Source organism: Dendrobates tinctorius, unplaced genomic scaffold (assembly GCF_039654945.1).
Source record: "Dendrobates tinctorius isolate UK_male_01 unplaced genomic scaffold, ASM3965494v1 ptg000334l, whole genome shotgun sequence".
NCBI classification, from domain to species: domain Eukaryota; kingdom Metazoa; phylum Chordata; class Amphibia; order Anura; family Dendrobatidae; genus Dendrobates; species Dendrobates tinctorius.
The window spans coordinates 2,167,948-2,312,126 of NW_027362000.1; the positions used below are offsets into that span (position 1 = coordinate 2,167,948).

The following is a 144,179-nucleotide window of genomic DNA, read 5'->3' on the forward strand; positions in this document are numbered from 1 at the left end:
CTAAAAGGCAAACTGATTACTTAGCAGAGTAACGTTAGCAATACAATACTGTATGGTTCGCAAATTGTGATGTATGACACTGTATGATTTCCAAGGGTCTGTGACATCATCTGTGCTCATTGCAGTGTGGTCATCCTGTTCATACAGGCCATTCAATGATCGCATATCGACGATTGGTGGTTGTTTAACAGCCGCGGTTGAAAAATCTAAAAGGACCCTTACAAGTCCAATAATAGTTATCAAAGCTAGATAATCTGCTTTGCAGGTACAAATGTGGGGAGATATTTAGGTGAAGAGCAAGAATAATATGGTTCCTGAATAACATCACCTCACCACTAACCACCGGGGACAGGAAGACATGGCGCTTGTTTGCTCACATCTTCTATCTCATTCTCCACACCTATGTTTACTTATTTGCATACTTGTGGGAAGGAGATCACTGCAGGAGTTCTTACCATCAGGGCCAGATTAAGGGCCCCGTTACATTTAGCGATGCACCAGCGATCTGACCCGGTCAGGATCGCTAGTGCATCACTAAATGGTCGCTAGTGAGCTGCCAAACAGGCAGATCTCACCAGCGACGCAGCAGCAACAAGCGATCTGTCGGCGGTCGCTCTTACCTGTCACACCGCAGTGATGATGACGACTTCCGCCTGCATCCATGCGTCGCTAGTTGGTGCCAGCGGGACGCCAACGAGGAAAAAATGACCCAGGACATTCGAGTGCGATCAGCGATATCTAGTGGGGGGTCCAGTCGCAGGTACGTGTCACACAAAGCGAGATCGCTAGCGATATCGCTGTTGCGTCACAAAATTGGTGACGCAACAGCGATATCGCTATGTGTAAAAGGCCCTTAAGAATGGTGGATGGGTGCATGTGTGTAGACATAGGCCTTTACATTAAAGTCTATGGAGGCCCTCAAGCAAACTTCTCAACTTTTGCTGGCTGCTGACTGGGAGAGGGTGAGCTTTGTAGCACGCACAAACATTTTTGCCCATCATTATGCCCTCTTTTATTGGTCATTCTTCTCTACTCCAAATCTCTCCTCACTCTACATTTTGGCCCATACATACAGACCAGGTATGGACTGGGACTGAAATTCAGCCCTGGCATTTGCAATCACACAGGCCCATATTGTCCCTGTCTCCAAGCACCAGATGGGGATATATTACTAATATTACCCTGGATGGAGGAAAATAGGTATTAGACCTACCGGTAATGATGTTTCCAGGAGTCCATCCTGACAGCACCATGGAGGACTTCCTCCTCCTCCTTATAGGGACAGGAAAGCACACGAGAGGTTAAAAGGCCCCGGCCCACCCCTCTTCCCTCAGTGATTTAACAAGTACCACAGCGTGGATAATGCAATAATTCTTTTAATGATACCATCATATTACATCATATGACATAGCATAACATAACATAGCAGGGAGGGAACTACCCTTGCTGTCAGGATGGACTCCTGGAAACATCATTACCGGTAGGTCTAATACCTATTTTCCAGGACGTCCCCCTGACAGCACCATGGAGAGTACCAAAGCACCTCCTCAGGGTGGGATCACTGCCTGGAGAACTTTTCAGTATGTTGGCCTGATAACACGTCAAGCTTGTGGTGTTTGCAAAATGTATTAAGGCTGGCCCAGGTTGCTGCTCTACAGATTTGCTCGACTGAGGCGCCTGCGTGCTCAGCCCAGGAGGCCGAAACTGCCCTGGTAGAGTGGGCCCTTAAGGAATCTGGCGGGCTAGCACCTTCCAACTGGTAGGCGTCCAAAATTACCGAGGTAATCCATCTTGCGATGGACGCCTTAGAGGCTTTTTTCCCCTTATTTCTACCCCCAAAGAGGATGAACAGGTTTGGGTCAATACGCCAGTCATTAGTGGCCTCTAGCTAGGTTATAACTGCCTGTCTTACGTCTAGAGAGTGGAGACGCTGTTCCTTCCCATTGCGGGAATTGCTGCAGAAGGATGGTAACACTATCTCCTGATTTATATTCTGGTAAGAGGCTACCTTGGGGATAAATGCTGGATCTAATCTTAAGATTATCTGATCTTCTCTGATCTGGAGATATGGATCTTTGGTGGACAGGGCCTGGATCTCTCCTATTCTTTTGGCCGCGGTGCTGGCTACAAGGAAGGCCGTCTTCCGAGTGAGAGTTGAAATGGTCATCCTTTCACTAGGGATGTAGGGGTCCCTACATAAGGATCTAAGTACCAGGCCAAGGTCCCATGGCGGGGTGAGCTGCCTAATTGTGGGGCGAAGACGCTGCGTGGCCTTTATGAATCATTCCACCCAAGGATGGGAAGCTAAGGGGTAGTCAAAGATGGAGCTCAAGGCTGAAATCTGGACTTTTAACGTGCTGGGTTTAAGGCCCTTATTATACCCCGACTGTAGAAAGTCTAGAACACTAGGGAGGTTGGGGGTACCTGCCAGGAGGTCGGACCTGCCACCCTTCCAGGCAGTATCTCTTCCATATCTTCTGGCAGATTGCGGATGTTACCGGCTTCCTGCTGACCATTAGAGTGGATATGACCTGATCGGATAAGCCCTTTGCTCTCAAGATGTTCCTTTCAGGATCCACGCCGAGAGGTGTAGTCTTGCAGGATATGGGTGGCGGATCAGGCCCTGGTGGATGATGTCCTCCTGCAGGGGTAGCTCGACTGGGTTTCCTACTGCCATGGCCCCTAGCAGCGGAAACCAACTCCTCCTTGGCCAGTATGGCACTATCATCATCACCATCACGCGGTCCTCGCGGATCTTCCTGAGTACCGCCGGTATTAGCACCAGTGGTGGGAATGCGTACAGGAGAGGTTCCTTCCAGGCGTGGCTCAGGGCATCCACTCCATCCGGGTGGTCCGCCGGGTTCAGGGAGTAGAATCTGGCAACCTTGGAGTTCTTCCGGTTTGCGAACAGGTCTATACTGGGGGTTCCCCAATGCTGACATAGTTGATGAAAGATCTCTCCGTTTAGTTCCCACTCTGTTGGGCAGACCTGCTGTCTGCTTAGGTAGTCTGCCACTACGTTCTGAGAACCCTCCAGGCGGATTGCCGTTACTGAGAGGACAACTTCTTCTGCCCAAGCGAATATTCGTCCTGCTAGTGCCTGGAGCGGACGATGTCTCGGGCCTCCCTGGTGCTTCAGGAACGAGACTGCCGTTGTGTTGTCGGAGAGTATTCGGACGTCTCGATTTCTCACTACCGACCGGTTCTGACGCAGGGCTTCCCAGACCGCATAGAGCTCCCTGAAGTTGGAGGATCTGTTTCTGATGCTGGCTGGCCATCTTCCCTGGAAAATTCTTCCTTCTACATGGGCTCCCCACCCCCACGTACTGGCATCTGTAGTGATTACCACGTATGGCGAGGTTATCCATAGCACGCCCACCTGTAAGTTTCTGGGCTGCATCCACCACCGTAGAGATTTTCTTACCGGATCTGGCAATGATATGGGCTCGTCTAGTGAATCCCGACGTCTGTCCCATCTTGCGAGGATCTCTTTTTGCAAGGGCCTCGAATGGAACTGGGCCCACCTGACGCACGGAATGCAGGCAGTCATCAGGCCCAGGACCTCCATTGCCCCTCTTATGGAGGAGCGATGTTTTAGGAGGCTCTTGGCTCTGTCCTGAATGATCCGCTGCTTCTTTTCTGGAAGCAGGGATACTCTGCTTCTTGAGTCTAGAAGGACTCCCTGGAAGATTTTCCTGCTTTCTGGCTTTAGGTCTGACTTCTGTTCATTGATAAGCCAGTCGAGATATTCCAATGTTCTGATCGTTCGGCTCCTGTCCTGAATGAGCCTCTCTTCTGATCTTGCAACTAGGAGAAAGTCGTCTAGGTATGGTATTATAGTGACCCCCTGATTTCTCAGGTAGGCCACTACCTCTGTTACCAGCTTTGTAAATATTCGGGGGGCTGAAGCCAGCCCGAATGGAAGGCATTGGAACTGGAAGTAGCCGGTCCAGGCTGGTAATCTGATTGCGAATCTTAGCAGGCTCTGAGATGAGGGATGGATGGGGACCTGATAATACGCACTCTTCAGTTTGAGGGTACACATAACGGCATTCCTGTCTATAAGATGAATTGCCGAACGTATTGATTCCATCCGAAACCTTTTGTATACAGGCATTTAGAGGTTTCAAGTTTATGATAGTTCTGGCCTCGCCAGATGGTTTTGTAATGGAGAACAGGAAGGAGTAGTGACCCTTTCCGACTGCGGAACTGGCACAATGACCTTTGACCTGAGCATGTTCTGTAGGTCTGCCCACATGGCAGAGCCTTCCGGAACTACAGTGGGGGCAATGTATCCGTCGGGGGGAGAGGAACAACATTCTATGCTGTAACCTTCTGTGATGGTTTTGAAGACCCACTGGTTGTGAGTTACCTGGCCCCACCTCTCTGCAAAGTGTCGCAGTCTTCCCCCGACGCCTATGGCGTCATTGCCTTCTGGACCTGGAGGTGGATGCAAAAAAAAAAAGGGGCTTTGCTTCTCCCCCCTTGGCTCTGCACGTTTCTATAGGAGCTTCTATTGGATCTACCCTGGCTCCTAAATTCGGTCTGTCTCCGGAAAAAGGGCCCCCTCCTAAAGGACTAGGGACGCTTGGGTTTTTCCTCTGGAAACCCTTTGATTTTGTCAGACACCTGCTCTAAGATGCTATCTAGAGCTGGTCCGGACACCCTTGAGCCTGAAAAGGGGATGAAGCAAAGCTTCGCCTTTGAAGCATTATCCCCCGACCAGGACATTAGCCAAACCACTCACCTAGTTGCATTGGAAATGGAGCTGTTTCTGGCTGCAAATCTTACTGATTCGGAAGATGTATCTGAAAGAAATACCGTGGCTGATTTCATCAGGGGGAGGGAAGCTAGGATCTTGGATCTAGGGGTTTTGTTGGTTAAGTGCTCTTCCAACTGTCCCACCCATAGGAACATGGACCTGGCCACCGAGGTAGCTGCTACGTTAACCCTAGTGAGGGCCGCCGCCATTTCCCATGTTCTCTTTAACAGGCCATCCGCCTTCCTGTCCATCGGGTCTCGGAGGTCTTTTTGGTAACCTTAGCTACAGGAACATCAATCTTAGGAATTTCCTCCCACAATCGAGTTTCCTCTGGGTCAAAAGGCAGTCGGCTCTTAAAGTCCCGGGACAGCACGAGTCGACGTTCTGCTTCCTTCCACTCTTCTAGGACCATTGTCTTAATGTGCTCACTCACAGGGAACAGTGTCTCCGAGCAACCAGTCCCCCAAACATCAGGTCCTCTCGGGACTGCGGCTTAGGAACCTCCTCAATTTGCATGGTGTTCCTTTCCGCCTGCCCCAAGTCCTCAGTGTCCTCTAGTCTAAACAGGTATTTCCTGCCTTGGTCCCGCCTGTCAGTCGGGATCTCTCCCTCTTCATCGGGATCCGAGTCCCGGAGGTCTGACCCCTCAGGCGAGCTTGTTTCCGAGGCTAGCTCCATCTCCCACCTCGGCTGCTTCCGGCCTGGCCCCGGACTGGGGGACTGTGGCCGTGAGAGGCTGGATCTGGAGGCCTGTACTTCCTCCCGGATCAGGGATCGCATCTCGGCCAGGAGGGACGGTTGCTCATCTCTTACGACCCTTGAGGTGCAGGGTCCACAGAGAGTTTTGACGTGGGTGTCTGGCAGCTTTACCCTGCACACCGGGCATCTGAGAGATTTAGATGTGGCCTTGGCCGGATCTTTAGCGTCTGCCGGGGGGCTGGGGTACCCTTCTCCTGTATGGTACAGAACAGGGATAGTCCGGTCAATCATCCTGGGCTGCGGGGAAGGCGGTGTGGGGGGTGGATTGCGCCAAGCACACTTACCCCTGTGTCGGCTGGTGCCTCTGAGTCCATCACCACCAAAGATGCTGCTGGCGTGCGCTGAGCCTGCTGGCGTGCTCTGAGCCTGCTGGCGTTCCTGCTGGTGAGCGGTGAGCCTGCTGGCCTGCACTAAGCTTGTTGGCGTGCCCAGGCTGCTGGCGCGCTGATTTAAAGACAGCGCGTGACGTCACCGCCGCGCCACGGGTCCTCCCTGCTGCCGCTTCCGCTTCCTGCGCGGATCTGACGTGCCCCGGGCGTTCTGTAATGGTGGCGCCCGCGCCTGTCTGTGGGGATCCGGCTTCCTGCGCCTGTGAGGCCGGCGCCTGCACCGCCCGCTGCCTGCGGGGACTCTGCTCCACTGCGGCTGGCCCACCGGGAGGAACGGCTCCCTCCAGGAGCGCGTCCTGCTCCTGTCTTTGGGGCAGAGGGACTTCCCACCGGGAAGTGTCGGCCCTGGGCATTCCGGCAGGGGGAAGGTTTGGACTGGCCGCCCGATCCCCCTGCGCCCTCCGGTAAGCTGATCTTCCTCTCGTATGTCCCTCCATGCAGGGACAGGAAAGACACTGAGGAAAAAGGGGTGGGCCAGGGCCTTTTAACCTCTCGTGTGCTTTCCTGTCCCTGTAAGGAGGAGGAGGACGTCCTCCATGGTGCTGTCAGGGGGACGTCCTGGAAAGCAAGATTTACTACAAGACCAATATTTCTAATGATACCCGTGTCTTGCTGGGGTAAGTCTTGGAGTCAGTGACGTTGTGCTCCATCACAACTCTTAACTGTATGAGTGTCTTGAGAACACCGATTCAGTTAAAAACGTAGCAGACAAGGCAGTCCACGACCAGACAGGCCCTTCTGGCATTTGCCAGAATTGCCGGATAGCCAGTCCGGCCCTGCCCAAGACTACAGGATACATGAAACCTACCAAAACTGCTGATTTCCAGGAGGTTTCAGGCCCTTTTTTGGCAAGGTCTGGGAAATTTTTACGACTGTTCAAGATTTCTGGGAGATGTCCTCACTTCTTTTTTCACTTGACTTTAAAGGAGAGTTGTCAAATATGCAGTCGAAGCTTAACCCTACCTTTGATCCTAGTGGAAAGAACCATATGATATTGCCAAGAGTTACGAAAATTAAGATGAAGCTACACCTCTTGATTATTTGTCATTTTTTAAAATTCCCTTATTTTTATTTCTTAACAAAATTAGTAAGAAAATAATAGTGCACAGAGGACGAGCGCTCTGCAGCACACAGTGAAGACATACTTGCACTGAACACTTAGACACTTGTGCTGTACCTTTAAGACACACAGTCACATGACTCTAGGGGCACAGGGCAGATCCGGTGATGCACACAGAACGTGGCAGGATCGCTCCTTACCCATGGAACTTATTTGGGTGTTTTCAATGAAAATTTGAATACAAGAACAAACTAAATTAGGTCTTTCTGTGAAGTGACCCCAGAAGGCTGCTGATCAGGTACAATATGAACTTTCCCAACCCCAGGACTGACCATTTTGTGTTACTGTCACCCTGACCTCAGAAGATTAACCCTTCCTCTCCGATATTTCTGCAGCACCAGCAGTCTGCAGCACAGGCTGATGATTGCTTTATCAGATGCTATAAAGGTTTTATGTGCGTGGGTTAAGATTAAATACTGGGAAGACAAAGCCTGTAACTGGTTAGTAGTGTTTTATGGAGAAGATAAAAAGTTCCACCAGCCGCCTGCAGTCTGTTATATGAGAGTGCATGCAAGTCTGATCACTTACATGTGACATCAGGAGTCATAACAGATGACTGCAGCGACTGAGAAATAGCAAATATATCATTGTTAACGGAGGGCAGTATTATAGTAGTTATATTCTTGTACATAGGGGGCAGTATTATAGTAGTTATATTCTTGTACATAGGGGGCAGTATTATAGTAGTTATATTCTTGTACATAGGGGGCAGTATTATAGTAGTTATATTCTTGTACATAGGGGGCAGTATTATAGTAGTTATATTCTTGTACATAGGGGGCAGTATTATAGTAGTTATATTCTTGTACATGGGGGGACAGTATTATAGTAGTTATATTCTTGTACATAGGGACAGTATTATAGTAGTTATATTCTTGTACATAGGGACAGTATTATAGTAGTTATATTCTTGTACATAGGGGCAGTATTATAGTAGTTATAGCCTTGTACATAGGGACAGTATTATAGTAGTTATATTCTTGTACACATAGGGGCAGTATTATAGTAGTTATATTCTTGTACATAGGGACAGTATTATAGTAGTTATATTCTTGTACACATAGGGGCAGTATTATAGTAGTTATATTCTTGTATATAGGGGGGCAGTATTATAGTAGTTATATTCTTGTACACATAGTGGCAGTGTTATAGTAGTTATATTCTTGTACATAGTGGCAGTATTATAGTAGTTATATTCTTGCACATAAGGAGCAGTATTATAGTAGTACTATTTTAGTACCAGTAACATTGTACACAGGAGCTCTGTATATAGTGTATAGTGTACAGGTAATACAGTAATCACCGGTGACATTATATACAAGAGCGATGTACATAGTATACAGTGTATAGTGTCAGTGTACAGGTAACATTTTGACTCACCAATGACATTATACATAGGAGCGCTGTGTTATGAATGAGTCACCGTAGGAGGCAAAAGCAGAAATACAAGCTAAGTCCAGAAAACCAGAGAAGTTGGCAACTATCAGATTGCAGACCCCTGAACCTATCAACACAACTAGCAGTAGCTGTGGCGGGTTCCTACGATGCCCTAGACCCCTCGATCACAGCCGGAGAAATACATAGGCCTAAAGAAAGAAAGGGGAAATCTAAACTGCCCCAGAGCAGACCCCAAAGCAATAGGCAGCCCCCAACATATAATGACGGTGAAGCAAGATGAAAATACTAACACAGACAGAAAGATAGACTGAGCAAAGACGGGTCCCCAAAACTACCTAGATAGGAAAGGACAGGAAGGCTGCTGTCTGCAATCTGCCAAAACCCTATCAAAGACATAAGCCAACCAGCTGATATGAAAAAGACCCTGAAGCAGCTAGGCTTCAAAAACTGAATCAGTACTCAGGTATTTTCAGAAGACAGAGCTAAATGAATTCAGCACACCCCAGCAGGGAATGGCAGAAATCCAGAAAAACAAACCAAAAACAAAGTCAAAGCACAAAAGCAAAAGGCCGAGCAGCAAACTTAGCTTTGGAGGAGCAGGAATTCAGACTGGTCTCAAAGGATCCCACAGAGAAATCACCCGCAGGGCAGAAGGGCGTCAGCAGCATTATATCCAGTCCGTAACTCCACTCAGCCAGTCACAATCATCAGCCTCAGGTGTTTGACAATCAGGCTCACTACCTTTCTTTACCAGAAGAGGGAGTTCCTCGGGCCTCCGTAATGAAGGGGAAAATGAACTCACAACATTACCTCCCCCTTGAGGAGGGGTCACCGAACCCTCAACTATGCCACCAGGGCGATCAGGGTGAGCCCGATTAAAGGCACGCACCAATCGTTTGGCATGAATATCAGGCGGAGACCCAGGAATTATCCTCCTGACCATAACGCTTCCACTTAACCAAATACTGGAGTCTCCGTCTAGCCAGACGGGAATCCAGTACTTTCTCTACCTCATACTCCATGTTACCTTCAACCAATACAGGGTCTGGAGGTGCCACCCCCGGAACAACAGGTTCAACAAACCTCTTCAACAAAGATTTATGGAACATATTATGGATTTTAAATGTGACAGGAAGAGCCAAACGAAAAGAGACCGGATTAATAATCTCCACAATCTTGTAAGGTCCAATAAATCTAGGCTTAAACTTAGGAGAAGCCACCTTCATAGCAATATTTTTTGATGATAACCACACCATATCACCAACCTTAAACTGGGGACCAATGGTCCTATGTCGGTTGGAAAACCGCTGGGCCTTCTCCTGGGAGAGAGATAACTTATCCACCACTTGGTCCCAGATCTGGTGCATTCTCTCCACCACAGTGTCAACACCTGGGCAGGCAGAGGGCGGCGGCTTTTATAGTGCATCATGACATCATTTCAGCAGCCAATCACAGTCATGCCATTAGTTAGCATGCCTACATGCCTAACAGGATGTGCCCACACTTCTGAGGATTGTCATTGGCTGAATCAAATCAAACTGGCTCATAGCATTATGGGAACTTCCGATTCCGGTATTCGATATCCTAAAAGTATCGGAACTCAGTATCGGAATTCCGATACCCGATACTTGCGGTATTGGAATGCTCAACACTACAGAGGAGTCATTTTACCAACTAATAACCACTTATTAGAGGACAACCATAGTTATATAACATTACATACATGCCCACATATCAAAGTCTGAAAAATAATGTTACACTTTTAATATCTTTATTGTTTTTTTTTTTTTTTTTCCAAAAACCTCCTGAGGAAAGAAGTAACTTTAAAGTTATTTAAAGTTTATGCACTAAGCTCAATACATTAACCAGTATACAGTGAATCCTGAATCATCCTCTAGTGGTGGCTTCACATAACCAGCAAGTTAACATTTAAAGGGGACCTGTCACCATGTCAAGTGGCCATTTTTTTTTTTTAAGTCATATTACATTACCAATGCTCCCCTGAGTAGTCTCTTTTTTAAAAAATCTGCCATATGGGTCCAGAGATATGGGCCCTTTTATTTAGTGCTAAGTTTTTATTGTCTGAAATGTAAAGTGCTGCGGAATATGTCGGCGCTATAGAAATAAAATTTATTATTATTATTGTCAGGATGCTCTACATAGTTAGCCTGTGAGGCCCATCCCTTGGGTAAAAACAATAAATGTTAGCATGCAATAAAAAGGCCCTAACCTGCTATAAACTACAACTCGTGGTGTGGTAGGGGGCCGGGACTTGGGGGGTGGACCGCTGCTTACCAGACGAGGCAAAGGCGAGGCGGAGACAGATTCCACTTGTAACAGTTCCGGATTTTATTTGTCGTCCTCCTGACGACCACAACCACGCACCGCAGCTTCTTTACAGCACTCTATCTCCAGGCCCGGGTACCTGCACCTTTGTTCTAGTCGAAGTAACGTCCCTCGCGGATCTTTCGCTGGGGCTGTCCTAGACCAATCTACCGCCAGCGCTTCACCTGCCCGAGGTAGTCGTCCAATCGGTACCCCCGAGGCCTCGTCTGTCCTGCTGTCCGTCGGGTCACGGCCACCCCCCTGACTGTCTCTTCTCTGTGACTCCCCTGGTCGAGCTCTTCCACTGTTTCCGGTCTTCTGTCCTGAGCCTTCTTTCCTGAGCTCCTCCCGGGACTAGACTAGTCTGGAACCCCAACCAGTCCTATTTATCCCCTCTCTCACTGGGGAATACCCCTCCTGGGTTCCTATCTCCCCGCCCCCCATGACTAAGCAGTTTCTGGAGCCATAAGCTGATGTTCAGTCCTCAACTACTCTCTCCTGCCATCTTGTTGTCTTTTCTCGGTACTACACCCTCCTATCTACCTTTCCCAGCTGTCACCCTTCTATCTTGTCAATCTCCGTCTCTTGGTGCACAAACCGTCTCCTCCTACTACCAGTCACATCTGTCCGTCAAGTCATCTTCCCCACACTGGCATGCTGGGAGTTGTAGTCTCTCAACAGCTTGAAAGTGACAGGTTAGAGACCTCTGCTCTACACTGTGCTTATTTCACTCTAGATCCTCTAGATCCATGTTGGAATATTATTGAGTCTTAGTTGAGGCAGAACTAGAGGTCTCCGCTCTCAGCCCCTTCACTTCTGTAACCTAACCCTGCTCTTATCAATCACTGTCTTTGGTGACAGAAAATGTAGAGTGAGATTATAAGAGCGGTGCAAGGTGAGAACGTAAAGAACCACATCTATCATCTGACACCAGCTCTGTTCTTTGAGCCGAGGAGGTCAATTCTTAGATGAAGCTAGACATCTAAGTTACAAGGTAGAAGTTTAAGTGTTTCTCCCCTTCCCCCAGACAATTCCCAATCAGTTACTTACTGATGTTGTTCTTATTTCCAAGTAAACGGCTTAGAAGAAGGATTTTCTGGATCTCCATATACTTAGTTTCATTGTCACTGATTTCATGGGATGTGTAAACTTCTGGAGGATAGCACTACTTGTCCAAACATCAATGGTATAAGAATTTGATGAAACAGTGTTGACTAGATATCAGTACTGGTCCTTTTTACATTTGTAATTATATGGGTTTATTTATTGTCCATATTCCATTTCTAGTTTCTTTAAGTACCCAATTGTCAAAAAGCTAAGGAGACCTCTCAAATTTGGCAATGATCATTGCAGACAAAGGAAAATTAAGATAGTTGTGTTCTAAGCACCAAAACTAAATGACTTACACCCAAGAGAACTTAGGGAGCCGAGGGCACAATGTTTTGTATCAAGGATTGCTGTGGTCCCAGCAAGGGGAAGATTTGTGGTCGATTGTCAAGGGATTGTTAAAAAGCAGAGAAGCAGCTTAGTAGATTCTATTACGGCTGACATAATGAATGAGGATTGGTGCAAAGCAGAGGTGGGGTGTCACTGATCAAATCTAAATACATAAACTGAGGTCAGTTAGATTAATTTTTTTTTTCAGTGAAATATATTTCAATAGCCCATGCAAAGAGTTATGGTTAATGTATACAATGAATGGTGACAATATTCTTAAGAATATTTAAGAACTACATAGTCCAAAGGATTAAAACAGTTGTCATGCTCTTGTTCAAAGCTTCATAAAGGGAAGCCATGCAAATAAAAGTAGTGAAAAAGCCATACTTACCCCTGGGATCCAACCGTATCCAAGTGAAGGAAAAGAACGCAGATTCTGGGTATAAGTATAGCTTTTCTGTTTCTTATATAAGCGTGGTTTCCCAGTGTAAAGTTTTAACCAAGAGTAGAGAACCCCTTTAGTAACATCAGCCCACTATTTACAAAATGTGTCCCATGGCTTTGGTCTTTGCTGGTGACACCAAGCTACAGTATTTAATATAATACACACAATGGAAGATATTTCTAATGTTATAGGACAACTTGGGCACAGTGTTATGATTGGGTCACCAAGGAGGAAAGCAAGACCAAGCTAAGCCACAGACAACCAGAGAGGTTGGTAACTACGCGGATTGCAGACCCCTGATCCTAACCACACAACTAGCAGTAGCCGTGGAGCGTACCTACGATGATTCTAGACGCCTCGACACAGCCGGAGAACTAAATAAGCCTAAAGCAAGAAAGGGGAAATCTAAACTGCCCCAGAGCAGACCCCAAAGGAATAGATAGCCCCCAAACATATATTGTCGGTGAGACAAGATGAAAACACAAATGTAGGTAGGAAAATAGGCTGAGCAAACGATGGGGCCCACACTAACTAGACAGGACAGGAAAGGAAAGACTCTGTCTGCAATCACACAAAAAACCCTGCAAAAAATGCCCAACACATCTGATAGAAAAATACTGAAGTCACTAGACTTCGCCCTCTATATCAGCACTCTGGTATATTCTGAAAGCAGAGCAAAAAGAGGCCAATCTAATAAGGGACAAAAACAAACTGTCACAAGCAGTAACATAAGGATGGAAATTCAGCACAGCCCCAGCCGGAGCTGGCTGAACACACAAAACTGAAATAGACAAAACCAAATCAAATGTGAACAATAGGAAAAGAACACTTAGCTGAGCATGCAGGGACTGAGCTGGAAACTAAGACCTCAGGAGGCAGGAAAAAAAATCACCAGCATGGATAGAGGGAGTCGTCTGTCTTAAATCCAGTCAGAATCTCCAGATCTCCAGTCATCCTCCTCATTATCAGATGGCAGGCCTCTGTTAATTAGATCAGCTCCATTACCTCCAGTAACCACCAGAGGGAGCCCGGAAAGAGAATTCGCGACCCCTCTGTCAATATAACCAACTCCACTACCTTCACTAGTAACCAGAGGTAGGCCAGAAAGCGAATTCACAACAGCACAGTGTTTGACGGTCCATTTAAAAAGTGAAGTTCAAAGTGGACAAGTTTAAATTTTGACCTATGGCTAATAAAAATCTGCATGCAATAGAGATAGGGCAGGGGTGGGGGAACGATCCTTCTCTTAGGAGTCAGATTTGTCAGGGCCTGTCTGAATGATTAAAAGATGCATTAGTGCTTTACAAATTTCCTGAGATGTTGGTGGCCGCCATGGCTCTGGCCATACGTATAGAGGCCTCAAGGATAGACCTGTTGTGACTCAGCTTCCTATGGTATTCCCTAAAACCGAAGTTCTCCCTGGGTGCCCTGAAGAACCGATGCAGTTAGGGGGCCTCCCCTCGATAGGGGTCTTTTGTGGTTGTGTTTTTTTCTGTGATCAAAAGGGTCATTTCATTGGGGTCTGTCCTCCTTTACCAAAGCACAAAAAGCCATTGGAAAACTTCTAACCCCAGGTTCTGTGGAGGATTACAACCCCGGTGTAGATATCTCCCCTGCTTGCGTTTCTCAGTTTATCTTACCTGCATCAGTGGTTATAGGTATGAAAACTGAGATAATATCTATTCCCTTGGATAGTGGGTGGGAGCCAATATCGTGGATGCTTGATTTGCACAGGTTTTTGTGTTTGATGAAAAGTTTGAACAGGAATAGTGGATTTTGAGCATATGTCGGATCTAATCAGTTTATCCCTGAGTTTCGGAGGGCATTTAATGGAAGGATGGAATGGTATGGACAAATGCTACTCTTTTTGCTTTAGAACTTAATGTGACTGTTCGTGTATTTTGTGCTTCTGATAGTTCTTTTTGGATAGTCCCTTTCTAGGAATTTATTTTGCATTTCAACCAATCTCATTTCTTTTGTTTGATGTTAGGATGCTATTTTTTTTTTACTCTCTGAATTTGGGAGGATGGAATGGATTTCTTTGTCGCCAATGGGTGAGAGCTGGAGAAATGTAACAAACTGTTAAGATCAGTCTCTTTTGTGAATACAGTGAGGGAAATAAGTATTTGATCCCTTGCTGATTTTGTAAGTTTGCCCACTGACAGAGACATGAACAGTCCATAATTTTAAGGGTAGGTTAATTTTAATTTTGAGAGATAGAATATCAAAAATAAAATCCAGAAAATCACGTTGTAAAAATTATATAAATTTATTTGCATTTACCAGTGAGAAATAAGTATTTGATCCTTCTGGCAAACAAGACTTAAGACTTTGTGGTAAAACCCTTGTTGGCAAGCACGGCAGTCAGACGTTTTTTGTAGTTGATGATGAGGTTTGCGCACATGTCTGGAGGAATTTTGGTCCACTCCTCTTTGCAGATCATCTCTAAATCATTAAGATTTTGAGGCTGTCGCTTGGCAACTCGGAGCTTCAACTCCCTCCATAAGTTTTCTATGGGATTAAGGTCTGGAGACTGGCTAGGCCACTCCATGACCTTAATGTGCTTGTTTGGGAGCAACTCCTTTGCTTCCTTGGCTTTATGTTTTGAGTCATTGTCTTGCTGAAATTAACAATTCTGGGCGCACCAAACTGTGCACAATATCCTGTTATATATAAAGGCCAGGTGCCGCAGCAGTGGAAAATAAGCAGTGAAAATTAAGAGAAAAAGTACCACTGCAACAAAGCGCACACTGCACCAATTATAGTGAAACTAGAAAATGTTTTATCGATACAAAGAGTTACACATTAAAATCATGATAAAAACATGAAAGGCATCAAAAACATGCATGATACTTGAATATAACACATAATAGACATATGTAATATAAACATCTATATATAGTCTGACCAAATTATACCAATAAGCAGTCGACCTCCCTAGGAAGGGAGGGAGAAAGGAAAACCTCTATACTAATTGGCAATGCCAGACCATACAGGAACCAGACAACATCCACCCCACAACGGGAGATCAGAGACTGCAATAAGAACCAGACAATAGGGTGCCCTGCCCAGGACCATACCCCACACATACCGCCGCAACCAGTACAGCTTCGTCAGACGAAGGTTTCCCTTGGGCTTATCATGGCCAGTGTATTTAAACCAGGCAGTATTGACGTTTATATGGGGTGGTTTTAAGTCCACCTAATGGCCATGTAGTGTTAGGGCCACATGGTCCTCATGAGCCAAGTGATAGGGAGGTCGACTGCTTATTGGTATAATTTGGTCAGACTATAATGCTGTAGATAAGCCACTGATCCGACCAGAATGATAAAAAAAATACGTTTTATTATACTCACCCAGGGGGCGGTCTGGTCCAATGGGTGTCGCAGGTCTGGGTCCAGCCCCTCCCATCTTCTTGCGATGCCACCCTCCTACTTGCTTCACAGGTTCCCCAGCATCGCGCTCCTGCGCAGGCGTACTTATCTGCCCTGTTGACCTTTCCCTGCGCACTGCAGTACCTTGGTCTGCCCTCAACAGGGCAGATAAGTACACCTGCACAGGAGCACAATGCTGGGGAGCCATGAAGCCAGTAGGAGGGTGACGATCATAAGACGGGAGGCGCTGGAGCCGGACATCCGACACCCATCGGACCGGACCGCCCCCGGGTAAGTATAAAACTTATTTTTCTTATCTTCCAGGTTGGATTGGGGACATACCAAGTTAACATTGTGTCAGTAGGGGGGTATTGAATTGCAATCAAACAGTTTTTTGCTTCATTCTTAATGCAGTAGAAAGTAGTAGCAAGACAGCACATAAGTTTCTATAGGAAAAAGTCAAACATCAGTGTCAGTAAGGCGACTGGGTTTTTGCATTTATTGAACAATCCTTTTTGTGAATCCTTATTGTTTTTTTAGACATACAAACTAAATTTCCCCCCAAAACCTAGAAATTTTGCTGTGACTTCCAACCTCACAATTTAAATATAGATTGTGCAAAAAAAAAAATAAAAAAAAACATTTCACCTAAAAACCTAGTTTAATCAGTAGGTTAATAGGTCATTTTATGTTGAGATCTTCCCTTTAAAGAGCTTGCAAGGGTTTGGCTACAATCCTAAAAGATCTCAGAATGTTAACCATATCTGTTGTTAAGGGCCCCGTTACACAGAACGATGTCCCAGCGATCGCACCAACGATCTGACATGGATGGGATCGCTGGGACATAGTTAGACAGACTCACCAGCGATCAGGACCAGTGCGGCTCTTAGATACCCGCTGTTTACATTGGAAACCAGCGAGCAGCGTCGCTGCTCGCTGGTCTCTCGCTGTCACAAGCAACGATGCGCGCTGGCCAGCGGGAGACCAACGATCAAAAAACGGCCCAGGACGTTCGAGCACAATCAGCGATACCCAGCAGGGGGGCCGGTCACTGATACATGTCACACACAGCGATGTCGCTGGCGAGATCGCTGTGGCGTCACAAAATCGGCGATCTCGCTGTGTGTGATGGGACCTTTAGAACAGTTGGAAGCTTTAGAGTATTGTGATTTGTGGCGAATTAGTTGATTTGCAAATCAATTTTTTGGGAAAATGTTTTCGAACCTGGAGAGAGTTTGAATTTCAAAAAGTTCAATCATCTCTACAAGTATAAAGAAGGTGTATAAAGCAATTTGTGATGTTCTCTAACATCGTTGTCAGGTTCCCAAATCTGTCTTTTGACAAAACGTGGGCACACCTGGGAAACGTCTGCTACTCTGCCAGTTCGTATGTTACCACTGAACAGTTTTATTCTTAGGGATACTGAGCATCCTGAGAAAGAAAATCTAGGACGATATTGACGAATTTACAACTGTCTACTCCCACATCACTGGCCGCAAATTCTGCTTGCCATAAAAGATGGAATTCTTAACTGCTGGGGGGGGGGGGGGGGGGGGGGGGAAGGACATTCTAAATATTACTGCTTTAAATAGAAAGAAACCTGAATGTGATAATGGTACAATAAGGCTAGTATAGTATTTGTGGATGACACCATGATTAATCCTTTAATTCCTTGGGTAAGCATACTTTGTGTTGGGTTTCCTAGACTTCAGGCTCAGAACATGTAAACTGTGTCATTATAAGATGAGGAAGACTCTTCCATTTATCCTAAGCCCTTGTGAAGCTTCAGTAGGATCACATTCTGATCTTCTGAGTATTCAGTTGGGCTTACAAGTAAAATCAAAGCCAAATATGAGATGTGGAAGCCACCTGTCATCAGCTATGGGAAGGACAAGATCCGTGAAGGGCTTTGCATTAGGATTATAGTCTCTGTTCTCCATTTCTTATTTCACGTGAAGGGTCAGGTAGGAAAGCCAATCTTGGTGAACTTTATTTGCAGATATCAGTGGAGTATTGGTGAAGCATTTAGCGGAAAGAATGATGAGCCTTGTAGACGCTAACACACCATGATGACAGAGACTCGGTAAACTGATCGGAGGAAAAGTCCAACTACTAAAGTGGTTTAGTAAAACAATGATATGTTTATAGGGAACCAACATCTGATCAGACACTTTTGAATTGTGTGAAGACTTTCACAAATATTTTAATCCTCCAATTCTTTTAAATGAAAAAAAAAAAAAACAAAAAAAAAAAAAAAAAAAAACACAAGCTGTACAAATTTTTTTTTTTTACAAATTTCTACTGATTTGAGCTCATATCTCCTATGCAGAAATAGCCCCAACTCTTATTTTGATGGGTTTTCTCCCATGGGAACTGCTCGCTTCAGGTACTTCTACAACACTACTTTAGGATGAAGGTCAGGACTTTGATCTGACCATTCCAAAACTTTAATATTCCCTTGTGTGCTTTGGCTCGATGCCTTGCTGCATAACCCATTTTCTCTAGAGGTTCAATTCATCGTGACATTTTCCATTAGAACTGAATGTTAAAATTCAGAATTCATTGTCCTATCAAGGATGGCACATTGTCCTTGCCCAGAGGCAGGAAGACAGGTCAGAACAGTTTGATCTCATCCGCAACAAAACATTGTTTTTGTAGACCAGAGCTGTAGAAAAGACAAACCTCACGTCCAAAACTTATACATTATTGCAATTAAGCAAAAATTTATAAGAGTGACCATGAGGCTCTTACTTTAGCATTCTGGTCAGACTGTATGAAGCCCACTGCCACGTCACGGCGAACCTCTTGGAGTGTGGAGCATTCTGGTTTGTCCATGTGATATTTAGCAAACTGCAGCTGTGCAGTGATGTTCTTTTCCAAGAGCAATAGTTTTCTTCTTGCAATGCACACCATTGTTGTACAAATTTATCCTGAAGAATTACATATGAACATGTGTGAGAGGCCTTTAGTTGCTTACAGGTTACCATGAGCTCTTTTGTGGTATCGCGGATTTATATTTGTCTTGTTCTTGGAGTGATCTTTTTTGGTTGACCGCTTCTGGGGGAAGTAAAAATGGTCCCGAGTTAAAAAACGACACATGCGGACGCATCCGCATACATCCACATGGCCTGCATACCCAATGTTAAATATAGGTACGCAGGATGCATGCAGACTTAGGCAGAGCTGAATGGAAGAGGTGTGGTAGTGGGCGGGGCTTAATGGAGGAAGTACGCAGCACTGCCCAACGCAAGTGTGAAACCAGCCTAACATGTCGGTTGAAGTCGGTTGGGTTGGACTGATCAGCGCGTTCTGTAGCTGCATACAGTGTCCTCTGCCCTATCTCCAGTTCCCCCTGTGCAAGCAGTGAGGCTATGGCTGTAGGAGGAACAGTGGTGGACGGGCACAGAAAGTGATGCAGGGGATGTGGGCGGAGCCTTGATCTGGAAGTATGCAGACGCGAGGATGAAGATGCGGCTGCGGTGCGGCGTCCTGCGATGGGTGCCCAGTCGCCGACCTGGAGCCACTCTGGAGGGTGGGGGCATCTTGTTGAACGTCTGCCTCCCCGCATTGGAGGACCAGCAGCTGGAGCGCCAGCCGAAGAGGGGTTGTTGGCTGGCGGCGTGGATGTGGAGCATGGCCCCCCAGTGCCGGTGACAGTCTGAGAAGAGCCAGCGCATGGGGACACCATAGGTGAGGAGGCGCTGGGGGCCCTGGGATAGGAAGTCGATGCTCGGCAGGGAGGTCGCCCCGGGAGAGGCAAGGCAGAGGGATAGGTCTGGAGGGGCTGGGGAGAACCGTGGCCCAGAGGAGGAAGGGGACACCGGAGGCATGGCAGCATGCATGGATAGGGGGCCAGGAGAGGGCACAGGGAGGTGAGCGCCAAGTCTAGAAATAAGTGCTTGAAGTCAGTGCTCACCTTTCCTTTGCTGCTCTCTGCCGCAGGGCCTCCACCAGGGAATCAGACATGGTTGTAGGGGGTTCCGTGGTCCTCAAGAGACAAAAACTTCAAAGGTCAGCCGGGGAGAAAGAGGAAGTCACTGACCCTGGGACCTGAATTTAACCCCTGTAGGTGTGGCTGTCCGCCCCTTCCGTTTTAATCCCATTGGTCAGCAGGCGTCCCAATTTTGTGCATCACCTGGGGAGTGGTGAAAGGGGGGAATTGGGCACTGAACAATACTCCTCTCTAGCTTTAGCCATATGGGCTCCGCAGTCTAAGGCTAGTTTCACACTAGCGTTTTTGAGCGCAGCGACGGCCTGCGCACGGCCGCTGCTAGGCCCCGCCCCCTGTCGCGCCTCCGCCGGTAGCTCCGCCTACCGGCGCATGCGCCCTGTGTCCCCTATCTTTATCACTGGGGGCGCAGGCCGTGCGCAGTATGCATTTGGTGGCGCATGCGCCTTTTTGACGTTGCGCCGGCGCAACCAAACTGCAGCAGGTTGCGTTTGGCGCAGGTCGGCGCACCGTCAAAAGGACGCATGCGCCGCCAAACGCATACTGCGCACGGCCTGCGCCCCCAGTGATAAAGATAGGGGACGCAGGGCGCATGCAGCGTCATGCGCTGGTAGGCGGAGCTACCGGTGGAGGCGCGGCAGGGGGCGGGGCTTAGCGGCGGCCGTGCGCAGGCCGTCGCTGCGCTCAAAACCACTAGTGTGAAACTAGCCTAAGGCACGTTCCTTATTTAGTACCATGCCAGCCATGAATCAGGTGCATTTCACTCCAGTGGAGCCGATCGATCCTTAAGACTATATCAATCTTAATGAATCAGGCCCATAGTGATGTGAAAGCCCCAAAGTGCTAAATTAACATACAGATTGGGAGGCATTTATCTGATCTGGAGGGAAGACACACTGGGTGTTTCTGTCTTCAAATGGTTAATAATTAAAGTATTAAATAGGGCAACAGGTCAGAGGACTTAATGTGAATTCTCTTTAACAGATCTGTAATTCTATCCACTTAAAGTGAAGAATTCATAGGCCTGAGGGACTGGGTAAGACCTGAATCTTATGCTGGTCCTTTGTCCAGGGCTACCACCTATTCAGAGGAACTTTGCGACCTTTTGTTCCTTGCAGCCGGCCCAGGGATGCTGGCTCCAGCTACTAGTCTGCTTCTATCCAATTTGTTTCAGCTTGTAGCCCAGGTCTGAGAAAAAGACGTCCTCATTATCGAAGACCCATGGACATCTCCGAGGTGGTCTTTTACCATGAGTTTCTAAAGTTTGCAAAAGTACATTCATATGATTGTATGTTTTTTTCCCTCACTCCTATCGCAAAAAATGTTAATGTGTTTGGGGGGGCTTAAATCAGACACAACTAGACTAATGTCGGCTGAACCCTCTGATATCGATGGGATTGGCTGATGGTCTAATGTATATGGGGGCACCTGCTGACTGATGGTCAGGAGAGCGGTTGATTGGGCAGGTCTGATTTTGGAACTCTGATAATATTGTCCTCTCAGAGATAAGCTGCTAGTTCAAGTGTTCAGCCAGTGGCTTTCTTACAAAAAACACATCAGTTTACTCGGAGCAAAAAAGAAGCACGGTAGCCTTGAGATCTCTGTGAATCCCATCCACTTTGGTGGAACAGAAGTGCGATGCATATTTATTGCAAAAATATGCAGCGTCAAAAACGCACCCAAAAAACTAATTGTGGCCACACAGCATGACATGGATTTTCTCCATGCTCTGCAGTTTGTCAGTACACACTCCACCATTTACATAATTTGTTTTGTCATTAGACCCCCCCCCCGGACACTTTTGCCTTTGTTTCTCGTCTAGAAGGTGGAGAGAGACAGAAAGAAAATGTCTTCAATTGTGAGTCAACACGTGACAATGAATCTCTTTACAGAACTTGTCAGTCCCTGGCTTCTTCATTTTGAGTAGGGATTAAAACCATTAGAGCTCAGGTGGAATTAGGAAACTACAGTTTCATTGAAAAAGTGGTCTCAAATAATGGTAGATCTAAGAAACTGGTGCAGGGTGTCTTCTGGAGAGCCTTCTTCTCAAGGAAATGGTTTTTGCAGACGTTGCCTAATTAGGATTGCATGCTATGAAAAAATGGTCTCCAAACAAATATGGGGGGATCCTTCTTTTATTGTACTATGGCATCTAACTGAAAACCTGTACAACCACTAGACCCTCCTGATGCCACTCAGTTTGGTGTCATTGATCAGTTGAAGATATCATTTTTAACAGCCTTTGGCTCGATCTCGAGCCATGAAGACTTTATGACTCAGGCATCGGCTGATGAATACTTCCATCAGTGTGCACCGTCTTTCGCTGTTATTAGTGGCAATAGGTGGTGACTAGCGGTAAACTTTTTACAGCCGGTCACAGCTGCTGGCTCACCCTGTCATCAGGTGGCAAACTTACTTTGCCATATTGCTAAAAAAAAGTTATTCAGACAGGGCATACAAGCAACGGACATTAGCGATGAAGTCTTCACATCTTCCTGTGATCCGCCGTTGGCCTAGATGGAGTTAATTTGTTTTTTTCATTACTTGTGGTTAAGTCACCTTTTCCAGCTTCAGTGATCTTGTCTGATTTGCTCGTTCACTTCCTGCAGTAAATTGCCATTGTCCAACATTTTTTCACAGTTGGAATCAAGGGACCAGTAGTTTCATTTAGGAATAGATAGGAACAGGCAAATACGTAGGCGTAAATATACCTAAAGGTCTAATAACCAAAAGCACAAAATATAGCTGAACAAGGGAAAAATGTTCAAGTATTACTTTTTTAGTGTTGAAAAACCAAAAGGGAAAAAAAAGTGTAAAAAAAAAAAATAAATCAAAAGATGAAAATACATAAAAATATTATGTTAGCCAGTAGATAGAAGAGAAATAAACAAAAATTAGAAGAATTTTACCACCGAATACCCTCAGTTTTTATCCTTTTTCTATCTACTAGATAGCTCGGTACAAACAATTACCACTGCTGAATTTAGAAAATAAGAAAATATGACACCCAAAAAAGGTAAAAACACCATTTTTAGGAGCAGGAAGAGACCATATCAATAAGTTATCCCTCTTCTTGAAGTATATACAGTATATCCATATCCAGTTATACAAAATAATTTCAAAAGAATGAAATAATAGTCTAGGAATTGTCAAAAATGAATCAATTAGCTCATTAACTAAACATATTTCTTTGATAAGTTCTCACCTGGATCTCTTCTCTCTTGAAACTTTTTTGAATCAATCATTCAGGGTTAAGTTATTAGTGCTAGAGTTCTGACACAACTTTATTCTTCTTATAGAAGGGGAAATTGTCCGTCACATATGACAAATGTTGCTCAGCGTTAGTTTCCTTTATGGAGCTCTCTGTATACCTATGGCAATAAATGCAGAATAGGATTATGGAGGCCTCACCATCTTCATTACTTCTTCCGGGGACGCGACTGACAACTAGCTAAGATCTGTTCCACCAAAATGTGATGAGTTTGGCAGGAACTGGTGCTGGGATCCATATGTTGGGCGGGTATGTATGGAAATTGGTTATTGCTGTTAAGGTAGCTCAAAGGACTGTTGACACCAGTTCCTCCGAGGCACAAGTAAAGGTTTGCTGGTGGCGCACAATCCTCTAGTCCATAATTGGATGGTATCTGATGAATTCATGTTCTGCTGCTGGTACATCCTGAAGCTGTCACAGTATACTGCCATTTCTGGACCTCCCTGAGCACACTTTGGTCTTGGTTGGTATAGGCTTGAAGCTGGATGTCTCTGATTAACTGGTAGCTGGATGAGGGTTCATATTTTTTTTACAGCATATTTAAGTGTCAAGGTTCTCTTCATTATGTGTCTAACCTCAAGAAGACTGGGCCTTAAGAGCTTCCGGCCTTGGGCAGATGTGTCTTTCTCTGGTCAGCCAGTTGTAATTCTCGTGCTATAGCAAATGAGGGATATAAAAATTAACTTTTAAAATATTCCTATAAAATATACTTGAGACCAACACGAAATGAAACTCTTTTGGGCTTAAACTGCTAAAAACAGTTCAGAAACAAAACTATACCGCCAGTTACACAGACTTATAGGGTAATTCACATTGCTTCCCTTTCCGGGTATCCTTACTGGCAACCACTTTGTAAACTATACACGCTGTTAGAGGGGTGTTGATAATATGGGGGGCAGCTATTACTGCTCCCTATATATATGCAATCTACTGTATGCCTTGCTAAATCACCAACACTGACAATTAATTCTTCCCCTATCCAATGGTGAGAGTTATAATCACATCTCATAAAAATCAGAACGCTCTCACCATGTTTGTGGTATCTAGGGGTTCTATAATCCCATCCAACAGGTGCCCTTGGCGTGGGTCTAATGCTCAGCCTGTCCGGTCTAGGATAGGGCGCCGGTGCGCCATCTGCTCTCGATGCATTTCCTCCAGGAGAGTCTTATGTAGTGAGAGGGCTCACCATCCCCTCTGTGGCACCATGTTGCCGCTGTGTCATTTAGTTGTAATTCTCAGCAGAGGACCTATAGGTTGGTATATAGAGATCTCGCCTTTAAGTGAATATGCAGGCTTTCCAAGGGTTAATACACCAGGTGAAGTGAATTCATACCTGCATGAAGAGAAGGAAAGAGAGATGAATGTTAGTTAGATTCATGCCACGTTTAGCTACCTGGAACTTTGACAAATATGATTATTGGACCAAATCTGCACAGGTTTCGCCCTGCACAAATTATTTTTCAGTATAAGAGCTATGGTTGGGTAAAGAGAGGAACCAGTAACAATGGATCCTTTCTATTGATGGTTCTTCTCAGTGTACCACTGTAGGACATTTCCTATGATGTTGGGTCGCCCTCCCAGGGCTGTGGGGTACTCTGTACCGGGCCTGTGTTAGCGGGATGTGTCACAGCAGCGGTGACCCGGTCCGTGGCCCTGGGCACCCAAATCAATGGGGGAATGTAGTTAATGGAATAGTTTGTGACGCCACCTGTGGTGCTCGGCAAGGGAGGTGTTAAGCCAACGCTGCATGCAGATCCGCTGGGACTGATGGTAGGGTGCAGCAAGGATGTAAAAGCTCCCCACAGGTGAAGCTATAGTCCCAGGGCAGTGTAGAGGTGGTTGGCACGGGGATGTAGCAGTGCCGCAAGGGTAGGAAGCAGACAAGACACAGCAGGGTGCAATTTCTGTACCTTTAGTTGATACCATCTGTAATCAGGACCCTGGACTGCAGTTAACAGAGTAGGCTAGCCTGGAAACAACTCAGGGATTCTCTCTCAGCAGATAGGCTGTGCAGTCTCCTTCCTAGCGCTTGTTTGAATGAAGTACTCCTAGTACCGAGTTACACTGAAGTTCCTCCTGTCAGATGTTCTCAAGAACCTTACTTGCACGGCAGACAGCTGTAGCCTGAGTCCCGGCTCTCTATCCAAGCTGCTGTTGTGCCCTCAAGTCTTAGATGGGAGTAGGGCATTTACAGCCTCCTACTCCTCTGGTATCTGTTGTAGGACCGTTAGTATCCGTACAACCGTGGAGACCAGGCTCCAGTTCATGCACTCACTGTGAGGGAGCTGTCCTTTCCCAGCTCACCCTCCAGCTTCTCTCTACACGTCTGCACACTTCACCCTCCGCAGACTAACTGACCACTCCATCCTCTTGGCCCTCAGAGCACTTCTCCCCTTAATCCCAGTTCAGAGTTCCCCCTGCTGGCCTGGAGTGGAACTGTGTTGCATGCATGGATTGACTGCGAGAAAGACCCATCATTGCCCCCAAGCCTGGCATTACTCTCCCCTGGAGGAAGGCAAAGCCACTGTGGTGACAATACTCCTGGGGGCACCACAATTATTCCTTGAAACAAGTAATTTTCTATAGTGCCAACATATTCGGCAGCAATTTACAACTAAGCGTGGAAGTGTACAGACAATAAAGACATTACAAAGTAACACAGTTCACCAGTTACAGGAGGAGTGAGGGCCTTGTTCACAAGCTTACACTCTAAGGATATGGGGGGGGGGTGAGACACTATAGGTAACACGTGCTTGTCATGTAGGGTCCAGCCAACGTTACAATAAATAGGGGTTATGACAAAGCTACATAAGCCCATCACCAGCCAGGATCTGTCTAGGTATAGTCAGTTACCAAGTGATATTGGGCGCATGGAAGATGAGGAGACAGATTAATAAGAGGGACCAGATTCTGCAAAAAAAATTTAGAAGTGGGGGGAACAAGGAAGATTTAGATTAGAGAAGTGAGAAGCCTGTCTAAAGGGATGCATTTTTGAAGTATGCTTAAAAATGTGGGGGCTAGGTATAAATCGGATCTTCCAGGGTGGTGCATTCCAGAAACCTCATGCAGCATGAGAGAAGTCCTGGATCCAGAAGAGGAAGGTTTGGACTATGGAGCAGGTTAGTCTTAGTCACGGATAGGGTGGATAGAGAGATGAGGGAGGAGTTTTATGGTGGTGCAGAAATGTGGAGAACTTTGTTGGTGAGACTGATGAGTTTATATTGTGCTCTGTAGTGGAAGGGTAACCAGTGCAATGACTGGCACAAGGTGGAGCCATTGGTGTAACGTCTGGACAAAGATACCCTAGCTGCTGAATTCAGGAAGAATTGGAGAATGTTTGGTAAAATAACTATTCTGCAATAACCATTCTGCCGCCTCACCACCACCAGAGCTGCTGCACTCCCGACCTTCTGTCTCTTCCCCACTATTGATGGGGCCGCCTTATCAGCAGCGGCTCCTGCCCGGCCTCCTCCTGCCTGAAGCTAAGAGCAAGTTGTTAGGACCTGATGCCTTTATTGTCACTCATCACATGGGACATTGTGGTAATCCACATCAGTGAGATAGCTTGTCAGATGGCAATGATGAATTCTCCACTAAATAACTGGTTCATGGCTTAGAGGGGCTGGAAAAAGACTTTAAGAACAGACTGGCACATGGCGACAATTAGGGAAAATAGTAATAAAGTAAGACAAAATGATTAAGACCCAATGAGACAACAGTTCTGCTCATCTGTCATGGTCATATTCAACATATTTTAATATAGGCTTTATAGATGAGAGAATAAACTTGCCAGACCCCGATCTAGTGTCCAGGTTAGTATTCTGTAGCCACTGGATGGGAGACCTGTGAACTGGCTCTTACCTGACAGCAGCCATGGCTCCACTGTTGATTAGTCGGATTGGGTGGGGGGGGTTGATGCATGAACGACATAATGCAAGGCTGACTAATGAAACGAGGAGCCAAGGATGCACTCAAGGGAAAAATGCTTTGCAGGGCTCAAGTCCAGCAGCCATAGAAAGTTGACTTGGCCGTTGGACCTGCAAACTAAAAGGAATCTGTCACCCCATTTTAGCCCTATGAGCTGCTGCCATCCCCATCGTGGGCTTATCTACAGCATTCTGTAATGCTGTAGATAAGCCCCTGATGAAATCTGAAAGATAAGAAAAACACGTTCGATTATACTCACCGGGGGGCCGGGTGCAGTGGGTGTCACGGTCCGGCGCCTCCCATCTTCTAGCGATGACGTCCTCTTCCTTGCTTCTCCCTCGGTTCCATGCAGGCGTACTTTATCTGCCCTGTTGAGGGCAGTTCAACAGGGCAGAGCAGCACGCCTGCGCAAGAGCCGAGGGAGAAATAAGGAGATCGTATGAAGATGGGAAGTGCCGGACGGGACGGCCGACACCCATCGAACCGGACCGAACGCCGGGGTGAGTATAACAACTCTTTCTTATCTTTCAGGTTACATCGGGGGCTTATCTACAGCATTACAAAATGCTGTAGATAAGCCCCTAATGGCGGTGCTGGCAGCTGAAAAAAATGGGGTGACAGATTCCCTTTAATTGTCTCATCTCGAATGGGCTTAAAAGTTTAAATACATCTCATCCAAACCTGGCAATCTTGGGGGAGCCATAAGACTGTTTAACCCCTTAACGTCCAATGACGGACACAGCCCATCATTTGACAACTCCCCCTGTTTGGTGTGGGCTCCGGCGATGAGCCTGCACCTTTTGAGACATGACAGCTGATCAGATCAGCTGTCATGTGTCGGGACAGCCGCGAGTGAAATTGCGATTCACCCACAGCTGTTAACATGTTAAATGCCACTGTCAAAATTCTGACAGCGGCATTTAACATGCACGCGCAGGAACCGCGTCCTATCCTCCTCCCATCGGCGCATGTGTCACATGACCGCGGGTCGCCGATGGGTTGCTGGAATATATATATATATATGTTCAAATCACCAGCTTTTGCCCATCTCTCTATATAAAAATGAATGTATGTGTGTATCACCAACCAATTACAAAGGATCTTTCATTTCACCAGAGCTGTTCAAAAGAAGCTGAGCTGTGATTGGTTGCTATGACCAACAGTTTTCCTTGCAACCAATCACTAAGCATCTCTCATTTCACCAGAGCTGGTTAAAAGAAGCTGAGCTGTGATTGGTTGCAATGAGCAAGTTTTCCCACTTGACAACACCTCAGCAGACACTGATATGGTGGGAGAAATCTAGCATCCCTGGGAACATAAGCTCCCAGCCATTGTCTGCCCCCCCAGAAAGGAGCACAGAGCACATGACAAATGAATCCCCCCCCCCCTCGTGTGGTATCATTAAGTGACACACATGAATGTAGGAAAGTGCACACATTCAATGTCATGTGGATTGAATATTTTCTCACAGACATTTTTATGCATTATTGATGTGTTACTGTGCTCTGATGCTGTGAGTTTTTTTAAAGTGCTACTTTCCCCATAATTCACCTGAATATACACATATAAGGCTACTTTCACACTTGCATTTTTTTGTGCTGCGCTGCGTGTGAAGTGCAAATGCACATAAAAAAATGCATCATACGTTTGTATGCTTTTTTTGTTTTTGCCCATGCTTTTTTTGGGCTGACATAGACTATAGTGTTTTTGGGTGAATTTTCTGCGCATTGCGTGCGCATGCGTTTTTTTTTTTTAGACAGGTTGAACGCACAAAAAATGCAACAGGATGCATTTTGCGCGCCCGGGCGCACACTACAAAAAGCTCATTCGCGTACAAACGCATGTCTATGTGCACCCATGTTAAGTATAGGAAAAAAAAGCATGCCTTTTTTGCGCAAAAATACAGCGCAAGAAAATGCAAGTGTGAAACCAGCCTAAGATGTAATGCTTTTCCCATAACAACCCATTAAATATGATACTATACTACATCCATGAGCAACTCAGTTGACGGTGCATGAAAATGTGTGTGGAGGTTTCTCCACTGTACTAATGTATAAGGTTTGTGCCTGTCCATTAGTGAAAAGCATGACTGATATTTATGGTGGCAGATAAGTGAGAATATCAGCCTGATCAGTAGAAAACCTGGGATCTTAGTGAACCGTTTTTCTGTGCAATTTCACTATTCTACTTTTACTGGCTCAGACGGGATGATGTGGGATATTAGGGATAGTAGTCCGGTAGCTCTGGCCGACATTAATATATATTATTATTATGCATTTATATAGCGCCATTTATTCCATGGCGCTTTACATGTGAAAAGGGGAAATATAGACAGGTACAATAAACATGTGTAAGACAAGGGACAAACAAGTACATAAGGAGAGGGGACCCTGTCCGCGAGGGCTCACAGTCCACAGGGATGGGTGAGGATACAGTAGGAGAGGGTAGAGCAGGTCGTGCGGTGGTTCAGTAGACCGAGGATCATTGCAGGCTGTAGGCTTGTCGGAACAGGTGGGTCTTCAGTTTCTTCTTGAAGGTTTCCGTTGATGGTGAGAGTCTGATGTGTTGCGGCAGGGAGTTCCAGAGTACGGGGGAAGCACGGGAGAAGTCTTGTATGTGGTTGTGGGAAGAAGAGATAAGAGGGGAGTAGAGAAGGAGATCTTGAGGTGATCGAAGGTTGCTTGCGGGTAGGTACCTAGAGATCATGTCACAGATGTATGGAGGAGACAGGTTGTGGATGGCTTTGTATGTCATGGTTAGGGTTTGGAATTGGAGCCTCTGGACTATAGGAAGCCAGTGAAGGGCCTGGCATAGGGGGGAGGCTGGGGAATAGCGGGGAGACAGGTGGATTAGTCGGGCAGCAGAGTGTAGTATGGACTGGAGCGGAGCCAGAGTGCTAGAGGTGAGGCCAGAGAGTAGGAGGTTGCAGTAGTCGAGGCGGGAGATAAGAGCATACACTAGTGTTTTTGTGGTTTCGTGGTTGAGGAATGAGCGGATCCGGGAAATATTTGAGTTTGAGGCGGCAGGAGGAGGCGAGGGCTTGGGTATGTGGCTTGAAAGAGAGCGCAGAGTCAATATATATTATTTGTTATAACTAACCGTAGTTAGTTACTATGCCCGGGCAGCGCCAGGCTCTTCAGCTATTTCAAAATAATAATTATATATACACACACACACACACACTTGGTATCACCGCATTCAAAAGTCGCCCGATCAATATAGATATATATATATCCAGAATTATGTTTTTATGGTCACTGTGACATTGCAATAAAATGCAGTGGCGGGCAATCAAAACAAAGTATTATCTATACCAAAATGGTATTAATAAAAAGGTCAGCTCGGCACGCAAAAAATAAGCCCTCACCTAGCCCCAGATCCAGAAAAATGGAGATGTTACAGGTCTCGGAAAATAGCTTTTTTTTTTTTTTTTTTTTTTAAACAAACATTGGAATATTTTTTCTTTTTTTTCTTAGATAAAAACCAGCCAAACAAAAAACAAGTGTGGGATTGCACTTTTTTTTGCAATTTCACTGCACTTGGAATTTTTTTTCTCCCTTTTTGTGTTACACAACATTTTAAAACTAATGGGGTCGTTCAAAAGTACAACTTGTCCCACAAAAACATAAACCCTCACATGGCTATTTTTACCAAAAAATAAAAAAAAGTTATGGCTCTGGGAAGAAGGGGAGCAAAAAATGAAAATGCAAACCAATAATACCCCTGGTCGTTAAGGGGTTAATATGAGGTTCTCCTGACTCTCCTCTCAAAGCTTCTGTTGTTTCTCCAGCAGCAATAATTTATGTAACACACCTTCAGACTATCAGGAATACAACTGTCGGATTAAGGGCTCATACTCACTTGTGCGAGTCTCTCGCATGAAGACCTGGCACTGCCGCCGGCACTTGGACCGGAGTGTGCAGTGGCATAGAAAAACAGTTGTGGCCAAAAGTATTGACACCCCTGCAATTCTGTCAGATAATACTCAGTTTCTTCCTGAAAATGATTGCAAACAAATTCTTTGGTATTATTATCTTCATTTAATTTGTCTTAAATGAAAAAAGACAAAAGAGAATGAAGCAAAACATTGATCATTTCACACAAAACTCCAAAAATGGGCCAGACAAAGGTATTGGCACCCTCAGCCTAATACTTGGTTGCACAACCTTTAGCCAAAATAACTGCAACCAACCGCTTCCGGTAACCATCAATGAGTTTCTTACAATGCTCTGCTGGAATTTTAGACCATTCTTCTTTGGCAAACTGCTCCAGGTCCCTGATATTTGAAGGTTGCCTTCTCCAAACTGCCATTTTTAGATCTCTCCACAAGTGTTCTATGGGATTCAGGTCTGGACTCATTGCTGGCCACCTTAGAAGTCTCCAGTGATTTCTCTCAAACCATTTTCTAGTGCTTTGTGAAGTGTGTTTTGGGTCATTGTCCTGCTGGAAGACCCATGACCTCTGAGGGAGACCCAGCTTTCTCACACTGGGCCCTACATTATGCTGCAAAATTTGTTGGTAGTCTTCAGACTTCATAATGCCATGCACACATTCAAGCAGTCCAGTGCCAGAGGCAGCAAAGCAACCCCAAAACATCAGGGAACCTCCGCCGCCATGTTTGACTGTAGGGACCGTGTTCTTTTCTTCTCCTGTAAACTCAATGTTGATGCCTTTGCCCAAAAAGCTCTACTTTTGCCTCATCTGACCAGAGAACATTCTTCCAAATCGTTTTAGGCTTTTTCAGGTAAGTTTTGGCAAACTCCAGCCTGGCTTTTTTATGTCTCAGGGTAAGAAGTGGGGTCTTCCTGGGTCTCCTACCATACAGTCCCTTTTCATTCAGACGCCGACAGATAGTACGGGTTGACACTGTTGTAGCCTCGGACTGCAGGGCAGCTTGAACTTGTTTGGATGTTAGTCGAGGTTCTTTATCCAACATCCGCACAATCTCGCGTTGAAATCTCTTGTCAATTTTTCTTTTCCGTCCACATCTAGGGAGGTTAGCCACAGTGCCATGGGCTTTAAACTTCTTGATGACACTGTGCACGGTAGACACAGGAACATTCAGGTCTTTGGAGATGGACTTGTAGCCTTGAGATTGCTCATGCTTCCTCACAATTTGGTTTCTCAAGTCCTCAGACAGTTCTTCAGTCTTCTTTCTTTTCTCCACGCTCAATGTGGTACACACAAGGACACAGGACAGAGGTTGAGTCAACTTTAATCCATGTCAACTGGCTGCCAGTGTGATTTAGTTATTGCCAACACCTGTTAGGTGCCACAGGTAAGTTACAGGTGCTGTTAATTACACAAATTAGAGAAGCATCACATGATTTTTCGAACAGTGCCAATACTTTTGTCCACCCTCTTTTTTATGTTTGTTGTGGAATTATATCCAGTTTGGCTTTAGGACAATTCTTTGTGTTTTTTTCATTTAAGACAAATTAAATGAAGATAATAATACCAAATAATTTGTGTTTGCAATCATTTTCAGGAAGAAACTGAGTATTATCTGACAGAATTGCAGGGGTGTCAATACTTTTGGCCACAACTGTACATGTAGCCGCACACTTCAGTTCCAGTTCCGGTAGCAGTGCCAGGTCTTCACGCGAGAGACTTGTACGAGAATCGTGCGAGTCTCTAGCAGGTGAGTGAGTATGAGTCCGTAATGGTAGATCCAGAAAAGTTCTAATAATGGTGAGTGATATCAGAGTCTAGGTCAGCAGATCTGTTGAGATTCACATGGACAGATTTTGTACTCCTGGCATTCTTCATGAATTCCTTCCTCACAATCTGGAATTTCACTGTATTTTTTGAGGGTTTGCATCAATTCATGTAAAGAACATGCCTACAACTGTGAACATTTGGTTCTTTTTATTGTGAAGCAAACATATAGGACAAAATAACTGAAGACTTCAGTGTGCATAACTATTCACCCCCCTAAAGGCAGTACTTTGTAAAACCTCCTTTTAAAGGCATTCGCCACTGCAAGTCGCTATTGTTAAGTCCCTATGAGCTTTCCACATCTTGCCACACTGTGCCACTGGGATTTTTAACCATTCCTCAAGGCAAAACTTCCAGCTCCTTCACGTTAGATGGTTTCCTCTAGTGACCACCAATTCTCAATGGGATTAAGGTCTGGGCTTTGACTAGGCCACTCCAAAACATTTACAGGTTTCCCCTTAGACCATTCGAGTGTTGTTTTAGCAGTATGTTTTGGGTCATGGTCTTGTTGGAAGGTGAACCTCGTCCCAGTCTCAAATCACTGTTAAAACCTACAAGAGACAAAATGAGCAAAAACCTGCTGTAACTAAAGAAGTAGAAAGCAAGAGTGCATCGAAATAACACTGGGTTCTTAGTAATACTGTTTTTGATCAAAAATACCAAAGAAGCCATCCCACCATCGTCAAGGTGACCCTAATCGCGACGGTCCTACGCTATCTAATATTAAAACCCTTACCATGTGTCAGAGTTGACCTCGGTGTGTGAATAAGGGCAGCCAAAAGGACCGGGTCCTGACCTGTGGACACCAGTCTGGGGAAGCCTTAGGCCGGGATCACACACAGCGAGATATGGCCGAGTCTCGCAGGTTAAAACCAAGCTCTGGCGCCCGGCACTCCGGAACGCAGCGTGCAGCCGCACAGCAATACATGGAGCTGCACGCTCCGCTCCGGAGTGCCGGTGCCAGAGCTTGGTTTTAACCTGCGAGACTCGGCCGTATCTCGCTGTAGTGTGACTCCGGCCTTTAAATGTAATTACTAGCTCAGGAGAGGGAGACCACACCCCAGCTTGCACAGAATGCAAAAATACAAAGAAAAAAACAGGGTCACCTTGTCGATGGTGGGACGGCTTTTATGCAATTTTTGATGAAAAACAGTATTACTAAAGAACTCTATGTTAAATGCACTTTTGCTTTTTACTTATTTAGTTACAGCAGGGTTTTGCTCATTTTGTCTCTTGCAGGTTTTGTATGCTTTATGGCCGATGTGAACACATGCGTTTATGGGCTGCATGTATACCAACTCAAACCAAGCTCACTTTTTGTGTATTTTCTTTGTATTTTTGCATTCTGTGCAAGCCGGGGTGTGGCCTCCCTCTCCTGAGCTGGAAATTGTATTTAAAGGCTTCCAAAGACTGGAGTCCACAGGTCAGGACCCAGTCCTCTTGTCTGCCCTTATTCACACACTGAGGTCAACTCTGACACATGGCAAGGTGTTTAATATTAGACAGAGTAGTACCATTCTGATCAGGGTCACCTTGTCGATGGTGAATTGACCTTTATGCTATTTTTGGATCAAGCACAGTATTAGTAAGAACCCCGAGTTATTTAAATGCACTTTTGCTCTTTACTTATTTAGTTACAGCAAGGTTTTTGCTCATTTTGCCTCTTGTAGGTTTTACTTGCTTTATTGCCAATGTGAACATGCGTTTATGTGCTGCATGTATACCAACTTAAACCAAGCTCAATTATTGTGTTTTTTTTAAAAATCACTGTCAGACTGAAACAGGTTTTACTCAAGAATATACTTGTATTTTGCACCATCCACCTTCAGCTCAATTCAAGTCATTTTCCCTGTCTGCCTTGTTGAAAAACATCCCACTATGTTTCTCTGTGGGGATGGTGTTCTTGGGAAGATGAGTGGTGCTGGTTTGGCACCAGTCATTATGTTTACCTTGGTGGTCAAATAGTTAAATTTTGGTCTCATCTGACCACAGCACCTTCCTCCATACATTTGGGGAGACTCCCACATGTCTTTTGGCAAACTATAAACGCGCCTTACTATTTTTTTTTGTGTGCAAGTAAAGTCTTTATACTGCCTACTCTTTCACAAAGGCCACCTCTATGGAGTGTACGGTTTATTGTGGTAGTATGGACAGATACACCAGTCTCTGCTTGGGAACTCTGCAGCTCATTCCAGGTTACCTTTGTTCTTTGTGCTGCCTCTCTGCTTAATGCCCAGGCTGAGAGTTTTGGCGAGTGGCCCTCTCTTGGCAGGTTTGTTGATATACAATGTTTTTTCCATTAGATGATAATGGATTGATGGTGCTCCAGGGGATCATCAGAAATTGGGATTTTTTTTCCCCCCAATCGATTTGTAATTCGCAGCAACTTTGTCCCTGACTTGTTTGGAGATCTCCTTGGTCTTCATGGTGTTGGTTAGTGGTGCCTCTTGTTAGGCTATGTGCCCACGTTAACGCTTTAAAACGCTCAAAAAAAGGACTCCTTCCCAGAAGACGCGCATTTTATTTCCGAGCGTTTTTGCACAAAAACGCGCGTTTTTGATGCGTTTTTTTCACGCGTTTCCTGGAAACAGCTATAAACGCGGACCTATGCAGAAAATGATGAGCATGCTGCGTGTTTAGCCGCTAGGCGTTTTCTGAGCGGAAAAAAACGCACGCATTGGCACAAAAAGGCCAAAATGCATTAAATTGAGTGGGAAGCTTATTTTAAGCGTTTCTGAAGTGTCTGATCTGGCACAAACGCTTCAAAAATGCTTAAAAAAAGTGCAACATGGGCATACAGCCTTAATGGTGTTGCAGTCTCTGTGGCCTTTCAGAAAAGGTAAAGTGTATATACTGACCGACGTGACACTTGGATTGGTCCTTTTACCCAAGCTTATGTGATTTATGAAGGCAATTGCTTTCGCCATAAATTTTTAGGCGTTTCATAGCAAAAAGCGTGATTACATATGCACATGCCAATTTTTAGTTATTTATTCCCATACAATTTAAATTTATGCCTATATTTTTCTCGCTTCCCCAACTTAGACTATTTAGTGCAGATGCATCACACACAAATCAGATTACAAAAATATTCAAAACACGTTGTAATGAAACAAAACAGGTAAAAAGTCAAAGGGGTTGAATACTTTTGCAAGCCATTGTATATTGATCAATGATTTTGAGACGGTTCACATGAAAGATCTTAGCTCCGAGTGCTCACACTATCATTACTTTTGGCACTTACTCTATTTAGATCTGTGGATTTGCCTCTAGTTGCTCGTTTGCAGGCTGATCACGGAGCCTATTTACATGGGGTAATGAGTGGAAATAAACATTTATTTGAAGTTTCATTGAACAGATCATCGGAGCTACGGGCGCATGATGCTGCATGCGTCCCCTATCTTTAGCACTGGGGATGCAGGCCGTGTGCAGATATGCGTTTGGCGGCGCATGCGTCCTTTTGACGCTGCGCCGACCAGCGCCAAAAGCAACCTGTTGCAATTTGGTGCCGTTGGCGCAGCGTCAAAAGGACGCATGCGCCGCCAAATGCATACCTGCGCATGGCCTGTGTCCCCAGTGCTAAAGATAGGGGACACAGGATGCATGCAGCGTCATGCGCCCGTAGGCGGTGCTACTGGCGGAGGCACGGCAGAGGGCGGGGCTTAGCGGCAGCCGTGCGCAGGCCACCGCTGCGGCCTTAAACGCACATGTGAAACTAGCCTTAAAAAAGGTGCCCAAACAGATTCAGTAGACATCCGGCAAACAATAATTTCACCAAAATCGAAGCAAATTACTTAAATGTTTATGGGGGTCTTTGGACTCTCCCTCAATGGAAAGTGTAGGGAGAAAAAAAAAAAAAAAAAAAAAAAAAGAAATTGGCAAGTTAGATGTTAAATAGTCTGGCAGTGGCTTATTCCTTCTACGGCTTGTTGGGGAAGTAGGGACACAGTGGCTTAACTTGAGGCCCTTAGGTCCCAATACAAAAATCCCCAAAAGAGTCACTAAATATCATAAGACTGTAATAGTGTTGGTCTTTTCATATTGGGCAAAGTGACCTTTGGGCCCCACAGGCAGCTACTATAGTTATGCCCCTGTTTGGACATATAGCTGCCTGCCCATCTAGACCATCATTCGTATAGTCAACAAAACTCAAGAACCAAGTTACCAGACGATATTTCCTTGTATGACTGCCCTGACTCATGAATGTCTAAGGCTGTGTGCACACGCTGCGGAATCCGCTGCGGATTAATCCGCAGGGATTTTGCAAAAACCGCAGATAATCCGCAGGTCAAAAGACCTGCGGATTATCTGCGGTTTTGCCTGCGGATTCACTATCTCCACAATGGTGGAGATAGGAACCCGCAGCGGTTTCCGCAGAAAGAATTGACATGCAATTCTTTCTGCGGATTCAAAACCGCAGCAAATCCGCGCGGATTTTTCCGCAGCGTCGGCACAGCGTTTTTTTTTTTTTACCATTCATTTGAATGGTACTGTACACCGCAGCTAAAACTGTTGCGGGTCCGCAGCGGAATCTGCAGCGTGTGCACACAGCCTAAATGGTGGCAAAGACCAAACAAATTACCTGCTCCTTCCAAAAGGCAAGGATCTATATCTACACAAAGAAGTGTGCATCCAGGTAACTCTCTGGTGGACAACAGATCTGGCCCTTCTGATGTTCATTGATGTCTTAGGTTCTGTCCCTTGGGGTATATGTGATTGTCTCATTGGTGCACACAAGGGTGGAGACAGAGTGGCAGCACTTATTCATAGTTCCTTCATTGAAGTGTAGAGCAGCATAAAGTCTGAACTAAGAAGTCTTATTTCTATATAAACAAAACATTAAAAGGAGACCTACCAGTATGCCCCACCCGTGGACTTTCACCTCCCTAGTAATGCTTCATGAAGAAAGTGGAATACTCCAAAATGTAGCTGAAAAATATCTACATATTTGGGTTTTAACTTAGGCTTGCTTTTTAAGTCATTTACCAAACTGGTGTCCAACCGGTGGGTATTTTTACTTGATCTGACAACCACGTGAATGTTTAGTTCATTGTGAATACTGGTAGTCATCAAAATTGTTAAGCATTGCGCAAGAAAGATTTAAAGGGGTTTCCCCCCGCATTTAGAAAATCTTTGTCACAGACGCAGTTTGATCTTAAACCACCAATCCAAACTCTACTCTCTGTCCGCAGGTCCACCAGTAAGTCTCCGCCGCTGTTCTCTGTGTGTGTTATAATCTGTGGCGCTGAAATCACATCGGCAGAGCAGAAGCTAATTAGTAAGTTCAGTGGCTCTGCCAATGTAGACGAAGGTCCCGGTCAAGAGTCGCTGAACTAAATAATTGGCTTCCGCATTTGCTGTGATGACTAGAAATCAGCGAATATTTCAATAATCGGTTCGGATTACGATCGTCGTATCTGCAAAATTCGCCAAACATAGCCGAACGCCATTGAAGTCAATGAGAGTACAGATGAGTGAATAAGTTCAGAAACATTCAAACAAAAATTCGGCATTAATATGGTACGAATATGGCAAATTTGGATTCAGCGATCGTTATTTGACCATATTCACTCATCTCTAGTGATGACAGCACTGCAGGCAATGGTAAACAGAGCTCCAATGGAGACTCTCGGTGGAGGAGTAAAGATTGGTTTGCTTTCTTAGGCCGGGGTCACACTAACCGACGCAAAATACGGTCAGTATTTTACATACGTAATACGGATGAATGACCCCTAAATAGTGCTCCGTATGTCATCCGTAACCAAGGTGTGGTCGCGTATTTTGCGCATGTCTGCATCCGTATGCCGAGATATTCTCGCCGCCTTGCAAAATGGACATATAATGGAGCCCTATGACAGGGTTTCTAACAGAAACAAAAGAATAGATATATATATATACACACACACACAAACACACACATTATATATATGTACACACACACGTGATTGTGACACACATATATGTATATATATTTATATTTCACAGAGTTCACATAGCAGAATAGCCGCTAATTCAATTGCCGACTTCTGTTATATCATTCCCCAACCCGACATGAAATGACACATGGTTACATATAAAAAAAACATGAAATGATTTACTGTATGTCCCTGACTAATAATTAGATGAGGGTTTGTGTGCAAAATTTTGGAGGTGTAGTTGTTATTTTAATGAGTTAATTCGTTGTAAAAAAAAAAAAAAAAAAGAAAATGCGTGGGCTTCCGCTGTAATTTGTCAACCAGAGAGGTTAAGCAGGCGAGTGAGGGCAAATTTTAATAGCCATGAAAGGGACCATTGTTTTTGCCCCCCCCCCACTACAAAAATCTGCCCCCAGACACCCCAGAAATGTCGTATGGACTAGCGTTTTCATGCGCATGCGTTTTTTTGTTGTGTGCGCCTAGGCGCGCCAGACACAAGCTGTTGCATTTTTGGGTGCGTCCAACTGTGTAAAAAAACGCATGCGCACGGAATGCGTCAAAATAACACATTACAGTCTATGGGAACGCAGACATGCGCACGCCAGTGTTTAAAATCGCATGCGTTATAAAGAATTAACATGGCTAGAAACTGGATAAAACACATGTGCCTAAAAAATGCATTTGCATGCAAAACGCATGATGCATTTTTTGCATGCGTTTCTATTGCGCACGAAGAGCAGCGCTAAAAAACGCTAATGTGAAAGTAGCCTTAGCGATACCATTTTGGTGCAGATACGTTGTTTTGATCGCCCGTTACTGCATTTTAATGCAATGTCATGGTGACAAAAAAAAACAAAAACGTAGTTCTAGTGTTTTGAATTTTATTCTTGCTATGCCAATCAGCAATTAGGTTAATTCTTTTTTTTTTTATTGATAGATCGGGCGATTTTGAAAGTGGTGATACCTAATGTGTATGTGTGATTTTTTTTTTGCTTTATTTTGAATGGGGCTGATTTAAACTTTTATATTTTTATTTTTTTTATATTTTAAACACTTTTTTACTTTTGGCATGCTTCAATAGTCTCCATAGGAGGCTAGGAGCTGGCATATCTCGATCGGCTCTGCTACATAGAGGTGATGAGCAGATCGCCTCTATGTAGCAGTATTAATAACTTGTTATGAGCAGCAACCACCGGGTGGCTCTCATAGCAATTCGGCACCGACAACCATAAAGCTCTCCAGAGACCTCGGGTGGTCATGCTGACGCACCGGTGACCCGCGATCACGTGATGTGGGTCCGGCCCGATGGCCGAAAGTGCCATTTAAATGCCGCTGTCAGCGTTTGACAGTGGCTTTTAACTAGATAATAGTCGCGGGTGGATCACGATTCCACCCGCGACTATTGCAAGCACATGTCAGCTGTTCAAAACAGCTGACATGTTCCAGAAAAGATGTGGGCTCACAGTTGGAGCCCACATCAAAACAGGGGATACCGACATTGGCGTAGTAGTATGTCCGAGGTTGGTAAGGGGTAACCAGTAAAGGCTAATTAAACAGCAGTGAGCTGATATTAATATCCTGGAAGCTCCATAGGCATTATTCCCTTCCCAGGCTATAAACATCTGCCCCCAGCTGTCTGCTTTCCCTCTGCTGGTTTGGAAAATTATGCGGGAGCCCATGCCGTTTTTTTTTTTTTTCAGAAAAAAAACAATCATTTATTAATTAAATACATTTACAGTAAGGGAGAACAAACAGTATATGGGTCAGGAGGGCCGCTAGGCCTCTGTGCATTGCAGTTCAATTTATATGGCAATCTGACTGGTCCCTAAGGAGAGGTTCACACCTGCCTTTTTTTTGCTGCAGCTAAAACTCTTGGCAGTAAAAAAGCTGCAGACTAAAAGCAGATTTTGCTGCATTTTTAAGGTGTGCGCACACGCTGGGGATCCGCAGCAGAATTAGCTGCGGTGTACAGTACCATTATTCCCTATGGGAATTAAAAACCGCTGTGCAGACGCTGCGGAATTTTCCGAGGTTTCAAATCCGCAGAAAGAATTGCATGTCAATTCTTTCTGCGGCAGTTTGCCATCTCCTCCATTGTGGAGATGATAAACCGCAGGGCAAAACCGCAGGCTAATCCGCAGATAAACCGCAGGTTTTTGCGGATTTTGCAGATTCCGCAGCGTGTGCACGTACCCTTAAGGAACCCAAAGTTCAGCTTGTTTTGATTCCACCGAAGACGCATAGACAATGTAAGGTATTAGGGCACCGATGCAAAACTTATGTGACACCATAAAACGTTTTGTGAAAAATAAGTCATTTTGATCAAATTATTTAGTGGAAAAAGATTTTTGTGTTTGAAAAATTGGTGCCTATTCTGAACAAAAAAAAAATTGTGAGTTCATGAAAAAAAAAAAATACACAATTGCAAATGTAAAAACAGCAGGGGGAGTTGAATTGGTTGGCATAGTCTACCTAAGGCAATGGTAGTACATGGAGTGGGTAAGGGTGATTTTGTGACACATCAGCAATCTGGCCAGCGAGATCGCTGTGTGTGACGGGGATCACCGACCGGCCCCCTGCCGGTTATCGCTGATTGTGCTCGAGCGGCCTGGGCCATTTTACCATCACTGGTCTCCCGCTGGCCAGCATACATCGCTGCGTGACAGTGAGAGACCAGCGATCAGCGACGCTGGTTTCTAATGTAAACATCGGGTATCCAGGATCAGCGCGGCTCCTGGATACCCGACGTTTACATTACAAACCAGCGTCCAGCATCGCTGGTCCTGATTGCTGGGGCTGTCTAACGATGTCCCAGCGATCCCATCATGTCGGATCGGTGGGACATCGTTTAGTGTAACGGGGGCTTTAGGCATGGTTTACTTTTACACATTCGTTAGGGTCGTTCAATTTCACAATATTTAATTAAATTGTACTAATGCTAAAGCCATGCTCAGGTAAGGAACCTAGACACTTAGGTTTAAACTGTGAAAAAAAAAAAAAAAAAAAAAAGAAGATGGTTTTTAGATCCTGATGTTCCTGCTTTTTTTTTTTTTTTTGCCGCTTCACCAAACGCTTCCAAAACTGCTGGTAATGTTTTTTGCACTTACTCATTGCTTAATATAGGTCACAAAACATTGCAAAAATCCTGAAAGAAGGGACCTGCTGCACTTTTCAAAAAAGCAGCAGTTTTCCAATTCAGTCACGAAAAAAACAAAAACAAAACAAGCATGTGCATGAGACTTCTGAATTCTCATAGCTTTTGCAGCTACTTTAAAAATCAGCTTTTAATTTGCATTAAAAACGCATCATAAGAACTCAATTGGAACATGAGCATGCTTGGAGAACATCTTATCCGAGTACGCGCGCTCATCGCTACTCAGAACCTATTTTTAATCAATAAAGTTTTTTTTTTTTTTTTTATTACCTGGATGTGCCAGAATCTACTTAATTTCTTTTTTTTCCTGCAGCTGTCCACACCACACAACGCAATAACAAGTTTCACTAATTTTTTTTATATGCATTTTTCCCCTTACATGATGCAGATTTGAAGCAGCATTTTTAATACTTTTTAGTGCAGACTCCGGCTTGGGATCTGCTGCAGCTTCTAATACAGAAACTGGCAGCCTGTAGCACCAGTCTTATCTGCTGCGGTTCATCTGGGACAATGTCTGATGTTTGACCCTGAATCCACATCAGAGGATCTTGACTCAAAGTCAAAGTCCTACCTGTAAGATGGAAACCGTTCCTGGTCTCTGTATCTCTCTGCCAGGGGCCCCGTCCTCTGCAGGACACAGTTTCTCATATCTTCCAGGTCTACACCTTGTGAGGATCATCTGCTCTCATACATGGTCTTACTTGCAGTCTCTCTCTACCTGCAGGATTGGCTTTTCGTGCTGTAACTCACCAATGTTTTTGAGAAGTCCTGGGATCTCCTCCAACAGCCGCAGCATGCACTGACTTAGGTCTTTACTTTGGTCAATGGCTCAGGCTCTTTAAATATAGAGTGACTCTTCGTTGTTAACCATCACTGGTATCAGGGCCTCACAGCACTTTACTGCTGCCACCTGACCTTGTGCATCCATGCAGATCAACACTTGCTGCAGGATTTCCCAGAGTGTTTGCCTCTCCAGAGATGTCCTCCCTGGTTGCTGCACACCTGCGGCCTATGATGGGCTCTGCCTCACCTTATGTGCACCATGCTGGTTTCCACTTTCCAGATTCTCAACAGAAGATTCCTTTTGGGCTTTCTGTTGTGGCTCAGGACACTGGGTGGCCTTGTCTGGCCGACTGCTTTACCTCATCTCGTTCACATACAACCATTGCTTTTTCTTCTTTTTTTGGTTAACTTACTTTTATTACTGCATTTCTTTTCTTGGTTTTGGTTCTAATCTTTTTTAAGATGTCATCAGTGTGCCACGTACCAGTGCTTGGGAATCAGCGGTACTGTTTGTGCTGTTCCCCGGCGTCAGGTGCTGAAGACAGCTCTCATCATTCTCATCTGCTCACTCTGTGATCATTGCTAGCAGGGGATAATGTTGAGAATTACAGTATATTCAGCTGATAACAGCTAGAGCAAATGGTGACTGATGGGATTATTCATCAGTCGCCGCCTGCGCTAGAAGTAAATATTTTTTTTTTAAAATGATGTGGGGTTCTCCTGTATTTTTGATAACCAGCCAGGCAAAACTTACTGCTGTGTGCTGCAACCCTCAGCTGTCAGCTTAAGCTACGTTAGTTATCAAGAATAGAGGGGGTCCCCATGTCATATTTTTCATTTAAGTAAATTAAAAAAAAAGGTGTGGGGTCCCCTCCATTTGCGACAACCAGCCAAGCTAAAGCAGACTGCTGTGGGCTGGTATTCTCAGGCTGGTAAGGGACCATGGATATTCACTCCCAGAGCCTAAAAAGCTGTTAGGTTTGCCTCACTGGTTACCAAAAATACAGAGGAAGCCCATGTAATTTTTTTACATTTATTTATTCATAGCATAGGTGAATACTCCCATCAGCTGTTGCCTGCTCTCGCTGCTATCAGCTGAATACAGTTCTCAACGTTATCCCCTGCTAGCGCTGATTGCAGCGCGAGCAGGGGACAGTGATGAGAGTTGTCTTCAGGACACGGCATCAGGGAACTGCGCAAATAGTACCGCTGATTCCTAGGCGCCTGTACGTGTCATACTGATGCGGCACAAGTATGACACACGTGCAGACATACACACAGACACTGATATCTCCGGTACTGTTTTTTTCTGGTACCATAAATATCAGGACGTGTAAAAGAGCCTTTAGGATTTACATCCACAGCAGACAGAGATTGGGAGTTTCCTCCCAGTGTAGGCCTGGAAGCTTGAGCCCTGCTTGGGGAGCTTCTCCACACAGGGTGGCCCCTCCCTGGGCTTCCTCCAGAACACAGAACCACAGACCCACAATCTCACAGCTAGAAGACAGTATTATAGTAGTTGTATTCTTGTACATAGGGAGCAGTATTATAGTAGTTATATTCTTGTAAATAGGGGGGCAGTATTTTAGTAGTAATCTTGTATATAGGGGCAGTATTATAGTAGTTATATTCTTGTATATAGGGGGCAGTATTTTAGTAGGAATATTCTTGTACATAGGGACAGTATTATAGTAGCTACATTCTTGTACATAGGGGCAGTATTATAGTAGTTATATTCTTGTATATAGGGGGCAGTATTATAGTAGTTATATTCTTGTATATAGGGGCAGTATTATAGTAGTCATATTCTTGTATATAGGGGCAGTATTATAGTAGTTATATTCTTGTACATAGGAGCAGTATTATAGTAGTTATTTTCTTGTACATAGGGGCAGTATTATAGTAGTTATATTCTTGTACATAGGGGCAGTATTATAGTAGTAATATTCTTGTACATAGGGGCAGTATTATAGTAGTTATATTCTTGTACATAGGGGCAGTATTATAGTAGTTATATTCTTGTACATAGAGGCAGTATTATAGTAGTTATATTCTTGTACATAGAGGCAGTATTATAGTAGTTATATTCTTGTACATAGGGGCAGTATTATAGTAGTTATATTCTTGTACATAGGTGCAGTATTATAGTAGTTATATTCTTGTACATAGGGGCAGTATAATAGTAGTTATATTCTTGTACATAGGAGCAGAATTATAGTAGTTATATTCTTGTACATAGGGGTAGTATTATAGTAGTAATATTCTTGTACATAGTGGCAGTATTATAGTAGTTATATTCTTGTACATAGAGGCAGTATTATAGTAGTTATATTCTTGTACATAGGGGGCAGTATTATAGTAGTTATATTCTTGTACATAGGGGCAGTATTATAGTAGTTATATTCTTGCACATAGGAGTAGTATTATAGTAGTAATATTCTTGTATATAGGGGCAGTATTATAGTAGTTATATTCTTGTACATAGGAGCAGTATTATAGTAATTATATTCTTGTATATAGGGGCAGTATTATTGTAGTTATATTCTTGTACATAGGAGCAGTATTATAGTAGTTATATTCTTGTACATAGAGGCAGTATTATAGTAGTTATATTCTTGTACATAGGGGCAGTATTATAGTAGTAGTAGTATATTCTTGTACGTAATGAATATTCCTATCTACCCCACAGGTGAAGGTATGAAGTACACTAGCACACGTGGAGGAGTGTCAGAAGTGGATTTTGAAGGAGTGCTGTTTTCGGGTTTCGCTCCAGATGGAGGCCTATTTATGCCGCAGCACATTCCGAAGTTGAACGCCGAAACATTAACAACATGGAGCTCTTTCTCCTACAAAGATTTAGTGAAGGAAGTCTGCTCTCTCTTTATACCCCCTGATGCTATAACCAGAAATGAGCTTAACGGTATGTTAAAGGTAGACCTCAATTTTTCACTGTGTAGAGGTAAATGTGTTTTGGAGCGTGTTAGTATATTACCATCGTGGCTTAAATACATATTTTACACTTAAGAGCATTTTAAAGGAAATGTCCCCGAATGTTAAGAATCTGCAGTGATTGGGTTAATCTGAAGGATAATATCGCTGCCTGAGCGCTTTACGTAAAGTGCGACTACAGGTAGAAAATGAACTTTATTCTACCTGGGAGTCACTGGTTTACAGTCATGGTGGCGTACCGCGAGCGACTACCATCAGCGCTTGTAAGCACAGCCCAGCACTTTGATTGACAGCCAGTTTTGCAGCACATCTGTGCAGAACGAGCTGTCAATCCAAGAGCTTGAGCATACTTACAGCCGCCACTCACAATGCAATAGTTGTGGCCACTCCATGTTCGCCTTTATGCCACAAAGTCAGCGGCTCCTAGGAAGAATAAAGTTCACTTTTTCCAGGAAATCTAAGGCCTCTTTCACACATCAGGTTTTCGCCGTCAGGCGCGATCCGGCGCTTTTGACAGAAACCGGATCCGGCGAAATGCAATGCCGGATCCGGTTTCCCCCCCATTGACTTGCATTTGCGCCGGATCGCGCCGGATGGCCATGCGTTTCATCCGGTTTTCGCCGGATCCGGCAATGTGTCGCGATCCGGCGTCTGGAAAAAACGGTGACTGTAACGTTTTTTGTCTCTGGCGAAAAAGCCGGACACGCCGGATCCGGCGCGTCCGGCTTTTTCACACAATGAAAGCCTATGAGCGCCGTAATGCGCCGGATCCGGTTTTTTGGTCTGAGCATGCTCAGTAGCTCTGCCCACAAGACATATATAAAAGCAAGACAGTGGGACCCACAGCCACACCCAACATGCCACCCAAGAAAGCAACCAAGCGAAGCAGGAGAAGGCAGGAGACCACTGCAGCACCATCCGCACCACCACCACCCCAAATGGAGCAGCAAATAGAACATGCTGAGGAGGGGAGGCCAGCAGCAGATGAGAGACGGTAATTATCAAATAACCCATTCCTCCAAACTAGGGCTATTGAATATCAAGATATTCATTGGCCCTTTGTTTCTCTTTATTCAACAGCCGCCCAATAGATGCAGCAGCAGCAGCAGCAATGGCAGCAGCTGGAACACCACCCACAGGCATGGAGTGTGGCCACCAGGAAGACAGCACATCATCTTCTGGGAGCCCTCCCTCGCATCGTCAGCGTTTGACGGTAAGTTTTTATTTCCAAAATCCATCATCTCTGTAATATATGTCTATTCATTGCCTTTTATTTCAAAACAGGAATCACAAGATGAAGAGGAGCTCCCAGAAGAAGGAAGGGGTGGACAGACACCTGGAGTGGGCTCACAATTGGTAAGTTTTTTGCATCAAACGCAGAAACACAACATCACACTACACACAACACATAGAAAACAATGTTCTGCAGACCACACACAGCAAACAAATGCCTACATCCAAAGACATAACATTTTTTGTTTTCTTCTCTAGTCTTCCCAATCTGGTGCTTGGCCAAGAGGTCCTCGCAGTGCCTCCCAGGGTCGTCGGCGACAGCAACGCGGCGGTCACCAGCGTGTAAGTATAAATATTTTTGCTTTGTTTTTTTGCACTTTTTATTTCATTTCTTTTGTGGAGGCTAATTATGTTATTTTTGTCTTTTTCTTTAACAGCCTTCACAGCGTGCTCCCGACTCTGACGTTGAGGATGGAGGGATTGATGTGGACCGCCTCATCGATCTCGTCAGAGAAAGGGAGCCGCTCTGGAATATGGCTGACCGCCGCCACGCTGACCTGATCGTTACCCGACGACTCTGGGAGGAAATCTGTTCGCTCCTTGTGGGCCGCTGGGAGGACCTCGAAGCTCGGGCCCAGATTAAAGAGCGTAAGTATATACAGTACCGGTTGCTTGATGTAAACCAGGGTTTCCCGAACTCCAGTCCTCGTGGTCCCCACGGATCATGTGTTCAGGATTTCTATTTACTATGGAAATCCTGAAAACATGACCCCTGGGGACCATGAGGACTGGAGTTTGGGAAACACTGATGTTGTATACTAACCACTCCTTTCTCATTTCAGGGAACAGAATTGTGAATCGGTGGCGGTCTGTGAGAGATCGTTTCAAGAAGGAGTTCAATAAAGAGATGCGGGCCCCGAGTGGATCTGGAGGACGCAGGAGCAAGTACAAGTACGCAGAAGCCCTGTCGTTCCTCTGGGAAACAATGGTCACCAGAAGGTAAATATTACACACCACATGTGAAAAAAAATGTTAGATGTAAATTTTTTTTTCAGCCAGGGCCATACATGTCAGTATTTTAATTGTTTTTTTTTCTCTTTATTCCACAGCACGGTGAGCAGCACTCGGGAGCCGGCACGATTGGACCCTTCTGAGGCGATCCCTGAGGAGACCGACACCGAGGGACACTTCGACCGCCCCGGTACATCTGCACCTTCCCAGCCTTCCCACACATTCGACCCATCTGTCCCATCCACCAGCACAGGAGCATCGTGGCCGCCTACATTACATGAAGCTGCTGGTGAGGAGATCGCTTTCCCTTTACCCCACCCTTCTGCCCCTGCCACCTCTAGTACACCTGCGGGTACTGGGCGGCAGCGGCAGAGGGGTCAGGAAAAGACTTATGCGCCAGAGTTCTTGCATCTGAATGCATCTTTCCATAACTGTCTAAAAGTCTTGTCAGAGCAAATCTCCGCAGGCTATCAGCAGATCAACTCCAGCATTCTGGAGGTGAAGACACTTCTGCAAACCATGCATTCAGAAGCAAGATCTTTGCCAAACCACACCTTTTTCAGGTCTGTTGTGGAGCGCATGGAAACGCTCTCTCCTGCCCAGCAGATGCATGTAATGCATTCATGCCACGCTGCTCTCCAGCAAGTTACCTCCCAACCTCCTCCTCCTCCCACCACAGTTCCTCCACCTGCACCCCCTCCAGCCACTTTCCATCCTCCCCCTCCTATTACATCTACACCCCCTCCAGCCACTTTCCATCCTCCCCCTCCTATTACATACCATCCACCTCCAGCCACTTTCCATCCTCCCCCTCCTATTACATACCATCCACCTCCCCAGCACCATCCACCTCCCCAGCACCATCCACCTCCCCAGCACCATCCACCTCCCCAGCACCAGCAACCTCCCCAGCACCAGCAACCTCCCCAGCACCAGCAACCTCCACAGTACCTGCAAACTCCCCAGTACCAGCAACCTCCCCAGTACCAGACATCTCCCCACTTCCAGCAACCTGCCCCGTACCAGACATCTCCCCACTTCCAGCAACCTGCCCCGTACCAGACATCTCCCCACTTCCAGCAACCTGCCCCGTACCAGACATCTCCCCACTTCCAGCAACCTGCCCCGTACCAAACTCCTTCCCCATACAACTTGCCATCAACATCATCTGCTCCTACAGTCCCTGCCCAACCCTCCACTCCACCACCCACCACCTCTTCTGCTTCCCACATGTCCACCCATTCTGTAGTTTTTTCCACACCTTCACCTCTAACTGTTCCTTCCCCACCACGATCCCAGTCCTCTCTCCACACTCCCAGTGTCGAAGTGTCCCGCAGCCCCTCCAGCAGTATTTCCACCACACACTACACAGATTTATAATGTGTGTATTTAAATAAAAATGACCAGTTTTATGGTTTCAGTTTTATAGTTTCAAAGTTTTATTAAACAAGTTTATTAAAATTTTAAAAAAGTTTACTAAAAAAAAATTTTTCAATAAAAGTTAAATTATTTTACACTGGTTGTCTGTCATTTCTTTCTGCGGCGAAAAAGGTTAAATACAGGGTATTTAAAAGGTGAAATGGTATTCAAAACCAGGTATATAACTGTGGGTAAATTTTAGCTTTTTGCCACAGTTGTGTTCCTGGTTGTGTTTGAAGCAAAGTATTTCACCTAAAAAGTTGTGTTTATTGTTGGTGATTTCCTAACAATGTACACAACTTTTGTTAAAAGGTGAAATACTTTGCATAAAACACAACCAGGTACACACCTGTGGCCTAAAGCTAAAAATAGTAAGACCATGACAAGATAGCCAACTTTGGTTGGCAAAGGTATATACTGTTGGTACAGAACACAAGTTTGGTTAGGGCACAAATCTTTCACACTCTGTCATCCTGCCAGTGTACTCTGCCTTGAGGTGACATAAAGTATAGTGCAAAATTGTCCCTCATTACTGAAACCGTCACAGAACTTCTAGTGGTAATGTCATGGTAATCTTGCAAGGTGGTTTCTTCAGAGGTGTCCTCAATGGAAATGGGTTCCTTGCAGATAACAAAATTGTGGAGTACCACGCACGCTTTGATCACCTCGTCCACAGTTTCTGTCTTGAGGTTGATCGCAGTCAATAGGACCCGCCATTTGGCTGTCAGAATACCAAAGGTACATTCAACCATTCTTCTTGCTCTTGTGAGGCGGTAATTAAAAATGCGTTTTGGTCTTGTCAATCCTCTGCTAGAGTACGGTTTCAAAAGGTGTTCTGACAGCTGGAAGGCTTCATCCCCTACACAGACAAATGGCATAGGTGGACCAGATGTTTGCGGCAGTGGTCTAGGTGGTGGGAACTGGAAGGTGTTTCCATACAGTTTACGCCCCATGGCAGACAGTTTGAAAACTTGAGAGTCATTGGAGTGGCCATAGGCCCCAATATCAACCGCAATAAATTTGTATTCCGCGTCAGCGATGGCCATGAGGACAATTGAAAAATATTTCTTGTAATTGAAATATTCCGATCCCGATCCAGCTGGCTTTACAATGTGGATATGTTTCCCGTCCACAGCGCCCAAGCAGTTTGGAAACTGACATATCTGTTGAAACTTGTCAGCAATTTCAATCCACCTCTCTGTTGTGGGCTCTGGTAAAAACTCTTCAGCTAAGGAGTCCCACAGTGCACGGCATGTGTACTTCACAATTCCAGATATGGTGGAAATCCCGAGTCTGTACTGGAAATGCAGTGACGAAAGGGATTCTCCAGTTGCAAGAAATCTGTGGGGAATTAAAAAACAATAAATTAGTTTTAAATCACAGCATTACATACCAAAACTGACCTATAACATTTGGAGATACAAATTACCACCAACAAGATTGCAGTGAAAGTGTGCTCTGATGCGATCATATCCAATAAATGTGGCTTACCTTAAAGTCACCATCAGACGCTCTGCGGGTGAAACGGAGAAGCGGCAATAGGTGTCCGCTTTTCTTATGAGGTGTGCAATGCGCTCCACCAAGTAATCAAAATTCTCCATTTTCATCCTAACATATCCAAAAAATGTATCCGGGTTTCGTCGAAGGTCCATGCATAGTGTAGAATAGACCCCACGCGTCATTCTCTTGGCTGTGATGGGGTGGATCCACAAACGTCGTCTACGATGCCTGATGCGCTGCTGTCTCGCTCTCTCCTTCTCCAGAACAATCACCCTCAAACGATTCGCCTCCGCTGTAAAATCCGCCAAATTCTTCAAAATATTTCCAATGACAACATCCATCTTCGCCAGTAACTTGCTCTTCTCTCCAACCTGCACTTTCTCCTCTACAACCTGTCAAAGAAGGGCTGTAGGAACATGCTATATATAGTTTTCCAGTAGCCAATCCCGTTCGGAAGGCCACAAGGGTCAATTTTAAAAACCGGATCCGGCGTAATCCGTCGAAAAACGGATAGAAAAACGGATGAACCGGATGAGACGGATCCGGTTTTGTCTGTCCAGAAAAAGACGGATCCGCCAGAAAACCGGATCCGTCACATCCAGTTTTACGAAACATTTGCCGGATCCGGCGTTCCGGCACGACGCCGGATCGCGCCTGACGCCGAAAACCTGATGTGTGAAAGTAGCCTAAGAAGATGTAAGGAGTTCAATTCAATACGACAGTGTCTAAAAGAAAAAAATCTCCATGTGTCACAAAGCATGCCCACAACAATTTCCCATAGATTGGGGCAGCGCCCCTCCTTGCCTATAAAAGCCCTGCACATGTCACAGAGCATGCCCACAAGAGTTTCCCATAGATTGGGGCAGCTCCCCTCCCTGCCTACTAAAGCCCTGCACTTGTCACAGAGCATGCCCACAATAGTCTCCCATAGATTGGGGCAGCTCCCCTCCCTGCCTATAAAAGCCCTGCACATGTCACAGAGCATGCCCACAACAATCTCCCATAGATTGGGGCAGCTACCCTCCCTGCCTACTAAAGCCCTGCACTTGTCACAGAGCATGCCCACAATAGTCTCCCATAGATTGGGGCAGCTCCCCTCCCTGCCTATAAAAGCCCTGCACATGTCACAGAGCATGCCCACAACTGTCTCCCATAGATTTGGGCAGCTCCCCTACCTGCCTAATAAAGCCCTGCACATGTCACAGAGCATGCCCACAAGAGTTTCCCATAGATTGGGGCAGCTCCCCTCCCTGCCTACTAAAGCCATGCACATGTCACAGAGCATGTCCACAAAAGTCTCCCATAGATTGGGGCAGCTCCCCTCCCTGCCTACTAAAGCCATGCACAAGTCATAGAGCATGCCCACAAAAGTCTCCCATAGATTGGGGCAGCTCTCCTCCCTGCCTTTTAAAGCTCTGCACTTGTCACAGAGCATGCCCATAAGTGTCTCCCATAGATTGGGGCAGCTCCCCTCCCTGTCTACTAAAGCCCTGCACTTGTCACAGAGCATGCCCATAAGAGTCTCCCATAGATTGGGGCAGCTCCCCTCCCTGTCAACTAAAGCCCTGCACTTGTCACAGAGCATGCCCATAAGTATCTCCCATAGATTGGGGAAGCTCCCCTCCCTGCCCACTAAAGCCCTGCACATGTCACAGAGCATGCCCATGGGTCGCCCTCCCTGGGCTATGGGGTACTCGGTACCGGGCCGGTCTCTCAGGTGGGAATGTTACAGCAGCGGTGACCCGGTCCATGGCCCTGAGCGCATAAGTAAAAGGGAGATTGAATGGTGAAATGTAGTTGAAATGAATAGTTTGTGACGCCACCTGTGGTGTTCGGCAAGGGAGGTGTTAAGCCGACGCTGCATGCAGATCCTCTGGGACTGATGGTATGGCGCAGCAAAGATGTTATAGTTCCCCACAGGTGGAGCTGTAGTCCCAGGGTAGTGGAAATGTAGAGGCCAAGGGAAGGCGTAGGTGAGGCAATGTCGAGCACCAAGCTGTAGCAGTGTCGAGTGTGCTGGCGCAGGAATAAGTGGAGGACACCAGAGCATGTAGCTCCAAAGCTTTACTCACACTCTGTTGTGCAAACAGGTGCCTGCCTCCATGCCGTGTCCTCCGGGTCAGGGACTCAGTCAACCTCCAGGCCAGATGAAGTACTCCTTTCCAACACTCCGCCAACATGTGCCTTTCTGAGCGTCTCCTCTTATAGCGCCTTTAGATGAAGTACTCCTAGCTAGAGTTGAGCATTCTGATACCGCAAGTATCGGGTATCGGCCGATACTTGCTGTATCGGAATTCCGATACCGACATCCGATATTTTTTCAATATCGGGCATCGGAATCGGAAATTCAAAGTTGATTGACAGCCGAAATTACGTCATCATGATGCGCGGTGTGTGCGCATCATGATGCGCCGTCATTTCGGGCCTTCCGGGGGGTCTGTAGCGGCCTGCCGGGGGGCTGTGCCGGCCTGCCGGGGGGCTCTGTGGACTGCCCGGGGTCTGTACCGGCCTGCCGGGGGGCTGTGCCGGCCTGCCGGTGGTCTGTGCACCCTGTGGGGGTCTGTACCGGCCTGCCGGGGGGCTGTGCACCCTGTGGGGGTCTGTACCGGCCTGCCGGGGGGCTGTGCCGGCCTGCCGGGGGGCTGTGCTGATGTCCGGGGCTCTGTGCAGGCATCGTCCGATGGGACTACAAGTCCCATCGGGCGATGCCTGCTACCATGACAGTGATGGGATGAAAACTGAATGGGAAGAGACACAGATTAGATATTAGAAAAAACTTTTTGACAGTTAGAGTGATCAATGAGTGGAACAGGCTGCCACGAGAAGTGGTGAGTTCTCCTTCAATGGAAGTCTTCAAACAGAGGCTGGACAGACATCTGACTGGGATGATTTAGCGAATCCTGCTTTGAGCAGGGGGTTGGACCAGATGGCCCAGGAGGTCCCTTCCAACTCTACGATTCTATGATTCTATGATTCTATGATTCTATGATTGACACATTTGCCAATGATGGGACAGTAGTAGTCCCATCATCCGGCTAATGTGTTAAATGTTAAAAAAAAAAAAAAATACTACATACATACTACATGCATGCTACATACATACCACATATATACTACATGCATGCTACATACCTACTACATGCTACATGCATGCTACATACATACTACATGCATGCTACATGCTACATAATACTACATATATACTACATGCATGCTACATACATACTACATGCTACATACATACTACATACATACTACATGCATGCTACATGCTACATAATACTACATATATACTACATGCATGCTACATACATACTACATGCTACATACATACTACATACATACTACATGCATGCTACATGCTACATAATACTACATATATACTACATGCATGCTACATACATACTACATGCTACATACATACTACATATATACTACATGCATGCTACATACATACTACATGCTACATGCATGCTACATACATACTACATGCTACATACATACTACATACATACTACATACATACTACATGCATGCCACATACATACTACATGCTACATACATACCACATATATACTACATGCATGCTACATACATACTACATGCTACATAGAATCATAGAATCATAGAATCGTAGAGTTGGAAGGGACCTCCTGGGCCATCTGGTCCAACCCCCTGCTCAAAGCAGGATTCACTAAATCATCCCAGTCAGATGTCTGTCCAGCCTCTGTTTGAAGACTTCCATTGAAGGAGAACTCACCACTTCTCGTGGCAGCCTGTTCCACTCATTGATCACTCTAACTGTCAAAAAGTTTTTTCTAATATCTAATCTGTGCCTCCTCCCATTCAGTTTCATCCCATTGCTTCTAGTCTTTCCTCGTGCAAATGAGAATAAAGTTGATCCTTCTAAAATGTGACAGCCCTTTAGATATTTGTAGACAGCTATTAAGTCTCCTCTCAGTCTTCTCTTTTGCAAACTAAACATTCCCAAATCCTGCAACCTTTCCTCATAAGACAGGGTTTGCAGACCGGTCACCATTCTGGTCGCTCTTTTCTGAACTTGCTCCAGTTTGTTGATGTCTTTTTTAAAATGTGGTGCCCAAAACTGGACACAATATTCCAGATGAGGTCTGACCAAAGAGGAGTAGAGGGAAATAATGACTTCACGTGATCTAGACTGTATGCTTCTGTTAATACATCCTAGAATTGCATTTGCCTTTTTTGCTGCTGCATCACACTGTTGACTCATATTCAGTCTGTGATCTATTAGTATACCCAAGTCTTTTTCACATGTGCTGTCACTTAGCCCTATTCCTCCCATTCTATATCTGCTTTTTTCATTTTTATTGCCCAGATGTAGTACTTTGCATTTCTCCCTGTTAAAAACCATTCTGTTAGTTGCTGCCCACTGCTCCAGTTTATTTAAATCTTTTTGAATCCTCTCTCTCTCTTCTCTAGTATTAGCTATCCCTCCTAGCTTTGTGTCATCAGCAAATTTAATCAGTTTACCCTCAATTCCTTCATCTAAATCGTTGATAAAGATGTTGAACAATACAGGGCCCAGGACAGAGCCCTGTGGTACCCCACTTGAGACATTCTTCCAACTGGATGTGCAGCCATTTACGACCACTCTTTGGGTCCGATCACTAAGCCAGTTATGAATCCACCTAACAGTTGCCTTGTCCATTCCATACTTAGTCATTTTTTCAATAAGGATTGTATGAGAGACTTTGTCAAATGCTTTGCTGAAGTCAAGATATACTATATCTACAGCATTTCCTTGATCCACCCAATCAGTGATACCATCATAGAAGGAAATTAAGTTAGTCTGACATGACTTATTAGTTACAAACCCATGCTGACTCTGTTTAATCACTTCATTCTTATCCAGGTATTGACATACATGTTGTTTAATAATTTGTTCAAAGATCTTTCCTGGTATAGAAGTCAGACTCACCGGCCTATAGTTGCCTGGGTCCACCTTCTTCCCCTTTTTGAAGATAGGAACAACATTTGCTCTTCTCCAGTCTTCTGGCACTTCTCCTGTTCTCCAAGAATTTTCAAAGATTATGGAGAGGGGTTCAAAAATTTCTTCTGCTATCTCCTTCAGTACTCTTGGGTGTAATTCATCTGGACCTGGAGACTTGAATTCATTTAGGTTAGCTGTGTTTCCTCACTATCTTTCTGTTTATAGATATCCTGGATTCTTCTATTCCCTTAATAGGACAGTGAATAACAGTTGATGTTACATTTCCTTTCTGAGAGAAAACAGATGCAAAATAGGAATTTAAAAGTTCAGCCTTCTCAACATCCTGTCTTACCATTTCATCATTTTCATCCTGTAAAAATCCTATAGCATCTTTGACTTTTCTTTTACTTTTGACATATCCCCAAAATCCTTTAATATTGCTTTTGACATCTCTTGCAAGCCTCAATTCATTTTCAGCTTTAGCTAATCTGATTTGTGCCCTGCAGGTTCTGCAGACAGCATTATATTCTTCTTTAGATATGCCTCCCTCTTTCCATTTTATAAACATTTTTTTCTTCCTTTTTAGCATGTGCTTAAGTTCTGTGTTCATCCATCCTGGTTTCCTTAAATGCTTCCTATTCTTCCCTCTTTTCGGAATTGTTAACAACTGTGCTTTGAGAATTTCATTTTTCAAGATTTCCCATCCTTCCTGGACATTTTTGTCTTTAAGGATATCCAGCCATTGGATCCCTCCAATTCTCTTTCTGAATCCCTTAAAATCTGCCTTTCTGAAATCTAACCGTGACGTCTGAGTCTTCACAGGTCTTCCGCCTCTAGTTATCCAAAATTCTAAAATAGCATGGTCGCTACCTCCTAGGGTCCCAGCCACTTTTACCTCCTCAACCATTTCCTCCCTGTTTATAAGGATTAGATCCAAGGTAGCAGTTCCCCTTGTTTTCTCCCTTACCTTTTGGAAGATAAAGTTGTCAGCAAGAGAGGATAAGAATTTCCTTGACCTGTTAGTTTTGCCTGAGAGAGATTCCCAACAAATGTCTGGATAGTTGAAATCTCCCATGACAACTATGTCATATTTTTTGGAGAACTCGGCCATTTGATGCATAAAGAGTTCATCCATATCTTCAGCTTGCACAGGCGGCCTGTAGTAAATGCCTACAATGGTGTCCTTTCCATTGTTCTGTCCTTGTATTCTTACCCAAACAGTTTCCACAGAACTCCCAGTCTCTGAAGCTTCAATCTCTGTGCAGATATACGCGTTTCTAACATACAATGCGACACCCCCTCCTCGTTTATCAAGTCTGTTTCTTGCAAATAAGTTGTATCCTTCTAGTCTTGTATTCCAATCATGTGTATTGTCCCACCAAGTTTCAGTGATTCCAATGACATCATATTTCTTTTCCTGTGTTAGTAGTTCCAATTCTCCTTGTTTGTTGCCCATGCTTTGTGCATTAGTATAGAAACATTTTAGTTTGTGATTGGTTTCTCTTTCTCCAATATTTTTATTAATTAGATTCTTTCGTCTTTGTTCTTCCTTTCCACTTCTAATAGCAGAGTTCTCAATAGCATTTGTCAGGTGTATGGCTTTTTCTGGTCTTTTGCTTCCCTTCCCATGTTTTTCTAGTTTAAAGCTCTCCTTACAAGTGTAGCAAGGCGACTTCCAAATACATGCTTTCCAGTCTTCGTAAGGTGCACCCCATCTCTAGCAAGTAGTCCATCGTATAAGTAGTTCACTCCGTGATCCAGAAATCCAAATCGTTGCTGACGGCACCATCGACGTAGCCAGTTGTTCACCTGCAGAATCTTATTCCACCTCCTTGTTCCTTGGCCATCCACTGGGAGGATGGAAGAGAAGACCACCTGCGCTCCCAGTTCTTTCACTTTCTTGCCTAAGTCTTCAAAGTCTCTGCAGATGGTTTCCAGGTCGTTTCTTGCGGTGTCATTTGTCCCCACATGTAGTATGTATGTAGTACATACATACTACATACATACTACATGCATGCTACATACATACTACATACATACTACATGCATGCTACATACATACTACATACATACTACATGCATGCTACATACATACTACATATATACTACATGCATGCTACATACATGCTACATACATACTACATGCTACATACATACTACATATATACTACATGCATGCTACATACATACTACATGATACATACATACTACATACATACTACATATATACTACATGCATGCTACATACATACTACATGCTACATACATACTACATATATACTACATGCATGCTACATACATACTACATACATACTACATGCATGCTACATACATACTACATGCTACATACATACTACATACATACTACATATATACTACATGCATGCTACATACATACTACATGCTACATACATACTACATACATACTGCATATATACTACATGCATGCTACATACATACTACATGCTACATACATACTACATATATACTACATGCATGCTACATACATACTACATGCTACATACATACTACATACATACTACATATATACTACATGCATGCTACATACTTACTACATGCTACATACATACTACATACATGCTACATACATTACATTCATACAATACATACATAGACATACAGTACATATAACATAGAGTAACATACTTACCAATACTTGTCACATTGTTCCCCGAAGCCATTGTCGTGTACGGAATAAATATTGACATAACAAACCACAAAAATACTCACCCATGATCCGAAGCAGTCCACGAGTGTGTCCCACGACGATCTTGGGTAGAGAACTGCAGCATCAGCTGATGCTGCCGCTCTCTACGGGCTGCAGGAATCCAATGACGGAAGGTAGGTATCCTTCCGCACTGTATTCCTCCGCCACTTAAAAAAAAAAAAAGTCCCTAGTCTCACTTTATGGTAAAAGCTGTGTGGGAATGTGACCGCCCTGTTTCTGAGTTTGAAAATCCATCCTGTCTGGCCTATACTATTACTGGTGGTTCAGTCCCTCTGTCCTTGTTCACATTTACGTCACTTGACAAGTGGAAAAGTTTTAAATACAAGAGTTAGGACTGTCCCACAAGGGTTGCCGTGACGTGGCGGGATGGCTTCTACATTATTTTGATCAAAATTATGTTAACTAAATACCCTTATTATTACTATTATTACTACCTTCATGCAATTTTTGCAATATATTTTTTTACTTTTTTATTCCAGGATATTTGTTTTGTGTTTTGCTTTTGGTTTTCTCCATGTAGTATGTATGTAGCATGCATGTAGTATATATGTAGTATGTATGTAGCATGTAGTATGTATGTAGTATGTATGTAGCATGCATGTAGTTTATATGTAGTATGTATGTAGCATGTAGTATGTATGTAGTATGTATGTAGCATGCATGTAGTATATATGTAGTATGTATGTAGTATATATGTGGTATGTATGTAGCATGTAGTATGTATGTAGTATGTATGTAGTATATATGTAGCATGTAGTATGTATGTAGCATGCATGTAGCATGTATGTAGCATGTATGTAGCATGCATGTAGTATATATGTAGTATGTATGTAGTATGTATGTAGCATGCATGTAGTATATATGTACTATGTATGTAGCATGCAGTATGTATGTAGCATGCATGTAGTATGTATATAGTATGTATGTAGTATTTTTTTTTTTTTTTTTTTTTACATTTAACACATTAGCCGGATGATGGGACTACTATTGTCCCATCATTGGCTAATGTGTCAATCACTGTCATGGTAGCAGGCATCGCCCGATGGGACTTGTAGTCCCATCGGACGATGCCTGCACGGACCCCCGGACATCAGCGCAGCCCCCCGGCAGGCCGGAACAGCCCCCCGGCAGGCCGGTACAGACCCCCACAGGGTGCACAGCCCCCCGGCAGGCCGGTACAGACCCCGGGCAGTCCGCACAGCCTACCGGCAGGCCGGCACGGCCCCCCGGCAGGCCGGCAGAGACCCCCGGAAGGCCCGTACAGACCCCCGAGAGGCTGTACAAGGGCAGGAAAGGGTTTTTCCAATTCCGATACCGGAAGTCTCATAGACTTGAATGGGACTTCCGGTATCGGCATCGGCGATACCGATACTTTTTTTAAAGATCGGCCGATCCATTCCGATCCGATATTTTGAAGTATCGGACAGAATCGCTCAACTCTACTCCTAGCACTATTTACACTGGAGTTCCTCCTGTCCAATGTTCCTATGAACTCTACTTGTACGGCAGACAGCAGTAGCCTGCTTCGGGAACTCCTTGCTACTAATTCCCGGCTCACTATCCAGTTGCTGTTGTGCCCCCAAGTCTTGTGTGGGAATAAAGTGGTCACTACTTCTATTCCTCCGGTGTCTGATGCAGGACCATTAGTATCCAAACAACCTCGGGGACCGGGCCCGGCCTGGCGCTTAGAAATTCTAGGAAGGGTTCTCTTCTAACCCACGTCCTCTGTTCTCTTTTACTCCTCAAGTTCCGTACTAATCCTTTTTTTCTATGGAGAATCAGGCTTTCAGTCCATGTTGATCTCTCTCTTCCTTTCCCGTGCCAGCAGACCCAGGTCACAGGGATCTGCCGCAGCACTTCCATCCATCTATCCCTCTCTCCGGGGATCTTCTTCTCTCCAGCTCTCCAACCAACTGACCTATAATCCTAAACTCTTCCCGCTCCTTGTAATGTAATCTAACTTCACCCACCTCTCAGCACGTTTTGCGTTCCAAGCAGGGAGCCACCAATGGGTGCTTTACTATACTCCAAGCAGGGAGCCACCAATGGGTGCTTTACTATACTCCAAGCAGGGAGCCGCTGAAGGTGCTTTGCTACACTACTTTGTGGTGTGGGGTGCAGGAGTGTGGTTGGGAGTCTCCACCTTACCTGGATGGTGGGATACTACACCTCAGGAAGAGGTGCAGTACCTCTGTGGCGACCGAGCCTCAGGGGCGCCACACCCACAACAGTCTCCCATAGATTGGGGCAGCTCCCCTACCTGCCTACTAAAGCCCTGCACATGTCACAGATCATACCCAAAAGGTTCTCCCATGGATTGGGGCAGCTCCCCTCCCTGCCTATTAAAGCTCTGCACGTGTCACAGAGCATGCCCACAAGAGTCTCCCATAGATTGGGGCAGCTACCCTCCCTGCCTATTAAAACCTTGCACATGAAACAGAGCATACCCACAAGGTTCTCCCATAGATTGGAGAAGCTCTCCTCCCTGCCTACTAAAGCTCCAGAGCATGCCCACAACCTTCTCCCATAGAATGCACAAAGTTTTAGGTCTTTTTTTACTCTGCTGTTTGCACTATGTCCATGTTTGAATACATTTCTTCCTTCTCCAGGCCTAATAGACAAAGCATTAAATCGCTTTAGACACAAGGATGTCGTCCTGATGTCTAGGTTGGAAAGTGGGCTGAATGTCTTGGAGATGTGGCACGGAGCCACTCATGCTTTTAAGGATCTTGCGATGTCCTGTGTGGGGCAGTTTTTGGATTACTTTTTGAAGAAGAACGATAGACATGTAAATATCTTGGTTGGTAAGTCCTGATCAGATTTCTTCTTGCTCTTATAATGTTATATGAGGACATCTCAGAAGATACGGAGAGTTGTGGGTCTGTAACTTTAGAGCTAAATTTTACCAGATGTATCTAAACATCTGCCGAAGAAAAATCTAGAGTTTGAAAATTTTGTGCCAAGACATGCGATGTGACAAGCTATGCTGGTTAGCAGAAATAGAACAGACCTTACGTCATTTTTTAAAAAAAAAAGTATTTATTTATACTACCTGTAGAGAAACAAAGACCTGCCCCAACTTCCGGTAGCATTTTCAAGACCCGCACGCACTTCCTGTAAAGAGACAAAGACCCGCACCCACTTCCTGTAAAGAGACAAAGACCCACTTCCTGTAAAAAGACAATGACCCGCACGCACTTCCTGTAAAGAGGCAAAGACCCACATCCACTTCCTATAAAGAGACAAAGACCCACATCCACTTCCTGTAAAGAGACAAAGACCCGCATCCACTTCCTGTAAAGAGACAAAGACCCGCATCCACTTCCTGTAAAGAGACAAAGACCCACATCCACTTCCTATAAAGAGACAAAGACCCACATCCACTTCCTGTAAAGAGACAAAGACCCACATCCACTTCCTGTAAAGAGACAAAGACCCGCATCCACTTCCTGTAAAGAGACAAAGACCCGCATCCACTTCCTGTAAAGAGACAAAGACCCGCATCCACTTCCTGTAAAGAGACAAAGACCCGCATCCACTTCCTGTAAAGAGACAAAGACCCGCATCCACTTCCTGTAAAGAGACAAAGACACGCACCCACTTCCTGTAAAGAGACAAATACCCGCACCCACTTCCTGTAAAGAGACAAAGACCCACATTCACTTCCTGTAAAGAGACAAAGACCAGCACCCACTTCCTGTACAGAGACAAAGACCCACACCCACTTCCTGTAAAGACACAAAAACCCACACCAACTTCAGACTCTCCCTCTCTTCAGTAGCATTATCAACCCGTACCCACTTCCTATAGACAATGACCCATCCCACTTCATGTTGAGTTACAAAGACCCACCCCACTTCCTGTAGAGACAAAAACCTGCCCTCACTTCTTGTAGAGAGACAAAGACCTGTCCTCACTTCCTGTAAAGAGACAAAGACCCATACCCACCTCCTGTTGAGTTGCAAAGACCCATCCCACTTCCTGTAGAGAGACAAAGACCCACCCTCACTTCCTTTAGAGAAACAAAGACCTGTCCTCACTTCCTGTAAAGAGACAAAGACCCATACCCACCTCCTGTTGAGTTACAAAGACCCGTACCCACTTCCTGTAAAGAGACAAAGATCTGCTCTCACTTCTTGTGTCATTAATAAGACCTGCCCTCACTTCCTCTTGAGTTACAAAGACCCGTCCTCAATTCTTATGGAGAGACAAAGACTCACCCCACTTCCTGTAGAGACAAAGCCCTGCCCTCACCTCCTGTAAAGAGACGAAGAGCTACACCCACTTCCTGTAAAGAGACAAAGACCCGTCCTCACTTCCTGTAGCATTATCAAGACCCGCCTTCACTTCCTGTTGCGTTACAAAGACCCGCCTTCACTTCCTGTTGCGTTACAAAGACCAACCCTCACTTCCTGTTGAGTTACAAAGATCACTTCTGGTAGAGAGACAAACATCCGTCCCAACGTTTGTTGAGAGACAAAGACCCCACTATAGAGAGTTTGATTGTTTCTAAGATATGGTATATCTGATGCATGTAAAATACACTCTCATTCTTTACTGAACCTTTTCTCCCTTTTTCTTCTTGGGTGCTGTTCCCAGCTGGGATATTCACCAGTGAACCAAGTTTCAGGATGGTTTTTTTTTTATTAATACTTCCTTCATATTAGTTTCTTTCAACAGATTATCTTATTTAGAAAATCCATTTTTATGTGTCCCATTAAGGAGTTAGAAAGCATAAGATAACATTTGGGAGCTTAGATCTCTAATAATCAAGAAATGTAGATAACATGGTAAATAAGTCCCCAGTTTTCGTCAGTAATCAAAGTGCAACAATTTATTAATAATTACACAGACAGGACATATAAGTATGAATGTTACCACATATTACAAAATAGTTATAAAACAGGCGGGCAATGATACAACCGTGGAGCAACACTGTGAGCAAATCACTAGACGTGGCAAGCGACACATATGTTATACAGGGTAATAGATTGAATGCCTGGTTAGACAAATGAGGGAAACAGCAGATAAGAATAACATATATAGTGTATATCAGACGGCCTTCAGTATGAAAGTAATTGACATGTCATTTTTTAATTACCGCACAGAATGCTAAAATATGGCCAAAGCACGCTAAAAATGCATCAAAAAGTCATCAGGGCAATGTGGTCGCAATAGTTCCCTATCACTAGCTTATCCCAAGCATCCGCAAGGTCCTCTTACCCATGGTTAAAGTGCCCATGTGTCGCGTTAAAGCCCCGACGCACGTTTCGCACTTGCTTCTTCTGGGGGCAGTGTGTGCTGTGCTTTCTAGAAAGTTTAAATGTTCCTTGGCATGAGGATCTAGCCAATCTGTACTCATGGTATGACGAACGCATGTGGGTGGGACCTCCGGTGCCACTCCGTCACTTCTGGCGTCGTGGCCACGATGCGTATCAGGAACAAGTGTTCCGGTGACGTCAGTGGCACGGATTGCTCCGTAAGGACACCATACGGGACGATGGCTATCAGGAAGAGCCAGCCTCATGCATTACACACCGTAGGACGGCCCCTATCATATTAGAAACATTAGCGGCCATCTTTAGTATGGGCACATAAAAGGGCAAATAAGTGTAAACATATTATTAACCCAAAAACTTTAATGCAAATGCGCAGAGTATATATTACAAACAATTTGAAGTGAAGAATCAGCTCAAAAGAGCTCCATTAAGGAGTTAATAGAAGGGGTTCTCTATTCAGGATCCTCAACTCTTGTCCATTGTAGGGAGAGTAGGACCTGTCCTGTCCTGCAGTACACAGACAAAACAGTGATATGAATATATACAATGGCATGTAAAAGTTTGGGCACCCATGGTCAATAGTAGGGTATGTGCCATGATCAGTAAATGCTGCGGGTTGGACGCTGCGTACTTGTGCAGAATCCAACCAGCAGCGTCCAGATGTTACAGATGTCCACAGATGCCCGCGGCTCACCCACGGAGTCGGACATGCGGCTCGTCTCTCCAGACCGCAGCATTTCTACTTATCTTGCGGAGACTCGAAATTTCACCCATAGAATGTATTGGACACGGTGAATCCGCACGGTTCAATGAACACTTGCAGATTCACCTGCATTCAATAGACGGCAGCGCTTTGGGTGCAGCGGACATGTGCTGCTTCCAGAGCGCTGCCAGTTCCAGATCATGGGCACATACCCTTACTGTTATTGTGAACAGTTAGGCAAGTTGAAGATGAAATGATTCTAAAAGGCCTAAAGTTAAAATGACACATTTCCTTTGTGTTTTAGACAAAAAAAAAATAAAAAAATATATATATATAATTTAAAAATTACAAAAAGACTTAGACGTAGAGTAAGAACCTGTCCGGTTCGAAACGCATATGGTGAATATACTGTATGTCCTTTTTTCCTCCCATGTTTCCCCCCTTTTTTCTAAATATCATTTGGCAAATGTTTTTTTTTTTTTTTTTTTGGAATATTTCCATTTTCAATGAATAAGAATAAATCTTGGAATTTATCTGTAACGTATCAGGAGCTGGATCAAAACATTTTTTTTTTTCTCCTGCATCTAATTGAGCGCTCGCAGCAGCGCTGATCGCGGACTCCTGAACCTGCTGCAGCTGGTGGCGGGTGAGATGGTTCATTGCCTTGCATTCAAAGTTATCTGCGCCCACAAATCTCCAAACTTTAGCATCTGCCCATTTCTCTTTTTGTAACTCTAGCACCACAACAAGTCACTCTACCCAATAATGGGTACTATGGCCATTCCTCTTGGTAAACCCTGAATCATATCCTATGGTGACCAAAGTCCAGTCCGTTGAGGCATGACGCTGGCAGTGAAAGGGTTAACCGCAGTACTTTTTGAGGCGCTGCCCTTTAATACCGTCATCTCATGCTTCCACGTAGTAAGCAGTGATACTTAGGACATATCCACCTTTTACTTTCTGCTTCTTACATTACCTCCCAGGGACATCGGGGGACACAGGGAGCGCTGCCATTGAGAGCGTGCGTGGAATTCCCAATATCGATATCATTGTTCTCCTGCCACATGGGCGGTGTACAGAAATCCAAGAGCGACAGATGACCACCGTCATTGAGGACAATGTCCACGTCTTTGCCGGTCTGTATATGTAGTATGGTTAAGCAATCCATGAAGAATGACAGCAGCTCTCCTGACGTCTGTTTTAGCAAATGCTTAAGTGATTTAGTAGAATCCAGCTTTGTGCTATCCCTCTGTTATTCCTCCTGGAAATGGGATGAGTCTCCAAAAACTCTGCGATTGTCCAATCAGTGTCAGATTACGTAGTGACATGCCCTATTGGCAAAGAGAATGGCAACACCCAGTTGTCAGTTTATTCATAAATTTCCAGGAGGAATAACAGAGGGATGGCACATCACAGAGTTCTAGCAATGTTGTGACATGAGGAATAATAGTATTTACAATAACAGTCATGTCAGGAGAGATGACAGCCCCCATTCAATAACAATCCCACCTACCTTTACCAATTTCAGGATCTGAAATCAGAATCTGATCAGGATATAATGCTATATACTTGTTAGGTGTCGGGTTCCGGGCGCTACACAGCGGGAATCCCAAGCCTTGCCATCTGCGGTCTCCCATTCCCCTCCGGCCGCAGTGGAGCCTGCTTGGCAGACTCCACGATCCCGGCGTTCTGTCCACACCAGCATCGTGGGTTCGGTTGCTGCTGCCACCTCTGGTCCAGTTATGGCAATGCAGCCTGGCCAGCAGCAAAAGACTCCAGAGTCTAAGTTCTCCCTTTGCTCCACTGAGCATGCTCAGGAGACGATCTCCCATTGGGGTTCGGGAGTCACATGCTCAGATCCTTCTCCAGTTCCGATTGGTCCTTCTGGAGGATCAGGAAGGTCCCAGAAGGGCACGGCTATAAAAGGCGCGCATGGTCACCCCGCCATGCGCTATGATAGACTCTGAGGCTAATGCATTTGGTGTATGTGTGATGATGGATGAATGAGCCTGGTGACTGACGCATTATAATTCCCCCCTCCTTGGATATTACGCATGTGTTAGGGTGAGGGATTAGAGTCAGTACGTTAGCTCTACACTGCATAGCGCCGCAGTGTTGCTCCTCATCCACCGCTAGCGCCTAGGGCGTCGGCCAGTATAGGCCTCCTTTGCCACTGCTACTGCAGCGTCCGCTACAGTAGCGCCGTGCGCCATGTGTGCACTTTCCAGCACCATTTGTTAGGCTGGTTAGTGGCGTCCGTTAGGGCGGATACTGCGCACGTTGCAGCAGTGGCTCACACCCCGTGACCTGTGACGTTAACAGGTTGCGGTTGTTCACCGGCAGGCACGTGTTACGTGAAGTAACGGCGCACGTGTCTGTCAGCACCGGTGCAGTGGTTACGCACCGGTGTCCGGCTTTACTCCTACACGCCTTTCCCTCATTGTTTAGCTGCAGTTGGTCACCTCTGCACGGTGGGCCCTGGACAGCGAACGCACCTTATATATTATTTCATCTTTATTATTTGGTGCGTTCCGCCAGTCCCGTAACAGTACTAATATGCCATGCATACAGTCTACTGCTTTTAAAAGCTTTTACACCACAGGAAGCTTACAATAAAAACCCCATACTCCACTACTGAACGCGCGCCGCTGCGTCACGGGATGTGACATGATCAGCTGCAGCCTTGACATATTGTCCAAGCCATAAAAGACTGTGTTTGTTCATTTCAGATGAAATTTCAACCCTGCAGCCAATCAGCGGCTGTGAGACTCCCCTGCTGAATGTTTAACGGCAGGAGGGCCTGACGGAGATGTTAAAGGGGTGCTCCAAAATTAATATTGATTTTAATCCTAAATGTCGGTATATTGTAATAATCTAATCTCTTTTCTAATATACTTTAATGAAATATTCCCTATCGATCCCGCTCTAATCTATATATGGTAACTGTCTTTTTTGTTTGTTATATTATTTACTTCCGGTTTGATGACGCTTCGTTTGAGAATTCACAGTGCATGCTGGGATACTCATATGAGACGTCATCAAGAGGAAGGTGCTGTGGTCATTGGTGCAACCTCTTTCTCCACCCTGAAACAAAGCATCAGTTATGTCCATGTCTGGAGAGTTTGCATCACTTGTCAATTCTGACGTATGCTCAGTAGGATGTTGTCACTGTGTGATATTCTTTTTAGTGCATAGTGACAGTGTGCTCCCTCGCCAGCTCTAAAGAAAAGCGATGAGTCAGCAAGAGAATACACTGTCAGTGTGCATTGTAAAAAGAGAACATGGCGAGCAGGGAAAATCCCTACTCCCAAAACAGATGTCACTTTTTGGGCAGAGCTAGTCTTATCTCATCACAATCTCTCCTTACAATGCACACTGACAATGCATTCTCTTGCAGGCTTATCATAGAATCATAGAATCGTAGAGTTGGAAGGGACCTCCTGGGCCATCTGGTCCAACCCCCTGCTCAAAGCAGGATTCGCTAAATCATCCCAGTCAGATGTCTGTCCAGCCTCTGTTTGAAGACTTCCATTGAAGGAGAACTCACCACTTCTCGTGGCAGCCTGTTCCACTCATTGATCTCTCTAACTGTCAAAAAGTTTTTTCTAATATCTAATCTGTGTCTCCTCCCATTCAGTTTCATCCCATTGCTTCTAGTCTTTCCTTGTACAAAGGAGAATAAAGTTGATCCTTCTACAATGTGACAGCCCTTTAGATAGTTGTAGACAGCTATTAAGTCTCCTCTCAGTCTTCTCTTTTGCAAACTAAACATTCCCAAATCCTGCAACCTTTCCTCATAAGACAGGGTTTGCAGACCGGTCACCATTCTGGTTGCTCTTTTCTGAACTTGCTCCAGTTTGTTGATGTCTTTTTTTTAAAATGTGGTGCCCAAAACTGGACACAATATTCTAGATGAGGTCTGACCAAAGAGGAGTAGAGGGAAATAATGACTTCACGTGATCTAGACTGTATGCTTCTGTTAATACATCCTAGAATTGCATTTGCCTTTTTTGCTGCTGCATCACACTGTTGACTCATATTCAGTCTGTGATCTATTAGTATACCCAAGTCTTTTTCACATGTGCTGTTGCTTAGGCCTATTCCTCCCATTCTGTATATGCTTTTTTCATTTTTATTGCCCAGATGTAGTACTTTGCATTTTTCCCTGTTAAAAACCATTCTGTTAGTTGCTGCCCACTTCTCCAGTTTATTTATATCTTTTTGAATCCTCTCTCTCTCTTCTCTAGTATTAGCTATCCCTCCTAGCTTTGTGTCATCAGCAAATTTAATCATTTTACCCTCAATTCCTTCATCTAAATCGTTGATAAAGATGTTGAACAATACAGGGCCCAGGACAGAGCCCTGTGGTACTCCACTTGAGACATTCTTCCAACTGGATGTGCAGCCATTTACGACCACTCTTTGGGTCCGATCACTAAGCCAGTTATGAATCCACCTAACAGTTGCCTTGTCCATTCCATACTTAGTCATTTTTTCAATAAGGATTGTATGAGAGACTTTGTCAAATGCTTTGCTGAAGTCAAGATATACTATATCTACAGCATTTCCTTGATCCACCCAATCAGTGATTCTGTCATAGAAGGAAATTAAGTTAGTCTGACAGGACTTATTAGTTACAAACCCATGCTGACTCTGACTTCTCATCAAAGCTGGTGAGGGAGCGCACTGTCACTGTGCACTGAAAAGAATATCGCACAGTGAATAGGGAGCTTGTGCTAAGCATATGTCAGAATTGACAACTGATGAATGTTGAGTCCAGCAGGGACTTACCCGGCCCCTGAAACATATGTCTTTGATGCTTTGTTTCAATGTGGAAACAGAGGCTGCGGCTCTGATGATGTCCCTTTTGAGTATTTCAAAATGAACTGAGGATTCTGAAAAGAAGCATAAAACACTAAAGCAATTAGAAGAGTGAGTGAACGGGAGGGGATTTGTAATTAAAGTATACTAAAAAAGAGATTAGATTATAACAATAAATAGCCATTTAGGATGAAAATAAATGTTATTTTAGGACCACAACCTTAAAGTGTTTCCACACGTTCATGAAGTAGTATTGCCGTGTTCATGTCAAATTTTTACATCTATCCTGTTTTCAACGATCTTTGTTTAGTTGATGGAACATCAGATGAGCTGGATGATCCCATCAAGAAGCTCTTCATGGACACTGAATTTGTGAAGAAGCATAACCTGATGAGTACAAACTCTGTGAACTGGGCCCGAGTGATGGTGCAGATTGCCCACTTCTTCCATGGGTATTTCCAATGTGCAGCTACACAGACTAATGAGGCACTCCCTCCAGTGGAAATAGTGGTACCAACAGGTGGAGCTGGGAACATTACAGGTAAAATGTCATATGTTAGATTACTGTTGTCAGAGTTGGCTTTAAAACCAGTCTACATTACAAAGTTATTTAAGGACATACAGTGGGGAAAAAAAAGTACTTAGTCAGCCACCAATTGTGCAAGTTCTCCCACTTAAAAAGATGAGAGAGACCTGTAATTGACATCATAGGTAGACCACAACCATGAGAGTCAAAATGTCAAAACAAATCCAGAAAATCACCTTGTCTGATTTGGCAAGATTTATTTAGCAAATTATGGTGGAATATAAGTATTTGGTCAACTAAAAACATGCAAGATTTCTGGCTCTCACAGACCTGTAATTTCTTCTTTAAGAGGCTCCTTTGTCCTCCACACATTACTTGTAGTTATGGCACCTGTTTGAACTTGTTATCAGTATAAAAGACACCTGTCCACAACCTCAAACTCCACTATGGTGAAGACCAAAGAGCTGTCGAAGGACACCAGAAATAAAATTGTAGCCCTGCACCAGGCTGGGAAGACTGAATCTGCAATAGGCAAGCAGCTTGGTGTGATGAAATCAACTGTGGGAGCAATAATAAGAAAATGGAAGGCATACAAGACGACTGATAATCTCCCTCCATCTGGGTCTCCACGTAAGATCTCACCCCATGGGGTCAAAATGATCACAAGAACGGTGAGCAAAAATCCCCGAACCACATGGAGGGACTTAGTGAATGATCTGCATAGAGCTGGGACCACCGTAGCAAAGGTTACCATCAGTAATGCACTACACCGCCAGGGACTCAGATCCTGCAGTGCCAGACATGTCCCCCTGCTTAAGCCAGTACATGTCTGGGCCTGTCTGAAGTTTTCTAGAGAGCATTTGGATTATCCAGAAAGTATTGGGAGAATGTCATATGATCTGAAGAAACCAAAGTAGAACTGTTTGGTAGAAACAAAACTCATTGTGTTTGGAGGAGACAGAATGCTGAGTTGCATCCAAAGAACACCATACCTACTGTGAAGCATGGGGGTGGCAACATCAAGCTTTGGGGCTGTTTCTCTGCAAAGGGACCAGGACGACTGATCCGTGTGCATGAAAGAATGAATGGGGCCATGTATCGTAAGATTTTGAGTGCAAACCTCCTTCCATCAGCAAGGGCACTGAAGATGAAACGTGGATGGGTTTTTCAGCATGATAATGATCCCAAGCACACCGCCAGGGCAATGAAGGAGTGGCTTCCTAAGAAGCATATGAAGGCTCTGGAGTGGCCTTATCAGTCTCCAGATCTCAACCCCATAGAAAACCTTTGGAGGGTTTGGTGTAGTGACCACTGTGTCCACTAGGGGGTGCTGTGTGGATGTCCCAAGAGAAAGGGTGAGTGTCAGAATCCTGAAGGATGGTTATGTATCTCAAGGTGGGTGGCCTTGAGATGTAGACTTATGTACAGTATGTGTATTGATCAGCAATGATATTGCTGAGGTGTTGTCTCAAGGTGTAAGGGAGAAGTCTCCAGGTAACTAGAGAGTTGGGGGGGACTGGTTACTTGCAAACCCACCCAGGGGGTGTGTTTAAAGCACTGTTGTAAAGAGAGTGAAAATGCCTGAAGGACCTGTGATGAGGTCAGAGTCATGTGACCCAGTGGGCGTGGCTATGAACGATATAATGTGGCCAGGGTAGGTCACAGGGGGTGGATGCTGGGACCCGGTTGGTCCAGTGTGGAAGGTCCCGCTAGGAGAAGCATCTCCTGGCTAACAGCCTGTGGAGTGGCTGTGTGTCATGGCTGCCAGCGTCTGAGTGTCCCAGAGAAGAGAGTGGATGTCTGCAGCATGGGGAAACAGCCGTGAGGAAACCCTGACGTGGGTTAGATAATGAGGAGGCTGAAGAGCCTGTGCATGCCAACCTGTATGCTGGACACAGGGTTTACAGAGAGAAGCTCTGCCAAGGACGCTATGCTGTGATGAACTTTATGTTGATTGCTTTGGATTATGCTACGGAAATGAACTGTATGGTGCTGCTGTGGCTCTATGATGGTGAATAAACCGCAAGGACTATGTTTTGGAGTTTATGGAAAACCTGTGCCGGATCTGATTTTGTGGCTGCTGAGCGAGTATCCCTTACTTGAATGACAGCGCTACCTCACATTGAATTTGAAAATCCGTGTTGCCCAGCGACAGGCCCAAAACATCACTGCTCTAGAGGAGATCTGAATGGGGGAATGGGCCAACATACCACCAACAGTGTGCGCCAACCTTGGAAAGACTTACAGAAGACGTTTGATCTCTATCATTACCAACAAAGGATATATAACAAAATATTGAGATGAACTTTTGTGAATGACTTATCATCTACCTATGATGTCAATTACAGGCCTCTCTCATCTTTTTAAGTGGGAGAACTTGCACAATTGGTGACTGACTAAATACTTTTTTTCTCACTGTATGTTAACACATTGCATTACCTATCTTGTACAGATCCTGAGTTACACCCTGTATTATATACCAGAGCTGTATTCATTATTCCGCTACATATACACTCACTGGCCACTTTATTAGGTACACCTGTCCAACTGTGTGTTAAGACTTAATTTCTAATCAGCCAATCACATGGCGGCAACTCAGTGCATTTAGGCATGTAGACATGGTCAAGACAATCTCCTGCAGTTCAAACCGAGCATCAGTATGGGGAAGAAAGGTGATTTGAGTGCCTTTGAACGTGGCATGATTGTTGGTGCCAGAAGGGCTGGTCTGAGTATTTCAGAAACTGCTGATCTACTGGGATTTTCACGCACAACCATCTCTAGGGTTTACAGAGAATGGTCCGAAAAAGAAAAAAAATCCAGTGAGCGGCAGTTCTGTGGCCGGAAATGCCATGTTGATGCCAGAGGTCAGAGGAGAATGGGCAGACTGGTTCGAGCTGATAGAAAGGCAACAGTGACTCAAATTGCCCCCCGTTACAACCAAGGTAGGCAGAAGAGCATCTCTGAACGCACAGTGCGTCGAACTTTGAGGCAGATGGGCTACAGCAGCAGAAGACCACACTGGGTACCACTCCTCTCAGCTAAGAACAGGAAACTGAGGCTACAATTTGCACAAGCTCATCGAAATTGGACAGTAGAAGATTGGAAAAACGTTGCCTGGTCTGATGAGTCTCGATTTCTGCTGCGACATTCGGATGGTAGGGTCAGAATTTGGCGTAAACAACATGAAAGCATGGATCCATCCTGCCTTGTATCAACGGTTCAGGCTGGTGGTGGTGGTGTCATGGTGTGGGGAATTTTTTCTGGGCACTCTTTGGGCCCCTTGGTACCAATTGAGCATCGTTGCAACGCCACAGCCTACCTGAGTATTGTTGCTGACCATGTCCATCCCTTTATGACCACAATGTACCCAACATCTGATGGCTACTTTCAGCAGGATAATGCGCCATGTCATAAAGCTCGAATCATCTCAGATTGGTTTCTTGAACATGACAATGAGTTTACTGTACTCAAATGGCCTCCTCAGTCACCAGATCTCAATCCAATAGAGCATCTTTGGGATGTGGTGGAACGGGAGATTCGCATCAGGGATGTGCAGCCGACAAATCTGCGCCAACTGTGTGATGCCATCATGTCAATATGGTCCAAAATCTCTGAGGAATGCTTCCAGCACCTTGTTGAATCTCTGCCACGAAGAATTGAGGCAGTTCTGAAGGCAAAAGGGGGTCCAACCCCTTACTAGCATGGTGTACCTAATAAAGTGGCCAGTGAGTGTATATTACATTACTTACCCTGTACTAATGCTTATTTACATCCTGTGTTATACTCCAGAGCTGCACTCACTATTCTGCTGGTGCAGTCACTGTGTACATACATTACATTACTGATCCTGAGTTACATCCTGTATTATACCCCAGAGCTGCACTCACTATTCTGCTGGTGCAGTCACTGTGTACATACATTACTGATCCTGAGTTACATCCTGTATTATACCCCAGAGCTGCACTCACTATTCTGCTGGTGCAGTCACTGTGTACATACATTACATTACTGATCTCAGGCTGAATTACATCCTGTATTATACCCCAGAGCTGCACTCACTATTCTGCTGGTGCAGTCACTGTGTACATACATAACATTACTGATCCTGAGTTACATCCTGTATTATACCCCAGAGCTGCACTCACTATTCTGCTGGTGCAGTCACTGTGTACATACATTACATTACTGATCCTGAGTTACATCCTGTATTATACCCCAGAGCTGCACTCACTATTCTGCTGGTGCAGTCACTGTGTACATACATTACATTACTGATCCTGAGTTACATCCTGTATTATACCCCAGAGCTGCACTCACTATTCTGCTGGTGCAGTCACTGTGTACATACATTACATTACTGATCCTGAGTTACATCCTGTATTATACCCCAGAGCTGCACTCACTATTCTGCTGGTGCAGTCACTGTGCACATACATTACATTACTGATCCTGAGTTACATGCTGTATTATACCCCAGAGCTGCACTCACTATTCTGCTGGTAGATTCACTGTGTGACATTTGTAAATCCCTCAGCGGGGTGTATTGCCCAGAAGATGGGTCTGCCAATCCAGCTTGTGGCTGTAGTGAATAGTAATGACATTATTCACAGAGCTGTACAGCACGGTGACTTTTCTCTCGGCGACACGGCGATGACATTGGCATCTGCAATGGATATTCAGGTAGTGATGACGGCACATTTTACACGTCACTTAGACCTTTTCTGCATATGGACTATGACAATATGAGCTTATCTCTGCATTTTTTAACGTCCTCTGCCGCACAGGAGCCCTATAATATGGAGCGGATACTGTGGCTGGCTGCACATTCAGACAGTGCAAAAATCAAAGAGATGATGGATGAATTTAATGAGAGGAAAAGGCTGAAATTACCACAAGACCTGCATGGAAAGGTAGAGTATAAATCCAGTGAAAAAGCCCATTCACCAGAATTAAAAACAAAAGCAAAGCACAATGAGTTTCTCACAGGGCCAGTTAACTACATAATTGAACACAACAACAATTATTTTTGCTAGTAATCAGTCACAGCAACTGTTCAAAAATTGGCTATTCACAAATTTCTAAATATCATCACTAGATATGTATAATCATATCTACATATATAATTGCCTTAGATTGTCTGTCATCCACTTCCGTCTGGATGTCCCCAAATCCCGCAATCTACTGCGCCACACCGGTTGTACGCCGACCGCCATTTTGGAACACCCAAGTGATGCTGCTTGGATCCAGGCTGCCGCTGCAATCCCGAACGCCACTGCGATCCCAACTGCTGCTGGAATCCTGGCCGCTGCTTGGATCCCAGCCACCGCTCAGATCCCAGCTGCCGTTCGGATCCAGGCTGCAATCATGAGGCTGTGAAAGGGGTGTAACGAGGGGATATTATGAGAGGGGTGTAATGAAGGGGGTATAATGAGAGGGTGTAATGAGGGGGGAGTAATGAGAGGGATGCCGCCGCCACCGGACCCCCGCCAGGACCCACCGCCTGACTACACGCGCCGAATCCCGCCGCTGCCTGCCCACCCACCTCCGTCCAGTCACAGCCAGCAGGAAAGACCATGGCTAGAGTTGAGCGATACCAGCCGATACTTGAAAATATCGGATCGGAATGGATCGGCCGATCTTAAAAAAAAGTATCGGTATCGCCGATTCCGATACCGGGAACCAATGCAAGTCAATGGGGCCAAAATATCGGAATTAAAAAAAAACCTTTCTTTCCTTGTAGGTTAATTCTACATGAAGAAAAACAACTAAGAATAATGTAGAATGTATTGTGGGAGGTGGAGGAGACATTAAAGCCATAGAGGTTTAGCCCAATCAAATGGAATAGCAGGAATTAAACTTTTTTTTTAAAGATGTTAGGAGTTACAAAGATATTGACTATGTTAGCCTCATTTATATTTTGCCAGACATGTATGTCTTCTTCTTCTTTCTTCTTTCTTCTTCTTCTTCTTCTACTTCCTTTTTTTACATTCTTCTTCTTCTTCTTCTACTTCCTTTTTTTACATTCTTCTTCTTCTTCTTCTTCTACTTCCTTTTTTTACATTCTTCTTCTTCTTCTTCTACTTCCTTTTTTTACATTCTTCTTCTTCTTCTTCTACTTCCTTTTTTTACATTCTTCTTCTTCTTCTTCTACTTCCTTTTTTTACATTCTTCTTCTTCTTCTACTTCCTTTTTTTTACATTCTTCTTCTTCTTCTTCTTCTTCTTCTTCTTCTTCTTCTTCTTCTTCTTCTTCTTCCTTTTCTTACATTCTTCATATTCTTCTTATTCAACAATTATTATTCTACATATTCAGCTTCTTCATCTTCTTCCTATTCTTCTTCATCATATTCTTGTTTGTGTCAGGCATTCCTGTAGTTGTTATCTAGAAAAGTTAGAAGTTTACACCTTCCGTTCTGCCTGTCACAAAAGATTTACAACAGGATTTGTCCGTGTTCAGTTTGGCCTGCAGCAGCAGGCCTTTTCCAGGGGCACCACGAGGAGGAACGGACTCACCCCCATACACTGCTTAGTCTTCTTCTGCTTATAAATAAGATAATATCATTTGCTCAGAGTATTAGTCTTATGCTTAATGTTCTTCTGCTTTGTTTTTTTATGCTTCTTTGTCTTCTCTCTCTTGTTGTTCTGCATCTTGGTGGTTGTCTTCCTGTTCTTTGTCCTCTTGAACCAGCTGACGGTACTGGCACCCGGAGGGGCAGCAGAAGGAACAAGAGCCAATGGCACTACCGAGGACCAGCTGACGGTGCTGGAACCCGGTTACTAAGCAGGAGGTACCTGTGCTACAAAGCACTACCAAGGACCAGCAGACGTTGCCGGAACTCGGATACCGAGATGGAGGCACCTAGGCCAAAGGCTCTGACGAGAACCAGCTGACGGTGCTGGAACCCGGAGGGGTAGCATAAGCTGCAAGAGCAAATGGAAATAGCGAGCACCAGCTGACAGTGCTGGCACCCGGAGGGGCAGCAGAAGGAATAAGAGCCAATGGCACAACCGAGGACCAGCTGACGGTGCTGGAACCCGGTTACTAAGCAGGAGGTACCTGTGCTACAAAGCACTACCAAGGACCAGCAGACGTTGCCGGAACTCGGATACCGAGATGGAGGCACCTAGGCCAAAGGCTCTGACGAGAACCAGCTGACGGTGCTGGAACCCGGAGGGGTAGCATAAGCTGCAAGAGCAAATGGAAATAGCGAGGACCAGCTGACAGTGCTGGCACCCGGAGGGGCAGCAGAAGGAATAAGAGCCAATGGCACAACCGAGGACCAGCTGACGGTGCTGGAACCCGGTTACTAAGCAGGAGGTACCTGTGCTACAAAGCACTACCAAGGACCAGCAGACGTTGCCGGAACTCGGATACCGAGATGGAGGCACCTAGGCCAAAGGCTCTGATGAGAACCAGCTGACGGTGCTGGAACCCGGAGGGGTATCAGAAGTTACCCCTGAAAAGCAAAGTTGGCATGCCGCAAGCTGGCCGCAGTTACCGAATCACACAGTCCTACAGGGGGTGCTTGTCCTACTGGCACTATGGAACAAACCTTTCTTACCAGAACCCGCAGTCCACATAGGAAGCACCTAAACTGCTGGCACCCTAGCCTCGGCTAACCCAACCGCAACACGACATGGCAACTTGGGGTGGCAAACTGACATTGACACTTCCCGGAAACAGCAGGCAGGGCTGGAACCAAGGTGGGCAGGAGGGAGTACCCGTGCCAAAGTCAGTTATGAGCAGCAACTGGCGATGTTGGAGCCCAGGACAAGCACTTAGCAGGCTGAGGCCTGATGTGCTGTCAATTGGGAGGCAGCAGGACAGATTGCCATCAAAACAGCAGGGGAACAGCTGACGTTACTGAACCCCACAAACACAGGAGCTAGTGTTTTACTCTGTGAAGACGGCACTTCCGAGCAACAACTGGCTGTGTTGAAGCCCAGGGACAAGCACGGAGCAGGCTGAGGCTGCATTGAAGAAATTTTAAGATCGGTTGTAGACTACTAATTTGAACCAAGCTCCACTTAGGCCTGTGGCTTCACTGATTTTCGTATTTCCCCTGTCCTCCAACCCCGCCAGTTACAGCTCCGAAGTGGCGTCTGCACAATCCACACTTGTTCCTGTGTTACAGGTGTTCAGTCCGGTCAGTTATCAGGGGATTAACTGACCGGACTGAACACCTGTAACACAGGAACAAGTGTGGATTGTGCAGACGCCACTTCGGAGCTGTAACTGGCAGGGTTGGAGGACAGGGGAAATACGAGAGACAGTGGAGCCACAGGCCTAATTGGAGCACGGTTAAAAATCAGTAGTGGTATGACTGTGTAGGCAGCAGGAGACTTTGCCATCCACACAGCAGGGGATCAGCTGACATTACTGAACCCCACTGAGACACGGGAGCAAGTATCTCTTTCCTTGTGGACGGCACTTCCGAACTACAACTGGCTGTGTTGAAGCCCAGGAAATAGGAGGGTGTAGGCAGAGGCCTACTGTATTTTGAATGAGGTGACAGCAGGAGAGACTGCCATCCACACAGCAGGGGATCAGCTGACATTACTGAACCCCACTGAGACACGGGAGCAAGTATCTCTTTCCGTGTGGACGGCACTTCCGAACTACAACTGGCTGTGTTGAAGCCCAGGAAATAGGAGGGTGTAGGCAGAGGCCTACTGTATTTTGAATGAGGTGACAGCAGGAGAGACTGCCATCCACACAGCAGGGGATCAGCTGACATTACTGAACCCCACTGAGACACGGGAGCAAGTATCTCTTTCCGTGTGGACGGCACTTCCGAACTACAACTGGCTGTGTTGAAGCCCAGGAAATAGGAGGGTGTAGGCAGAGGCCTACTGTATTTTGAATGAGGTGACAGCAGGAGAGACTGCCATCCACACAGCAGGGGATCAGCTGACATTACTGAACCCCACTGAGACACGGGAGCAAGTATCTCTTTCCGTGTGGACGGCACTTCCGAACTACAACTGGCTGTGTTGAAGCCCAGGAAATAGGAGGCTGTAGGCAGAGGCCTACTGTATTTTGAATGAGGTGACAGCAGGAGAGACTGCCATCCACACAGCAGGGGATCAGCTGACGTTACTGAACCCCACTGAGACACGGGAGCAAGTATCTCTTTCCGTGTGGACGGCACTTCCGAACTACAACTGGCTGTGTTGAAGCCCAGGAAATAGGAGGGTGTAGGCAGAGGCCTACTGTATTTTGAATGAGGTGACAGCAGGAGAGACTGCCATCCACACAGCAGGGGATCAGCTGACGTTACTGAACCCCACTGAGACACGGGAGCAAGTATCTCTTTCCGTGTGGACGGCACTTCCGAACTACAACTGGCTGTGTTGAAGCCCATGAAATAGGAGGGTGTAGGCAGAGGCCTACTGTATTTTGAATGAGTTTACAGCAGGAGAGACTGCCATCCACACAGCAGGGGATCAGCTGACGTTACTGAACCCCACTGAGACACGGGAGCAAGTATCTCTTTCCGTGTGGACGGCACTTCCGAACTACAACTGGCTGTGTTGAAGCCCAGGAAATAGGAGGGTGTAGGCAGAGGCCTACTGTATTTTGAATGAGTTTACAGCAGGAGAGACTGCCATCCACACAGCAGGGGATCAGCTGACGTTACTGAACCCCACTGAGACACGGGAGCAAGTATCTCTTTCCGTGTGGACGGCACTTCCGAACTACAACTGGCTGTGTTGAAGCCCAGGAAATAGGAGGGTGTAGGCAGAGGCCTACTGTCTTTGTAATGCGGAGACAGCAGGAGAGACTGCCATCTCCACAGCAGAGGATCAGCTGGCAATGATGAACCCCACTAACACTTGAACGAATGTGTTTGGCTCTGTGGAGACGACACTTCTGAACACCAACTGACGCTGTTGGAGCCCAGGATTAGGCGAGGAGCAGGCTGTGGCCTACTGGATTTTGGCAGGTGAAGGCAGCAGGAGACTTGCCATCTCCACAGCAGGGGAACAGCTGGCAGTGCTGAACCCCACTAACACTCTAACGAAGGTGTTTGGCTCTGTGGAGACGACACTTCTGAACACCAACTGACGCTGTTGGAGCCCAGGAATAGGCGAGGAGCAGGCTGTGGCCTACTGGATTTTGGCAGGTGAAGGCAGCAGGAGACTTGCCATCTCCACAGCAGGGGAACAGCTGGCAGTGCTGAACCCCACTAACACTCTAACGAAGGTGTTTGGCTCTGTGGAGACGACACTTCTGAACACCAACTGACGCTGTTGGAGCCCAGGAATAGGCGAGGAGCAGGCTGTGGCCTACTGGATTTTGGCAGGTGAAGGCAGCAGGAGACTTGCCATCTCCACAGCAGGGGAACAGCTGACAGTGCTGAACCCCACTAACACTCTAACGAAGGTGTTTGGCTCTGTGGAGACGACACTTCTGAACACCAACTGACGCTGTTGGAGCCCAGGATTAGGCGAGGAGCAGGCTGGGGCCTACTGGATTTTGGCAGGTGAAGGCAGCAGGAGACTTGCCATCTCCACAGCAGGGGAACAGCTGGCAGTGCTGAACCCCACTAACACTCTAACGAAGGTGTTTGGCTCTGTGGAGACGACACTTCTGAACACCAACTGACGCTGTTGGAGCCCAGGATTAGGCGAGGAGCAGGCTGTGGCCTACTGGATTTTGGCAGGTGAAGGCAGCAGGAGACTTGCCATCTCCACAGCAGGGGAACAGCTGGCAGTGCTGAACCCCACTAACAGTCTAACGAAGGTGTTTGGCTCTGTGGAGACGACACTTCTGAACACCAACTGACGCTGTTGGAGCCCAGGATTAGGCGAGGAGCAGGCTGGGGCCTACTGGATTTTGGCAGGTGAAGGCAGCAGGAGACTTGCCATCTCCACAGCAGGGGAACAGCTGGCAGTGCTGAACCCCACTAACACTCTAACGAATGTGTTTGGCTCTGTGGAGACGACACTTCTGAACACCAACTGACGCTGTTGGAGCCCAGGATTAGGCGAGGAGCAGGCTGGGGCCTACTGGATTTTGGCAGGTGAAGGCAGCAGGAGACTTGCCATCTCCACAGCAGGGGAACAGCTGGCAGTGCTGAACCCCACTAACACTCTAACGAAGGTGTTTGGCTCTGTGGAGACGACACTTCTGAACACCAAATGACGCTGTTGGAGCCCAGGATTAGGCGAGGAGCAGGCTGGGGCCTACTGGATTTTGGCAGGTGAAGGCAGCAGGAGACTTGCCATCTCCACAGCAGGGGAACAGCTGGCAGTGCTGAACCCCACTAACACTCTAACGAAGGTGTTTGGCTCTGTGGAGACGACACTTCTGAACACCAACTGAAGCTGTTGGAGCCCAGGATTACGCATGCCGCATGCAGAGGCCAATGGGCAGCGGTTTTTATGGAGGTTGTGGACTACTACTGATTCTAACCATGCTCCACTTAGGCCTCTGGCTCCACTGTCTCTACTATTTACCCTGGCCTCCAACCCCGCCAGCTACATCTCTGAAGTGGCGTCAGCACAATCTACACTTGTTCCTGTGTTACTGGTGCTCAGTCCCGTCAGTTGATCCCCTGATGTTTGTCCGGCAAGTTCGCCAGCTCTGTCCTCATTCCCACTACTGGTTATGGGAATGTGGACAGAGCAGGAGACCTTGCCGGACACACATCAGGGGATAAACTGATGGGACTGAGCCACAGGAACACAGGAACAAGTGTAGATTGTGCTGACGCCACTTCAGAGATGTAGATGGCGGGGTTGGAGGTCAGGGGAAATAGTAGAGACAGTGGAGCCAGAGACCTAAGTTGGGCACGGTTAAAAATCAGTAGTGGTTTGAATGTTGATGGAGCTGGTGACTTTGCCGTCCACACAGCAGGGGATCAGCTGGCATTACTGAACCCCACTAACACAGGAGCTAGTGTGTTTCTCTGTGCAGACGACACATCTGAGCGACAACTGGCTGTGTTGAAGCAAAGGGATTATAGTTCAGGTGGTAGAAAAATGAACACACCAGCAGACCTGGATACAGTTGCCAACCACTAATTTAGTCTGTAAGAGGAATGGCAAAGTCTTTGGAGATCCAGGCCTTGTTCATTTTCAGAAAAGTCAGCCGGTCAACATTATCGGAAGATAGTCGCGTGCGACGGTCTGTTAGTACACCACCTGCGGCACTAAAGACACGTTCCGATAATACACTGGCAGCAGGGCAAGCCAGCACCTCCAATGCATACTGGCTAAGCTCTGGCCATGTATCCAGCTTAGAGACCCAAAACTTGAAGGGGGAAGAGCCATCTGGGAGTACAGCGACAGGGCAAGACATGTAGTCTGACACCATCTGACGGAAGCGTTGCCTCCTGCTGACTCGAGGCGTCGCTGATGGTGTAGACAATTGTGGTGGACACACAAAACTTTGCCACATTTGGGCCATAGTGGTCTTGCCTTGTGCTGCGGCGCTGCCTCTGCTCCCTCTTTGTGCAGAGTTTCCTCCACTGCCTCGACGCACAGAGCTGCTTTGTAAAGCACTAGCAACAATGCTGTCGGGTGGAATGGAAAACATTATGGACTGCACCAGTGACTCTTCGTACTCCCGCATTTTACGCTCCCGGTTCAACGTTGGTATGAGCCTTTGTACGCTGTCCCGGTAGCGAGGATCTAGGAGGGTGTACACCCAATAATCAGCCGAGACGAGAATGTGGGCGATGCGGCGGTCGTTTCTCAGGCACTGCAGCATGAAATCAACCATGTGCTGCAGACTCCCAACTGCCAAAGAACCGCTGTCCCCTGTTTGAGGCGTGACCTCGGCCTGCTCTGCATCACCCCACCCTCGCTGTACATACTGAGTAGAGGTTTGTGTACCTCCCTCCTCTGGAGAGATGTCTTCCTCCTCCATCGACTCCTCCTCATCCTCCTCACAAAGTGTCCCCTGCCTAGGCCTTTGTGAGGAAACACGTAGCGCAGACTGTCCAGAAGCAGATGGCATTTGGGACTCCTCATCCTCCACCTCTTCTGAAACCTCATCCCTTAGTGCTTGCAGTGTTTGTTGAAGCAGGCAGATAAGGGGGACAGTCATGCTGACTAGTGCATCATCTGCACTCGCCATCCGCGTGGATTCATCGAAGGCACGCAAAACGAGGCAGATGTCCTTCATAGAGGCCCACTCAATGGTGCTGAAGTGTGAACGGCGCACAGTGCGACTTGTTTGCGCCTGATGCAGCTGGTACTCCATGACTGCTGCCTGCTGCTCACACAACCGCTCCAACATATGTAACGTTGAATTCCACCGGGTGGGTAGGTCACATATGATGCGATGTTCCGGAAGGCCAAATCGTCGCTGCAGAGCAGCGAGGCGCGATCTTGCCGTGCTGGAACGTCGCAAGTGAGCGCACTCTATGCGGACCTTGTGCAACAGTGCAGCAAGATCCGGATAGTCCCTCAGAAAGCTCTGCACGACCAAGTTAAGAACATGTGCCAGACATGGGATGTGTGTGAGGTTGCCTAGGCCAAGAGCTGCCACCAGATTTCGGCCATTGTCACACACTACCAAGCCCGGCTGGAGATTCGCTGGCCCAAACCACACATCGCTCTCCAGCTTGATAGCATTCCAGAGCTCCTGCGCTGTGTGGCTTCGATTCCCCAAAGAAATTAATTTGAGTACAGCCTGTTGACGTTTGGCCACGGCTGTGCTCATATCGGTCGTAACAGGCTCCTGCTCTGCTGTTTCTGAGGAACTTGAGTAGGAGGAGGAGTCTATGTGTACAGACTGGAGTCCTGCAATCCGTGGCGTTGGAAGAACACGTACAGCGCCACTCTCCAGATCCGTACCCGGCTCCACAACATTGACCCAGTGGGCAGTGAGGGAAAGGTATCGTCCCTGTCCATGGTTACTGGTCCACGCATCGGTGGTCAGGTGGACCTTGCTACTAACGGCGTTTAGTAGCGCATGTTTTATTTTGCCCTCAACATGTTTCTGCAGGGCAGGGACGGCTCGCCTGCTGAAATAAAAGCGGCTGGGCACGTTGTATTGGGGGACTGCCAATGCCATTAAGTCCCGGAAGGTGTCAGTGTCCACCAGCCTGAATGACAGCATTCCAACTGCCAGAAGTTTGGCAATGCCAGCATTCAGAGACTGTGCTCGGGGATGGTTTGCCGAGTAAGGGCGCCTTTTATCCCATGCCTGTGCTACCGATGGCTGTGATGGATGGGAACGTGCTGCTATGGGTGTAATCTGACAGGGTCTCCGGACAACAGTGGCAGAGGTTCTTCCTTGGCGATCCTGTGAGGAAGCCGAACCAGCAGTGTGTGAGCTGGAGGAAGAGGGCCCAACACGAACTGAAGAGGTGGTAGGTGGTGCTGTACGTTGGCCTACGTCTTCAGGGTGTCTCTGCAACTCCAACTCGTGCTTGGTGCGCACATGTTTCCACATATTTGTGGTATTGAGGTTGCTGACATTTCTCCCTCTTTTGACTCTCTGATGACACAGCTTGCATTTGACAAAGCAAATGTCATCTGCAACTGTGTCAAAAAAGGACCACGCACTGCAACTCTTGTGAGCGCCCGGTTTGCCTTTGGAAGGAGGAATGCTCCTAACGGGTGCCGAAGTGGAGGGTACAGGCAACCAAGTCTTCCCCCTCCCTCTGCCTCCTGTTTTGGCCGGTAGGGGAATCTCTTCCTCCGAGCTGCTCCCACCACCTTCCTGTTGCTCACGCTATGATGGGTCAAGGACCTCATCATCTTCCCTCCCCTCTTCAAACAGCTGCTTCTCCGGGGTTGTCTCGCCAGCACCGTACGCACCAGAAAGTGGCAACTGAGTCTCGTCATCATCTGATGCGTACTGAGGTGTGCTGACCATAGGCACTGGCCCACTCGCCTCTTCAGATTCAGAGGGACAAAGAAGTTGCGCATCACTGCATACTCCCTCTTCTTCACATTCAGGAATGCTGCTTGGCTGGCCCCCTCTTTCCAAGCCAACAGATTCCGAGAACAGAAGTAGAGACTGTGATGGCTCCTGTCCATGTCTCTCTGACTGCCTGGGCACTTTGGCAGGTGGTGAAGAGACAGATGGTTGCTCTTCGGTGCTCTGACCCTGAGAGGATGCGGAAGTAATTGAAGTCGATGCGTTAGCTGCCATCCATCCGACAACGGCTTCAATTTGTTCCTCCCGCAGCAGTGGGGTACGTTGAGGTCCTACAAAGCTGCGCATAAAGGACTGTTGCCTGCTAAAACTGGGGGATGCTGATCCACTGGTGCCCGCAGCAGGCCCAGAATCCCCACGTCCTCTACCTGTAGAATCCCCACGTCCTCTCCCTGCAGAATCCCCACGTCCTCTCCCTGCTGAAACTCCACGCCCACGCCCACGCCCACGCGCCTTACTCCCTGCCTTCTTCATCTTGCAAGACTGCTTAAGATAGGCAAAAAAGTACAAAGGGGGGCCTTAGTGTGCTTATTCCTGAACAGCTGGTTACAGGTACAAGAAACACTAATTTTATGAAGTGTGTGTGTGTGTGGACTAGACTTTAATAGGAGCTGATGTGGCCTACACAAGTTCAAAATGTAGTGTTTGGTGAACTTTTTTTGTGGTTTCTTTGTTGGAAACAAACTCAAAGTATGTGAACAAAGAATTGAAACTGATAGTATCACCAACTTTTTGGAGCTATTACAATGCAGGCAGGTAACCTACAATGCAAAAGATGAGGCTCCAAAAAAATTGGGTAATACTAATCTGGCTGCGCCGGCAGGGCACAAGCCAGAAAAAAAGGCTCCTCTATCTACTCCTATATAGTGTTTGCAACCAACCAATGTTGATGGATACGGATGGATGCACACTAATAGGAGAAGAAAAAATGAGCTGCACTCAAAGACAAATATGTGTGAGGCAGTGACGCACGTTGAGCGTCCTACAACCAGACGTAGCTGCAGGACACTCTACTCAGCGTGAGCTGCACTCACACACAGTCAGAGGCCTCTCAGACAGCCGTCAACAGTGCAGCTAAGTGGGCACTGGCACTGACAGGCTGCAGAAAGGCTCCGCTGTGTACTCCTTTATAGTGTTTGCAACCACCGTAGATGGAGACGGATGGATGCACACTAATAGAAGAAAAAATGAGCTGCACTCAAATAAAAATATGTGTGAGGCACTGACGCACGCTGAGCGTCCTACAGCCAGACGTAGCTGCAGGACACACTACTCAGCGTGAGCTGCACTCACACACAGTCAGAGACCTCTCAGACAGCCGTGAACAGTGCAGCAAAGTGGACACTAGCACTGAAAGGCTGCAGAAAGGCTCCGCTGTCTACTACTAGTGTTTGCAACCAACGTATATGGATACGGATGGAAGCACACTAGATTGAAATTATGTAAAAAATGCAGCTCAAAAAATAAAAGATGTATGAGGCAGCAGTGATCACACTGGGTGGCCTACAGCCTGACGTGGCTGCAGGACCCACTCCACAGCGTGAGCTGCACTCACACAGCCCTTGCAGACAGCTGTGAACACTGCTGCTAGGGCAAAGAAGGCTACAGTGGTGGTTTATGTAGCCTGGGTAAAGCACTAGATGTTTGGTGGAATCGCTATTTCTAACTGTCCCTCACAGTCTTCTACAGCAGCCTGTCCCTAACTGAATTCACAGCAGAGTGACCAGAAATGGCGGCTGCGGTGGCTTTTATAGTGCATCATGACATCATTTCGGCAGCCAATCACAGCCATGCCAATAGTTAACATGCCTACATGCCTAACAGGATGTGCCCACACTTCGGAGGATTCCCATTGGCTTAATCAAAGCAAGCAGGCTCATAGCATGATGGGAACTTCCTATTCCGATTCCAATTCCGGAATCCGATATGAAAAAAGTATCGGAACTAAGTATCGGAATTCCGATACCGCTAATATCGGCCGATACCCGATACTTGCGGTATCGGAATGCTCAACACTAACCATGGCTTGAGGCCTGTGCTGGAGATTGGGTGCGGCCACCCTCTGGTGGCGCCGCACACCATCTCCAGCACAGACCGCAAAGCACCGTCTTTCCTGCCGGCTGTGAGAGGGGTGTTACGAGAGGGTGTAATGAGGGGGGAGTAGTGAGAGGGATGCCGCCGCCACCGGACCCCCGCCAGGACCCACCGCCTGACTACACGCGCCGAATCCCGCTGCTGCCTGCCCACCCACCTCCGTCCAGTCACAGCCAGCAAGAAAGACCATGGCTTGAGGCCTGTGGTGGAGATTGGGTGCGGCCACCCTCTGGTGGCGCCGCATACCATCTCCAGCACAGACCGCAAAACACCGTCTTTACTGCCAGTTGTGACTGCACAGAAGTGGGTAGGCCACCATCCCCAGCGCCACAAAGCTGCTCCCATCGTGATGTTACTGCCCTCCCGAAGCGATAGCATCGGGCACACATCTAGTCGTATATAACTATGTTATCAGTCCACCGGCGTAGCTGACATAGATATCACCAGAAAATATTAATTAGGAGACTGCATATATAGCGAACCTGCAATGTAATGGTCGCCAACCTTGACTTCAATATTTAGACTAAGTAATCAAATGGAAGCAGCAATTCATGTTAAAATAGAAGTACAACCACTCATCTTGGTGGTTATACTTATACCTAAAAATGACTAGAAGTGACCCCTAGTTGTAGCTGGCACCATTGGTGTTACCGACTGAATCTAAACTATTAGCATCCTAAAAAGTCAAACGCATAACTTCTCATCTTGGTGGTTATGCTCAAATTCTATCAGTAGTTGTAGTGGGCACTATTAGTGCTAGAGATTGGTATATAGATATTAGCCAGCTCTCGCCCACCCACCCAACATAATGCACGTAGAAGATTGGATTTCTGGTCTTCAGGACAGGTAAGGATAACCGGTTGTGACTCTATGTGACCCTCACCCCATCCCACCACCTCTCTCGCACTGCCTTCCTCACTTTTTTCCCCTCACCCACTCCCTGAGTTTTAGAGTAATTAGGAGGGTGGGCACGGCTGGGACTGAGTGTCGGTAGTTATGAGACGTGCTTAGGTCTTGATTCCCGGCTGCAGGGTTCTGCTGCGCTGCCGGGGCGGTGGTGACATTTCACTGCTGTGGCGGCGGCCAGTTTCGGTCCGCACTGCTGGTTTCCGGGGATCGCTTTGCCCCCACTATTTTTTTGGGTCGCGCGAAAACCTTGGTCAAGTATGGTGGAGTGCGTGTGGCTGTTGCTCAGCAGCTTTGTCTTTGCCCCGGTTTGGCAGTCTTGTGTGCGGCATCGCTGCTGTTATGGCAGCTCTGTAGCTGGACCTCCGGCACACCGCTAGCTATAAGGTTTCGCTGTGGCCTATCCGCGTGGCAGCTGAGTCAAACTATAAGCTTGACCAGCTGTCAGACCTGTTGTTCTATCAGCAGCGCTTTCTGGCGCCCAACCCTTTAGCTCCACCCCTTCCTTTTCTTACATGGCAGTAGTTTTAAGATGGTACCTGCAAGGGACCCTCATTCGCATCGTCCTGCTTTATTTAAGCACTCACCAAAGCATAACAACACCAGCTACACAGGTGCACTTCTAGGACCGTGGACAACATAGGCTGTTGACATCTGGGGGTGATTATTGGTTCTTCTCAGCAACTTATCTTAAAGCACTGCTCGCAGTCGTTCATTTTTTCCCATGCTCTCTGGCTCTTATAATATCAGAATCCAGAGAAGACTGTGCATGCCCATCAACACAGTCCCTACTAGGGAGAGAGATGGAGATGGTGGAAATTCTGGTGTCAGCTGTTGATTCTAGGGGTGATGTCAAATGATCCCCGCCTTCCACTGAAACAGGTTTCACTAGGAAAGGCAAGCGCATGGCTAGGTTTCTTTCTAAACACAAGGAGTTTGGAGAAGTCCTACATAAGGCATGGGAACACCCTGACAGGCGGTTTAAAAAACGCAGTCATTTGGAGGTGTTATACCCGTTTCCAGTGGAGTTGGTGATGATGACATCCTGGTCTGTTCCACCTGTTGTAGATATGCCCATATCTCACCTATTCAGGACAACTGCCATACCTCTTGCTGAGATAGTGACACTTAGAGACCCCACAGACAATTGTATAGAGTTTGTGACTAAGTCTGCTTTTGAGCCAGTGGGCTTTGTCCTCTGCCCTGCTTTCACTGCTACTTGGGCATCCAAGGCAGTTACTGCTTGGGCGAAATATTTAAGGCGTAGTATTCTGACTGGTTCCCAGGTGGCGGAGCTAGCAGATATTACACATCAGGTCATGTAGACTGATATTTATATTCGTCATCATTAGATGTGGCTGAATGCTCTGCCCGTGCGGCAAGTAATTGTGTGGCTATTCGTTGTATTTTATGGCTCAAGGTATGGAGTGCAGAGTTGGCTTCAAATAACTAGCTTACATTTTTACCAATCCAGGAGTCTCACCTGTTTGGTACTAAATTGGACAAGATCATTGCTGATGCTACGAGTGGCAGAGGCACTGTTCTTCCCCATTTCCAAGACTGGGGGCGTTGCAATTTTGCCTCTTTCGTCAGTTTCCTGCACCAGAGGATTCCAACTGTCAGGCTCGACCCAGAGTCTCCCAGAGGTCAAGGAGATCATCCTTTAAACACATTCCTACTGGGCGTTCTCTCTGTCCGGATGCTAAGCCCTCTGGTTCCAGAGGCAGTTAAGTAGTTAAAGTAGTCCATTCGGGGATTCCTTCCAGGCGGGTAGTTGCCTCCTCCTCTCCAGAGACACATGGCCGGGGGTCAGTCAGTTATTTATGAGTCAGAGAGGTAATTTATTCTGACTACAGAATAGTTTGTCGCTCTCCCGTAAAATCGCTTTTTCAAGTCTCGTACCCCCAGTTTCCTCAGTATAAGACCCTATTTCGATCAAGCGATAGCTTCCCTGCTCCAAGTAGGAGTAATCAGAATATTTCAAAGGGTTCTTTTCAAGCCTATTTGTCATCCCCAAAAAAGGATGGTTCGGTATGACCTAGTCTGGATCTATGGAGGCTGAACAAATGGGTACAGCTGCGTCACTTCAGGATGGAGTCGCTCCGGTCAGTCGCAACATCCATTGAGACGGGGGAGTTTCTGTCCTCGATAGATATTCAGGACATCTATCTTCATTTACCTATCTTTTTGGCTCCTCTTTTTCAACTGCACCCAGGGTGTCTTCAAAGGTCCTGGCTTCATTCATGGCTTTGTTCCAGACCAGAGGGGTGGTGGTATTTCACTAACTTGATGATATTGTGGTCAAAGTGCCTTCCTTTTCCCTGAATATGCAGAGTTTGCAGATTGTTTTAGATTCCCTGGAACAATTTGGATGGACTAATTCCAACACAGCGGCTTCGGTTCCTATGGATGATATTCAATACAATTCAAGAGTCAATTTTTCTTCCAGAGGAGAAAAGGCTATCACTCAAATTCTCTGTCCAAAGTCTGAAGCGGCCAGAGAGACATTCTCTCTGTTTTTGCATGAGAGTCTTGGGGAAGATGGTAGCAATGTTCGAGGCAGTCGTTTGCACAATTTCATTCGAGGCCCCGAATGAAACACTTTTGGACTGTTGTGACTGGTCAATACAGTCTCTAGACTGTTCAGTTCTCATTTCACTTCACTGTCACCAGTGTCTCAGGTGGTGGTTGACATTGCCATTATTAATCCAGGGTCGCTTGTTCCATCCCATCCAGTGGCAGGTTCTGACCACAGATACCAGCCTTATTGGGTGAGGGGCCATCTTCCGCCACTTATCCGTTCAGGGATCCTTCAACAGTCAAGAGAGACTCCTTATGATCAATGTGTTGGAGCTCAGAGCTGTCTGTCCGGCTCTTCTATATTGGCAGCATCTAGAGCTAGGATTGCATTATGATCGGTTCAGTCAATTCCACAGCAGTGACCTACTGTACCTCAACCATCAAAGAGGGACTCTGAGTCTATCTGCCATGTCAGAGGTGGAAGAGATACTTAGATGGGCAGAGGACAAAGCTCCTCTGCTCTTGGCGATTCATATACCCAGTGTTATGTCCCATGAATGAGACATTGTACAGACTGTCCTGTGCATTTTACATGCTGTATTGCAGTCTCTCATATTATTTTACTGTTGCTATGTGTTTCTGTGTTTTGCATAGCAAAAATCCTCCCTTTCCATCAAGTTTGTCCCTTCTGTCTCTCTGTCTCCCTCTTCTGGGTGTGATGTCACTTCCTTCTTCTTCCTCCTGTGTCTCATTCTCCATCATGGCTTCATTAGAAGCACATATGCTTTCAGCCTGTCTGAAGAAAGTCTTTTATACCTGCTGCTGTTTGTATGCATTCAACAAGAATTCTTAAAGAAATCAAAGTCTCTTCTGGATTCTTCATAACGTGTATGCCGGCAGGTGAGTTGAGCTATCTGTGACCGTCGTGAATTGTAAGCAAGGTGAAGAGATCCAGCATCTCACAGAGCCATATTTGCAGCCACAGGCCCCAGGGACAGAATACCCAGGGTGGACAACTGGTTAGCAGACATCTTGAACCACCAGCAGGTAGAGGCAGAACAATGGACTATTCGCCCAGATTTGAGCAGATTTGTCATTAGTGGGGCACATCAGATGTCGATCTGCTGGAAATCCAGACTATACAACAGGGTCCAAAGATTCATCGCAAGATCTAGGGATTCTTAGGCAGTCGTGGCCAATGCATTGGAAATTCCTTGGTCCTCGCTCTCTCTGCATTACCAATGCTTGCCTTTACTTCTTCTGCCCAAACTCCTCAGGAAGGTCAAGGCAGAGGGGATTCCAGCAATCCACATCGCAACAGATTAGCCGTGGAGGGTCTAGTACGTGAACTAAATCAACCTTTTGGCAGATGCCCCTTGGACTCTTCTTCACCATCCAGATCTTCTGTCTCTGGGTCCATTCTTCTACCAGAATTTACAGTCACTCAGTTTAACGGCATGGTTATTGAAGCCGCAAATCTGAGCACAATGGGATTCTCTGAATCAGTCATCCAAACCATGATGGGGCACAGAAGCCCACCTCACTCCACTTTGAAAGCCTACTTTTGCTGGTGTGAGTCTTCTGGAATTTTTCCAACATCCATTTCTCTGCTTGTACTGCTCTCCTTCTTGCAGTCAGGAATAGAGTCAGGGTTGGAGCTTAGTTCTCTCAAGGGACAGATGTCCGTTTTGGCTGTCTTGTTTCAGAGAGATGTGGCCTCTAGACCTCAGGTCAGGACTTCAGGGAGTAGTGCACGCTAGACCACTCTTTCGGCCTCACCTTGGTCCGTGGGACCTAGAAGGGGCTGTCTGGTCCAAATTTATAACTCCTACAGTCACTCTGTGTGATTGCAGACGTGCAATGAATCCCCCCCAGCGCATGCACTGTGCACTGTGAAGATTCACTGGTTTCTGAGCCGGGACCGGAGGGTATGTATGCGTTATACATGCTCTCGGTCAGAGATCTTTAAGTGGGTGTGGCCTTGTGCCATACACTTGTATGGAGCGAGGCAGTGCCCTCTAGTCGGCCACACCCATAACACGGCCACGTCTCTAGTTGGGGCGTGACCTCACTCAATACAGTGTATGAAGCGAGGATGCACCCACTAGTCGGGCTCTGGCTGCGATTATGTATAACGCATACATACCATCCGGTCCCGGATCAGAAGCCGGCAAATCCATGCAGCGCATAGTGCATGCACTGGGGAAATTCACAAGTCTGCTGTCACACAGAGTGGCTGAAGACTTATCGATTTGGACTGGACAACCCCTTTCTTGGAGGCTCTTCATTCTCCGCCATTTGAGCCTATCAGAGAGATTTCTGCTCTTCATCTTGCCTATAAAGTAGCTTTCCTTATAGCCATCACCTCTATTAGGAGACAATCAGAATTTGCTGCTCTCTCGTTGAGCTGCTTTCCTCATCCTGCATAAGTATAAGGTAGTGTTGAGACCTGTTCTCCCTTTCCTCCCCAAGGTGGTTTCGTCTTTCCACCTTAACGAGAACATTGTCTTGCCTTCCTTCGGCCGTGCACCTTTTCATCCGATTGAGAAGGTTCTACACAAATCAGATGTTGTCAGGGCCGTACGGTGCAATTTATCAGCCACCGACCCAGTTAGACAGTCTGATTCCTTGATTGTCACACCAGTTGTCCCTCGTAGGATTAGAACAGCTATCATTCAGGCCTATAGAACGAAGGCCGGGATGCCTTCTTTTAGGGTAAAGGCGCTCTCTACGCGGGCGGTGGGGGCTTCCTGTGTGGTTTTCCAGCAGGCATAGGTCCTCCAACTTTATAAAGCAGCTACTTAGTCATCAGTACATACTGTATCTTCTCCAAGTATTACAGGGTCCACACCTTTGCTTTTTTCGGATGCAAGCCTTGGCAGGAAGATTTTGCAGGAGGCAGTTGCTCAGGCTTCGGCCTCAGCAACAGTGGAGATTTTGGTGGTAACAGTATAATTTATTTTCCCATCCCAGGGACTGCTTTAGGACATCTCTTGGCTCTCTGTGTCCCCCAATGAAGCTAATGAGAAATTAAGATTTTTGGTAGTCGCGGTAAAATCTGTTTCTAGTTTTCATTGGGGTGAAACGGCATCCACCCTTAGTTGCTTGGCTGGGTCGATTTTATGTTGTTTTCTTCTCTCAGGGTGTAATTGAATTAGTTTTGTACAAAAGCTTTAAAGATTTTTGCTTCTCCTACTGCTTTCTCACTAAACTGAGGGAGCCTGAGGCTAGCAGGCGAGGTATAGTCTGCTGGGGATTAGCCAATTTTCGTTAAAGGGCCTGTCACACTAAGAGATATCACTAGCAATATCGCTATAACTAGTGACGTTATAGCGATATTGCTAGCGACATCGCTGTGTCTGATACTTACCTACAACCCGCTACCCCGCTGCTTATCGCAGATCGCGCGAGAACGTCCTGGACCGTTTCTCGTCGTCAGCTTCCTGCGGCGCTTCCTGTGGAGAGACGACTGACGAGTGTGGACGCGGGCGGGAGGACGCAGGATCGCCTGGTGTGACAGGTAAGTAGCGACCCCTGTCCCCAGCGATGTTGCCAGCGTCGGACTGGCCCACCGGAGAACCGATGGATTCTCCGGTGGGCCCTGGCATCTGGTGGGCTCTGGCACCTGCTGGCATACAGGGCCAGCAGTTGCCTAGGGCCCCCGCTGCTCCAGGGGCCCCCAGCCAGTGGTGTGTCGCACACCATGCAGCTGCTATGGGGGCCCCTGCCAGTGGAGCAGCAGCGGGTGACAGGAGGCAGAAGTCCCTGTCCCCGCTGCTAAAGAGAAATGAATATTCACTGCAAAGCAGTGAATATCATTTCACAGTCTCCACCCCCAGAGGCCCCGCCCCCAGCCCAGTAAGCCGCTCTGCATCTGTAAATCAGGGCCGGCGCCGCCCTCAGTCCCCTCTGCTCCTGACTCACAGCCAGTGCACGATGACGTCACTACATCGCGCACCCGCTGTGTGTCTGGCAGAGGGGGTAGCTCCTGACACTGAAGCCGGGATCAGCGTGGGAGCGAGGAGGAGAGGTGAGTATCGTGGTTTGTTTTTTTATATCTCTATCTCTCTCTCTATCTGTCTCTCTCTCTCTATCTATCTAGATATCTATCTCTATATCTATCTATCTCTATATATCTCTCTATATACAGTGGGGAAAAAAAGTATTTAGTCAGTCAGCAATAGTGCAAGTTCCACCACTTAAAAAGATGAGAGGCGTCTGTAATTTACATCATAGGTAGACCTCAACTATGGGAGACAAACTGAGAAAAAAAAATCCAGAAAATCACATTGTCTGTTTTTTTTTCATTTTATTTGCATATTATGGTGGAAAATAAGTATTTGGTCAGAAACAAGCAATCAAGATTTCTGGCTCTCACAGACCTGTAACTTCTTCTTTAAGAGTCTCCTCTTTCCTCCACTCATTACCTGTAGTAATGGCACCTGTTTAAACTTGTTATCAGTATAAAAAGACACCTGTGCACACCCTCAAACAGTCTGACTCCAAACTCCACTATGGTGAAGACCAAAGAGCTGTCAAAGGACACCAGAAACAAAATTGTAGCCCTGCACCAGGCTGGGAAGACTGAATCTGCAATAGCCAACCAGCTTGGAGTAAAGAAATCAACTGTGGGAGCAATAATTAGAAAATGGAAGACATACAAGACTACTGATAATCTCCCTCGATCTGGTGCTCCACGCAAAATCCCACCCCGTGGGGTCAGAATGATCACAAGAACGGTGAGCAAAAATCCCAGAACCACGCGGGGGGACCTAGTGAATGAACTGCAGAGAGCTGGGACCAATGTAACAAGGCCTACCATAAGTAACACACTACGCCACCATGGACTCAGATCCTGCAGTGCCAGACGTGTCCCACTGCTTAAGCCTGTACATGTCCGGGCCCGTCTGAAGTTTGCTAGAGAGCATTTGGATGATCCAGAGGAGTTTTGGGAGAATGTCCTATGGTCTGATGAAACCAAACTGGAACTGTTTGGTAGAAACACAACTTGTCGTGTTTGGAGGAAAAAGAATACTGAGTTGCATCCATCAAACACCATACCTACTGTAAAGCATGGTGGTGGAAACATCATGCTTTGGGGCTGTTTCTCTGCAAAGGGGCCAGGACGACTGATCCGGGTACATGAAAGAATGAATGGGGCCATGTATCGTGAGATTTTGAGTGCAAACCTCCTTCCATCAGCAAGGGCATTGAAGATGAAACGTGGCTGGGTCTTTCAACATGACAATGATCCAAAGCACACCGCCAGGGCAACGAAGGAGTGGCTTCGTAAGAAGCATTTCAAGGTCCTGGAGTGGCCTAGCCAGTCTCCAGATCTCAACCCTATAGAAAACCTTTGGAGGGAGTTGAAAGTCCGTGTTGCCAAGCGAAAAGCCAAAAACATCACTGCTCTAGAGGAGATCTGCATGGAGGAATGGGCCAACATACCAACAACAGTGTGTGGCAACCTTGTGAAGACTTACAGAAAACGTTTGACCTCTGTCATTGCCAACAAAGGATATATCACAAAGTATTGAGATGAAATTTTGTTTCTGACCAAATACTTATTTTCCACCATAATATGCAAATAAAATGAAAAAAAAACAGACAATGTGATTTTCTGGATTTTTTTTTCTCAGTTTGTCTCCCATAGTTGAGGTCTACCTATGATGTAAATTACAGACGCCTCTCATCTTTTTAAGTGGTGGAACTTGCACTATTGCTGACTGACTAAATACTTTTTTTCCCCACTGTATATCTCTTTCTCTATCTATCTATCTCTATTATTTATCTAACTATCTGTCTCTATATCTATCTATCTATCCATTATTTATCTCTATATTTATCTCTCTATCTATCTCTATCTATCTCTATATCTATCTATCTCTATATCTATCTCTCTCTATATCTATCTATCTATCTATTTCTAATGCTGTGTATCTATCGCTCTATCTCTATAGCTATCTATTATCACTATATCTATCTATCTCTATATCTATCTCTATATCTATCTTTATATCTATCTATTATCTCTATATCTCTATCTATCACTCTATCTATATCTAACTCTATTTCTATCTAACTCTATATCTATCTCTATATCTATATCTATCTCTATATCTATCTATCTATCTATCTATCTATCTATCTATCTATCGTTTATCTATCTATCCATTATCTATTTTCTATCTATCTCTATATCTATCAATCTATCTCTATATCTATATTTCCATCTATATCTATCTTTATATCTATCTCTATCGATCTCTATCTATTATCTATCTATATCTATCCATTATCTACTATCTATCTCTATATCTATCTATTTCTACATCTATCTTTCTATCTATATCTATCTAACTCTACATCTATATAGCATTATACCCTATGAGAGGGCTATAGTCTATGAGATGGCTGCATTATATTCTATGAGATGGCTGCATTATATTCTATGAGGGGGCTGCATTATACTATATGAGGGGGCTGCTTTATATTCTATGAGGGAGGCTACCCCAACTCCTGCTACATAATTAAGATTTGTACTACTTTATATTATACCCTGATATTAGTGTGTTTTACCACACAATTGGTGGTCTTGTATTTATTTCTATGTAGCTACATAGTGGGCCCCAAGAATAATTTTCTCTGGTGGGCCCAAGGTGCTCCAGTCCGACGCTGGATGTCGCTGGTGAGATCTGCCTGTGTGGCAGCTCACTAGCGACCACTTAGCGATGTACCAGCGATCCTGACCGCGTCATATCGCTGGTCGGGATCGCTGGTACATCGCTAAGTGTGACAGTACCTTTAGAATGTAATAATAGTCTCAGCCTCCAGGTGGCAGCAGACTATGCCATGGTTCTCTGTGGCCCCCAATGAAGACTATCGAGATACAGGTTTTATGGTGAGTACCAAAATATTAATTTTCTATGTCCTCATGTCTTTGCAGGGAATTTGGAGCTCTAAATCAGAGAATTAGGGCTCTGATTGCCATGAAGAAATATGGAATAAATTATCAGCCCACATTTAGATTAGATTACAAAACAAAAAAACTATAATAAGTAACTATTCACTTTAACTAATTGTTAAAGGGAATCAGTCATCAGCTTTATGATATTTAATCTGAGAACATCATAATATATTGCAGCGGAGCCTGATTACAGGGATGTGTTACTCATTAGGCTGTGTGTTGTTGTTTCAATACAATCAGTGTTTTATCAGCTGGAGATTATCATTGCAGGACTAGTTAACAAGTGTAGGCAAGTCAGGCTAATTCGTGTAGCCCTGCCCACAGCACTGATTGGTAGCTTGCTGACAGTGTACACAGGAAGCTACCAATCAGGGGTGTGGGTGGGGTTATACATGGCTCAGCATTTTTACTACTGCTACTTCTACAGCAGAGAAAACAGGGTTTCTATCAAAACTGCACCAAACAGTCCAGTAAGTGACAAATCGCTGGAATCAGGGTGTCTTCCCCTACATCATGCTGCTCTCAGATTACATAGCAAAAAACAGCTGACCGATTCCCTTTAAATATGTGTAGGGACAGGGATGGTCAAAATGTTAATGACCAGATAGACCCCTCCAGATATCAATTTGACTCTTGTTCATTTGCAGATTTGAAAGTTTCTTACCTACTTGTGTCCTGAGATGTGTCTCGTCCTGGTGTGATATAACAAGTATAAAACATTACTAGAGATGAGCGACTTTGCCTTTTTTCGGGTCGAGTCGGGTTTCATGAAGCACGACTTTCTCAAAAGTCGGGTCGAATGAAATCGGCCGATTATCGTGAAAAGTCGAAGGCCGACTGAAACACGAAACCCAATGCAAGTCAATGGGGAACCAAGGTCGGCAGGGAGTGGAGGACAGGAAACACACCGACAGTGCCCATTTTAATGCCAAAAACATCAATTCTTATTCCTTAAGCTTGTCAACCTTAATTTACTTTATAATAATAGTTAGGCATTGAAAACTGGGGGTTATTTGGCTAAAGTTGTGGGGGGGTAGTGCTGGCTCCAGGTTTTCGTGGGCCCAGGGCCAAAGAGTATCACTGGGCCCCTTTAACACATACCACAATTCATGATCCTCTGATACGGCAGAGAAATAGCGGTATAGTACAATGACAAATACTTCACTTCTTACATCACATGACTGATATCCATTTTAAATTCTCCAATAGCTCCAAAAACAGACAGTATATTCCTCCATACAGTATTATGGCCTCCGCATAGTGCGCTATACAGAGTAATGAGGCCCATCTATTTCTCCATACAGAATCATTGGTCCCATATAATGTTCCATACAGTATATGATGAGCTCCACATAATGCTACAGTATATGTTGGTCCCCATGGATGAAGCTGCACTGTCTTATGGGCCCAAATAATGCTCCATATATAATGGGCCCCATTTCTAATGCTCCAGTGTATAATGGGCCCTGTAAATGCTACGCCAGTGTCTGATGTCCACCTTTGGAATGCTCCAGTGAATTGTGGGCCCCATCTATCATTCTCCAGAGTATAGTGCTCCCCAAAAATAGCTGTCCCAACATTGAAAACAATTAAATAAGTCTCAGAAAAAAAGGACAAAGCGACCAGCCTATGAATAGGGCACACCACATGTATGAGTAAAAAATGTATGAAGTTTATTGAATACATCCAACACAGACATGGAATAACACAGACTCCATAAAAACATGTGGAAAAGTGGAAAGTCAAATCATGAAATAATGATATGATAAACCTCCCACATCAACAGACCCCACAGACAATGTATGAATGAGCACTATAAAGTGTCTAATGAGGAACAGTCTCTAAAACAAACAAATGAAAAAAGGCATTAAACATGAAAAATCAAAATGCCTGACTGGTTTGGAAAGAGAACTATTCACAGCACCATGAATATATTAAGCACATATGAAACCCCTGAACTGGCATCTATGTACTCACTGATGTAGTTAATGAGCACACACTCCTGTGGACTGCATATAACAAAAAAAAAAAAAAGAAGTTGAGCAGATGAATACAAGAATGGAAAAATATCTAAAGCCCATATGGGACAGCAGTACTAATGCCCTTGCACCTCTAATAAGGTCGTTGCAGACATACAGACCACAAATGGCAGAGACAATGAAGGCAGAAAAGGTCAAATAAACCAAAGCTCCATAATATGCCAGTGCATATGAAAAATAAAGTGCCTGGTGCTTCTGTGGGATGAGTGTGCGGGGGGGGAGCAAACCCCAGGCGTATCGCCACCAGAAAGTGGCTTTCTCAAGGGAGAAATAAAGCCTTTATTTATTTGACCTTTTCTGCCTTCATTGTCTCTGCCATTTGTGGTCTGTATGTCTGCAACGACCTTATTAGAGGTGCAAGGGCATTAGTACTGCTGTCCCATATGGGCTTTTGATATTTTTCCATTCTTGTATTCATCTCAACTTTTTTTTTTTTTTTGTTATATGCAGTCCACAGGAGTGTGCTCATTAACTACATCAGTGAGTACATAGATGCCAGTTCAGGGGTTTCATATGTGCTTAATATATTCATGGTGCTGTGAATAGTTCTCTTTCCAAACCAGTCAGGCATTTTGATTTTTCATGTTTAATGCCTTTTTTCATTTGTTTGTTTTAGAGACTGTTCCTCATTAGACACTTTATAGTGCTCATTCATACATTGTCTGTGGGGTCTGTTGATGTGGGAGGTTTATCATATCATTATTTCATGATTTGACTTACCACTTTTCCACATGTTTTTATGGAGTCTGTGTTATTCCATGTCTGTGTTGGATGTATTCAATAAACTTCATACATTTTTTACTCATACATGTGGTGTTCCCTATTCATAGGCTGGTCGCTTTGTCCTTTTTTTCTGTCACATATTTTTGACTAGTCTCTGGTGAACCCCTCTTTCCAGTGGTGCCCTCCATTTTTGTTCAAATTAAATAAGTCTCCTCGCTAGGGAATCCCTGTACTCGTCTGGACTCCTCGTCGTCCCCTTCTTCCATCTCACTGCACTTGGACTGTTTAGGCAGAGGGCGTACAGATGTGATGTCATCGCGCTCTCTGACCAGAATGTCACTGTCAGGAAACGCGGAAGACGTCACGGCGGTGGAGCAGGGAGAGGTAAGTATTTCAACTTTGCAAGTGCTGTGATCCTGAGCAAGCAGGGGGGGCCCACTTGTTGGCGACGGCACTGGCACAGGACCCCTCATAGTACGGCGGTGTGTCTGACGGCGGGTGGCCCTCCCACCGGCAGAGACACTTTTGCGTACTATGAGGGGCCCTGTGCCAGTGCGTTGCCATGAGTATGCCCCCCCACCTGCTCAAGGAACCTGCACTTTCATTTGCACCTTCCTCTTTGTCACCGTGTAAGGTGGTATAGTATGCGGGAAGGGGAACCTGAGTTTCATCAGGGTCAGATTCTGGCTGTGTAGAGTGCGAGTGGAATGTAGTGGTCTGGGTCAATGTACCAGCAAAATAATCTAGCAGTGGCTGGGCATCAGTGCACTTGTGGCGCCCCCAGGAGTACGGTCGCCACAGTGGCATTACCTTCCTCCTAGGGAGTGTGATGTCATGCTTGGGAGCAACGAAGGATCTCTCTAGCAGTTAAACCAACACACAACACAGTTCCCACTCCAGGCCAGCAGGGAGACCTCTGAACCTGACTGCTGAGGAGCTGCTCTCTGTGGTCGGGAGGAGGTAAGTTAGGGCAGTCTGTAAAGGGAAGGGGAAGTGTGTGGACGTGAGAAGGGGAGCTGGAGGATGAGCAGAATTAAGGCTCACTCCTAGCTGGAGCGCATGGTCCGGATTCCGGTCTCCGAGTTTGTAGGGACACTGACGTTCCTGCAGCAGAAACCGGAGGAAGTAGTAGTTGTAAATGCTCTGTACCCAACTATATCTTGGAGGCCCAGCAGCGACGTGTGTGAGTCAGAAGGAAAAGGCTATAGCTGCCTGCCATATGAGAAAGTTCAGAAAGAGAGTCAACAGGGGGAACTTCAGTGAACTCAGTACTGCGAGTACCTCAGATAAGTGCTAGAACGGAGGCCACACTACCTATCTGCAGGAGAGAATTCCAAATTTGCTTCCAGGCTGACCAACTCCTTCTCCATCTGTACTCTGGGTCCTGGACGGCACTTACCAAGTACAGGTAAAGGAACTGCACGACTGTGTCTGTCATCTTTCTCCTGCGCCTGGCGCATGGCTCTGCTACATCCTGCACTGCACACCATCTACCAACTCTTCCATCTGCCCTGCAACTACGGCCCTACCTGTGCAGCGCTTCTACATCTTAGCTGCACCACAACATCTGTCCCACAGAAGCGCCACTGCAGCGCGGGTCAATCTGATCAGAAACCACAGGTGGCGTCACGTATCATTCACCTATAAACATTATTCACCCCTTTGCTGGACGCCCAGGTCCACGGAACGGGTCATCACCACCAACGTGACACATCCCTCTGAGTCACTGGCCCGGTACCAATTAACCCCACTGCCCTGGCTGGCCACCCACACTCCATGTCAGATTCATCTTGGACTGGGGAATTCACGATTTGACTTGATAACCCAGGCATGGTATGATAGAAAGAGCTGCATGGACTAATGTGAAGTGTGGCCTGCTGCATCATTCACTTTTGGTGGGGGTGAAGGACACAAGGAAAGGGGTTCTTCCTGACCAGGAACCAGCACTTGACGACTCAGTGCTTGCATTTTTTGAAACTTCAGAAGAGGGCATATTAGCTGGAGTCTGTTTCGGCAGTGTAAGCCAAAACCAGTTCCTGATGCTCTGGGTTTAAAAGCGGTTAACCTACACCCAGAAAAGGTAGCCTTCCAGGCGTTCCGGAGCCAGACCATGATACAGGCTCAACACCTCCTGCCTTAGCTGCTATTGTGCTTTTGCCACTACCAGAAGATGCACCACCACCATCAGCACCAGCTGCCCCCCCCCACGCCCACGTCAGCGGCCTCTTCCATCAAACTTCAAAATGTTGCAGAAAATGAACCCAAAATAACATCAGATATATGGTACTGTATCAGAAGCGTACAGCTCTATACAGTCAAAGGATGATTGTCAATCTACCTATATATACCATCAGTCACAAAGAGACGCTCACAGGCTCAGTATGGATTAGACAAGAATATAAAAAGTAGAAAAAGTGTACAGTATCATCAGATAGCAGGTATATATAGTATAGTTTAAACATTCTAAATCTCCGTAGATATTTCAGGAGGCAGACTCAGACGCTCTCAGGCTCAGTATGGATTACAACACAATATAAAAAGCCGTAAAACGGTAATGGATCTGAAGAGTACAGCTGTACACAGTGTAGGGGTCATTGTTGTCAATCTCAGTATTTATTTTCACAGTCAGAAAATAACTCTCACTTGGTCAGTTTGGATTAGACCAGAATATAAAAAGCAGTAAATGGGTAATGTATCACAAGCGTAGAGCTGTATACAGTGTTGGGGTAATTTTTAAATGTACATCTAAATTGCAGGAGTAACCCACACACTCTCACACGCTCAGGATGGATCACACCACAATATAACAAGAAGATCCGCAAGAAATAATCACACATGTGGGACAATATTACAGGTGTTAATGATACACTTAGAGTGGTGGGTGGAGGAGGACTTCCTGGCAGAAAGGGTACAGTATCACCAGATACCAGGTATATATAGCATAGTTTAAATATTAAAAATGTACGTCTCTATATTCAGGAGTAGTGTTGAGCCACCCCACTAGTGTTCCAGTTCGTTTTGGTTCGTCGAACACGAGGCAAGTTCGTCGAATGTTTGTCGAACGTTCGACGAACAACGTCGAACAAAATTGAAAACAATGGCAGGCAAACCCAAACACATACAAACACATAGAAAACAATTACAAAACACCTTAAAAGGTGTCCCAAAGGCGACAAAATGCTCAGAAGACAAAAATAACATATGGAAAAGGGCAACTACATATAGAAAAGAGGTGGAGGAGTAAAAGGAGGAGGAGGAGACACAGATATAGGCATGTCATGCCCTTATGAAGTCAAGAAAGGCTGGAATAAAAATGTAAAATGCAAAAGTTGAATTCTGAAATCGAAGACGATCATATACCGTCGGACTTCCCACCATAAATTAGGCCAACTGCTGATCGGGCGGCGTTATTCCCACGAACCTCCGAACAGCGTCCATGAAGGCAAAGTGTTTGGTTTCCGGGGGCAGTATGTTTGCAAAGCTGAACCTTAAGGCTATGTGCACACGGTGCGGATTCTGCTGCGTTTCCGCAACGGTTTTGGCCCTGCGGAAACGCAGCAGTTCCGCAGTCCAAGTACAGTACAATGAAACCCTATGGGTTTTCAAAAACGCTGTGCTGACGGTACGTTTTTTTCCGTGCGGTTTTGCTGCGGTGTACAAACCGCAGCATGTCAATTGCTTGGGCAATTCCGCAGCGGTTTCACACCTTTAACATAGTAGAGGTGTGAAACCGCAGGGCAAAACCGCAGACCAAACCGCAGGAAAACCGCTGGTCACTTTACCTGCGGTTTTACCTGCGGTTCCGCACGGAAAAAAACGCAGGTGAATCTGCAACGTGTGTACATAGCCTAAAGGAATGTCCAGAAGGGCACCACCAGGAGTGGAGCCTGCGGCTTAATTAGACTCCACCCGGGAAACCTCAACCATGCCAGCTACAGAAAAGATTGACAGATTGCAAGCTTTGTCGTTTCTGTGTGTGGTGTGGTATGTCCGTTTTTAGTTGTGCTAGCGATTTCTCAGCTTAATTCCGTTAACGAACGAGATTCCGGCATGCCCCCGCGGTACGCGTCAAGCTTACTAGAGGGACACGCGAGGCTCTGGCACGCGAGATCGATCAATAACAGGTCTGTCATGCCCTTACATGTCCGGGGCTGCATGCGCGCTACACTGAAAGGTCCAGCGTGTGTCGCTTACAGGTGCAGATAACCCGCTGAACCCCATTAGTGATGGGGATCTGGGATTACAATTCTTCCCCGCGAACGAGGATTTCCCAGTAAGTGCAGGTCAACCGGAATTAGGCCTAACCGGCATTCCAGAAAAAATGAAAAAATTAAGTGTCCAAACCACAGGTGCTGTAGCTTGCTTAACAGCTGGGCTCCTATGCTGAGTAGCACGCAGTTCTTACATAAACAGGCGGCAGAGCTTGGTTCACTGGTGGGCTCCTCTGCTGAGTAGCAGACAGTGCTACAAGGCCCAAAACGATTTTCTGGACAAGATGTGGTAAAAAATAATTAGAAACACACACGGTGTAGCTCCTTGACAGGTGTACTACACCGCTGGCTACCAGACACCGCTACTATGCCATGAAACAGTCTATTAACATTGAAAACCATTATTAATGTGAAAATGAAGTTACGCTTTTGGTGAACGAACCGTTCTCGAACGGAACTTCAAACAGCCGAATTTTAAGCAAAGTGTTCGAGTTCGACGAACGGCTTGAACACCGCCCAAAACAGCTGGAATTTTAACTTGGCGAACAGGTCGACTCGAACACCGCTCATCTCTAATCAGGAGGCAGACTCAGACGTTCTCAGGCCCAGTATGGATTCGACAAGATTGTAGAAAGTTGAGAAAGGGTACAGTATCACCGGATAACAGGTATATATGTAGCATAGTTTACACATTAAAAATCTATGTCTATATATCAGGAGGCAGACTCAGACGGTCTCAGGCCCAGTATGAATTTGACGTGATTGTACAAAGTTGAGAAAGGGTACAGTATCACTGGATAGCAGGTATATATAGCATAGTTTAAACATTAAAAATCTGCGTGTATATTTCCGGAGTCCAACAAAGACACTCACAGCCTCAGTATGGATTAGACAAGAATCTAAAAAGTAGAAAAAGGGTAATGTATTTGAAGTGTACACCAGTATACATTGTTGGGGTATTTTTCAATCTTCATATATATTTCTGTCTCAGTAAGACAGTAAGGACTCTCGGTAAGAGGAAACGAGATGGATACAAGTACAGACGGAAAGTCGACTGATTGCAGAAATTTTGGAATTACTATTCACGGTAAAAACTCCCGGGAGAATTCTCAGAGGCGATGCTGACCCTCAGTTACTTTGTCTGTGGAGACAGAGAAAACAGTTCTTGTGAAGAAAGGGTTGCTGTATCGCAGTACCGTGGAACCCATCACCGTTACTCATCTCCATCAAATTGTGATCACAGAGACAGATGTAGACATTGTCCTCACTGCCTATCATGATCTATCAGGTAACTTTGGAGTGCAAAACACACAAGCCACAGGCCGTAGGCGATTCTATTGGATTGGCATGAGAGGACACACTTAAAAATGTGGGCAGGAATGTCACACGTCTGTGAGTCGGAAAACCGTGAAAGCTGATGATAAACCACCACTGCATCTCATTGTGAGTCGACGTCCATAAAAAATGGAAGCCATTGATCATCTGAAGATAGAGCCCAGCAGGACAGGGCATAGCTACGTCTTAACCATCATCTATCATTTCACCAAATTTGTATTGGCAGTCCCAGTGAAGTATTTAACAGGCCAGACTACACAGTGGTGGAGCATGGAGAGGTAAGTATTGCAAGTGCTGGTGCCCTGAGCAAGCAGGGGGGGCCCACTCGAGGGCGGCGGTACTGGCACAAGGCCCCTCATAGTGCGCCGGTGTGTCTGACGGCGGGAGTGCACACCCACCGTCAGAGACACTTGATTCTACTATGAGGGACCTTGTGCCAGTGCCGTTGCCAAAGAGTGTGCCCACCCACCTGTCCAGGGCAACGGCACTCGCACGGGTGCGTGCGCCAGGTGGTGACCCCGGCCCTGTGGGGAGAGGCAGCCCAATTAGGGAGGTGAAAAAATTGGCATATGTTGATGTTGGACATTCAGCAACTGCAAATGGAGTAATTGGAGAAGTCCGCGGAAGAGGAGGACAAAAGCGAGCCATTTTTCTGGCAACCTACGTGTCAGCAGGGGAGGGTGGGACAAAATCCTTTGAAACCCATGCATGGTTCATTTTAATGAAGGTTAGATCATCAACATTTTGTGTCGACAGACGGGTCCTTTTTTCTGTCAGGATTGATCCAGCAGCACTGAAGACTCGTTCAGATAACACACTAGCAGCAGGGCAAGCGAGCTCCAGTAAGGCATATTGTGCCAATTCAGGCCAGGTGTCAAGTTTACTGGCCCAATAGTCAAAGGGGAACGACCGGTGAGGGAGAACATCGATATGGGACGAGAAGTAGTTTGCTACCATAGTTGACAACTGCTGTCTCCTGTCACTTTCGATCGATGCAGTATTACCAGTCGTGTGAGCGGTACTTGACAAACCAGTCCACAACATGGTCATGAAACCCCTGTGTCCAACGCCACTTCGGCTGTGTGCACCACGAACACCTCTTCCGTGTTGCCCCCTATGGCTCATTGGAAAAACATCACCACCGCTGTGTGCTGGGAATGCCTCAAACAAAAGGTTTACCAGAGTTGCTTGTCTGTTAGCCAATATTAGCTCTAGGTTCTCCTGTGGCATGATGTTTTGGAATTTGCCTTTATAGCGTGGATCCAGGATGCTGGCCAATCAGTAATCGTCATCGTTCATCATTTTGGCAATGCGGGGGGACCCTTTTTAGGATCTGCAAGGCATAATCAGACATGTGGGCCAATGTTCCAGGTGTCAATGATGCACTGTGAGTGCTGGGTGGAGGAGCACTTTCTGGCAAATCCACATCCCTCCAGTCACGCACAAACCCTGTACCTGACCTTGCCATGCCAACATTTTTTCTTGCCCCCTCAGAAGCATCCTCCTCCCCAAAATAATCCCCATCATCCTCCTCCTCCTCTTCTTCCTCCACCTCATCCACAAGACTTCCCTGAGCAGACAATGGCTCACTGTCATCAAGGCTTCCCTCCTCCTCTTCCTCCTCGGCTGCAGACACCTGCTCCATAATGTGCGTCAAAGTTTGCATGAGCAGACGCATAAGTGGGATGTTCATGCTTATAATGGCGTCGTCTGCGCATACCAGCCGTGTGCATTCCTCAAAACACTGAAGGACTTTACAGAGGTCTTTCAGCTTCGACCACTGCACACCAGACAACTCCATGTCTGCCTGCAAACTGCCTGCCCTTGTATCCTCCCACAAATGAATTACAGCCTGCCTCTGTTCACACAGCCTCTGAACCATGTGCAGGGCGGAGTTCCACCTTGTTGCAACGTCGATAATTAGGCGGTGCTTGGGAAGGTGAAGCAATCGCTGCAGCTTCTGCATGCGACTGGAGTGTACGGGTGACCGACGGATGTGCGAGCACAGTCTTCGCACCTTATGGAGCAGGGGTGTTAACTCCAGATAATTATTGAGGAAGCACTGCACCTCCAGGTTCAAGGTGTGAGCCAGGCAAGGTATGTGTCTGAGTTTTGAAAGGGCTATGGCTGCCACAAAATTCCGGCCGTTATCACTAACTACCTTGCCTGCCTCAAGATGTAGACTGCCCAGCCATGACTCAGTTTGTCGCTGCAAGTAGTCGGCCAGTACCTCCGCGATGTGTCTGTTGTCGCCCAAACACATCATCTTCAACACAGCCTGCTGACGCTTACCACTAGCTGTTCGATAGTGGGACGCCTCGTGTGCAACACTGGCAGCTGCGGATAGAGTGCTCATGCGACTGTGCTCTGTGGATGAGCTTTCGCTTCTGGAGGAGGAGGAGGAGGGTCGAACGCCTACAGCCAACTGTTTACCGTGGGATAGGCAGCACTGTCCCACCGCCGCTGTCCCCTGTGGAGCCTGCATCCACCACATTAACCCAGTGCGCAGTGATGGACACGTAACGGCCCTGGCCATGCCTACTGGACCATGCATCTATTGTGAGGTGCACCTTTCCACTCACTGATTGCTTGAGTGCATGGACAATGCGGTCTTTCACTTGCACGTGGAGGGCTGGGATGACTTTTCGCGAAAAGAAGTGCCTACTGGGTAGATCATAGCGTGGTACTGCGTAGGCCATGAGCTCACGGAAAGCTTTGCTTTCAACCAACTGGTAGGGCATCATCTCTAACGAGATTAGTTTGGCAATGTGGGCGTTCAAAGCCAGTGTACGCGGATGAGAGGATGAGTACTTTCTTGTCCTACTCAGAGTGTCTGGTAGGGTCAGCTGGACTTGAGAGCTGCATATGGTGGAACTAGCGGTGGACATGGCGGACTGAGAGAGGGTTGGTGATGGTGTTGGTGGTGTTGCTGATGGCCTAGATTCAATCTTTCGTAGCAATAACATTGTGATTCCATGACTGCTTTGCCCTTGCGACGACACCTCGACATTTGCTGCTGGTGGTGTGCTAACCGGTGGGCTTACAGTGGGGGAAGCGATATAGCGTTCTGACTACCTTCATTCGGAGCAGGTGCACATGTGGTACATCAGGTTTGGTAGTCCGTCCACGCTTGCAAGTGCATGGTGGTTAAATGTCTAAGCATGCAACTGGTATTCAAATTTCTCAGATTTTTCCCTTGGCTAAAGGTCTTTGCGCACTTCTTACAGACTAGATGGTGGCCCGATTCTAACGCATCGGGTATTCTAGCATATATATGCAGTTTATTTTTGAAGATTTAATAATAATGCAATAATGCACCCCCCAATCCTGATATGTATGGTTCTCTCACCCCCAATCCTGATATGTATGGTTCTCTCACACCCAATCCTGATATGCATGGTTCTCTCACCCTCAATCCTGATATGCATGCTACCCCTCAACTCCCTATCCTGGTATGCATGGTCCCCTGACCCCCAATCCTGGAATGCATGGTCCTCTCACCCCCCAATCCTGGTATGCATGGTCCTCTCACCCCCCTATCCTGGTATGCATGGTCCCCTCACCCCCCTTTCTTGGTATGCATGGTCCCCTCACCCCCCTTTGCTGGTATGCATGGTCCTCTCACACCCCAATCCTGGTATGTATGCTCACCATCACCCACCTTTCCTGGTATGTATGGTCCCCTCACCCCCCAATCCTGGTATGCATGGTATCCTCACCCCCCTTTCCTGGTATGCATGGTCCCCTCACCCCTCTATCCTGGTATGCATGGTCCCCTCACCCCCCTTTCTATATATGCATGGTCCCCTCACCCCCCAATCCTGGTATGCATGGTCCTCTTACCCTCCTTTTGGGGTATGCATGGTCCCCTCACCCCCAGTCCTGGTATGCATGGTCCTCTTGCCCCCCAGTCCTGGTATGCATGGTCCCCTCACCCCCCTATCCTGGTATGCATGGTCCCCTCACCCCCCTTTCTTGGTATGCATAGTCCTCTCACACCCCAATCCTGGTATGTATGCTCACCGTCACCCCCCTTTCCTGGTATGTATGGTCCCCTCACCCCCCAATCCTGGTATGCATGGTATCCTCACCCCCCTTTCCTTGTATGCATGGTCCCCTCACCTCTCTATCCTGGTATGCATGGTCCCCTCACCCCCCTTTCTATATATGCATGGTCCCCTCACCCCCCAATCCTGGTATGCATGGTCCTCTTACCCTCCTTTTGGGGTATGCATGGTCCCCTCACCCCCAGTCCTGGTATGCATGGTCCTCTCACCCCCCAGTCCTGGTATGCATGGTCCCCTCACCCCCCTATCCTGGTATGCATGGTCCCCTCACCCCCCTTTCTTGGTATGCATAGTCCTCTCACACCCCAATCCTGGTATGTATGCTCACCGTCACCCCCCTTTCCTGGTATGTATGGTCCCCTCACCCCCCCAATCCTGGTATGCATGGTATCCTCACCCAACTTCCTGGTATGCATGGTCTCCTCACCCCCCTTTCCTGATATGCATGGTCCCCTCACCCCCCAATCCTGGTATGCATGGTCCTCTTACCCCCCTTTTAGGGTATGCATGGCCCCTCACCGCTCAGTCCTGGTATGCATGGTCCTCTCACCCCCCCAATCCTGGTATGCATGGTCCCCTCACCCCCAATCCTGATATGCATGGTCCCCTCACCCCCCTTTCCTGGTATGCATGGTCCCCTCACCCCCCAATCCTGGTATGCATGGTCCCCTCACCCCCCAATCCTGGTATGCATGGTCCCTTCACCCCCCAATCCTGGTATGCATGGTCCCCTCACCCCCTAATCCTGGTATGCATGGTCCCCTTAGCCCCCTTTCCTGGTATGCATGGTCCCCTCACCCCCCTTTCTGTGTAGCCGCGATCAATCAGCGTCGCGACCCTCTGTCCGCGACCAATCAGCAACACGGCCCTGTAGCCGCGACCAATCACTGCCACGGCCCTGTACAAAAATAATATTAAAAAATAAAAAAAAGCTATTCTCACCTTCCGACGGCCTCCTGTCTTCTTTCCACGCACCCGGCCTCGAGTTCCCAGTAATGCTTTGCGGCTTAGACCGCTGATGACGTCGGTCTTCTTTCTAGCTCTCGCGAGAGTGACGTCGGTCTTCTTTCTCACTCTCGCGAGAGTGACGTCATCAGCAGTCTAAGCCGCAAAGCATTACTGGGAACGCGAGGCCGGGTGCGTGGAAAGAAGACGGGAGGCCGTCGGAAGGTGAGAATAACTTTTTTTTATTTTAATTCTCTTTTTTACAGATTAAGGCCTGCGCCTGCCGCTGATTGGCGGCCGCGACCAATCAGCGGCAGGCGCAGCTTACCGTTACAAACAGCTGTGCCTGTCGCTGATTGGTTGTGGCTTGGCGGGGGCCTAGCGGCCGCGACCGATCAGCGCCCCGCGATTTCGGTTACAGACTGACACGATAAGGCGTTTATATATATATATATAGATAACTTTTGCCTGATCATTAGGATTTTGTTCAAAAAAAGTGCCACACTGCACTCTTCCTACTATGGAAGACATTTTGAGACCTTGCACGTTGTGCTAATTTGACCGTCTGGCCAAGCTGTCCTGCAACTCTTTTGATTTTTGTAACCCGTTTTTGGATTGCTATGGTCAAGCCAGATAACAGCTGTTGCGATGTCGTTGCCTGCTGCGGATCCTCCTCCTCTTCTGAGCTATTGGCAGCGGCACCCTTTTCCCCCTATGGATGCCAATCTGGGTCAACAACTGGGTCATCCATCAACTCCTCTTCAATATCATGTGCACCTTCCTCTGTGTCACTGTGTAAGGTGGTATAGTATGCAGGAAGGGGCACCTGAGTTTCATCAGGGTCTGATTCTGCCTCAGTACACTGCGAGGACAATGTTGTGCTCTGAGTGAATGTACCAGCAGAAAAATCTAGCAGTGGCTGTGCATCAGTGCACTCCATGTCCGATTCATCTAGGATTGGAGAATTCATGATTTGACTTGATAACCCAGGCATGGTATGTGAAAAGAGCTCCATGGAGTAATCTATAGTGTGGCCTACCGCATCCTTCACTTTTGGTTGGGGTGAAGGACACAAGGAAAGGTGTTGTTCCTGACCAGGAGCCTCCAATGACGACTCAGTGCTTTTATTTTTTGAAACTTCAGAAGAGGAGGCAAGAGAGCAGGAGGCTGTGTCAGCAATGTAAGCCAAAACTTGTTCCTGAAGCTCCGGCTTTAAAAGTGGTTTACCTACTCCCAGAAAAGAGAGCCTTCGAGGCCTTGTGGAGCCAGACGATCATGCAGGCTCAACACCTCCTGCCTTAGGTGCTACTGTGCTTTTGCCACTACCAACAGATGCAACACCAACACCAACACCATCATTACCAGCTGCCAACCCCCGCCCACTTCCATGACGTCTTCCACCATACTGGCTCTTTTTTGTGAAAATGTACCCAAAATACCACCAGCTATATGGTACTGTAAAACAAGGTAGAAGGTGTATCTACAATTGGTGAGTATTTGAATCTCACTATAGATTTGAGGACACAGAACTGTTGTCTCAGGGCCAGGAGAGATTACACCTCAATGTAACAGACTGAAATTGGATGGTGTATAACAAGGTGCAGGGTGTCTATAGGATTGGTGAGAATTTGAATCTCACTATAGATTTTAGGAGGCTGACAATGATGCTCTCAGTCCAAGTATGGACGCAGGCAGCCTAATAAGCAGGACTGCTGCACACAAAAGGGTGGAAAAATGAACGCTTGGTAACTGTGCAGAAAAGAGGAAGAAAAGAATTTTTGCTTTTAAAAAAGCAGTTTGCACAGCAGTGTGAAAACAGCAATACAGCTATCAGGGAGCCTTATAAGGCAGCCTAATAACCAACAGAGCTGATGCACAAAAATATATCCTCCCCTGTCACTGCACACAAAGTGTTGTGTGGTAAGTGGAAATTGCTAACAGCAGAATTAGTTTTTGGTTCTTCTTCTCTGCCTAACGCTCTCCCTACAGAATCAGCAGCAGCAGCAGCTCTCCCTAATGCTAATATCGGTAGAAGTAAGATGGCGGTTGGCGTCCCCGCCCTTTTATAGCCCCTGTGACGCCACACAAAGCAAGCCAATCACTTGCATGCCCTTCTGAAAGATGGTGGTGACCAATGCCTATGTCATCGCGTTGCCCACAGTGTGCGTCCTCCATCATTGACTGAATAAGGGCACTGGAAGCATCTTTTGAAACGTGACTTTGGCGCTCTGGTCGCCGACCTCATGGCCGACCTCACGCTATGGTCGGGTTTCGTTTCATGAAACCCGACTTCAGCAAAAATCGCCGACTTTTGAATATGACCGACCCGTTTCGCTCAACTCTATACACTACTATTAATAGTAATATTACTTGTAATAACTATAATAGTGATTGCAGCAGTAAGAGATTTCCACTGTTTCCTCATCTACAGCTTCTTGGAATGATGAAATCCTGCTCAGTCACAGATGACAACATCCTGCAGACCATAAGACACTGCTGGCAGGAGAACCAGTATCTACTCTGTCCACACTCCGCTGTTGCCGTTTATTACCATTATCAGCAATTCAACATCAATCAAAACTTGTAAGAACTGATTTATTGCTAGAAGTTACAACTGCTTGTATTATTTTTCTTTTTGCATTATTTATTATCTTTTATATTATTTGTTTTGGGCCTATACATGTTGTCAGCATTATTCTAAATTAAATTCCACTCATTTAGAATAAGTTTTGACCATCAGAACATGTGGCACAGAGCACCATAGTCTCACTACTCTACTCATACAATATAGAATCCATAGTCGCCTCATTGCTCATACAGTAAAGAATCCATAATCTCACTGTTCATACAGTAAAGAATCCATAGTCTCACTGCTCATACAGTAAAGAATCCATAGTCTCACTGCTCATACAGAAGAGAATCCATAGTCTCACTGCTCATACAGTAAAGAATCCATAGTCTCACTGCTCATACAGTAAAGAATCCATAGTCTCACTGCTCATACAGTAAAGAATCCATAGTCTCGCTGCTCATACAGAAAAGAATCCATAGTCTCACTGCTCATACAGTAAAGAATCCATAGTCTCGCTGCTCATACAGAAAAGAATCCATAGTCTCACTGCTCATACAGTAAAGAATCCATAGTCTCACTGCTCATACAGTAAAGAATCCATAGTCTCACTGCTCATACAGTAAAAAATCCATAGTCTCAATGCTGATACAGTAAGGAATCCATAATCTCACTGCTCATACAGTAAAGAATATAGTCTCACTGCTCATACAGAAAAGAATCCATAGTCTCACTGCTCATACAGAAAAGAATCCATCGTCTCACTGCTCATACAGTAAGGAATCCATAGTCTCACTGCTCATACAGAAAAGAATCCATAGTCTCACTGCTCATACAGAAAAGAATCCATAGTCTCACTGCTCATACAGAAAAGAATCCATAGTCTCACTGCTCATACAGAAAAGAATCCATAGTCTCACTGCTCATACAGTAAAGTATCCATAGCCTCACTGCTCATACAGTGGAGAATCCATACTCTAAGTCCGGAGTTGCATTAGCATACAGTATGACATCCAACACAAGACCATTGGATGCGATATGCTAATGACACTCGGCTCCAGGTCTCCTGAGAGCGTGAATCGAGTGTCAGTGCAATGTGCTCCAATCCTCTCATGTGAAAATCGGAGCACAGGTGCGGAGACAGAGAAATTAATTTCTCCATCTCCTCCATTGCCGGTGGGTCGCCCTCCCAGGGCTGTGGGGTACTCGGTACCGGGCCGGTCTCTCAGAGGGGATTGTCACAGCAGCGGTGTCCCAGTCCGTGGCCCTGGGCGCCCATGTAAAAGGGGTTGAGTTGGTAATAAAGTTTATAAGTGATTTGTGAGGCCACCTGTGGTGTTCGGCAAGGGAGGTGCTAAGCCGATGCTGCAGACAGATCCTCTGGGACAGATGGTGTGGTGCAGCAGTGATGTTGTAGCCCTCCACAGGTAGGGCTGTTGGTCCCAGGGCAGTGTAGCGGAATGTTTAGGAAGAGGGTGCAGTGTTTGGCACCGGGATGTAGCAGTGCTGAGGATGTTGCAGGAAGGAGGCAAGGACACAACAGGGTGCAGTTTCTTTACATTTATTTGGCAAACGCAGTCCAGGGTCCTGGTTACAGATTGCACAGGAGCAGGCTAGCCTGGAAGCAACTCAGGGTTCTCTGTTGTGAGTTCATTCTCTGGTTCACCAGTTGTGAGTTCTCCTTCCAGACTCCCTCTGGTGGTAACAGGAGGTAGAGAGGCTGATTTGATCGGTGGAGATCTGCCACCTGAGAATGAGGATGACCATTGGATCTCAGGAGTCTCAGATTGGATTTAAGACAGCTGACGCCCTATTCAGTTGCTGGTGATTCCTTCTGGCTTGTCAGCTCTTGGTTTTCAGCTCTGTTCCAGTCTTCTAAAGCTAAGTTTTTCTGCTAATGTTCACACTTGATTTTGTTGGTCTATTCAGTTTTTTGGTGTGGTCAGCCAGCCCCTGCTGGGGGCTGTGCTGAATTTCCACTCTTATTTATCAGTATTTTGCCAATTGGCTTTTTGTCCCTTACTAGTTCGGTCTCTTTTTGCTCTGTCTCAGAATATTTCAGAGTGCTGATATAGTGGGAGAAGTCTAGTGACTTCAGGGTTAATTTTGCTATCAGAAGTGTTGGACATGATTTTTGTAGGGTTTTGGGCAGATTGCAGACAGTGTCTCTCCTTTCCTTTCCTGTATAGTTAGTTTGGGCCCCATCATTTGCTCAGCCTATTTTCCTGCCTGTGTTTGTGCCTTCATCTTGTTTCACCGTCAATACATGTGTGGGGGGCTATCTATTCCTTTGGGGTCTGCTCTGAGGCAGTTAGTTTTCCCTTTTCTTGCTTTAGGCTTATTTAGTCCTCTGGCCATGACGAGGCGTCTAGGAACATCGTAGGCACGCTCCACGGCTACTGCTAGTTGTGTGGTAAGATCAGGGATCTGCAATCTGCATAGTTACCAACCTCTCTGGTTTTTTGTGACTTAGCTTGTTTTGTTTTTTTCTCCTTGGTGACCCTTTCATAACAGTTCTCTCTATCAGATGGGTTGTGTAGTCTCCTTCCTAGCGCTGGCTAGAGGTACATGCAGTACAGTGTTACACTGAGGTTCCTCCTTCTTTTTGTCTCTTAGAACTACCTCATATGGCAGACAGCTGTAGCCCGCTATCTCTCTTGGCTCACCCGTCGCTTATGTGCCTCTGAGTCTTAGTTGGGAAGAGAGCATTTACAGCTTCCTATTCCTCTGGTTTCTGATGCAGGACCTCCAGTATCCATACAACCGTGGAGACCAGGCTCCAGATCATGCGCTCTCACTGGGAGGGAGCTCTCTATCCTCAGCTCAACCTCCAGATTCTCTCCACATGTCTACACTCGTTGCCCTCCTCACACTAACTGACCCACTCCTTCCTGGCCCCCAGAGACAGCTCCTCCCCTCAGTTCTTGGTTCAGAGCTCCCTCTGCTGACCTTGAGTGGGAACTGTGTTGCATGACATGGTTAACTGTCAGAGAGACCCTTCATTGCCTCCAAGCCTGACATCACCCTCCCTGGAGGAAGGCAATGCCACTGTGGCGACCATACTCCTGGGGGCGCCACACCGGCATCCCTGGGAATTGCTATGCACTCAGGCAATTAATGCATCCCAATATTTTAGTTGCCTTGGCAGCGGCTGCCTGGTACTGATCACTAAAGTTTAGCTTACTGTCTACCCACCCAAGTCCTTTTCAGTGACAGTTTTACCAATTAGTACATCATTTTCCATATTGTTTTCCTGGCACGAGTGCACGACCTTACATTTATCTATGTTTAACCACAATTGCCATTTCTCACCTCAAGCTTCAAGCTTCTCCAAATTCTTCTGTGATATTACATTTTTCTTGTTTGTGTTAATTACCTTGCAGAGTTTAGCAGTATAGTCAAATATGGAGTTTGTGCTCTGTATGCCCGATACCAGGTCATTATTAACTTAAAAAGAAGAGGGCCCAATACTGACCCTTATGGTTCACCAATGTTAACTCTGAGCCAATAATGTATTGTATTAATAGCCCTCGGTTTCTATAAAATGTGTATGTATGGTATTAAATTACATCAGTGGAATTTAATCAAAAGAAAGCTTTTCAAGAGTATGTGTCGTACAGATGGCGCCCTCTCCTCCAAATCCCCATTATCAGCTTCAGTCTCCTTGCCCTTGCCCATATGTTTGACTAGCTAGCGTGTGAAATGGACAGAAAGAGCCCACATAATAAGAATGTGTTATGTACGGCCCAGTGTCTGTATGCTATTTTAAAGGCCCAGTATTTACATCAGTCACAAGGTCGTTTGCAAATTTTGCAATTGACTAAAGACAAAATTTTCTGGGTCATTTTAAGAAAAATTTGCAAAATTATCACATTTTCATTCCACAGACTTAGATGCTGTTTGGCCCCGGCATCAGCAGCTAAATTCCAGGATGTCATTCTTCGAGCCAATCTTGTACCCGAGATACCGCCAGAGATTGAGGCATTGATGAAGAAGGAAACACGGTCCATATTCCTCAAAAAGCAAGATGACTGGGAGAAAGTGCTGCGTGAGAAAATAGAAGCTATCGCCAAGAAGAGGATGTGAAAAAATGACACTCTCCGCAAGGAGAAATTTTCACCTTTAGACCCCCAGTCAGAGGCCTCACATACAACCAGACTAGATCCCTTGATTTGCACTGAGGAGGGGCAATACCCAGAAACACGAGTCTGCAAATTGAGTTTTTGGTTTAGCTTCTTATAGTAAGTCATATGTGGCAAGGCTCGTTAAAGGGTCGATATTGTCTCTTAGGCCGGGGTCAGACATGCGAGAAACTCGCAAGAGTCTCGCATCACAGTACCCGACACTGCCGCCGGCACTCGGGATCGTAGTGTGTGGCTGCATAGACAGTGCCGGGTATTGAGATGCGAGACTCGTGCGAGTTTCTCGCATGTCTGACCCCGGCCTTAGGGTTGCGTTATCCAATAGATAACACCAGAGATAAAGTAATTTTCCTTCTGAAGAGGTTATTTGAAATCTGAGATATGTGACTCCTGCAGAAATATTACATGTTACCAGATTTAGTATCAGGTCGGGATCACACATGCAAGGAATACGGCCGAATCTCGCATGTTAATACCCGGCAATGCCGCCGGCACTTGGGAGCGGAGTGTGCGGCTCCATGTATTGCTATGCTGCTGCACGCTCCGCTCCCGAGTGCCGGCGGCAGTGCCAGGTATTAACAAGCGAGACTCGGCCGTGTTTCTCGCATGTGTGATCCCGGCCTTAGGCCTTTAAATAGATGGGTTGTGTTAACCAAGGCAGAAAACACCTTTTGCAGCGGTTTTATGCAGTTTTTCAGAATTTAAAAGAAGCAAAGTAATCATTCTAAAATAAAATATGGTAAATGTTACCACTTGAACCCTAAGCTGTTCCAATGCTGTCGCTTCGGCGGTGTCTATTTTTTTGTTTTATAACATTTTCTGCCTTTTTACATGTTTTTTTTTTTGGTAGACGTTTACAATGGACTGACTAGAGGTATGTCTACTTTTTTTATACTTTTTATTGAGCCTGTACAACCAGAGTGGTCTAAAAAGGGTAAAAAAAAATCAATATTCACCAACATATGACTTATACGACCCCACCTCTGACATCCACCGCAGCTCTTCTTTCCTTTGCGGGTCTTCTTCCCTCCTCTTCTGACATTGATGGTTTCTTGGCTGCAGCCAATCATTGGATGCAGCAGTAACCCCGCTGAACCTGGTTAAAAAAAGGGGGTCACTTAGCCCCTTTAAATACACTAAATTATACTGCACAGCGCTGTAAGAAGAGTTTAACTGGAGCAGTGGTCATGCCTTCAATTTCAAAGTCTATGGAAGTGACACGGGACGAACAAGGTGACTCAAGACCCCCATTCTTGTGATCTCTAGGACCCCAGCAGTCACACATTTATCACCAATCCTGGTCATGGGCTATAAATGTCCTTGTGAAACTACTGGCACAGAAGGAACAGTCGATGGTAACAGTTTACCCCTTCAAATGCCAAGGTCAATTGCGACCACTGCCTCTAAAGTGTTTGCCAGAGGGAGAAGGCTGCTTCTGTCAACCCATCGCCCTCCTGCTGAGAGTGTCAATGACTTGTGAGTCTAATAATGGCCATATATCTATATCTTTCCATTAGGCCTTACCAGAAGTGCAGCCTAATAAGCTGCCTATCAGTCTAAAACCACGTTCATGCGATCAGTATTTGGTCAGTATTTTACATCAGAATATGTAGGCCAATACTAGGAGTGGGTGATAATCCAGAAATAGTGACGTGTTTGTAGTATACTTTTCCTCTGATTGTTCCATTCAGGTTTTGGCTTACAAATACTGATGTAAAATACTGAAAGTGTGAACGTGGTCCAACTCTAACAGGCAATAATTCTGTAGAATGCTTTATATTCCAAAGCATTGTGTAAGCGATCAGACAATTGTTGGTTCAAGTCCCCAAGTGGGACAAAAAAAAATAAAAAGTAACGTAAAAATCAATAAAGTATCATGAAAAAACCCTTTCCCTAAAATTAATAGAAAAAAATACTTTCCATCCAAAATGACTTTTTTTTTAATACTTTGAGATAAAATATGGTTGTATTTAGTAGGACCCATAGATTAAAATTAAATCAACGATTATAGCCAACGGCACGTTGCGTAAAAAAAAATGGCAGATTTTCTTTTTTTCTCTCGAAAAAAGTTCTAAAAGTTAGTTACGGGATAATACGAGTGCCCTAAAATGGCATAAAAAACTGCAGTTAAGAAAACACGTAAAGAAACCCTTGACGTGTTCGATATCCCTGCGTTCATGCCGTCCCATAAAATGATATTAATTTGCAGTAAACTGTATAAAACTCCACAAAGAATACTACTGAAATTTGAAGCAAATTAATAGAATAGAAGCAAATCAATCAAAAAAATTTACCCTGAAATGGCGGTAATGAAAAATACAACTCGTGCTGTAAAAAAATTTAAAAAAAAACCCAAGCCTACGGGTTTATCAAAAGTAAAATAAAAAAGATACTTTCAACGTAAGGATGAAAAAAATAGCTACTCGGTCATTAAAGTGGTTGTCCCCTTTCCGAAAACTTTCCTTCATAGGATGCAGGAACTGTAAAAAAAAATAAAACAAAAAGAATATTACGTATCCTTCCCCGGTCTCCATCTCTGCTTGGTCTCTCCTGTTTGTCTGCAGCAGTAAAGTCACATCGACAGCAGCGCTGCAGCCAATCAGTGAGCTCAACAGTTCTGACTGTATATAATAGGCAGAGTCGCTGAACTCACTGATTGGCTGCAGTGTTGTTGATGTCGCTGCAGACAAACAAAGATCGGGCAGAGGTGGGGATTCACCGCTTCACATGGGGAGGGTAAATGATAATCTTTGTTTAATTATAGCTGCTGTATCCTATGAAGGAACGTTTTCGGAAAGGGGTCTACCGTCAACCCTTTAGGCTATGTGCACACGGAGTTTTTTGGCTGTGCGGATTTTGTAGTAAAAACTGCAGATAAATCCGCAGGACTAAAGTCCTGCGGTTTATCTGCGGATTTGCCTGCGGTTTTGCCCTGCGGTTTTACACCCCATAATGGTTTTCTGGTGGTCCTACCCAACCCAAGACAGTGAGCAGGCTACATATTCCTCTGGACTTCCATAGAGTTTTATTAGCACCGGTAGGTTTTTGTATTGTACATATGAATTCTTATCCAGTTGATCATCAGTCCTGACCCTTCAGGATCTGCTCTGATAGGTTTATCGGACAAGTAGGAAGATATTTAGGGCTAACCCTTTTCCGATGTGCCCTTTAACCAGATGGTGTGAGAACAGACTGGCTGTCCTTTATTGTGCACACTCTGGTGATGTAAACTACTGCACTTTTACCTTCTAAACGATCCATTAAATGAGTCATGAGGTCGCCTCTGAAACGTGAGACTTGCTTGACATTATCACGAGAGATTGTTCTACTCATGACAAAGTCTAAAGTCAATGAACCTTTAATTGGCCGCCTCCAACTCAGAGAACCGGTTTTTCATCACTGCCACCATCCTCTGTGCAAAGTATCGGTGTGATGTTGTGGATTTCTATCTCCAACATCTCTCTGTTTTTCGCTTGTAGGACATTTTCACAGTAATTTAATGCCTATACCTACGTACCCATATGTGTGGCCAACAGGGACCCTAAAGCTCCTGTCGTTGGGTGGAACCAGAGGAGCCGTTGTTGCAGATTTAATACAAGATGCAATGAGATGAGTAGTGTTGAGCGATACCTTCCGATATCGGGAAATATCGGATCGGATTGGATCGGACCGATACCCCAAAAATATCGGGTATCGCCAATTTTGATACCGGAAACCCATGCAAGTCAATGGGGCACAAATATCGGAATGAAAATAAACCCTTTCTTTACTTGCACATCCAGTTCGGGAGGGGGGAAAAGTGTGGGCGGTGCGTGGGCGGACACTGTGCATGTCTGTGTGTGCGGGCGGGGTCTGTGCGGGCCTCTCGGGGGTCTGTGCGGGCCTGCCGGGGGTCTGTGCGGGCCTGCCGGCGGTCTGTGCGGGCTGCCGGGGGTCTGGGCGGGCCTGCTGGGGGTCTGTGCGGGCCTGCCGGGGGTTGTGTGTGTGTGCAGGCATCGTCCGATGGGACTACAAGTCCCATTGGGCGATGCCTGCTACAATGACAGTGATTGACACATTAACCAATGATGGGACAGTAGTAGTCCCATCATCCGGCTAATGTGTTGTATGTAAAAAAAACAAAAACATACATATTACATACATACTTCATATATACTACATTCATACAACATACATACTACATACATACTACATATACAGTTGTGGCCAAAAGTATTGACACCCCTGCAATTCTGTCAGATAATACTCAGTTTCTTCCTGAAAATGATTGCAAACACAAATTCTTTGTTATTATTATCTTCATTTAATTTGTCTTAAATGAAAAAACACAAAAAGAATTGTCCTAAAGCCAAATTGGATATAATTCCACACCAAACATAAAAAAGAGGGTGGACAAGAGTATTGGCACTGTTCAAAAAATCATGTGATGCTTCTCTAATTTGTGTAATTAACAGCACCTGTAACTTACCTGTGGCACCTAACAGGTGTTGGCAATAACTAAATCACACTGGCAGCCAGTTGACATGGATTAAAGTTGACTCAACCTCTGTCCTGTGTCCTTGTGTGTACCACATTGAGCATGGAGAAAAGAAAGAAGACCAAAGAACTGTCTGAAGACTTGAGAAACCAAATTGTGAGGAAGCATGAGCAATCTCAAGGCTACAAGTCCATCTCCAAAGACCTGAATGTTCCTGTGTCTACCGTGCGCAGTGTCATCAAGAAGTTTAAAGCCCATGGCACTGTGGCTAACCTCCCTAGATGTGGACGGAAAATAAAAATTGACAAGAGATTTCAACGCAAGATTGTGCGGATGTTGGATAAAGAACCTCGACTAACATCCAAACAAGTTCAAGCTGCCCTGCAGTCCGGGGATACAACAGTGTCAACCCGTACTATCCGTTGGCGTCTGAATGAAAAGGGACTGTATGGTAGGAGACCCAGGAAGACCCCACTTCTTACCCCGAGACATAAAAAAGCCAGGCTGGAGTTTGCCAAAACTTACCTGAAAAAGCCTAAAACGTTTTGGAAGAATGTTCTCTGGTCAGATGAGACAAAAGTAGAGCTTTTTGGGCAAAGGCATCAACATAGAGTTTACAGGAGAAAAAAAGAGGCATTCAAAGAAAAGAACACGGTCCCTACAGTCAAACATGGCGGTGGTTCCCTGATGTTTTGGGGTTGCTTTGCTGCCTCTGGTACTGGACTGCTTGACCGTGTGCATGGCATTATGAAGTCTGAAGACTACCAACAAATTTTGCAGCTTAATGTAGGGCCCAGTGTGAGAAAGCTGGGTCTCCCTCAGAGGTCATGGGTCTTCCAGCAGGACAATGACCCAAAACACACTTCAAAAAGCACTAGAAAATGGTTTTAGAGAAAGCACTGGAGACTTCTAAGGTGGCCAGCAATGAGTCCAGACCTGAATCCCATAGAACACCTGTGGAGAGATCTAAAAATGGCAGTTTGGAGAAGGCACCCTTCAAATATGAGGGACCTGGAGCAGTTTGCCAAAGAAGAATGGTCTAAAATTCCAGCAGAGCATTGTAAGAAACTCATTGATGGTTACCGGAAGCGGTTGGTCGCAGTTATTTTGGCTAAAGGTTGTGCAACCAAGTATTAGGCTGAGGGTGCCAATACCTTTGTCTGGCCCATTTTTGGAGTTTTGTGTGAAATGATCAATGTTTTGGTTTTTGCTTCATTCTCTTTTGTGTTTTTTTCATTTAAGACAAATTAAATGAAGATAATAATACCAAAGAATTTGTGTTTGCAATCATTTTCAGGAAGAAACTGAGTATTATCTGACAGAATTGCAGGGGTGTCAATACTTTTGGCCACAACTGTATACTACATTCATACAACATACATACATACTACATACATACTACATATATACTACATTCATACAACATACATACATACATAGTACATACAACATACATACTACATACATACTACATACAATACATTCATACAATACTTACATATAGACATACAGTACATACAACATAGAGTACATACTCACCATCACTTGTCACTTTGATCCCCGAAGCCAGTGTCATCTGTAAAATATATTAAAATAACAAACAACCAATATACTCCCTGATCCGTAGAAATCCACGAGTGTCCCATGACGATCTCCCATGGAGAACAGCAGCATCAACTGATGTGACCGCTTTCTAGGGGCACAGGAATACAATGATGGGAGGTAGGTATCCTTCCGCACTGTATTCCTCCGCCACTGTAAAAAAATAGTGCCTAGTCTCACTTTTGGCATTGCTGTGTGAGAAAGTTCCCACGCAGCTTTTGCCATAAAGTGAGACCAGTGAACTATAGTAACCTCTCAGTGATGCACTGCAGGAGATCGTAGTGGGACACTCGTGGATTTCTGCTGATCAGGGAGTATATTGGTTGTTTGTTATTTTAATATTTTTTACAGTGAGATGACACTGGCTTCGGGGATCAAAGTGACAAGTGATGGTGAGTATGTACTCTATGTTATATGTACTGTATGTCTATATGTATGTATTGTATGAATGTATGAATGTATTGTATGTAGTATGTATGTAGTATGTATGTTGTATGTATGTAACATGTTGTATGTATGTAGTAAGTATGTAGTATGTATGTATGTTGTATGAATGTAGTATATATGTAGTATGTACTGTATGTTGTATGAATGTAGCATATATGTAGTATGTCTGTAGTATATATGTACAGTATGTATGTTGTATGAATGTAGTATATATGTAGTATGTATGCTGTATGAATGTAGTATATATGTAGTATGTATGTAGTATGTATGTATGTTGTATGAATGTAGTATATATGTAGTATGTATGTTGTATGAATGTAGTATATATGAAGTATGTATGTAGTATGTATGTATGTTGTATGAATGTTGTATATATGTAATATGTATGTAGTATGTTTTGTTTTTTTTTTACATTAAACACATTAGCCGGATGATGGGACTACTACTGTCCCATCATTGGCTAATGTGTCAATCACTGTCATTGTAGCAGGCATAGCCCGATGGGACTTGTAGTCCCATCGGACGATGCCTGCACACACACAACCCCCGGCAGGCCCGCACAGACCCCCGACAGGCCCGTACAGACCCCCCGGCAGACCCGCACAGACCCCCGGCAGCCCGCACAGACCCCCGGCAGGCCCGCACAGAACCCCGGCAGCCCGCACAGACCCCCGGCAGGCCCGTATAGACCCCCGGCAGGCCCGCACAGACCCCCGGCAGGCCCGCACAGACCGCCCCTCATGATGACATCATTTCAGCCGCCAATCACAGCCATGCCGTTAGTTAACATGGCTAACACAACTGGCTCATTGCATTATGGGAACTTCCGATTCCGGTATTCGATATTGTAAAAATATTGGTACTCTGTATTGGAACTCCGATACAGCGAATATCGGCCGATACCCGATATTTGCAGTATCGGAATGCTCAACACTAGAGATGAGTAATTACAAGGATCAGATCTGGGGTTTTGGTCTGTGGTCTGAATATTGGCATCTGAATTTTAGGGCTAATCTTAGATCTAAATTCTGAGATCTCGTATGGACTGAGTAACCCAATCCTTTGATAAACAACAGCCCACAAAACCCACCCCAATGGCAAGATATGGATTAACACCCTACCCTTATGTAACAACCCTGCTGGCATCGCTGCTTGGCCTCCCATTCCCCACTCACCAACTTGCTCACTTCTCCAGGCCATGCTGTGAATTCTGTTTACTGCCAGCTCCTTGCTTTGTCTCCTGTCTGCTGTGTTCATGTTTCCTGACTGTGTGTACAGGGGGGCAATGCCTGAACTCTCTGCTTCTTATGGAGTCAGGGTGCACCTGGCTAATGTGTCCCTGACCAATTACCTAGAGTCGTCTACTATTTAGGGATGCTCCACCCACTGGAACCTTGCCTGACCAATGTCTAAACTCAGATAGTATCTGGCTACTGATCCTGCCAGGTCCTCTACTGTGTATCTCCTTCTCTGGAGGTTTTTCCCCTTGCCTTGCTTGGTACTCTCCGTCTGCCCTCCAAGAGGCAGAATATCCTGGTCTCTGTGCCTTGTCCTAGCCCTGTCTCTGTAATTAGCCTAGTACGTCTCTGTCCGCCCTCCAGGAGGCAGAATATCCTGGTCCCGGTGCCATTACTCCTTGTCTTGTCTTGGTCCAGCCTTGCTTTGTATCTGTCTCCTTTGTCCTATACCTTGTCTCACACCTATGCCTTGTCTGAACTCTGTCCTACCTCTGTCTGTCAGTCTCCTTGTCTGTGGTTCCTTTCCCTGCTGAGTCTTTCCTGGTGTCCTCCCTGTCTGCTTGTGCTCCGTACTCTAGCGGTTCCATTCTGTTCTGCCTGTGCTCCGCTTCTGCTGCTGCAGAACCTCTTGCTGCAGCTTCTCTCCACAAACCTTGTGGTTCAGCTTTGCTCTGCTCCTGCTGCTGCAGAACCTCTTGCTGCAGCTTCTCTCCACAGACCTTGTGGTTCAGCTTTGCTCTGCTCCTGCTGCTGCAGAACCTCTTGCTGCAGCTTCTCTCCACAGACCTTGTGGTTCAGCTTTGCTCTGCTCCTGCTGCTGCAGAACCTCTTGCTGCATCTTCTCTCCTCAGACCTTGTGGTTCAGCTTTGCTCTGCTCCTGCTGCTGCAGAGCCTCTTGCTGCAGCTCTACTCTGCACACCTGTGGCTCCGCCTACTCCGCACGCCTAATCCACACTTCTGCGGCTCTGCTTAATCCACACTTCTGCAGCGCTGCCTACTCCGCACTCCTGTGGCTCCACCTACTCCGCACTCCTGCCTGTATCCATACCTGCACCTCCTGTGTGAACAGGTCCAAACCTGTCCCTTCATATTCCACTCCTTCCTGCCTGTATCAGTACCGGTACCCGCTGTGTGAACAGGTCTCTACCTGTTCCTTCATATACCACTCCTGCCTGCCCTGTGTCTCTCCTGTGCCATCCTGCCCTGTGTCTCTCCTGTGCCAGCCTGCGAGTGTCTAAATGCCGTGCCCACTTGCCAGTGTCTCAAAGCTGTGCCCGCTTGCCAGTGTCTCAAAGCCATGCCCACTTGCCAGTTTTTCAAAGCCATGCCAACCTGCCCTGTGTCTCAAGCCGTGCCACCCTGCCCTGTATCTCAAGCTGTGCCTGCTTGCCCTGTGTCTCAAGCCGTGCCTGCTTGCCCTGTGCCTCAGCCGTGCCTGCTTGCCCTGTGTCTCAGCCAAGCCTGCTTGCCCTGTGTCTCAGCCGTGTCTGCCTGCCCTGTGTCTCAACTGTGCCTGCCTGGGTACCAGCTGTGCCTACCTGCCTGCCTGTCAGTCGCACCTGTCTAAGTGACTTGTCCCCGAGTGGGATCAGCAGCCACATCCAGACACCACCCTGGAGTGGCACCCGGCGGCTACCTGCTGCACAAGCCTGACCTCACCATCAGAGGCTCCAGCGAAGACCGAGGTAGCTGTCGTAGTCATGCCCCTTCCAGGGTAGTCTGGTTTGTGGCACAGTGGGCCCACAACCCCCCAGCTCGCGCCAACCTGCCAAGGTGCGAGCGTGACACCTTATATCCGACCACATGTCCCTCATACATCATAAAATGTTTTTCGGTTTTTGGCAACTAGAAACCTGTCTGCTGATAAATAGCAGAAGACACTATTTGTCCTACCAGGTTCCTAGGTCCAGATGCCCCTCCAACCTCCTCACTGTCCCTAGCTCTATGGGCAAAGTAATCTACCAAACGTGATATCTTCTGACGCACTGTCTGACACTGACATTATACACCTTATATCCACTAGCAGAGATCAAGTGCAGAAAGCCTTTTATTGGAAAATCCTCTTGAATGTGATATTTTTTTTTCAATACTCGATTTCCACAATACATGGCAGGCAACAAATTTCTTCCCAATATTCTCATTAAATTTATAGTCAAGAATGGTGCACGCATCCCGGCAGATATGTGTGTAAAGCAATGTCCTTCCAATGCAGAAGTAAGCATTGCCTGGTAACTCCTTTAAGTAGGACTTGCCACCAGATGAAAAGTGGCCAGTATTTGCTCTTACATTATTCCCGCTGATCCAGTGAATAAGACGGTTTTTGTTTTTTTAAAATCCGCAATACGGTTCCAGAGATAAGAGCCTTCTTATTTAGTGATAATATTTATGGTTTTTAATAAGTGGGCGTGGCTCACAGAGTATTTATGCAAAGCAGCCTAAAGACCCGCCCCCGAGGATCCAGACCATAAAAATTAGCGATAAAAAGTCATATCTCTGAAACCGTATTGCAGATTTTAAAGAAACCAAAAAGAAAATGTACAGGGGAGCAGCGGAAATAACATAGAATAAAAAATCCACCCACTTTTCACCTGGTGATGGGTTCTCTTCATATTTGTAAGTCTAAGCCAAGGAGAGGTAAGTCTGACAGTGTCATATATAAAGAGGTCGCCTTGTCGTCAGATGGGTTCACACTTAACTCATAAATGAAGCTTTTCCATCATACAAGAATATAACACATCACTTTAGATGGGCGGACGTAACTGAGTGGACGATCCTAAAATAACAATGCAAATTAATTCATTAGACATCGTATATTGACAACATTCATTAGTCTTATTGTTTTTTATAGAAAACTCCAAATTTACAATGTTTGTGTTCCTGGCATTCACCACTAGGATAAGCTCATTGCATACAGATTTATTCATAAAACCCATGGAAGACAATAAAAAACATATTAAAGGGTAACCTTGTTTCTACATTTTAGGCTGAACTTTCCCTTTAACAAAGTTGAGATTGTTAAAGGGAACCTGTAAATTCCCCAAACGCTATGTACCTGCACAGATCTGGTCAGTCGCTACAGGTTAGGCCTGTTTCATACCTCCGTCATCGGCGGTCACTTGAAATCCGCCAAAGGTTGAAACCAGCAGATCCGTGACGGACGGATGTCAGCGGAGCACGTAGAAGGATCCGTGGGAGAAGCGATGCGGCCAAATTTAAAGTGACAGCGGCGGTCGCGAATTGCATGCAGATTGCGTGAGGTGGAGCGCAACCGGGAGAGGGACATCGCGGGAGCTGGAGTAGCGCAATCGGGATATCGCGGGAGCTGGGCTTGTGGAGCGCAATATCGCGGAAGCTGGGCTTGAGGAGCGTGATATCGCGGGAGCTGGGCTGGAGGAGCGTGATATCGCGGGAGCTGGGCTGGAGGAGCGCGATGGAGGATCAGGATATATCGTGGGAGCTTAGGAGCGCGATATCGACGGGTGAGGAGAGAGAAAGAGAGAGAGAGAGTTTTATCGGCTCCCGGAGCGGCATTTAGGGTTAATGCTGAAATTAGCAGACCGTCAAAGCAAAAAAAGTTGCAGGGTCCGTTTCATCCGCCCAGGAGCCGCTAAAATCTTGGCAGATCCGTAAAAAAACGGGTGGGACGGACGGACGACCGTCAGTCAACATCCGCCAATAATGTAAGTCTATGGGGGAAAAAACAGATCCGCCCCTTTTTTGGCGGATCCGTTTTTTAAAAAAATTTGGCGAATTTTGACTGAAGGGAAAAAACGGATGTGTGAAACAGGCCTTAATAGGGTTAAAAAAGGTGTCCGGCTACATTACTGAAAGAGCAGGAGAAAAGGAACTTTATTTTTCCCATGAGCCGCCGACTTTCAGTCATAGAGGCGCGGCCGCCGCTGCTGCAGTCACCGCTCATTGCACGGTGATCGGCGGATGTAAGCACGCCTTGTCACTCGTCTCACTTTTTTATGCTGAGGTTATTTGATTCTGATTATAGCATAATAAGTCCCACATGATAAGTGGGGGGATCTGGTGCAGATTTTACACTGAGACCCTGCACCATGGATACACATAAATTAGCAATTCCAGATACAGAGGAACAATAGTGACACAATAATGACACCTGCAGGTAAAAATTCAGTACTCCACTGGGTTAAATTGAAAAAATGTAAAAAAAAAAAGCATTTTTCATCAGTATGCTGGATAACATTATTAGCCGTTTTTGGCCAACGTGTTCATTTTTACAATCTGTATGTCATCTGTTCTTTTTTCTCATATGCAAGAAGAAAAAAGCTGTATGTATGCATGTATAATAAGTTTAACCCTTCATCCCCGAGCCAGTTTTCAAATTTTACAATGTCACTTTATGTGGTAACAACTCTGAAACGCTTCAATGGATCCCACTGATTCTGAGATTGCTTGCTTGTTTTTTTGCGACATATTGTGCATCATGGTAAATTTAAAGTGTGTCTTTTTTTGTGAAAATATCAGAATTTTGGGAAAAATTACGAAAATTTCCCAATTTTTATACTTTAATTTTTATGCCTTTAAATCAGATAGTTATACCACACAACAATAAATACATTAATTAATAAATAACATTTCCCACATGTCTACTCTACATCTGCATAATTTTTCAAACACACTTTTTTGTTGTTGGACGTTATGAGGGTTAAAAGTCGATCACTGATTTCTCAATTTTCCTACAAAATTTACAAAACCAATTTTTATAAGGATCGCAACACATTTGAAGTGACTTTGAGGGGCCTATATGACAGAAACAAAAACCCAAAAGTGACAACATTATAAAAACTGCACCCCTCAAAGCACTCAAAACCACATTCAAGAAGTTTATTGACCCTTCAGGTGCTTCACAGGAATTAAAGTAATGAGGAAAGAAAAATATTAAAAATGTACTTTTTACCATATAAATGTCTATTTGGCCCCAAATTTTGCATTTTCACAATGGTAACAGGTGAAAATGGACCATACTATTTGTTGTGCAATTTCTCCTGAGTAGGTCAATACCCTATATGTTTTGGAAACTACTGTTTGCGCGTACGGCAATGCTCAGAAGGGATGGAGCGCCATTTGACTTTTGGAACACAAAAGGTAGAGGGCGCCATGTCACATTTGGAGACCCCTGATTTGCCTAAACAGTAGAAATCCCTAACAACTGACCCAATTTTGGAAACTACACATCTCATGGAACTTATATAGCTATGTGGTGAGCCCAATGACCCACCAGGTGCTTCACATAATTTTAGAACTTTGAGCCGTGAAAATGAAAAAATAAATTTTTCTCTGAAAAATGTTGCTTTAGCCCCAAACTTTTGTTTTCACAAGGGTAAGATTAGAAAATGGACCATAAAATTTGTTGTGCAAGTTGTCCTGAGTATGCCGATACCCCATATGTGATGGAAAACTACTGTTTAGGTGCACGGAGGGGCTAAGAAAGGAAGGAGCGCCAATTGAATTCTGGAGCGCAATTTTGGCAGGAATAGATTGCAGACGCCATGTCACATTTGAAGAGATATGCAACAGAAATGGACTTATTGTTTATGTAAAGGAGGACTTTACACTAGCCTCACAGCAGATGGTGATAGTGTGAAGTTATATGTTTGCTGTATTGTGGGGAGGGAAGCTCTCTTGTTGTTGTTAGTTTTACTTTTGTTTTTGACTGTATTATACCAGCATCACGGCCTGTGTGCTTCTGAATTCTTATCTCATGTATACCCATATGAAGTAAATACTGTTTACTGAAGATAACTTGCTCAGTGAAGGTCTCCTGTGTACCGGTGGATTCTCAAAAGATACACTGTGCTACAGGTAATGGGTCCAGAACAGGAGATAGTCCCAGACACCCAGAACAGAGACACTCAGGAGATAAATCCAGACACCGGAGAAGCAGATAATCTTTGTTAACAGAAGGAGATAAAACCCAGTGAACGGAGACTGAAAAAAAATCCAGATACAGAGGGACAAAGGAATTTATGACCCAGGAACTGGAGGACCGCACACTGGCGATAATTACAGAGAATCACCACACACAGGATATACAGAAACTCAAGAAGAAAGAATATCTTCATAAAACAAGTAAGATTATATAAAAATGATGTGCAGCACTGAGCTGAAACTCACAGTAGCTAAGCTGAACAGTGAAAATTATCAGTTATGGAAATTCAAAGTAGAGATGTTGTTATCTAAAGATGATATATGGGAAGTAATTACTACAGATAGACCTGATGAAGATAATCAGACATGGGATAGAAAGAATAGAAAAGCGAGAGCCACCATTAGCTTATTAGTGGATGATGCTCAATTAATACACATAAGAAATGAATAAACAGTGAAAGAAATGTGGGACGCCTTGAGAAAATTACATGAAAGACTCAGTTTAAATTACAAGTTATTTCTATTAAGAAAGCTGTCCAGTATGAGACTGAGTGCAAATGACGATATGCAGAAGCACATATTCTTAATGATGGAAGTAATATCACAGCTAAGGTCTATTGGTGAAGACATTAAAGAAAGTCATGTAGCAGCAATATTATTGTGCAGTTTACCAGATTCGTATACAGCCTTAATAAATGCACTAGAGACAAGACCTGGAAAGGACATCACATTAGATTTTGTGAAAACCAGACTAATAGATGAATATCAGAGAAGAAAAGAACAAACAAATAATTCTTCTACTGAAAAGGACAGTGGAAACGTTCTTGAAGCTACAGAATTTAAAAAACCCTATAATAAAGAGACAAGAGAATGTTTTAGATGTAAGAAAAAAGGTCACTTAAAGAAAGACTGTACCATATGGAAAGCAGAACAACAAAAATTACAACATAAAAAGCATACACAGAAAGTGAAAAACACAATTTCCAATTCATGTGAGAATTGGAATGGCACATTTAAAGTAACAGACAAGAAATCATCACTTGGTTGGTTTATTGATTCAGGAGCAATGAGTCATATGACAAGTGACAAGAATTTCTTCACTAATCTTGATTTAGATAAAAAAGAAGTCATTTATCTTGCAGATGGAAGCAAAATAACCATGGAAGGTATAGGCCAAAGTATGCTAAACTGTTCAAACAAGTTCGGCCAAGATTCAAAGATACTTGTACTGAATGTGTTGTATGTTCCAAAATTGGAAGGCGGATTGTTATCTGTGAAGCATTTAACAGCCAATGGACTCACTGTAAAATTCAAAGACAAGGAGTGTGCAATTCTAGCAGGAAACAAGGTGATAACCAATGTCAAGGCAGATGAACAATTATATCATCTTGACACACCAAAGGAACAGATGAAGGTATGTACACATGAGCACAAGAACTGTATTCACGCGTGGCATAGACGTCTAGGACACAGACACCCTGACAGAATAAGGGAACTACAAAGAAAAGAATTGACAAAAGATCTAAAGATATCAGATTGCTCAATTACCGTAAGATGTGAATATTGTATAAAATCTAAAGCCACAAGAATAACTATTCCAAAAGAAAGTGAGATGAAAAGCAAAAGACCACTTGATTTGGTGCATACTGACATATATGGACCCATGAAAGTGACTACATCAGGAGGAAATAGATACATGGTGACTTTCATAGATGATTACTCAAGATACACAGTCACATAATTAAGAACAAAAGTGAAGTTTTTGATAAACTTGTAGACTATGTAACAAGGTCGAGTTACAAATTTCAAAGGAAGCCAATTGTTATCAGAGATGATAATGGAGGTGAATGTACAGGTCACAAAATAGAAAACTACTTAAGACAGAATGGAATAGAACACAAGAAAACTGGTCCGTACACACCTGAACAAAATGGAGTAGCAGAAAGGAAAAATAGAACTCTAACAGAAATGATAAGATGTATGCTGGCAGATTCCAAACTACCAGATAAATATAATATTGGGGTGAGGCAGCAATGACAGCTACATATCTACAGATGAGTCCAAAAAAAGGTCACAATATACCGCCCTTCCTAATTACCATGAAGATCCAAAAGAAATGGAAGAATAAGGCACATCTCAGTAAGCGTAAGTGCAATAAATTTTATTCATGCTCATATAAAATGACAAAAAAGAGAAGAAACAAACAGGTGTAACACCATCAAGTATTATACACTCAGGTTCACATCAAATGAGCTATATAAGTAAAAGGCAAATGATGAAATGCACTAGATTGATACATATACCCAATGGGGTCCACCAGCGAAGGTACAAAAGAAGGCGCATGTGTGTCATGTGGCTCCCACGCAACCCCTATAAATAATGGAGTAGATGAACAAAATGCCCCCTCAAGTGAGATATATCTCACAAAAATATCTGGAGACAAATAAAAGGAGTAGTCCAAAGTAAGCATGCAGGATACTATCCACATATAATGGAAAAAAGCAATGCCTGCTTGGAATAAACTCCAAAGGGGCAATGAAATAAAGTGCTATGTGCGTACCTATGTGCAATATACACAACTTCCTCGGGGGGGTTATGTGAAAGCAGGGAAGAAGCAGCCATTAAATAGTCCATGTGAGGGCCCTTGTCAAAATGCGGTGTAGCGGCGCCTCAGGCGCTAGCGCCGAAAACCGGAAGTCAAGGAGTCGGCGTCCTACGTCACAGGGTCCGGCCGACCAGCTATGCGTCAGCCGGGAGGCAGGACCCGGGGCGCTAGATGGACGCCTGTCCATGGCAACCAGTGAACAGCCGAGCACACGGAAGCGCTCACCGCAAGATGTAACCTAAAGGATATGTCACGTGCCCCGTCCTGAGTGACACACCAGCAGGTCGGTAACTGATACAACAGGACGCGGCACGTGTAATTGTCCTATGTGACGCCGCCCGCAGGCCGGTAACTAATACAATAAGACAAAGGGAATAGGGAAAACCTGGGTAACATTAACAATGGTGGCCCTGCGATAGGGAAATGGGGAAGTGAGACCTCCTGCACTCCCCTGAGTCAGTGTCTCTACACTCCTAACGTTCCCTAGGCCGGTTCCGCACCGGGCGACAATCAGGAACCTCAAAACCCTGACTCGCCCTGCACCTAAACCCTCGCTAGGGAATTGGTCGGTGCAGAAACTAATCCCACCACTGCACTAAACACACATAAGGAAAAATTACATAACAGGGGAACACCACTTAGCTTTGCTCTGTTGCTTACGCTCCCAGCAACAGAGCCCACCACCTGCGTGCATCTTTTCCTCCACCGTGTCTGACATCTGGGTGCGCTGTCCAGAAACGGACCTTCTCAGCATCATAGTGCAGCCTTGGAGCAAACAGAGTCCACACCTGCGTGCAGCTGTCCAGAACCAGATTCCCGCAAAAGAGTCCAGCTTTTCTGCCAAAAAGTCCAGTACGCTTGAGTCCAGCTCTCAGCAACCAAGTCCAGCATTTTGAGTGCAGCTCTACACCATAGCTGCCACTCCACCAATCCATGCACAAACTCCTTGCTGACACCATAACTGCGACTCCACCACGCCATGCCAGCACTCCTTGCAGACACCATAGCTGACACTCCCGGACTCTCACTGAGCTGCCTGTGACTCTCCTTTAGCTCCATCCTTCACCCAGGCTTGCTTGCAAATGAATACTTTATCACCAACAGTGATTAGCACACCTGATACTCTCTTATAGAGCTATCACACCTGATACATAATTACGTGCGCAAACTAAGGTAACCAAATTGCAATGACCCTAATGGCCACTGGGGGGGGGGGAACTACAACTGAAATCACCACAGTGCAATGACCCTAATGGCCACCGGGGGCAAAACCACCCTTGGCACACAGCCAAGGGGAAAAAAGGTTACTTTGTGCATTTACTCTGTCAGATCCTACCTGGATCATGACAGGATCTATGTCCATACTGATAGCCAATACAAAGTTAACCCCACAGTGTGCCACAAATTGTCACTAGATACCCACACAAAAATACAAGTTGAAACTGAATATCCACTGGGTTGTTGGGAAGTGTAGTGGTCGTTAGTTACCCACCCAAAAAGAGGGGAGGGGGAGCATAGCTGTCAAATCAATACATAAAAATATATGACCCCAAGAATGAAAACATAGGATATAGAATTAATTAATCAATTAAAAATTAGAGTATATGCCTATGCAATACACACAACAGTAAGCATAAATATAAATATATCAAATATCATAAATATGCGCGTAGACACAGATATACAATAATAACCCCCAATAATAACCCCTATTACTCCTCTATCAAAGATGGACAAACCCCCCCCACCACACCCCCAAAGAAATACAAAATCAGCAACAATATCATATGATGCAATAATGGCATATAAAGAATGTTCATTCTTTCATCACGACCAGGAGTTCTTCAAACGGCATACATATTCAGCATGGTGGATACCTTCACCCAAGGATCAGAAGAACAAAGGAAATCATGACAAAAGGACACATGGCCTAGAAAACCTAAAAGAAGTTAAAACCAAAAAAACAACATAAAAAACAAAAACGGGTTTTATAAAAATGGAGCAAAGCTCAAGACCTCATTGAGGCCTTTGGGTCGTACACAATCAACCCTCATAATCCACATAGCTTCAAGTTGAGGGAGACATTTCTTCCAGTCTCCACCCCGACCATCCATAAAAACCTTATCTATCCATTTAATTCTCAAAAGCTTGGCATCACATGAATGTACACTTTTGAAGTGCCGAGGTAGGGGTTTCAAAGTAGACATGTGGGTCGCCCTCCCAGGGCTGTGGGGTTCTCGGTACCGGGCCGGTCTCAGAGGGGATTGTCACAGCAGCGGTGACCCAGTCCATGGCCCTGGGCGCCCATGTTAAAGGGGTTGAGTTGGGAATAAAGTTTATAAGTGATTTGTGATGCCACCTGTGATGTTCGGCAAGGGAGGTGTTAAGCCGACGCTGCAGACAGATCCTCTGGGACAGATGGTGTAGTGCAGCAATGATGTTGAAGCCCTCCACAGGTAGGGCTGCTGGTCCCAGGGCAGTGTAGCGGAATGTTTAGGAAGAGGGTGCAGTGTTTGGCACAGAGATGTAGCAGTGCTGAGGATGTTGCATGAAGGAGGCAAGGACACAACAGGGTGCAGTTTCTTTACCTTTACTTGGCAAACGCAATCCAGGGTCCTGGTTACAGATGGCACAGGAGCAGGCTAGCCTGGAAGCAACTCAGGAATCTCTCTATCAGATGTGTTGTGTGGTCTCCTTCCTAGCGCTGGCTTGAGGTACATGCAGCACTGTGTAACACTGAAGTTTCTCCTTCTTATCTTCTCCTAGAACTACCTCGTATGGCAGACAGCTGTAGCCCTCTATCTCTCTTGGCTCACCGGTCGCTGTTGTGCCCCCGAGTCTTAGTTGGGAATAGAGCATTTACAGCTTCCTATTCCTCTGGTTTCTGTTGCAGGACCTTCAGTATCCATACAACCGTGGAGACCAGGCTCCAGATCATGCGCTATCACTGGGAGGGAGCTCTCTGTCCTCAGCTCAACCTCCAGCTTCTCTCCACACTTCTACACTCGTTGCCCTCCTCACACTAACTGACTATTTCGCCTCCTGGCCCCCAGAGAGCACTCCTCCCCCAATCCTGGTTCAGAGCTCCCTCTGCTGGCCTGAAGTGGGAACTGTGTTGCATGACATGGTTAACTGTTAGGCTGAGTGCAGACGGATTTTTTGGCACTGCGAATTTTTCCGCGCAGAATGGAAGAAATCCGCAGGTCAAATGACCTGCATTTTTCCTGCGGATTTCTTCCATTTTTCATGCGGTTTTCTTGCGGTTTTTGTGCGGTTTTCCATCACGGTTTTCCCCCTGCGGATTTGGTGACAGGGGAGATGGAAAACCGCACAAAAGAAGTAACATGCTGCGGATTTTGTACCGCGGGAAAACCCCGCGGAAAAATCCGTAGCGTCTGCACAGCGTTTTTTTTTTCCATTAATTTTAAGGCTACTGTACATCACAATGCGGATATGCAACGTTTCTGCGTGGTAAAATCCGCTGTGGAACCGCTGCAAATCTGCATCGTGTGCACATGGCCTTAGAGAGACCCTTCCTTGCTTCTAAACATGACATCATCCTCCCTGGAGGAAGGCAATGCCACTGTGGCGACCATACCATTTTTACCATACCATACCTTTTTTGCGGTCACCGTTATTAACCCTAACGGCGACCGAAAAAAAAAAAAAAAGCCGCGATTTTCAATTAAATTTATCTCTCCTCTGATGTGATCGCACATCATAGGAGAGAGAAATAGGGTCCCCGATCCCCCCTTATGTTCACCGATGGTCCTGGGTCCCCTACTGCAAATCAGCATTCCTGGGCTGATAAAAGAAAACATGAATAACATATAAACAATATGAAGGGTAAAAAATTTTGAAAAAAGAAAAATGTACAAAAACCAAAAGCTCCAAAAATAGTCCTATGATGATAAGTCCAAGCATCAATGTCCATGGTCCATTCCTGGGCAATGGTGAACTATTTACAAGGGTAGTGACCACACACAGTCCTGTGGCCAAAATGTCCATGGAAATATAACTGGAAAATTCAAAGGAAACTCTTACAGATTATCTGTAGGCATAAAACTTAAACAGTTACATATATACATTTCAACATGTACATTTGCTTATCTATTCACGATATCTGATGGGCGGTGTACCTTGTGTAGTATGGGTAGACCTGCGTAACACTGGTGTGATTGGGGATCTTACTGGTTGACTGGTGCTAACTTCTGTTGTAGTGTGTGATGTACTGGATACACTACTGGTGGTTCTGCATAGCACAGGAATACTAGATTTCCTAGGACCAGTTCTACTCACTGTGGGTATGACAGATTCACCACTGGCAGGGTGAGGGTTCTCTGGCTCCACTGCTGGTGTGGCATCTGCTGCCTGATTTTCCTGATTTTCAGGATTTTCTTGAGTCACTTCTTCCTGTGCTACCAGTTGGGGAAAGGTCAACACTGGCACCACTATTGCATCATTTACTTTAGTCGAATTTGCAGGGAATTCTCCAAGAATGGTGCTGACCTTTTCTTCTTCTATGGGTTGGATGTTATTTTGTTCTTCCTTTCTTTCTCTTAACTGGTCAGGGCATAATTTCAAATGATCCCTCGATACGGCTGCTGAGGTTTCTCCTCCGTCTTTACTAATAAGGCACACCTTGGTATTGTCAAAATTTGAGGGTAGAATGGTGTAGCGTTCGGCTTCGCATTGGTCATCCAATTTATGCAATCTTCTTTTCCTCTTGAGGACTTGTTCTCTTTGTGACAAGGGAACTGCCGGTTCATGCTGATTGTAGTGCCTTTCTTGTTTTTGTCTTGCCTGAGCTAGACTCTTCTCCACACACTCTCGCACTCTACGGTACTGTTGCTGCCCCTCTGTGTCCCAATCAACATCTGGTGATATCACCTCAGGTGTAAGGACTCCCATGTCCAAATCAATAAGCAGTTTACCAGGCCTCGCTCTCATTAGGTAGGCTGGAGTGCAGTTGGTAGAATTCACAGGAATGTGGTTGTAGAGGTCTACCAGATCTGGCAACTTTTCTGGCCACAGATTCCTCTCCTCCAAAGGCAAGGTCTTCAGTAGGTCAATCACTACCTGGTTCATCTTTTCACACATGCTATTGGTCTGTGGATGGTACGATGTTGTCCGGATCTTCTTACAACCATACAAGTTACAGAATTCCTGGAACACTTCTGCCTCAAAAGCTGGACCTTGATCTGTAAGCACTCGCTCAGGATATCCATGTGGTCTACAGAAGTGCTGTTGAAAGGCTCTGGCTGCTGTCCAGGCTGTTTGATCTTTGACAGGCGCAACTACCAGGAATCTTGAGTAGTGGTCCACGACGGTAAGAGCATACAGTCATATGTTAAAGTTTGGGCACCCCTATTAATGTTAACCTTTTTTCTTTATAACAATTTTGGTTTTTGCAACAGCTATTTCAGTTTCATATATCTAATAACTGATGGACTCAGTTATATTTCTGGATTCAAATGAGGTTTATTGTACTAACAGAAAATGTGCAATCTGCATTTAAACAAAATTTGACCGATGCAAAAGTATGAGCACCTCAACATAAAAGTGACATTAATATTTCGTAGATCCTCCTTTTGCAAAAATAACAGCCTCTAGTCACTTCCTGTAGCTATTAATGAGTTCCTGGATCCTGGATGAAGGTATTTGTGACCATTCCTGTTTACAAAACAATTCCAGTTCAGTTAAGTTTGATGGTCACCGAGCATGGACAGCCCGCTTCAAATCATCCCACAGATGTTCAATGATATTCTGGGGACTGGGATGGCCATTCCAGAACATTGTAATTGTTCCTCTGCATGAATGCCTGAGTAGATTTGGAGCGGTGTTTTGGATCATTATCTTGCTGAAATATCCATCCCCTGCGTAACTTCAACTTCGTCACTGATTCTTGCACATTATTGTCAAGAATCTGCTGATACTGAGTTGAATCCATGCGACCCTCAACTTTAACAAGATTCCCGGTGCCGGCATTGGCCACACAGCCCCAAAGCATGATGGAACCTCCACCAAATTTTACTGTGGGTAGCAAGTGTTTTTCTTGGAATGCTGTGTTTTTTAGCCTCCATGCATAACGCCTTTTTGTATGACCAAACAACTCAATCTTTGTTTCATCAGTCCACAGGACCTTCTTCCAAAATGTAACTGGCTTGTCCAAATGTGCTTTTGCAGACCTCAGGTGACTCTGTTTGTGGCGTGCTTGCAGAAACGGCTTCTTTCGCATCACTCTCCCATACAGCTTCTCCTTGTGCAAAGTGCGCTGTATTGTTGACCGATGCACAGTGACACCATCTGCAGCAAGATGATGCTGCAGGTCTTTGGAGGTGGTCTGTGGATTGTCCTTGACTGTTCTCACCATTCTTCTTCTCTGCCTTTCTGATATTTTTCTTGGCCTCCCACTTCTGGGCTTAACAAGAACTGTACCTGTGTTCTTCCATTTCCTTACTATGTTCCTCACAGTGGAAACTGACAGGTTAAATCTCTGAGACAACTTTTTGTATCCTTCCCCTGAAAAGCTATGTTGAATAATCTTTGTTTTCAGATCATTTGAGAGTTGTTTTGAGGAGCCCATGATGCCACTCTTCATAGGAGAATCAAATAGGAGAACTACTTGTAAGTGGCCTCCTTAAATACCTTTTCTCATGATTTGATACACCTGGCTATGGAGTTCAAAGCTCAATGAGGTTACAAAACCAATTTACTGCTTCAGGAAGTCAGTAAAAAGTAGTTAGGAGTGTTCAAATCAAGAAAATGATAAGGGTGCCCATACTTTAGCATCGGTCAAATTTTGTTTAAATGCAGATTGCACATTTTCTGTTAGTACAATAAACCTCATTTGAATCCTGAAATATAACTGAGTCCATCAGTTATTAGATATTTGAAACTGAAATAGCTGTTGCAAAAACCTAAATTGTTATAAAGAAAAAAGGTTAACATTAATAGGGGTACCCAAACTTTAACATATGACTGTAGATGTAGCCCGACCGGCTTGGGACCGACTTCACATGGTCCAGGGCAACCAACTCGAGTGGCTGCTTGGTCACTATTGGCTGCAGAGGAGCGCTCTGGCTGTTTCGATCCTTTCTGCGCAGGTTACATTGTCCACACTCTCGGCACCACTTTTCAATGGCTTTCCTCATACCAGCCCAGTAGAATCTCTCCCGGACCATTGCTTCCAACTTCTTCCATCCGAAGTGGCCAGCTCCATTGTGGTATGCTTCCAAGACCATTGATGCCTCTCTCTTTGGGACTACCTCCTGCCTGACCAGCTCATGAGTGCGGGCATAGATACTCCTCCGACACAGCTTTCCTTCATAAATGAACAGCCGTCCTCTTTCCTTCCACAACTGCTGGGTTTCTTCAGGAGCATCCGACTCTGGGCGTGAGTCAGCTTGTGACAGTAGCTCCTTCACCAGGCGGACTGCGGGGTCATTATCCTGAGTTTCTGCCCAGTCATGATGGGGCAATGGATTTAGGGTGACCTCTTTCAAGCCAGACCGTCTGTTTGTCACTCCTTGAGCACGTTGGGCAGCAAGTGGCCGGTGGAAGGAAGGTAACTCTATTTCTTCAAGAGCCTCAGGGTCTTCTCCTGCATCTGGCAGATTAGGCATTCTAGACAGCGCATCAGCATTGGCATTGTACTTGATGGTAAATTCATAGTTAGACAGCTGGGCCATCCATCGCTGCTCCAGTGCACCTAGTTTTGCAGTTTCCAGGTGAGTCAGCGGGTTGTTGTCCTAAAGATGGTAAACTTGGCTTAAGCTACGTAATGCTTGAATCTTTCAGTCACAGCCCAGACTATGGCGAGGAACTCCAGCTTGAAGGAACTGTAGTTGTCAGAGTTCCTTTCAGTGGGACGAAGCTTCCTGCTGGCGTTGGAGATCACTCTTTCTTTGCCATTCTGTACCTGTGACAGTACTGCTCCCAGTCCCACATTGCTGGCATCAGTATACAACACAAAGGACTGGTCATAATCTGGGTAGGCCAGAACTTCGCTCCGTAATTCTGTTCGTGACGCCAAAATGTGTCGCCCTCCCAGGGCTGTGGGGTACTCGGTACCGGGCCGGTCTCAGAGGGGATTTTCACAGCAGCGGTGATCCGGTCCTTGGCCCTGGGCGCCCATGTTAAAGGGGTTGAGTTGGGAATAAAGTTTATAAGTGATTCGTGATGCCACCTGTGGTGTTCGGCAAGGGAGGTGTTAAGCCGACGCTGCAAGTAGATCCTCTGGGACAGATGGTGTAGTGCAGCAATGATGTTGTAGCCCTCCACAGGTAGGGCTGTTGGTCCCAGGGCGGTGTAGCGGAATGTTTAGGAAGAGGGTGCAGTGTTTGGCACAGAGATGTAGCAGTGCTGAGGATGTTGCAGGAAGGAGGCAAGGACACAACAGGGTGCAGTTTCTTTACCTTTACTTGGCAAATGCAGTCCAGGGTCCTGATTACAGATGGCACAGGAGCAGGCTAGCTTGGAAGCAACTCAGGGATCTCTCTATCAGATGGGTTGTGTAGTCTCTTTCCTAGCGCTGGCTTGAGGCACATCCATTACTATGTTACACTGAAGTTCCTCCTTATCTTCTCTTAGAACTACCTCGTATGGCAGACAGCTGTAGCCCTCTATCTCTCTTGGCTCACCAGTCGCTGTTGTGCCTCCGAGTCTTAGTTGGGAATAGAGCATTTACAGCTTCCTAATCCTCTGGTTTCTGATGCAGGACCTTCAGTATCCATACAACCGTGAAGACCAGGCTCCAGATCATGCGCTATCACTGGGAGGGAGCTCTCTGTCCTCAGCTCAACCTCCAGCTTCTCTCCACACTTCTACACTCGTTGCCCTCACACTAACTGACTATTTCTCCTCCTGGCCCTCAGAGCGCACTCCTCCCCCAACTCTGGTTCAGAGGTCCCTCTGCTGGCCTGAAGTGGGAACTGTGTTGCATGACATGGTTAACTGTTAGAGAGACCCTTCCTTGCTTCCAAGCATGACATCACCCTCCCAGGAGGAAGGCAATGCCACAGTGGCGACCATACTCCTGGCGGTGCCACACATGTCCACAACATCCCCAGCCTTGATGATGTCACGGACATGTTCACGTACTCTGATGCGTAATTGACGTGAAGTAAGTCCAATATAGACAAGTCCACAAGGACAGGATGCATGGTAGATGACACCCTCAGTACTACAAGTAATGTGCTGTGTAATTTGGAATTCCTTTGAACCATCCCCAGAATGGAAAGATGAACAACGCTCCAGATTGGCACATGCGCACAGTCTCTGCAGGGAAAGAATCCCCATTTCGGACCCCTTGGCCCAAAATTATCAGAAGTGGATTTCCTATAGTGACTGTGTGCAAGTAGGTCCTTAAGATTTTTAGCCCGTCTGTATGTAATGGATGGATAATCCTTCATGTATTTCACCAAAATAGGATCATTTGTGAGGATGGGCCAAAATTTCTGTAAGGAATTCCTTATCTGTGAGTGCTAATTCCTGTAAAGCCAATTAACGCTGTGTGGAATGTATTTAAACGCGCCCCGACGCGCGTTTCGGAAATAAATCTCCTTCATCAGGGGGATAGATAAAGTTTTTTATACACTGCACTCTGTTCATTGCGATCATGTTGCACATTTTTTAGTGGGATCTCATGTTTGCACAGTTGCACTTTAGCACCTTGAGCACATATTGCTTTTACATATTTGGTCATATTTTTTGTGTCACTTGATTAATTACCTGGTTCATTAATTAAGCCTTATGTTATGGACTGGTTTTTCCGTATTCCATACATATATTGCTAATGTGGTTGTACATTTTACTTCTTTTTTATGCACTTATATGCTGTGCCAATATTTTAATAAAGGCATTTTTTAATACTTAAGCATTGTGGTCCTGATCATTCATCATTATTATATATATATTTTATATATATTTTTTACATATTTGTTTATTTTAATACATATATTTTAGAATCTTTTGATTAATTTTCTTACCCTGCGGGATTTTATTTCCATCCATCTTTGAGTCATTTTACTTTTACAAATACTGAGGTAAAATATAGATGAAACACGGAGGTAAGATACTAATTAAATACTGAGGTAAAATACTGATCAATCACTGAGATTAAACACTAAAACACTGAGGTAAAATACTGACCAATTACGGAAGTAAAATACTGATTAAATACTGAGGTAAAATGCTGACCAAACACTGAGGTAATCCACTGACCAAATACTGAAGTAAAATAATGATCAAACACTTAGTTAAAATACTAAAACACTGAGGCAAATCCCATAATCCCGTGCCCATATTCCCATCATACATATCCTCCATCCCATAGTCCCATGCCCATATACCTATCATACATATATATGGGCACTGGACTATGGGATGGAGGATGTGTATGATGGGTATATGGGCACTGGATTATGGGATGGAGGATATGATGGATATATGCGCACTGGACAATGGGATCATACATATATATGGGCACTGAACTATGGGATCGAGGATATGTATGATGGTATATGGGCAAGGGTCTATGGGATGGAGGATATGTATGATGGGTACATGGGTACGGGACTATGGGATGGAGGATATGTATGATGGGTATA

The 144,179-nt window shown here is 45.7% G+C and overlaps 1 protein-coding gene and 1 pseudogene across 4 annotated transcripts; one reads left to right on the top strand and one right to left on the bottom strand.

Moving 5' to 3' along the window:
- The first annotated feature begins 7,103 nt into the window (after nucleotides 1–7,103).
- Nucleotides 7,104–118,065, top strand: THNSL2 (threonine synthase like 2). Of its 4 annotated transcripts, XM_073562099.1 has the most exons (10): nucleotides 7,104–7,268; nucleotides 32,645–32,797; nucleotides 45,416–45,646; nucleotides 61,166–61,360; nucleotides 65,522–65,674; nucleotides 69,670–69,900; nucleotides 74,420–74,565; nucleotides 74,670–74,795; nucleotides 113,022–113,173; nucleotides 117,047–118,065. In XM_073562099.1, the coding sequence occupies exons 3-10, from the start codon at nucleotides 45,424–45,426 to the stop codon at nucleotides 117,243–117,245; spliced, it is 1,425 nt and encodes a 474-aa protein (XP_073418200.1). In that variant the 5' UTR covers nucleotides 7,104–7,268; nucleotides 32,645–32,797; nucleotides 45,416–45,423; the 3' UTR covers nucleotides 117,246–118,065. The 4 variants fall into 4 exon arrangements, with proteins under 4 accessions (XP_073418200.1, XP_073418198.1, XP_073418201.1 ...); XM_073562097.1 differs by lacking the exon at nucleotides 32,645–32,797; XM_073562100.1 differs by lacking the exons at nucleotides 7,104–7,268; nucleotides 32,645–32,797 and adding an exon at nucleotides 42,422–42,751.
- Nucleotides 22,069–42,925, bottom strand: LOC141074840 (forkhead box protein I1c-like; annotated as a pseudogene).
- Nucleotides 118,066–144,179: the final 26,114 nt, after the last annotated feature.

Coding starts and splice junctions, on each gene's coding strand:
- THNSL2 (XM_073562099.1), top strand. CDS start 45,424: ATGAAGTACACTAGCACACGTGGAGGAGTGTCAGAAGTGGATTTTGAA. Junction 69,901..74,419: donor TGGAGCTGGGAACATTACAG/GTAAAATGTCAT, acceptor TAAATCCCTCAG/CGGGGTGTATTGCCCAGAAG. Junction 74,796..113,021: donor CACAAGACCTGCATGGAAAG/GTAGAGTATAAA, acceptor CCTCATCTACAG/CTTCTTGGAATGATGAAATC.